Source organism: Notechis scutatus, chromosome 2, assembly GCF_049901735.1.
Source record: "Notechis scutatus isolate UNSWTSFEM ecotype Mainland chromosome 2, rNotScu1.2, whole genome shotgun sequence".
Classification (NCBI taxonomy): domain Eukaryota; kingdom Metazoa; phylum Chordata; class Lepidosauria; order Squamata; family Elapidae; genus Notechis; species Notechis scutatus.
Window position 1 is genome coordinate 171210594 of NC_142010.1, and position 144179 is coordinate 171354772.

The 144179-nt window shown below is 40.7% G+C and overlaps 3 protein-coding genes across 4 annotated transcripts in view; 2 read left to right on the forward strand and 1 right to left on the reverse strand.

Annotated features, from left to right (window-relative positions):
- The first annotated feature begins 18559 nt into the window (after positions 1 to 18559).
- Positions 18560 to 68078, forward strand: LOC113415502 (stimulated by retinoic acid gene 6 protein-like). Of its 2 annotated transcripts, XM_026672937.2 has the most exons (18): positions 18560 to 18818; positions 33310 to 33388; positions 34519 to 34619; positions 36577 to 36707; positions 39250 to 39370; positions 45057 to 45105; positions 46114 to 46239; positions 50289 to 50359; positions 51460 to 51571; positions 52848 to 52989; positions 55867 to 55942; positions 56691 to 56772; positions 61594 to 61642; positions 61737 to 61854; positions 62453 to 62572; positions 63468 to 63631; positions 63803 to 63952; positions 64718 to 68078. In XM_026672937.2, exons 1-18 carry the CDS (start codon positions 18796 to 18798, stop codon positions 64822 to 64824), a joined length of 1821 nt encoding a protein of 606 aa, XP_026528722.2. In that variant the 5' UTR covers positions 18560 to 18795; the 3' UTR covers positions 64825 to 68078. The 2 variants fall into 2 exon arrangements, with proteins under 2 accessions (XP_026528722.2, XP_087813522.1); XM_087957396.1 differs by lacking the exon at positions 33310 to 33388 and having other exon boundaries at positions 18563 to 18818.
- Positions 68079 to 69362: 1284 nt separating this feature from the next.
- LOC113415448 (stimulated by retinoic acid gene 6 protein-like) lies at positions 69363 to 96872 on the forward strand. The gene is made up of 18 exons (XM_026672857.2): positions 69363 to 69545; positions 71694 to 71778; positions 71868 to 71968; positions 73456 to 73589; positions 75269 to 75389; positions 81960 to 82005; positions 84698 to 84826; positions 86766 to 86836; positions 88524 to 88635; positions 89697 to 89835; positions 90332 to 90407; positions 90544 to 90625; positions 91913 to 91961; positions 92047 to 92164; positions 93144 to 93263; positions 93652 to 93815; positions 95659 to 95805; positions 96333 to 96872. Exons 1-18 carry the CDS (start codon positions 69517 to 69519, stop codon positions 96425 to 96427), a joined length of 1818 nt encoding a protein of 605 aa, XP_026528642.2. The 5' UTR covers positions 69363 to 69516; the 3' UTR covers positions 96428 to 96872.
- Positions 96873 to 114030: 17158 nt separating this feature from the next.
- The window catches only part of SHB (SH2 domain containing adaptor protein B), a 179093-nt gene continuing 148944 nt past the window's right edge, over positions 114031 to 144179 (reverse strand). The window contains exon 6 of the mRNA XM_026672938.2: positions 114031 to 116080. Coding sequence (XP_026528723.2) covers positions 115897 to 116080 — 184 coding nt within the window. The 3' untranslated portion in view covers positions 114031 to 115896. The remainder of the gene's footprint in view (positions 116081 to 144179) is intronic.

The window sequence follows — 144179 nt, forward strand, 5'->3', positions numbered from 1 at the left end:
TGTGGGTTGGGTTTTTTTGTTTTTTTATAAACTTGTATTTCTAATTTGGCTGTTGTGTCCTCTGCTGAACAAGATTTTCAGGAATGATTGTGTGTTGTTGTTTTCTTCTTTGCTTGTGAACTTTATTCCTTTGAAGATGTTGTTGGTTGTTTAATGTATTTTCTCTAGTTGTTCCTTTTTCATTATGACATAGATGTTGTCTACATACTAGATCCATACTTTTGTTTTTTTTGTGGGGGACTGGGTGCATTTTCTAGGCACTGTATTATAGTTACTGCTATGAGTCCCAAGAGTGGTGATCCTATGAGTGTTCTCCTGATTTGTTGGTACAAATAAAAAAGGAATAACTAGAGAGAAGACACACAAATCATTTAGCAAGATCTTCAAAGGGAGAAGTGGGGTTGCAAATAACATTACTGTACCAGGACACCATTTTGCTTTAGTTAAATGCAAGTGGGGAAAGACAGAATAACTGAATACAGAATTGGAAGGGATCTTGGAGATCTAGTAATTCAACCTGCTGCTCAAGCAGAGATCCTATACTATTCTGGACAAATGATTATCGAATCTCTTTCTAAAAATTCTCCAGAGATGGTGCACCCACAACATCTGAAGGCATCTACGTAGAACTGTTGTCTTTTTCTCCAATTATAGTGGGTTTATGAAGTAGAAGTCAGTAAAGTAGAAGTCAGTGATTATGAAGTAGAAGTCAGTGATAACTCTGAGGTAATTTTTATATTTTCCTTTTCTAGAGGATTCCTCTTTATTTTAGCAGAATGAGAATTAATATCCAGCTATAAAAACAGTAATAGTAACATTATTTTTGTTGTTTTTCTTGACCTCTAACAGAAGCCATTCTCTGGAGAGTACAGGTAGTCCTCAACTTACAACTGTTCATTTAGTGACCATTCAAAGTTACAATGGGTTTGAGAAAAGTGGCTTTTGACTGTTTTTCACACTTATGACTGTTGCACATCCCCTTGCTCACATAATTTACATTCAGATACTTGACAAATGACTCATATTTATATGGTTGCAGTGTCCTGAGGTCACGTGATCACCTTCCGTGACCTCTTGGCAAACAAAGTCAAGCCAGATTCACTAAACAACTTTGTTATTAACTTAACAATGTCAGTGATTCACTTGACAACTTTGGCAAGAAAACTCATTAAATGGGGCAAAACTCACTTAACAAACACTTCACTTAACAACAGAAATTTTGGGCTCAATTGTGGTCGTAAGTGAAGGACTACCTGAAATAGATTTAGCAGTTGTAACAATGAGGTTAAGGGCAGGAATTTTTGATAGTTTTGTGATTTCGCTAATTAACACATATGCCTTTTATCTGTGTTCCATTATATTCTCTCCTTAGATCTTAGAACGGTTATCGATGTCTTATTTTCCTTTTTTTAAAAAAAACATGAACACATTGGACAGATGAAAATAAAAACATTCCCATAGTTTTTTATTCCATCTGTACAGAAACACATGAGAATAGTACAGTATATTACACTCAAATTGCAACAGCGTCCCACCCCAGGTATTGCTCATCTTAACCCAGCATTTCCAATATTTGAGGGGCTGCTACAGAGAGGAATGGGTCAAGCTATTTTCTAAAGCGCCCGAAGGCCAGACAAGGAATAATGGATGGAAACTGAATAAGGATAGATTTAACCTGGAAATAAGGAGAAACTTTCTGACAGTGAGAACAATCAACCAATGGAACAGCTTGCCCTCGGAAGTTGTGGGAATGCCATCACTTGAGACTTTCAAGAAGAGGCTGGACTGCCATTTGTCAGAAATGGTGTAGGGTCTCCCGTTTGGGCGGGGGGTTAGACTAGATGACCTACAAGGTCCCTTCCAACTCTGAATATCTGTTATCTGTTATTTAGTTGTGTGGGTTCTAATGAGTAATGTCTGCTTGTTTTAAGATTGTTTTAGGACAGGGGTGGGCAAACTTTTTGGCTCGGGGGCCGCATTGACTTTTAAATTTTGACAGACGGGCCGGGTCAGCACAAGATTTTTGGGAATCGCCCCCACCCTCTTCTCCTCCTTCCCCCCCCTCGGAGGCCCCCTGAGTCAGGAGTTGCTACCGCCGGCGCGGCTCCGCGCGGCTCCAGTCCCGCGTTGCCTCGGGAAGGGAAAGGCAAAAAGGAAGAGCCGCGGCGGTGCTTTGCAACGGAGCAGCGGCACCGGAGGCTCAGGCTCAGCGGCTCCTGGTTTTGCCTTTTCCTTCCCAAGGCAACGCGGACTGAGCCGCACGGAGCTGCGCCGGCGGTAGCAACTCCTGACAGCCCCAGCCGGACACCTGAGCGGAGCCCAGGCGAAACTGCCTGTTGCTGCTGCCGGAGCACCGCCGGGTTGCCTCCTCCAAGCAGCCTGCCCGCCCACCGGGCTTCCCCTCTGCCGCACGGCTCGGGGCCAGGCACGAGCGCCCGCGAGTTAAAAGGAAGCCGAAAGTTGCTGGGAAGTTGCTCGGGTGCTGGGAGCAGGCTTTTAAAGTGCCGCCCGAGCAAAGTTTAAGCAGCCCGCCCACCCATCCTGCTCCTCGGCGGGAAGACGCTCCAGCCTGCAAACTTTGCCTTTGCAAAGTTTAAGCCTGGAAGCCCGAAACCCAAGCAACTTCCCAGCAACTTTCGGCTTCCTTTTAACTGCAGGCGCTCGTGCCTGGCGAGGGGAAGCCCGGAGCCTCCTCCAAGCAGTCCGCCCGCCCGCCCGCCAGGCTTCCCCTCCGCCACGCGGCTTGGGCCAGGCGCGAGCGCCCACGAGTTAAAGGAAGCCGAAAGTTGCTGGGAAGTTGCTCAGGTTTCCGGGGCTTCCAGGGCTTTGCAAAGGCAAACTTTGCAGGCGGGAGCGTCTTCCAGCCGAGGAGCGGAAGGTTCCGCCCGGCGGGCGGGGCGGGCTGCTTGGAGCGGGCTGCCGTGCAGCTCGGGCGGCGCGAGCGCCCGCGAGTTAAAAGTTGCTGGGAAGTTGCTCGGGTGCTGGGAGCAGGCTTTTAAAGTGCCGCCCGAGCAAAGTTTAAGCAGCCCGCCCGCCCACCGGGCGGAACCTTCCCGCTCCTCAGCGGGAAGACGCTCCAGCCTGCAAACTTTGCCTTTGCAAAGCCCTGGAAGCCCGGAACCCGAGCAACTTCCCAGCAACTTTCGGCCGTTTTAACTTGCGGGCACTCGCGCCGCCCGAGCCGTACGGCAGCCCGCTCCAAGCAGCCCGCCCGCCTGCCGGGCGGAACCCTTCCCGCTCCTCGGCGGGAAGACGCTCCAGCCTGCAAACTTTGCCTTTGCAAAGCCCTGGAAGCCCGGAAAACCGAGCAACTTCCCAGCAACTTTCCCCTTCGTTTTAACTCGCGGGCGCTCGCGCCTGGCCCCGAGCCGCACGGCGGAGGGAAGCCCGAGCGCCGCCGGGTCACCTCCTCAAGCTGCCCGCCTGCCCGCCCGCCCACCGGGCTTCCCTCCGCCGCGCGGCTCGGGGCCAGGCGCGAGCACCCGCGAGTTAAAACGAAGCGGAAAGTTGCTGGGAAGTTGCTCGGGTGCTGGGAGCAGGCTTTTAAAGTGCCGCCCGAGCAGGACCGCCGAGCCGGGAAACGGGGCACCAAGGCAGGGCAAGGCTCCACCAGCAGCGGCCTAGCTTTAGGTGGCTCCAAGCAGCCCACCCGCCCGCCGGGTGGAACCCTTCCCGCTCCTCGGCGGGAAGACGCTCCAGCCTGCAAGCTTTGCCTTTGCAAAGTTTAAGCCTGGAAGCCCCGGAAAAAAAGGGGGATCAGCGGGGATTCATCTTCGGAGAGGTCGCACTCGAAGGTGATTTCGAACTCCCAGCCGAGGCCTTTGCAAATTTCTTTTCTTTCCTACCCCTAGATCGCTCCGCACTGTTTTGCAGCTTTGGGGGCCACGCGGCACAGGGCAATATGCCACGCTTGTTGCGATATCACCCAATGATCCAATGATACCATACCTGCCAGGTAACATATGTAAAGCTATGATTGGTCAACATAGTCAGCCAGGTAACAAAACAACCAACAACATGTGTAAAGCTATGATTGGTCAACATAGGTATTACCTTATATGGTCAGTATGCCTTATATGGTCAGTTACCTTATATGGTCAACTATGCAAATACATAGCCTTATATGGTCAAATGTACCCAAAAGGAATGTTTCCTCATACACCCTAAACCCCACCCTAAACTTGCACAATAAAAGAGAGGAGCAAAGTTTGCTCGGGCTTCCTCTCCCCCAAGGACATGCCTTTGTGTCTTTGTCATCATTGCATCTGCGAGAGAAGCCCGTCCGGGCAGTCGGTCCGGGCGTGGGCTGCCAGCTGACTCCCCATCCCTGCAGTGGGACCAGCAACGCATCAAACTGGTGACCCCGACGTGATCGCTTCTACGATACGTCCCTTCTGCTCGCTCCTTTTCTAGGGAGGCGTTGCCCTGACTCCTGTACTACAACACCGGGCAACGGTAAAGCGCATTTGTAAGTATGGGCTCTCCAATTTCCAAAGTTCTGTCCAAGCATGTGGATGAACTTCATTTTTAGTCAGGAAGGCCAATGCTCTGCAAAGAACTAATGGCATGACAGTCTTTCCTCTTTCAAGGAAAGCTATAATATCTTTCCTCCTCTATCTTCAAAAACATTGCCCAGCCTACTCCGAGGATGGCACTCTTAAACGCTCCACATGGGAGAAAATTGGGAAATGGATCCATCAACCTCCTCGGGCAGCGCCACATATTCTCTGTACCTGGAGAGCGCTCATGGCTGCGATCGACATTTTTTATCCTTCTGATTCAACTTTGAATCAACAGGATTCTCTCCCTCCTCCTTTGCCTTCTAATTCCCCCTGCTCTTTCAGCAGAAATTTCACCCACCTCTTCTTTGTCTTCAAATGCTCCCCCCTCCCCCTCCCTCCTCCCCTTCAACAAAAACCTTACATTCCTCTCATTCCTCCCCCTTAATTCCCCCTCTCCTCTTCCAGCAGAAATTTCACCCATCTCCTCTTCTCCCCCGCTCCCTCCTCCCCTTCAACAAAAACCTTATATCCTGCCTTACATTCCTCGCATTGCTCTTCCCCTCCTCCCCCTCCCCTCCCTACAGCCTTTCAGCCTCAAAATCTTCCCTTACAAAACCTGACTCCATCCCCTCTAATACCCCTCCCCTTGCTTCGTAACACCTTTCAGGAAGCTTTAGCTAATGGGAAGATTAATGCTGAAGATCTTTCTTGCTTCCCCATGATCCTTCAAGTCCCAGCGGCAGGAGGGGGAAATCCTGCCCTCAGTATGTCCCTATGGAATGGGATCTCATGAAAGAACTCAAATTTGCCACTGCCAAATATGGCCTTAAGGCACCCTATGTTAGAGCCTTGTTAGAAAACATTTCTAATAATCATAATATTCTTTTCTCTGAATGGCAAATGATGGCTTCTATGCTCCTAACATCTCTGTTACAATTCACAATCTGTAACAAAGTCTTTTCGGTCTCTGACGTAGGTGTCCTCCGAACGGCTGAGTGGCGGACGATTGGCCTTTGGAAACTGCCCCAGCCGTTCGGGGACTGCCTACCTCCAACCCTTGTCTCTTCCATTACATACTAACCTGTGGGACCGTGATCTTATGTCTCAACTTAACACAAAACTCATTATTGATTAATGGAATCTTTTGCTAAAACTCTACCATGTGTTAACACTATGTAAATAATGTCTTGCTACCCTATTGTTCTGCTTTTCCACAATTTCTGGTGTACTTGAGAAGACAGGAGTGGGAAGCTAAGATTGTTTGTTGCATGTAGATTTGATGATAAAGGTGGAAGAAGGAAGTAGAGATGGTTTGTGGATGTGTTTGGAGGAAGGAAAGAGGCTTTGAAGAGGCCTCTGGAGTTAGCTGAAGGGATTGATGTGACAATCTGGAAAGCTACAGGGAAATAGAGCTGTAATGGCATCAATTCCTTGCTAGAAATAGAAGAGAATAGGATTGGAAACCTGAGGAAAAAGAGAAAGATGAGTTGGAAGAGGAAAGATGTGTGTGCAAATTGAGAAGGATGTGTGTGTCTGTGAATGCAATGAGGGGAATTCTGGATGTTTGAAAAGTAAACTCTAAGAAAGCAGCAAGGAAAAAAGAAATGGGAGGGCGACCCCTAGTGGGCTGGCCTTTCCAGAGAACATAGATTGATTTCACCAAAATACTAGAGAAAGGGAGGGGCCATACCAGCCCATCGCTTTTCTGAGTAAAACTCTCTGTCTTTACCTTCTCAACCCACTCTGGTTCACTTCAGCTCGCTCTGCTTTGTATCAAGGGACGTCACCGAGCCAAGGCTTTGCTCGGTCATGATCTTCAAGCTATACACATTCCTTTCAAACTCTCTCAATGGGACCCCCTTTTTCAGACGTCAGATGTATTGCAGGACGCTCTGGAGAATTGGATTGGTCCCATCTCTTGCCATCTCCCTTCTGACCCCGTCTACAGCTAATTAAAACGGTACCTATTACCTTTTCCTCTCCAGTAGTTGCTTCTCCACTAATTCAAGCCATCACAGTTTTTACTGATGGCTCTAAAACTCATGGTGCTTGTGTCTGGTTCGATCAAACTACCTGGCACAAACAATTGACTAAGCCACAATCATCAGCACAGCAAGCTGAATTGGCTGCCTTCAACTTAGCCTTAGAGTCATTTCCACTCAACCAATCAATATCATAACGGATAGTTTATATGTCTCCCAATTGGTTTTGCATATTTTTGAAGCATATCTGTCTCCTTCTCTACAACCATCATTAATGACACTGTTACTTCAACTGCAAACACTCATTCAATCCAGAGCGCACCCCCTATTCGTGGCCCACATACGCAGTCACCAGCAGCTTCGGGTTTCCTTTCAGAAGGAAACCAGGTAGCTGATGCTGCTTGTAAATTACTTCCTATCACTGTTAAGTCACCCCAACCTTCCCTCTAACTGCAGGGGAAAGTCATAGTTACTTTCATCAAAACAAAAGGCTCTGGTAAAACAATTTGGCATTTCTTTGGCAGAAGCGACAGCAATTATACAACAATGTCCCACATGTAGTCTTCAAGCAAAGAACTACCCCCAAGGTATCAACCCTAGAGGGACTGATGCTTGTGACACCTGGCAAATGGATGTCACGCAATTTCAGCCTTTTGCACCCTGGAAATACCTTCATGTGTCTGTTGACACCTATTCAGGGTTTATTATGGCCACCCCTCAAAGGGGAGAGGCGTCAAAGCATGTTATTAATCATTGTATTCGGACCTTCGTAGTGCTGGGATCGCCAAAAATTCTAAAAACAGATAATGGACCAGCCTATACCAGCCTCTCAATTCTCTGAATTTTGCCATCATTGGTCCATTATCCATAAAGAGGTAATCAAACCTTAAAATTGGCCTTACAACGATACATGGGGTCAAAAGGCCTTAGAGGCCCCCTAGCCTCCCGGCATTACAAAATGTTTTGAATGTTTGTCTGTATACACTTAACTTCCTCAATCTCACTGGCACCCCTCCCCTGTCTGCTGCATCTCGACATTTTACTAAACCACCTGTTCCCGCTTGAGACCACTTGTTTATTATAGGCAATTGCCTGATCCTGCGTGGAAGGGACCTGCTGAGCTGATCACCTGGGGACGAGGCTACGCCGCTGTCCAACTCCCTGAACGAGTACTCTGGATCCCTGCCAGGTGTGTTCGTCCCTACCACCGTGACCCTCGCTCTCCACTTCCTCTCCAAAAGGCGCCTCCACTGACCAGGATGAAGATCCTCTTGCTTCTTTGCTGCTGCTTCCTTCCTGAAGTCATACTTTCATCATCTCATGACAACGCTCATCGCCCCTACAACATTACATGGACAATCAAGGACGCTTATGGACAAATACTCAGCTCCACAACTAACTACACTATGATTTTTTCCTATTTTCCTAAATTACATTTTGATTTTGCTGAAATGATTCTAGGTAAGATTGCCTACTCTCGTCTCACTGATGCCCCTACCCCTAGCCATAGTGTTGTTAAATACCATTACCTGTATGTATGCCCAGGACATATTGCTGATGCAGAACATATTTACACCTGTGGAGGAATTTCTGATTACTATTGTAAATCCTGGTCCTGTGTTTCAACTGGTTACATCTCTTGGACACCTCCTTTGAACAATGATCTCATCACACTTACCAGAACCACCCAGGATATACGATGTACGGCAGACAAAAACAAATGGTCCAAATGTAATCCAGTGACTGTCTCCTTTACGGCCGAAGGAAAACGAAGTAACATTTGGGACACTGGGGCAAAGTGGGGAGGTCGCATTTATGCCAGGTGGCCTGGATATCATTATGGGAATGTCTTCTATATACAACGCCATGTTCATGTTTCCCCATCCCTATCTATAGGACCCAATGCTAACCAAATCCAATCTGGATTTTTGAAACCCCTAACAAATGCCCAGAACCCACTGGTATCCCTCATTGCTTCTGCTCACGCATTATTGAATCACTCTCAAGATTCCTCCATTTTCTCAGCACTGTTGGCTTTGCTTGTCTTCAAACCCCCTTTTGTGAAGCCATCGGCTCTTCCCAACCTATTTCCAATTCTACTTCTGATAATAATTGCCGATGGAGGAATAGCTCTCTCACTATCACGGCCATCACTGGTCAAGGTTGCTGTCTTGGCCACATACCTACTAATTATTCACAATACTGCCTTAATGCCACCCACAGACACAAATGTGAACTTTATCTACCCAAAGAAAGAACCGGCCTTTCAATTGAAGGTTACAACCAGGTATTCACCACATCTGGTGGCAATATCACAAAACGCCTCCAAGGCCAATTTTTATTCCTGGAAATAACTCTGTTTGGGCTTGCTCTACAGGTTTAACTGCATGTGTCCACGGAGATGTATTATTAGCAAAAAAATCATTCTGTATTCAGGTCCAGCTGTTGCCAAAAATTGATGTATATGATTCTGAAGATTTTGTTTCCATTTTAGAACCTCAACAATACCACCTACGAGCTAAACGAGAAGTTGTCACAGCTCTTACCTTATCTGTGCTGCTAGGTTTAGGTGCTACAGGTGCAGCAACAGGCATATCAGCTTTGGTTGTAAATGATAAAAGCATAACACAGTTAAGTGCCACCATAGATGAAGATCTTAGAAGGGTCGAAAAATCCATTCTTGCCTTGCAAACTTCTCTTACCTCTTTATCTGAGGTGGTCTTGCAAAACCGCAGAGGCCTAGACCTCTTGTTTTTAAAACAAGGGGACTATGTGCTGCTCTTAAAGAAGAGTGTTGTTTCTATGCTGATAGCTCAGGAGTTGTCCTAGATTCCATGAAAGAACTAGACACCAGATTAAAGGAAAGAGAAAGGGAACGAGCTTCACAACATACCTGGTATCAAGGACTATTTAACCTTTCCCCATGGTTAACAACATTGTTATCTGCTATAGCTGGTCCACTTATCCTTCTCTTATTGGTATGTACCATTGGACCATGTGTGATAGGTAAATTCTTAGAAATCCTTAAAAGAAAATTTGGCCAAATTGATTCGGATTTAAACTCAAAACAAAAACAAATTAATGCGCTAATAGAGAAAAAGGCCCTCTTACAATTCTCCTCGGATTCCGATAACTCTGATAACGAGTTCACCAAAGATGCTGCTAAAGGGAACCACGAATTCTCATGAACCTATGACAGGATGAGTCGGAGGACCTAGACTGGACATAATAGTGAGGATGGTGAGTATATAGCCCTTAAAATAAAATAAAAACAGAGGAGATGTTGCGATATCACCCAATGATCCAATGATACCATACCTGCCAGGTAACATATGTAAAGCTATGATTGGTCAACATAGTCAGCCAGGTAACAAAACAACCAACAACATGTGTAAAGCTATGATTGGTCAACATAGGTATTACCTTATATGGTCAGTATGCCTTATATGGTCAGTTACCTTATATGGTCAACTATGCAAATACATAGCCTTATATGGTCAAATGTACCCAAAAGGAATGTTTCCTCATACACCCTAAACCCCACCCTAAACTTGCACAATAAAAGAGAGGAGCAAAGTTTGCTCGGGGCTTCCTCTCCCCAAGGACATGCCTTTGTGTCTTTGTCATCATTGCATCTGCGAGAAGCCCGTCCGGGCAGTCGGTCCGGGCGTGGGCTGCCAGCTGACTCCCCATCCCTGCAGTGGGACCAGCAACGCATCACCACGCCCAGCGATTTTTTTTCAGGGGCGGGCCGGATTGGACAGACCAATGGCAGTGATTTTTCAGGGCGGGCCGCATTGGACAGACCAGCGGGCCGGATGTGGCCCGCGGGCCGTGGTTGCCCACCCTGTTTTAGGACTTACGATAATTTTTCACTCTCTTTTGCTTTTCGGTTGTATTAAGCCACTATGGCAAGAAACTATGTTTTTAATAGGAAATCTGGTAATTGTATTCCTACATAGCAAAACAAAAAGAAACCCCAAACAAGATGGGGCAGGCTGCATTTGGAAGGTCTCTAAAATCCAAAATACGGACGGGAAACAGACAGGTTTATGCATTTCATTTCAGTGTAGATAGGAAAACTTGTCTATGATCGTATCTCCATCGTTTTGCTGTTTCTGTCAGGCTCAAAGAACCAAGAATGACACCTGGACTTACTGCTGAGTAGTTTTTTTTTTAATTGTTGTTTCCCTTTAGACAGAAATTTGCCAAACTGAAGCAACTTCCTGCAAAAGTATGGGATACACTCTGTGAAGTGCTAGGAGGGGTCCACCTTTGCCCTTTTCCTGCATACCAGAGATTTTAAGCTCCACTTGGCTCTCTGGGAAAGAGCCCCCCTCTTTCTTGTGATTCCGAATAATATTCCTCCCCAGTTTCTCTCTGAACTAAAAGAATGATATGATGATACTGCAGCACATATTGGGGTTGGGCTAGGATTGCCAGATGCTGAATACGGATTGGGAATTGTATGTGTCTGATCTAGGCAGAACACTCTATGAATTTTCAGCCATTTAGGAATACCCCATCAGAACAGGGAACACATTTTTGCATTTCTGATTCATATCTTCAGTATCACTATACTTGGGGACTTAGTTGCAGTGTGGAGTTTCCAGTGGTAGTTGTATTACTCATGATATATGTATGCCTTGCAAATACTACTGATTATGACTTTTAATCTGGGCTTATGGTTTATTTATTTCTTCTTCTTCCTCTTCCCCCTCCTCCTTCTTCTCCCACTTTTCAGATCAACTAACATCATCTTGCACAATCAAACATAGCATCTGGATCATGTTTGCATTTTGACGGAGACGGCTTTAGTTTCATAGGTTGCGGCAAAAAAACTTGACTGACCAGCTTATCACCTGGTCACCTGATGTTGGTTTGGTCCGTACCAGGGGTGGGTTTCTACCGGTTCTGTCCACCTCTGTAGAACCGGTAGCTCTGAAGAGCAGCAGACATAGAACTGGCTCTATGTCTGCTGATGTTTTTGCGTACCCACCCACCCAGGCTCTTACCTGATCTTTATTTCCTGATTTTTCAACTTTTTCAACGAGGCACAGCTGCAGTTAAAAAAGCAGGAAAAGAGGGCTGTTTCAAAGGCTGCTTCTCTGCACGCAGCATGCTGATGACGATTTACAGGCACGCGGCTCACAGGGGGCAGGGAAGCTCGTAAATCCTGAACTGGTAGTTAACCCTGTCATATCCCACCCCTGGTCAGTACCACCCTGGCAGTTGGGCAGTATACAGCAGCACCACTAGCAGAAGCAGATCTCACCACCATATTTTGTTTCTTATAATGGTGGTTTTTAATTTTTGAGTTGCCCAATGTCACTTATATGAGATGGATATAAATCCTATATGATTTGTCCTATATAAATTGGATAAATAAATAAGTAAACTCTAATGAGATTCCTCACTGCCCTGTTCCAAGCAGAGGTATTTGATATCTACATTGTCTTTTTGTTTGAAATAAAAGGAACTTAGAGCTGAAAATACAATATTGACTAAGTACAATTGAAAAAAGCTTGTGCTAACAGTTCAGTTCTTACCCTCCAACCCTTTGAACAAATAACCTCAGTTAATTCAGTTCCACACCTAATTCAGTTCCACTTCTTGGGTGCATTTTTTTCTGCCCATCCTCTTTCTGTTTTGGGGTGGGGGGGTTGCCAAGGGATCTATTCTGCTGCTCCCAGACTACACAGTAACAAGATTTGAGTAGAGTTTAATCCATTATGGCATTTGCCAGAATTCATAACCTTTCCAGCCTTAACATTGCTTTTCTCAACTCTTTCTGCTGTGGGTGTACAGAAATAAGGTATTTAGGAAAACAATACAAATATTGAATATTTTGCGAAGAAGTGTGCCCTATGAATGCCCCCTTGCTATTAGGTTGTTATTGTGCATCAGTGTCGACTCCTGGCAGCTGCTGGGACTAGTTGCTGCAGTTTTCCTGGCAAGTCCTCTTCCCCCAGTAGTGATTTGCCATGACTTGCTTTCTAAGGCAGAGGGAGAAGGACTGGTCCAAGGTCATCCAGCTGACTTTATGCCTGAAGTGGAACTGGAATTTATGGTGTCCCAGAAGTTTTTCTCATGGGATTAATGGACAAACAGTAGGAAAAAGGTCAGGGAACTTTGTTTTTGTACATGAAAACAACATCAAACTGCCCATAGTTATTAGGTTAACATTGATGGTCACATAAACCTGATTCAATAAAGTAGATTCCAAACATTTCTTCTTTGCTTCTTTCCTGCCTATGTCCAAAGTACCTACTGCACCTTTACTAACTATAGTTAGAAGCCTTTATACTGTTGTATCTTGTGCACTAGTTATGGTTTTACTTGGCTTGAAGTGCCCTGCTTATAATCACTTTTTCCTTGACCAAGACCCGTTTTGATTATTGCAGCACGTTCTATATGGAGCTGCCTTTGAGAGGCTACAATTGATCCAAAATGCAGTGATTTGAGTAGTTATGGGCAATACTTCATTTACTCATATAATACGACTATTTTGAAAACTGCACTGGTTACCTGTTGTTCCTAGGGCAATTCAAGGTGATGATTATAACCTTTAAAGCCCTTTGTAGCTCAGGATCTTAATATCTTCAGTGCCCCATCAAAGAAGCTGGGTGATTTTAGATTTCATTCATTCATTCATTCATAAAATTTATTTGCTCTCCATCTTCTATCCAATGATTCTGGGCTGCTTACAAGATAGAAATACTGAAAAAACACTAAAACATACAACGTAAAAGCACAGCAGATAAAAAAACATTATGGAATTATGGAATATCATCCATAGGGACCTCAGGGCATGCCTTCTAGAATGCTGCCCCCTTTCTCTGAAATAATATTCCACAGAGATCAGTGCCCTGTATTTCTATTGTTCTGTAAAGCCATTAAGACAAGGGTCTTCAAACTTGGCAAGTTTAAGACTTGTGGACTTCAACTCCCAGAATTCCTGAGCTAACATGACTGGAGGAGGAATTATGGGAGTTGAAGTCCACAAGTCTTAAAAGTTGTCAAGTTTGAAGACCCCTCCATTAAGATACAGCAATTAGCCTGTGGCTTTGGGTAGAAAGCTTCCTACTTTTCCAATCCTAGCTTTTCTTTCTTTTAGTTGAATATTATTGCAGTTGTTATTTTTAGTTTGTGTCATTTTGGCTTGACTATTAAAAAAAGATGTATGAACTGCTCATAATTGTTTGCTCATTGGAATGGTATATAAGTTTAATAATCCTATTAAATAAAAAGATATGTTAATAAATAGTTGTAAAAAATGCAGTACATGTACGTTTCAACAACACAGGGTTAATAAGAACAACTGTGGATGCATACACATCTTTCAGTATTAGTTTTGGTTTTATGTTTGTCTAGGAAATCCAGCCCAATCAAGATTCCCTAGATACACTGGTGGTGTACTTGTGGTTAAAAATGAGTCTATTCTATGTAGACTATATCATTTGTACAGATTAGCTGTGGGGAATATTGGGATCATAGTGATGCTCTCTTGAGAAAAGGGAGCTCAAAACTTATTTGGCTATATTATTCTAATCTAGAGAGTATGCTATTCACTGAGAAGGAATAACAAAAATAATTGTGGTACCTTAATATCATGTCCAATTTCATGTACTGCAGCTAAATCAGAAATTTATCCAACATCTCCCAATAATGTGGAAAATGTATTTTGCTGTTCAAGATGGACAAAATGGGGAAATGTTTTATGTTTTATATCAAGAGTGTCAATGAACCGTAAGCTACAACTTATATAACAAAAACTATTTTGAACTTATAGGAAAAGGTCCGTCTAAGAAAGCGTTTGATTGGAGATGTAATAAGGATAATGCTTTTTTTTAAAGCACATGTTTTTACAATGCTCCATTTTGGGAAAATAGCAGATTATAAAAAATGCGAGTGTGCAACAAATGTTAAAATTTCAGAAGATAATATTCTCTTGAATTACATTACCTATTACATGGAATTTGACAACCTAATAATGTAAATGGATACTCCTTGTTCTTGCTATGGCCAAGAGACTGATACTGTAGCATTGGAAAGTTAAATATATGGTCCATTCACTGAATGAAGACCTGATTACGCTTGCCACCTATCAACAGATTGCCTATAGATGTAGACTTTGGAAGAAATGTCCATCTGGGTTCAGTTCCAAGTGGGAAGAAAGACACTGGAAACATGGAGATTGCTTGGAAAGATGGTTTTGTTGGAAGAAATATCCTTCTGGGTTCAGTTCCAAGTGGGGAGAAAGACACTGATGGAAACATTCTGGCAAAAAATTAAAAATTGATCTGATCAGGGAGACTTGATGGGTGCTTTTAATTTTTCTGATGCAAAGGGGAAGGCATTGATAGAGGCAACAGAAAAGGGTTCCTGTTTTGGCTCCCCAAAGCTTTCAACCATGAAGGTCTAGCAGCCAGGGGGAAATTTCTGGAAAGAAATTTACAGTATCCCATTTTCTATGCCAATCATTTACAGATGGTTGATGCACTTTCTGTGAGCTTACAGCCATGTTTCAAGCAAGCAAGCACAAAATTCTTCATAGCCATGGTTTTTCTTTAAATCACAGGCTGCTCATTTCCAAGGGATGGTTACTAAACCTGTCCTAGCTCTTAGTTTTGTGAGGCCAAATTGAGGTTAGCCATTGCACAATCCAGATTTTAGTATTTTAAAAAATCACACACCATGAGCCCTGGGACACCTACTCATGAGGCCACCAGTGCAACATAACCTGCTTAAGTGGGCAGCATCATTTGTGAGTCACAGTCAGGGCTTGGGGTTTGCAGGTCTCTTTTCTGCTATCTCTTCAAGTGAGTCAATTGTCTGAGGGGATTAGCAAGGAGATATGACTGCTTGGGCTTTAGTGCCACAGAGCAAAACAAAAACCACCAAATCTAGGAGAAGCTTTGTGGGGAGGTAAGTGAAGGGGATAGATTCAATCTGATTCTGAATGGTATCTCTCTGTGTGTGCTTGTGTATGCAGCTACTTTTACAATACAGACAATACAAACATGCTGGACAAATTTCCCTCCCAGCAAACAGAAGTCCAAGGTGTTCAGAACTTGCTGTGCCAGCCACTCTCAAATACAATCCTTACATGTGTACATTAAACTGATTATAATATAAAGGAGACAAGGAAGAAACATTTACAATGAATTTCCACCCTCCCCCCATAATCTTTCCAGCTGTCTTCTGGGAGAATGAAAAAGAGTCTTCACTGGACCACCTCAGTATCCTCTCCTTCATGTCTCTGGGTGGCATTAGGCTTGGCTTGGTGGTAAGGATGGTCAGTCAGACTTGGGAAGGTCTGCTCCACTCTGGTTGCTGTGATGACTTTCAGTGGAGGACTGGATCCAATTCCAAACCCAATTCCTGGCTCAAATGGATGGAAGGTTTCCACATGTTGCAGGGCTGAAAGACATAAAAACAAGGTCCCCTCCCCGCTTTTGTGGGCGAGGCAAGGCATTGTAGGAGAATAAGAGATGGGGTGGTGGAGTGGGAGGGGTTTGCAGCTTGCAGTCAGGGTTTGAGAAAACAACACATCAATATTGCAGTTACCAGACAGATAAACTGGTAACAATATGGGGGTATCACAGATGAAACAAAAGGAGCTCGATTCACATGCTTCAGGAAAGAGATGAACGTGTAAAACCATTTAAACACATATAGTAAGTGCAAGACTGAATTTTTTCTGTAAATGGACTTAAAACATTCTCCCACAACCTTGGGTTGTTACTTTAAGGTATAGAGGGAAGGAAGAATTTTAACAGAGGGTTTTTCCTTCTCTCTCTTTCCCCCACCCCCCTCTTCACTCAGTTTGGTGGGCCCAGCAAAACTGAGGGAAGGCAAATTCTGCCAGTTTACTCTTTTCTTTCTGTGAACAATTTTAAATTCTTGTCTTTTTTTGGGGGGGGGGGGATTGGAGGCATTTTACAGTTACAATTACTTCGAGGGCACACAAAGATTTAAACATATATACAGGCAAAGACAAGAAAACAAAACAGAAAAGGAAAACAGAACTCTCAGGTTTACACACACACTGGTCATTCCCACCGTAAATCTCAGTTCAATTAGGGAAGGCACAAATCTTAACAAATGTAGCACATGGTGGCATAGAAGACAGAGAAAGAGACAAACAAATGAACGAACAAAAAACCCCATGTGATCCTGTTTGAATATTTCCCTTTTCTTTTAAGTATCCTTATTTAGCCAAATCTGCCTTCCTGTGTCATCCCTCAGCGAAGCCCATTTCCTACACATCTCTTTCGCTCTCCTTTTGTTCATACCGGCCAGGACCGGCACCTGCCGTTCATCCCAAGCCTCGAGCAAGTCTCCTAGGGAAGGTTCTTGCCATGGCCCTCAAGCTATAGCTTCCCATGTTCCCTTTTTCTGTAGGGTTCACTTTGGCTTAGCCGGGTGAAAGTTTGGTTGCATCTTGATGGGTGGTGCAATGAATGGCTTTGCCTGATAAAGGTAGAACTTTGTTATGTAGAATAGAATGGCTCAAGCCTTAATGGTCCATAAAAAGGTGTGTGTGTGGGGGTGAGTTTCTGCCTCTCTAAGTTTCTATTTCTCTTATATTCTGCCTTTTTAAGGTAAGGTAAAGGTAAAGGTTCCCCTCACAGATACGTGCTAGTTGTTTCCGGGGGCGGTGCTCATTTCCGTTACAAAGTTGAAGAGCCAGCACTGTCTAAAGACGTCTCCATGGTCACGTGGCCAGCATGACTAAACGCTGAAGGTGCATGGAACGCTGTTACTTTCCCACCAAAGAGGTCCCTATTTTTCTGCTTTTGTACTGCTAGGTTGGCAGAAGCTGGGACAGGTAACGGGAGCTCATTCTGTTACGCAGTGCTAGGGATTCGAACCACCGAACTGTCAACCGTTCTGATCGACAAGCTCAGTGTCTTAGCCACTGAGCCACCGCGTCCCTTCTTAATATATCCTAAAACATTTCATTTTTCTAGGATAGGGGCGGGTTTTAACTTCCAACAGTTTAATGGTGGACAGCAGGACCACATGATTTGAGGTCCTGGGCAAAAAGAGCACATGGGTGAGAGTGGGAGAGAGATTTATAACTTTGAATTTGCATCCTGTTTCTGTGGCAAGAAATGTATCCTGATTGGTTGTCAGACAGGGGTAACTCTGTAGGTTGTCTTTTGAGTCCCAAGCTTGGTTGAATCTTGCTGGGTGGTGTAATGAAGGGCCTTTGGGCAATTCCTATTATGGCTTAATGGCTTTGCCTGGAAGGATCTTAAGTGAGGATATTTGCTTATGAATAGACCTAGCCATCTCTTCATTTCTTAAGTGCTGACATCTGCTGTGGGCTATTGAGGAGGGTGGGGGCTATTAAGAGTTAGTTTGCTTCCTGCCTAAAAACATGTTTCTCCATTTCTCATCAAGGGAAATATAATATTCTGCCTTTTTTAATATTTCCCAGAATATTTCATTCTTCTAGGAGAGGGGTGGGTGCTAACTTCCTACATATGGACAAATATGAAACATGGAACTCATTTATACTGTAGGTTGAAGATGAGTGATAGATATACAAATGTGTTAGAAATATATATGTACTTTAATAATATGTAGATATTATACAGAATTATAACTCTGATATACTTTGCATTTTTCTATTTTTTCACTTTTTAAGTTTTTTAAAATAAGTTTTTTAATATTTTTCTGTTATTTTTAAAAGCAATTAAAAAAAGATGTTTGAAATTCCTGCCCACCCCTCTTCCTTCCAGTAGAAACACATTAAAGAAAAAATGATTTTGTTGTTATCGTTCTGCAATCTTTATTTTAGCGCCCTCGGGTGTGAATATGTTTTGATTTGTAGTTAGTTTAAAAAAAAAAAAAGTCCGTCCTGCCGTGACCGTCCACGATATGTACATGGCTGGGGATGATGGGTGTTGCAACCGGACGCATCTGCAGGGCCCCTGTTGTGGAAGGCTTATCTGCAGGAGGCATCTCGTTCCGAAAGATCTCTGGGCCGTGGAGAAGCAACCAGACTCTTCCCCCGATTCCCCCCCGCCCCCGGGATCAACTCGCCTTGAAATCCCAGAGGGTGGAGGGAAGAGGAAATCGCTTTCATCGAAGATGCCTGACTACGCCCCGCTACCTTCTTTCAACTGACTGGCACCCCGCCCGAAGCGACCATTTGCACGTCAGAAACGCAAGCGGGAGCTTAAAGTTGCTAGGCGGAGAGCGCACCAACTTCGGGCTTGAAGCATCGCCCTGCTTCATCTAGAAAAGCGACCCGCGTCTCCGTTTGCAAATTTTGCATCTCCCAGTCCGGTCCAGCCATGGCTGACGACGAGGAATTCGAGTAAGTCGACATTGCGACCGAGGCAGATCTAGAAAGGGGAGCGCGGGGGGGGACTAAATCCAGAAAGTTGGATCGGATTTCCGTTAGTGGAAAAAGCTGGGACGGAAGACCGCGCCGCGAGTGGCCGCCGGCCCTTTCCGATCTGCTGCTTTGTATCTCTTGGATTGAGTTCGCGCGGCCGGGAGATTGAAGGCGGGGTGGGGGTGCTTTTGGGTTCGGGGCTGAGGGAGAGGGACGGCGCTTGTGCAGCCGAAGCCACAAACGCCTCATCCCACGGCCTCCCCTCCCGGTTAAAGAACGAAGTTGGGGAAGGGGGAGTTAGAGAGAAAAGCGAGGGGGGGAAAAATAGCCGCCTCCCAAATCTCCAAAGAATGTGGAGTTGAGATCTGCCTCAGCGCCCTATTACGAAATAAAAACGGACGGGAGGACATTCATTCCTGTTGCTTCACTCTGTCTGTCTGTCTCCCTCCCTCTCTGTGTCTATCTCTCTGCCTGCCTGTCTCCTCCTCACCCCTTGCGTGCAATTGAAACAATTGAGGGGAGGGGAGAGGCTTTTAACTCTTTCCGAGGTTTCTCCCTAATGAAGGGAACATTTTTTTTTTGTTTTAGGAAAGCTGGAGAAGGGCCCTCCCTCCTCCTGGCCGGTGGCTGTCGGAAAGAGACTCCCCACCCCACCCCCACCCTTTATCAAAATCCAACACTTTCGAGTGTGAATTTCGATACGCTGTTCCTATCTCTATTTGAAGTCAGGCCAAGTTTTTTGACTATCTTCCAGGAAAACCCTAGGGCTGTTCCTTGCCCCATTTGCAGCAGCCCAGTAAGAATAAGCTCTGGCACACCTGTTTCTTCTCCTCTCTTTTTTCTGCTGGGCCTCTTGACTGCCTTAATTCCATTCTTAGCCCATGATGAGGCAGGCTTAAATTTAGCTGTACCAGTGTTAAAACAGTGTCCCCCCCCCCTTAATCCGGCTCTAGATACAACCCAAGAGATCCTCAAGCTGTTTAAAAGTCTAAAACACAAGATTTGCAAAAGACTAATTTTTAGAAGAAAGAGTTTGAAAAACAAGTTACTCAAATAGTGAAACCAGCATAAATTACGAAAAAAATTATGCTGTGAAAGAAAGCTTGGGCGGGGGATTGGACTAGATGACTTACAAGGTCCCTTCCAACTCTGATTATCTGTAAATCTGTAAAGGTACAGGTAGTTCTTGAGCTACGACCACAGTTGAGCTGCGACCAACATTTATGTTCCTAAGTGAAACATTTGTTAAGTGAGTTTTACAACCTTTCTTTCAACAGACGTTAAGTGGATCACTGCAGTTGGTTACATAGTTTTTAAAGTGAATCTGGCTTCCCCATTGACTTTGCTTGTCAGAAGGTTGCAAAAGCAGATCACATGATCCCAGGACACTGTAACTATCATAAATATGAACCAATTGCCAACCATCTGAATTTTGATCACATGGCCATGGGGATGCTGCAATCCTAAGTGTGAAAAATGGTCATAAGCCACTTTTTTTCAGTGACGTGTAACTTTGAATGCTCACTCAGTGAACTGTTGTAAGTTGAGGGCTACCTGTATGATAATATAATAAGACACCCCCAAATTATCTATTTAAAATATGATTGCTACACAATGAACAAAAAGATATCAAGCTCTATAGCTTGATATCTTTTTGTCAGCATATTGCCCAGATTTATACTAGCTAAGTTAAGCTATTTATTCTTTTAACCATCCTTCGTTGACCAAATTCTAGTGTCCTGAAGAATGGATCAAAAAGCAGGTTGTGCATCTTTGAGAGTGAAATTGAATTTATTAACAGGTTGCAATATCTAGGGACTGAATACAAAGTTGTTTAATGGATACACAAAATGGCCAATATTTATAAAAAGTTTCGGACAGAAAAAAGCCATTGAAAAACTTGTGCCAGAGAATCATAGAAAAATGACCAAATCTGCTGTTGCCTGTTGCCAAAAGTCAAAATAAATAAGTGTAGACCAGCTGGATTCACACATCACGTCAATCCATATACTATAATAGCTTTTTAAAATAGATTTTTGTGGTCTGTCCAGATTTCAAATGGTTTCTCCCCTCTTCCAGTAGGTGGCGCCAGGTTAGCAATGCCCCAAAGCCTCTTTTTCCCATGTGACCCATTTCCTCTCTGTGTCTGTGAGTTTGCGGGAGGTGTAGGTGCAGGGCTGTAATTTTCCTTGGCTATTTCTTTGGAGTATCACTGCTCCCACTGCCATGTCGCTGGTGCCTATCTCATTTAAACCAAAATCAAACAAACGGCATGATCTGAAATTCCAGCTTGGGAAAAGTCAATTCCTATTCTAAAATGATGGCCTCAAATTGTTAAGGACTGGCTAGTTCAAGCTGGAATGGAAATGGAGTTGTTCACCTGATTGTTGATTGTGCTGTTGCTATCATGGGCAGTGGGGTAAGAGTTTTATTATGGATTTTATTAAGCAGTAGATTTTTTTTTTTAAATGTAAGCTTTCCAGGAGGAGAGTTGGGTGCTATGTAAATTTTCTTAATAAAATAAAATACACATATTTCTCCCACACACAGCTGTACACACATACATGGACAACCTCTCACACATATAACTGAATATATAGAAAAAACATATTTAATGGAAGAAATGGGTAACTGCCAAAATCTTCTTTTCTCCCTGAGGATCAGATTAAAAAGCCTTCTGGTTTTATTATCATTGCCAGTGAAAGTGAAAACTTAAGTTGAAGAGAAATGAATTTGTTTAGTTGATGTTCACGTAGGACTGAGGAAGTTTGAGAAACAAGTCATGAGCTGTTCAACTGTATTGCCAAATTCTAAAGTATGAGTTTGAGTTTAATGTGTGAACCAAGCCCTGTTTGTTTTGCACTGAGAGTAGTTAGTTCTGTGCCACTATTACTCATAGATCCCCTCCAATGCAAATTATTTCCTTTTGATTGCTCTGCCACTGTACTTTCCTGAAAGCTTCATTGTGTCACTTACATAATAAATGCCATCTCTGCATCTTGAAATAAGTATGCGAATACTCCAAACAATATACTAGAGCCATAAAGTTGGTTAGTTAGATCAATCCGTCAACTAACCAACCAATCATCGATCTAACAATACATCTGACAGCAGTGACTCTGGGTGGTTTTCATTGTTAAAACAACACTTTAACAATCCAATCCACAACAGTCAAGGTCAGAACAGTAATCCCAGTTTATAAAAACTAGCATTAAGCAGCAGAGCTCATATCAGTTTCTGGCCCAAGTGCCTGGGGGAACAGCCTGATCTTAAGGGCCTTAACCAAAGGCTAACAGGAAGTGTGCTGATTCCCAGATTTCCAGAGGGATGTTATTCTACAGGGTAGGCTGTGCTACAGGAAATCATGATTCCACATGAGTTCATCTGATGAGCTGAGAAGAAACAATTTTATAGAGTAGAATAGATTAGATTAGAATAGAATAGAATAGAATAGAATAGAATAGAATAGAATAGAATAGAATAGAATAGAATTCTTTATTGGCCAAGTGTGATTGGACACACAAGGAATTTGTCTTGGTGCTTATGTACATAAAAAGATAAGATACATTCGTCAAGATTCATAGGTACTGTAGGAAGTTAGCACCCACTTGTCTCCTAGAAAATTGAAATATCCTAGGAAATATTAAAAAGGCAGAATATTTCCCCTAAAAAGAGTAGAAACTCAGAAGCAGAAACTCACCTCAGAAGCTCACCCCCACCTTTGTTAATGGTTGGGCCATTAAGTCCTGGGCCAGAATACTTTAGATAAGAAAGATCTCCAGGTAAAACTATAGCAATTGCCCAAAGCCCTTTCAGTGCATCATCATCTAGCAAGGCTCAACCAAGCCTGGAACTCAGGACAGCCTACAGAGTTGCCCCTGCATGGCCCCATGAGAGTCTGACAACCAATTAGAAACAAGCTTCAATTCAAATCCCAACAAAGGTTATAAAACCCAGGCATATCAGCTTTTTTTCTTGATCTCTCCCTTCACCTTGAAGCATGTGATCATCCTTCCTTTTCACTCTAGAGCTCCAGGCCATGTGGTCCTCCTATCTACCATTAAACCTTCCAAACAGCCCCGATGTTTCCAGTGTCTTTTTCCCCACTTGGAACTGAACCCAGAAGGATATTTCTTCCAACAGTACAACACTTTAATAATAATCATAGGGTACAATAAGCAATCAAATCATACTAGGAAATAGTCAATAAAAATTGTTAGGATACAAGCAACAAAAGTTACAGTCATACAATCATAAGTGGGAGGAGATGGGTGAAAGGAAGGATGGGAGGATTAATAGTAATAGTAATGCAGACTTAGCCAGTTTGACAGTGTTGAGGGAAATATTTGTTTAGCAGAGTGGTGGCATTCGGGGGAAAAACTGTCCTTGTGTCTAGTTGTTCTGGTGTGCAGTGCTCTATAGCGTCGTTTTGAGGATAGGAGTTGAAACAGTTTATGTCCGGGATGTGAGGGGTCTGTAAATGTATTTTCACAGCCCTCTTTTTCACTCAGTGCAGTATACCTTAATACATTGCAGTATATCCTCGATGGAAGGCAGGTTGGTAGTAATTGTTTTCTCTGCAGTCCTAATTACTCTCTGAAGTCTGTGTCTGTCCTGTTGGGTTGCAGAACCAAACCAAACAGTAATAGAGGTGCAGATGACAGACTCAATAATTCCTCTGTAGAACTGGATCAGCAGCAACAATTTTATAGTAATATCTAATGTTGAATATAATGCTTTTGGCCAAATTGCTTTGAAATACAGTGGCATTTTGCCAAATAATTACTTCTTAGGATCTTGGAAATAAAATATAAAATTTAATCAGATGGATAGACAGACAGATAATATTTAGGTATTTTGCTTTATTTTTACTTTATAGAGTTTTTTCTTTGCCTTCCTCTCCCCATACCCTGTTTCCTCCCCTCTTTTTTCTTTTTCATGTTGTTTTCTACCGATTCCCCCATCTCTTCACCATATAGTTTGTTTTTCTATAATGGGTTAGGTTTCTTTTTTAAACTATACATATTTTTACAGTGTCTATAGGTATATGATGTAACAATATATTGTTCTTTAGTTTATAAATAATATCACAATTTGCTAAGGTTTCTATTAAGAAAATCCCATGGTCCTGTGATCACCATTTGTGACTTTTCCCGCTGGCTTCTGACAAGCTAAGTCAATGGGGAAAGCTGCATTCGTTTAATAACCATGTGGTACACTTAACTGCAGTAATTTGTTCAATAACCATGGCAAGGGTCATAAACTCTGGTGCAACTCACAACAACCACCTTAGTTAGCAACAGAAATTCCCAATTATGGTAATAAGTCAAGGACTACCTGTAGCTTCTCATCATCTCTAAATATAAGGGAATCCAGATTTTCCTCTTTTAACCCTGAAATTGATCAAAGAAACCAACTTAATATATCTTTCCTGAATGCTTAAGAGTGTCACTTTTTAATCCTTTCAGAAAGAGCTTGGGCTTGGCTAGTCTAGTAAAGAGAAGGACCAGGGGAGACATGATAGCGGTCTTCCAATATTTGAGGGGCTGCCACAGGGAGGAAGGGGTCAAGCTATTTTCTAAAGCGCCTGTAGGCCAGACAAGGAATAATGGATGGAAACTGAACAAGGAGAGATTTAACCTGGAAATAAGGAGAAACTTTCTGACAGTGAGAACAATCAACCAATGGAACAGAAGTTGCCCTCGGAAGTTATGAGAGTGCCAACACTTGAGACCTTCAAAAAGAGATTGGACTGCCATTTGTCAGAAATGGTGTAGGGTCTCCCGCTTGGGGGGGGTTGGACTAGATGACCTACAAGGTCCCTTCCAACTCTGATTGTCTGTATCTGTATCTGAGCCCCAAGTTAGTTTTTTTGTTCATTTATGTAGCCATAGGTCTTTCAAAACAACAGATTTAGTATATCCAATAAATAACTTTTGTCCTTTTGTTTATCCTTTCTATAAAATCAAGACCTCAGCAAAAATCTTTTGTATAGCTCTTCATCCATTTCCTGAGAGTTGTGCACCACGTTTAGGGAATAAATCAATTCCATTTGTATATGTGTATTTTTCTCCATATATCACAGTTAAATCCACAAATCCACAGGTAAATTCAAAATAATTTCAAAATTATCAATTGCAGCTTCTTTTTGATCTGTAACTTCATTACAACATACTCAGTCCATTTTACTGAGATTATTTTTTTTAAACAACAGATTGGCCAAAATATACAATAATTTATTGAAATCTACTCCATTCTTTATCCTGTGGCATCCTCTAGTGTACAGCCTTCAAGATCCTCTTATCATAAAATTCCCAAAACAGACATTTTCTCATTTGTGAGAAAATTATTTCTAATTAAATCAAAGCTGCAAAGGAAGCCCTCGACTTACAACAGTTCATTTAATGACCATTCAAAGCTACAATGGCACTGAAAAAAGTGACTTATGACCATGTTTCAAAGTTATGACCATAACTTGCAACATTTCTATGGCCACGTGATCGAAATTCAGACTCCTGGCAACTGTCTCATATTTACGTTTGCAGTGTCCTGGGATCATGTGATCACCTTTTGCGACCTTCTGATAAGCAAAGTCCATGAGGAAGCCATATTCATTTAACAACTATGTTACTAACTTAACAAATGCAGTGATTCACTTAACAACTGTGGCAAGAAAGGTCATAAAATGAGGCAAATTTCACTTAACTGTTTCATTTATCAACAGAAATTTGTGGTAATATGTCAAGGACTACCTGTACTTCCAAATCAGTCTGGACCCTTAATCCACTATAACTTTTGAAATCCATATTCTGAGTACCCTTTTGCTGTGTAATTCAATACTTCATATATTTCAAAGGTGTTTAAAAATGTAACTTGCATTGTCTTCGGCTAAGGGGGAAGAGACTAACTTGATGAAAACAGGAAAACCTTGTTTATCTGAAGAGTCCTAAACTCTCCAACAATAATTAAAAAAAAAAAGGAATCAAAAAGTTGATTAAGAATTGAGCCTCAATCAAGCTTAATATCCATAAAAGGCAGTGTTGCAGGATTGAACTTGATGGAATCGTTATTCCCATCATAAGCTGCCTGCAGAATGGCAATTTCTACTGCCTGCAGTTAGTCCTCACTTAACAACCACAATTGAGCCCAGAATTTTGGTTGTAAGTTGTTGCAGTTGTTAAGCGGGTTACAATGGTCATCAAGCAAGTCACTATGGTCATTAAGCAAATCGTATAGTCATTAAGCAAACCATATGATCCTTAAGTGAACCAGTATATCCAATGACTGTTGCAAATCCAAAACACTGAAAATTGTGATTGCATGACAATGAGGCACTGCAAATGGTTTAAATGCAGGCCAATTGCCAAGCACCCAAAATGCAATCATATAACCGTGGGCGTGCATGTGTGAGACAGTCATAACTTGGAGGAGAGGTCACAAGTCACTTTTTTGAAGCCCATCATAACTTAGAACTGTCATTAAGTGACCAGTTTATTTCGGCTGCCCATTTTGCTATGTCTGCATGCAAAATAATTTCTTTCCAGAACTGAAAAGGAAAAAGTAGGAATTCCTATTTGGCCCTTGTGTGCCCTACCCATCATATTCATTTCACATGCGTGGAAGCTGCAAGGGAAGAACCTTCAGTTATTTAGGGACAGAAGTTACTACTTTCAATAAAAGCTCACACAATTATTTTCATCTTTCCACAAAAGGGATATATTTGTTTTGATTTCTCATTTGTATGTCTAGAAACACATCTACATTTTCTATTTATGGTTAAGTTGTTCCAGGTTCTCCAGCCATTTCTCAGCAGTAAATCACAGATTTTCTCGACATTTTACAGTTGAAGGCGCACTGTAGCTCAACCTTGGCAAATTTAAGATGTTTAAGGTGCAATTTTTAAGTCCTGCCGTTCCCCATGGCAGTAAAACAATATTGGCCTCTTTCCAAAATTCTGTCTTTGCAAAACAGACTTCATCCTGCTTTTAAGTGGCAACAAAAGTTACTTTGAAATAATTTATAATAGGAAATAGAAATCCAGATTGAATCAATCTGGAGAACCAAACTTTAAAAAAAAAATACTCGAGACACATGGTGTCTGTGGAATGTTGGAAGTTGAAGTCCATACATCTTAAAGTGGCTGAGCTCAAGAAAGGTAATGGGTAGCGTTCGGATTAACTTTACAGTCAAGGCAGCTTAGACTCTTTCTAATCAACTTGATTGGTAACATAATTACAGATGAAAATGTTTTGTTACAATAGATTGCATTGTAGTGCAAGTATCATGACTGGAATGTACTGATAGAAGGATGCAAACTATTCAAAAGAAACAGAGCTAACAAAAGAGAAGGTGGAGTTGCATTATACAGAAGTACACAAAACCAAGGATGGAAACCTCCTAGAAACCATATGGGTCAATATAAAAGGAAGGAAAAATGACATTGTTATAGGAGTATACTAAGGCTACCCAACCAAGCAGAAGAAATAGATGAACTCTTTGCTAATCAATTAACAAATGTATGTAGAAAACATACCACAATAGTAATGGGAGACTTTAACTACCCTGATATCAACTGGGAGACAAACTGCAGCAAGTTGGAGATTGAACACATTCCTAACCAATTTAGCTGACAACTTTGTAATCCAAAAGGTAGCGGAGGGAACTAAAGGAAAAACTACTGGAAGTAATTCTTACTAATAGAGAAGAAGTGATAGATGGAATTGAAGTTGCTGGAACCTTGGGTAAGGGTGACCATGTCATATTGGAATTCAATATAATGCAAACACAAGCATTAAAATATAATCCAACCAGTGCCTTAAACTTTAAAAGAGCTGATTTTAACAAACTCAGGGAGACTCTAAGCAAAATTTCATGGATAAAAATCCTAAAGGAGAAAACAAGAAACATGGGAAACACTGAAAAATATGACCATAAAAGCCCAGCCCAACATAACACCACTAAAAAAAAATCCAAGAAGAAACCAGCATGGTTGCATAAAGATCTCTCTGATAAACTGAAAGACAAAAAGGATAAGTACAAAAAATGGAAAGAGGGACACATAACTAAGGCAGAACATCAGCAGATAGCCCGAATCTGCAAAGATGAAGTCGGGAAAGCAAAGGCTTAGAATGAACAAAGACTTGCAACAAAAGTCAAAGACAATAAAAAGAAGTTTCTTTCAACATATAAATAACAAGAAAAAAAATCAAGGAAACAGTTGGTCCACTAAAGAGTGAAGATAGCAAGGAAGTAACAGGCAGTGGAGAGAAAGCAGAGCTGCTTAACTTACTCTTCGCATCAGTCTTCACACAAACTATTGCCCAACCTACCAAAAACATAACTGTAAAAGACAGACTAGAAATAAAAATTAAAATAACTAAGAAAATGATAAGAGAACACCTGTCTGATCTTGATGAATATAAGTCACCAGGACCTGATGGATTGCATTCCAGAGTTCTGAAAGAGCTGGCAGATGTTATCTCAGAACCATTGAACCATATCTTTAAAAAGCTTGGAGCACTGGGGAACTACCAGAGAATTGGAAAAGAACTGTTGTGGTTCCTATCTTCAAAAAGAAAAAAAACAGTCCCAGGAAACTACAGACCAATCAATCCTTAGGAAGATACTGGAAATGATGATGATGATGATGATGATGATGATGATGATGATGATGATGATGATAAAGCAGCTGACCAAAAGCTTACTTGGAATTGGCTAACATCAGGAATACTGAAAAAAGAAACTGAAGGCTTTATTTTGGCTGCTCAAGAACAAGCCTTAGCCACAAATTGCATGAAGGCAAAGATTCAGCATGTCACCACCAACAGCAAATGCTGCCTCTGTAATGAGAAAGATGAAACAGTTGATCATTTAAGCAGTGGGTGCAGCAAAATTTCACAAACTGACTACTTAGAACGCCATAACCGAGTTGCTAAAATCATTCACTGGAAACTATGGCAAACGTTTGGATTTGAGTATAGTAACAACTACTGGGAACATCAGGTTGAGAAGGTTCAGGAGAATGAAAAAGTCAAGATCTTGTGGGACTTCAGAATTCAGACAAACAAGCATTTGGCCCACAACATGCCTGACATAACAATAGTTGAGAAGAAAAGGATTTGGTTCATTGACATTGCAGTACCTGGTGATGCACTAATTGTAGACATGCAGCAAGAAAAAATCACAAAGTATCGGGACTTATAAATTGAAGTTGAGTGACTTTGGAAAAAGAAATCATGTGTTATCCCAATTGTAATTGGAGCCCTTGGAGCAATACCTAAAGGGCTGCCTCGCTATTTGGAAATCCTGAATATATCAGACTTAAATACCCTGATTTTACAAAAAACCACCCTACTTGAAACAGCTTATATCCTTCGACGCTACCTGAACAGTGCCTAGGTCCTTGGTTAGGACTCGAGCTGATGAGCTACCAACCAGTCCCAAAGGCTGTGAATCTCACAAAAGATATGATGATGATGATGATGATGATGATGATTAATAATAATAATAATAATAATAATAATAATAATAATTAATAATAATAATAAAAACAGATCTATGAATATCTAGAAACAAATAAAGCTATAACTAGTAGCCAGCACAGGTTTGTTAAAAATAGATCATGCCAAACCAATCTTATTTCATTCTTTGATAAAGTGACTAAATTAGTAGACCAGTGAAATGCTGTGGACATAGTATATTTAGACTTCAGCATGGCATTTGACAAAGTAGACCACAACCTACTTCTTGGTAAGCTAGAAAAATGTGGGATAGATAACATCACCACCAGATGGATTTGTAGCTGGCTGACAAGTCGTACCAATAACACACACACCAACAACAGCCAAGCCTGCTACAACTGGCCCCAATCCATTGTGTTCACAACCTTTTCACAGAAAAAGAAGTGCAAGATCTATTACACAGACAAAAGCCAGGAAAAGCACCAGTGCCAGACAAGATAACTCCTTCTTGCTTAAAAGTCTGTGCTGACCAATTGGCCCCCATCTTCACCCGAATCTTCAATAGATCACTAGAGAAGTGCTATGTTCCTTCAAACGCTCTACTATCATCCCAGTGCCAAAGAAGCCCTCCATCAAGGAACTGAATGACTACAGACCAGTTGCTCTAACATCTGTAGTTATGAAAATCTTTGAAAGGCTTGTGCTGTCCCACCTGAAAACCATCACGGATCCGCTGTTAGATCCCATGCAGTTTGCATACTGAGCAAATAGATCGACAGATGATGCTGTTAACATGGCTCTGCATTACATCCTACAACTCCTTGAATCTCCAAATACCTACGCAAGGGTCCTCTTTGTAGACTTCAGTTCAGCATTCAATACCATCATTCCAGACACTCTTCTAAGTATATTAAACCAACTAGCGGTACCTGAACACACTTATAAGTGGATCATAAGCTTCCTAAGAGACAGGAAGCAGCAGGTGAAGCTAGGCGGAATCATATCCGATACCTGTACAATCAGCACAAGGGCCCCCCAAGGCTGTGTGCTATCTCCACTTCTCCCTATATACCAATGACTGCATCTCAAATGATCCATCTGTTAAAATACTGAAGTTTGCTGATGACACAACAGTGATTGGTCTCATTTGAGACAACAACAAATCTGCATACAGACAGGAGGTGATACAACTTGCCTCGTGGTGTAACTGGAACAATCTGGAACTGAACACACTCAAAACCATAGAAATGGTGGTAGACTTTAGAAGAAACCCTCCCATGCTACCACCTCTTACAATACTAGACAACACAGTATCAACTGTAGAGACCTTCAGATTTCTAGGTTCTACTATATCACATGACCTAAAATGGACACCTAACATCAAAAACGTCATCAAAAAAGCACAACAAAGAATGTTCTGTCTGCGCCAACTCAGAAAGCTCAAACTGCCCAAGGAGCTGCTGATACAGTTCTACAGAGGAATTATTGAGTCTGTCATCTGCACCTCTATAACTGTTTGGTTTGGTTCTGCAACCTAACAGAACAGACACAGACTTCAGAGGATAATTACTACCCACCTGCCTTCAATCGAGGACCTGTATACTGCACGAGTCAAAAAGAGGGCTGTGAAAATATTTACAGACCCCTCACATCCCAGACATAAACTGTTTCAACTCCTTCCCTCAAAACAACGCTATAGAGCACTGCACACCAGAACAAACTAGACACAAGAACCGTTTTTTCCTGAAAGCCATCACTCTGCTAAACAAATAATTCCCTCAACACTGTTCAACTATTACAAAGTCTGCAGTACTATTACTATTAATCTTCTCATCACTCCTTATCACCCATCCCCTCCCACTTGTGACTGTATGACTGTAACTTTGTCGCTTGTATCCTTACGATCTATATTGATTGTTTCCTAGTATGATTTGATTGCTTATTGTACCCTATGACTATCATTAAGTGTCATACCTTATGATTCTCGACTCTTGATGAATGTATCTTTTATTTTATGTATACTGAAAGTATTTACAACAAGACAAATTCCTTGTGTGTCCAATCACACTTGGCCAATAAAGTATTCTATCTATTCTATCTATCTATTATTGAGTATTCCTTAATGGTAATACATCCACATGGAGGGAAGTAAGCAGTGGAATACCACAAGGTCCTGTCTTAGGCCCAGTACTCTTCAATATCTTCATAAATGACTTAGATGAGGGAATAGGAGGAGAACTCATCAAATTTGCAGATGACACTAAACTGGCAGGAACAGCCAACAGCCCAAAAGATAAGCTCAGGACCAAAAAAGATATGGACAGACTTGAACAATGGGCCCTATCCAACAAAATGAAATTTAATGTGAAGAAAAGCAAAGTTTTACACATGAGCAGAAAAAAACAAAGGTACAAGTACAGATTAGGTCAGTGTTGGCGAACCCTTTTGCCACCGAGTGTGTGCGTGTGTGCGTGCGTGTGTGCATGCCGGAAACCAGAAGAGCAGCTGCCTGGCACATGCCGGGGGGAAAAAGATCTTCTGGTTTCCGGCGTTTGCATCCGTGTTGAGTACCTGGTCCTCTCGTTCCTTGAGCACTTTAGCTTCTGCATTTCATTCACTTACTTAGTCTGATTTGTGGTTGCACCAGTTTTCCAAAACCTTCTCAACTTGATGTTCCTAATAGATTTTACTACATTTAAATTCAAATGTCCTGCAAAGTTTCTAATAAATAATTCTGGGAATTAGGTCATGACACTGCTTGTGGTCAATATGTGAAATTTTGCTGTTGCCACTGATCAAATAGTCAAATGCTTCATCTTTTTTTTTTTTTTTTACTACAAAGGCAATCTTTCCTCTTATTTGAATTTTCGCCTTCATGTAAAGCTTTTTCTTGAGCCACTAAAATAAAGCCTTCAGTTTCTTTCTTTAGCATTTCTGATCTTAACCAATTCTATGTGGCTTTTTAAAAAAAATAAACTTTTCCTTCTATATCCTTTAAGTATTGACCTTGCTTGTTCTTCCAATTAACAAATAAGTTTTCAGTTGTTTCTTTTTTATATTCAACCTTCATCTTTGTGGTTTTTCAAGAGATTTCCTTGGTTGGTTGCCTTTAGCAAGGGTTCTTGGCTCCTCTTAATTTACTCCTGTCTGAGCAGGAGGTTGGACCCTTCCAACTCTGTTATTCTGTTAGTCATTCGGGCCATGTGTTACTTCCTTCACAATTTATTTCGTTTATTATTTTATTCTGCATTTTCTGCAGTTTGGTATTTTGTCCGTGTGCTCATCACAGCATTTTAAAAAAAAATCTGACAGTATCTAAGCCTAATAATAAAGAAATATACCAAAAATATGTAGAACAGAAAAATTGGTATTTGCTTTATTAATTTGGTCATGGGTTTATAAATAGCTGTTATGAAATATGATGATAAAATATGATCCCAATCATAGTGTTTGGAAATCATGGTTTATGGCTGGGTGCTGCATGTGACTTTTCAATAAATGACAGTAAAAATAAATCCAAGACTTGGCACAATACGAGAAATCAACTATTTTTCTTTTCTTTCCAATGGCATTATTATAAGTTGGTTTCCTGTAATTTGAAGAAAAAAATCATGTGAAAATTATAGTGGAACCCTATTTCCCCCCCCCCCTTTTTTTTTTTTTGCATTTTGCTTGGGAAGGTTAGGAACTAAACTGGTACTTTAATCTATTTGGATATGTTTATCCTTTCAGATCCTCTTTGGGAGAATTTGGCTCTTGACATGAAACGTGTTTCAGTGCTTGAATTAATGAAAGTTGCATGCCCTTTTGTTCAGTGGTTGAATAGTTCTAATGCCTTTGACCCGTAATGTTATTCTTACTATAGATCTGCTTCATGTAAATAAAGTGAAAATTAAATTAAAATAAACGTAAATTAAAAGCTGGAATCTCTTGGGTATGAATGGCAGTTTGTAGTTTTAAAAATAGAATGTACAGATACAAATCTTGTGTTTTTCATGTTTCTTTAACAGGGACTTTTTTGACGGAAATGATACTTGTACAAAATCAATTGAAACGTCTACTTTTCTACATTTTTCACTAATTCCATCAGTAAGTAGACCAATAATCTGACAACCATTGACATCTTGGACTGTCCTGATTGATGAATGTGCCCTTAGATTCATTGAAGAAAGCCCATTTAGAAGCATTTCCAAAGCTGGCAGATTCTGCATGTATAATCCAGATGCAACTGCTATTATTCTCAGCAAAAAAAGTTCTAGCTGCAAATGAGGGGAGCAATTATTTAATGTATGCCTATGTCTATTTATTTATTTATATCCCAGTGTTATGATTTTTACAAACACTGAAGATAGGATTACTAATAGCACTTAGACTTATGCACTACTTCACAGTGCTTTACAGCCCTCTCTAAGCGGTTTGCAGAGTCAGCACATGGCCCCCAACAATCTGGGTCCTCATTTTACTGACCTCAGAAGGATGGAAGGCTGAGTCAACCTTGAGCCTGGTGAGATTCAAACTGTCAAATTGCAGGCAGCTGGCAGTCAGCAGAAGCAGCCTGCAGTACTGCATTCTAACCACTGTGCTTAGATGGTGAACATATCCACTCCTTCCTCCAATTTTCCCCACAACAACAATAACTCTATGAAGTGGATTGGGCTAAGAGAAAGGGGCTGGCACTGGCCCAGCATCAACCAGCTAGCTTTCATGGCTAAGTCAGGAACTCAATGGTCTTCTGCTTCCTATTCTGGTGCCTTAAGCATTAGACCAAACTGGGTCTCACATATCTAAGTATTGGGTCGAAGATGGCTGCCTTTAGGACAAGGCAAAGTTTGCATTTATCTACTGTACATGCTTCACTGCCCCAAGAACAAACTTACAAAGGAGTACATGGGTGCTTGTGTTTATAGATGTGAAAAGCAGAGCTCTCCTACCCTATAGTAGGAGAGAAATTATAATTGACCTATCAAATTCCTTAATTTAATCTATCCAAGGCACTAGGCAAGGTACTCTGCTGGGTGGATCTGGGAGGAGGTTTGAAGGATGAAGGCTTGCTCAGGATTCTAAACTAGTTTTGACTTGCATTGGCTGGTAAAACATGTCTCCAGCTCTGAATTGTTGGGTACCATAATAAGTTCTATACTCAAGATTTATTGATGACTTCATTATGGTTCATCATAGTTTTTCATAATATCAATCATGTTTTTTTTCTGTTCCTGCAGGTTGTCATCATTTTGATTCTGGCCTGTCTTGAAAAGAGAGAAAAAAGATTCTGGTTTGATGACAGATATCCCAAATGTCCAAGACGTTGTGCGTTACTGCTGTGAGTTGGACAATACTTGCTGGCCATTTCTGAGTAGCAGCCTGTGACATACAAGTTTGGGGACTCATAGACCCAAACTGCAAGAAACTGCAGTTGCCTAAAGCAACTTTATGTCCTAGACATAAAACATAAAGCGATTCAGTCAAATATCTCTTGCATATTTATATTTTGTGATGAAAACCACTTTCAATTATTCCGAAGCAGACAATTCATTTCTTTAGCATATGGCATCCAAAGCAGGTATAGGAAAAACACTTTCTAAGGCAATTGTGGCTTCTAGTTTTGGTCTGACTCACATCAACCCTAGTCAGATGGGAAGCCATCACTGGAACTGTAATCTAGCACATCTGAAGCGACATAGTACACTTTGCTTGCATCCCAACTACAGCACAAACATGTGACAGGGACGTTTTTTTTTCCTGCAGTGTCCCTGTGATATTGCCTTTACTTATTACCAATTCATCAGATGTAAGATGAACTTCACTTTTTTTGTTGCTGTACAAATGTTTAAGAACTCTTTTCTTCCTTATACCGGTACCATTCAAGGAGAGCTTTAAGCTGCCTAGAAAGCGTTAAGCTTTGACTTCCTTTAACTTGGATGGAAGGCAATAACTGGGACAGAAACAATGGAGCTAAGATAAAGAATTAGTAATTCTGTGTCATTGGTGCTCGGTTATTTTCTTGCAGATGTTTCATTACCCACCCAAGGTAACAACATCAGTACCACTATAATCAGAGAGAACCAAGAACTCCTCATTTCAACTCTGAACTACAAATATTCTCCTTTATTGGGATTAGTAATTTAATGCCAGTGTAATTCTCCACTAGTTCAAGATTGACTGGAAACTATTATAACTATGGTTTAACAGATTTAACAGATTAACAGAGTTGGAAGGGACCTTGTAGGTCATCTAGTCCAACCCCCTGCCCAAGCAGGAGACCCTACACTGTTTCTGACAGATTGCAGTCCAGCCTGTTCTTGAAAGCTTCCAGTGATGAAGCTCGCACAACTTCTGAGGGCAAGCTGTTCCATTGGTTGAGTATTCTCACTGTCAGAAAATGTCTCCTTGTTTTCAGGGTGAATCTCTCCTTGTTCAGTTTCCATCCATTATTCCTTGTCTGGCCTACAGGCGCTTTAGAAAATAGCTTGACCCCTTCCTCCCTGTGGCAGCCTCTCAAATATTGGAAGACCGCTATCATGTCTCCCCTGGTCCTTCTCTTTACTAGACTAGCCAAGCCCAATCTCTTTCTGAAAGGATTAAAAAGTGACACTCTTAAGCATTCAGGAAAGATTTATTAAGTTGGTTTCTTTGATCAATTTCAGGGTAAAAAGAGGAAAATAGTTATATCTGGATTCCCTTATATTTAGAGATGATGAGAAGCTACAGGTAGTCCTTGACTTATTACCATAATTGGGAATTTCTGTTGCTAACTAAGGCGGTTGTTGTGAGTTGCACCAGAGTTTATGGCCCTTGCCATGGTTATTAAACAAATTACTGCAGTTAAGTGTACCACATGGTTATTAAACGAATGCAGCTTTCCTCATTGACTTAACTTGTCAGAAGCCAGCGGGAAAAGTCACAAATGGTGACCACAGGACCATGGGATTTTCTTAATAGAAACCTTAGCAAATTGTGATATTATTTATAAACTAAAGAACAATATATTGTTACATCATACACCTATAGACACTGTAAAAATATGTATAGTTTGGCCTTCAGGTGCTTTGGAAAATAGGTTGACCCCTTCCTCTCTGTGGCAGCCCCTCAAATATTGGAAGACTGCTATCATGTCTCCCCTGGTCCTTCCCTAGACTAGCCATGCCCAGTTCCTTTAACCGTTCTTCATATGTTTCAGCCTCCAGTCCCCTAATCCTCTTCTCTGCACTTTTTCTAGTGTCTCAACATTTTTTGGAAAGGGTCTCAATGTCTTAAGATTTCTTTTCATTATTTTACAGCCCACTGGACTTTTACAACTCAATCAACAACCGATGGTCATTGGGATTTGCATTTGGTGCTACTACTGATAAAATCATGTTTCTATTTGAGAAAGAGTTCTTTCCAGTGGGACTTCCTGAATGGGCTAAAGGTAAAACTCATGATTAACAAGTGATAAGAGCAGTAGAGGAACCCTGTATCTTTGTATTGCCCAATTTTTCTGTTTAGCTATTTTTTAATCTTAAGGTTATCTGGATTCCAGAAAATTAGTTTACTCAGGAGTGCAGTGAGGGCTAGATTTTAGAGCAAATAGGACAAGTTATGAAGGCAGTGGCAAGTGGCATCAGCATTAGAGATGGTAAGAGTAGGCAAAGCCTCCCCAGGATAAATACATAGCCATTTAAATCAGGGGTCTCCAACCCTGGCAACGTTAAGACGTGTGGACTTATTCAATTACATTTCTTCTATATTTATCCATTTTATACTCATCATATTCATATTTCCCTCTGCCTTGTTTACAAATATTCCTCTCGCTTTCTCCCAAGGTTTTATTAAATCTCAATCAAACATACAGACACAAAACACAAAAACATAAAACTTCTTTTTAAAAAGTAGCTTGGCCCCGGATTACCTCTCTTTATATGGACTTCAATTAGATTCGTGTTCAGCTTATATGCCATTACCTATCTTATTACCCTTCTATACCTTCATTATAACTTCTCCCCGCTTTCCACTCTTCTTAATTCTATTTTATTTATTTCATCTTAATTTAAATCATTATATTTGTATCTTTTGTCCATTCTTTTCCAATTATCCATTTATCTCATTCATATTAGAAAAAAATATTTCTCCTGAAATCACTAATCGAAGTATGATGCCTTTCCATCGCTCCCCTAAATTAACATTTAAGGTAACACCTAATTCCCTATCTAATTCTGCTTAGTACATTCTACTTACTAAAATAGTAAATCCATAAAGTAATTAAATATATAATTAAACATTAAATCTCATAGCATTCCAATTATCTATTTCAAAAACAAATACCATAATAATAAGTTCATACAAACATCCACACAATAGTCAATTAAACTCTATACTTAAACTAAATATTTTAAACATTCCTTTTAATATTTTATTAAATCTTAAAATCTATCATTATTAAACCTTTAATGTTTTAATCTTTACTTAAGCCTTATTAAATTCTAATTTTCTATTTCTAATACAAATACTACAATACTATCATGTACCTTGCAGAAACATTTTGGAACAAAGTTATGCATTACCCATTATCCCTAAAAAAAGATTTCTTTTCCACATCTTGTTTCATACCTTTGTGGCTTTTCCCCCCCTTCTTCTAAAAATATTTCTAAAAAAATATTTAAGTGGAAATGGGATATATTAGAATTATATTGTATACAACAATGTTTTATCTGCCTTGTAAAAATTTATAATGGAAAGAGGTTTAATGTCTTTAATGTCTAATGATGCTTTGTTTGTCTGTAAAATTAATAAAATTTGTTTAAAAAAAAAAAAGACTTGTGGACTTTAACTCCCAGAGTTCCTCAGCCAGCTTTGCTGGCTGAGGAACTCTGGGAGTTGAAGTCCACAAGTCTTAAAGTTGCCAAGGTTGGAGACCCCTGATTTAAAGCCTTCCTCCTTGTAACACCATAACATTAAATATCTGTTTCTAGGAGCATACATTCTTATTTGGGACTGAAGATAAGGCTCTAACCTCTGCAACATGTTAAACCATAGGTATAAGCAAATAACTTGTGGGTTAGAGGTTTCTTGATAGGGAAATAACAATTAGTGAGAAAAGTGCTATAACCCCTTCTTAACTTTCCTTCTTCAAATTCCTCCTTCTAACACAATGTTTCCTCTCTGCTGACTTTCAGTTTTAAAGCCTAATAGGTGGTAATGATAGTAAAAATAGAAAAAGACTCTTGTCAATTAAATGTGTTTCATGGTGCCTATATGGTTATGTACATAGGTTGATTATGTCCCTTCAAGTCATTTTTTACTCCAAGATAGATAGATCTTCTCTAAGACAATCTGTCTCTAACCTGGTTTCCCACCTGTGCACTCATCACCATTATGCCGTATGAGTCCATCCTCTTCAGATAACAGATAATCAGAGTTGGAAGGGTCCTTATAGGTCATCTAGTCCAATCCCCCCCACCCAAGCGGGAGACCCTACACCATTTCTAACAAATGGCAGTCCAATCTCTTTTTGAAGATCTCAAGTAATCTTCGCTAGTGATTGTCCTCTTATTCTCTTTCCTTCTACCTTTCCCAGCATTAGGGCCTTCTCTATGGAGCTAGGTCTTTGCATAATGTGTCTGAAGTAGGATAATTTGAGCCTGGTCAATTTAGAGTTCTCATTGTGTTATAAGTGTTACAAAAATAACAACTTTTACCTCATAATCCCATTAATAAAATTCTCAAATTGCACTGAGATTTCTTTAATTTGAAATATTTATTTTGACAAAAATATATCAGTTTCTCTAAATGATGCAAAAATGGTTTTGTAGTCTATAAAATTCAGCAAAGTTTAAAGAGCTAATAACAGTACATGTTGTCTTATTACTGTTGCAAACTCCATAATGGTTGGTCAATGGCTGTCATAACCATTTTCCCAATCATTCACTGCTGAACAATTGAATAAAGATATATTTGTGTCCTTTCTTCTGCAGTATTTTGGGTCCTCGTCACGGCTTTTGAAGTGGGCATCTCCTCATACCCTTTCTTTGTATGTCTTTTAACAAAATATGAAGTTGTAGGAGCAGTTTTGGGATTTCTTTACACAGCAGCTTGGTAAGCAGAATTTTAACAGAGTCATGAATGAGAATGAGTCTCAGAGAAGATGTGGGAACCAATTCTTGATATAACAGGGAAAATTACAATAAAGTGATTTCATACCAAAAATATTATCTACAAATGACTTTTTAAGCAAGTAGAACTGTGGATATTTTTCTAGATCTTAACTTCCAGAAATAATCACAATAAATTGTGAAGCAGAGATACTAAACCATAGGTTAGTTTTGTAAAAAAATACAATAACTAAATTTCTAAAATTTACACATCAGAAGAGGAAGTAAACCTTGAAATAAACAATTCTGAATCTCAGAATTTGATGTGAGTTTCAGAGTTGTTTTGAGTTTATAGTCGTTACATACCTAAATATGTATTAAGTTTTTTTTTTTGATCTCAGCAAAATAATTGGAATAGATGGAACAACTATTCTGATTTCTTCTTTGCTATAAAACTAAAATCCTTAATAATTTATTTTAGGTACTATCAGTACATCCAGATCTACATTTTACTTTCCCTGATCTGAAACTTGAGAATCAGACTGCCCTTTTCTAGAGAATCAGGACAGGGCAAAAGGCTTTCAGGTTATGAACTAAATATTCATAGTGGGGAATGATAAAAGATAACCCATTAGTGGTGCTAAGTTTCCGGTAGTCCAACCTACCATTCTCCCCCCGTCTTTGCTCTTGAAGATAAGGAATCACCACATATTAAATTTGAGGGGCAAAACCATTGGCACTTAAATTTATTACAATAGTGACTATATGTACTTAACAATAAGGCATGAAAAGGAGAGCCAGTTTGGTGTGGTGAATAAAAGTATTGGGCTAGAAAAAAGGAACTTGTAAGTTTTAGTCTTCTTTAGGCATGAAGCCAGTAGGGTGATATTGGGAAATTGACTCTAGTTCAATGGTACAGGAATATAGTAAACCACTTCCAAAAATATTGCCAAGAAAATTGCATGGAATTGTCCACATAGTTGCCAGGAGGAGGGAGGGTGATAGAGGAATGTATGTATGTATGTATGTATGTATGTATGTATGTATGTATGTATGTATGTATGTATGTAATGAAGGATGGAAGGAAGGAAGGAAGGAATAGATCCTCTAGATGTGGTCAAATGAGCAACTTGCTGCTACTTAGAAGTCCTACTGTTAAACAGAATGAATGGGGAGTGGAACACTGTGGGTGGCAAAACCGACAGTTGAGTAACATCTTAAACAGCGGTAGGATTCTACCAGTTCTATAAAACCGGTTGTTATGATTCTGCACAGTTCGGAGAACCGGCAAATTGTGTCCCTGGCTGGCCCCACCCCTCTCCTCCCCGCTCAGTTAGTCCTCATCACGCATGCGCAACATCGTGCGCATGCCCGACATCGCTGACTGCATTTTCTGATGATTGCTCTGATGATCAGTTGTGCCGGGATCCTCCTCACTGTCTTATTGCTTCGCCCAGGAGGCTTCCCTGAGGCCCAGAAGGCGGGGGGGAATGCTGCAAAAAAAGAAAAAGCCACGCCCACCCAGTCACATGGCACACCCACCAAGCCACGCCCACCTAGCCACACCGACAGAACCGGTTGTTAAAAAATTTGAATCCCATCCCTGATCTTAAATACCTTTAATGCATGAAATATATGGGGCTAGTCCTATATGGTTAGGGCTTCCTTAGGTAGTCAAATTCATTTTCTTCTGACTTGGCTGTGGTATAGATCAAATGGCAAAATTGGTGTGAGCTTTTCTCCTATTTGTTGAACTCTTTATCTTACCTCATTGCCTGCAGCCTGAATTTAAAACTCTGTAGTCAATTTCTCAATCTTTGAGTCTTTCATTTGAGTTTTCTTGCATTATATTGTAAGCACTTTCCAATCTCTGCATTCAAGCAAGTCTTTATTTTTACTCTGCTTTTGATACATAAGCATATAGTTATACGCTGCTCAAAAAAATAGAGGGAACACTTAAACAACACAATGTAACTCCAAGTCAATCACACTTCTGTGAAATCAAACTGTCCACTTAGGTAGCAACACTGATTGACAATCAATTTCACATGCTGTTGTGCAAATGGAATAGACAACAGGTGGAAAGCTTAGGCAGTTAGCAAGACATCCCCAATAAAGGAGTGGTTCTTCAGGTGGTGACCACAGACCACTTCTCAGTTCCTATGCTTTCTGGCTGATGGTTTGGTCACTTTTGAATGCTGGCGGTGCTTTCACTCTAGTGGTAGCATGAGACGGAGTCTACAACCCACACAAGTGGCTCAGGTAGTGCAGCTCATCCAGGATGGCACATCAATGCGAGCTGTGGCAAGAAGGTTTGCTGTGTCTGTCAGCGTAGTATCCAGAGCATGGAGGCGCTACCAAGAGACAGGCCAGTACATCAGGAGATGTGGAGGAGGCCGTAGGAGGCCATAGGAGGGCAACAACCCAGCATCAGGACCTCTACCTCCGCCTTTGTGCAAGGAGGGATAGGAGGAGCACTGCCAGAGCCCTGCAAAATGACCTCCAGCGGACCACAAATGTGCATGTGGCTGCTCAAATGGTCAGAAACAGACTCCATGAGGGTGGCATGAGGGCCCAACCTCCACAGGTGGGGGTTGTGCTTACAGCCCAACACCGTGCAGGACGTTTGGCATTTGCCAGAGAACACTAAGATTGGCACATTCGCCACTGGCTCCCTGTGTTCTTCACAGATGAAAGCAGGTTCACACTGAGCACATGTGACAGACTTGACAGGGTCTGGAGATGTCATGGAGAACGTTCTGCTGCCTGCAACATCCTCCAGCATGACCGGTTTGGCAGTGGGTCAGTAATGGTGCGGGGTGGCATTTCTTTAGGGGACCGCACAGCCCTCCATGTGCTCGCCAGAGGTAGCCTGACTGCCATTAGGTACCAAGATAAGATCCTCAGACCCCTTGTGAGACCATATGCTGGTGCGGTTGGCCCTGGGCTCCTCCTAATGCAAGTCAATGCTAGACCTCATGTGGCTGGAGTGTGTCAGCAGTTCCTGCAAGACGAAGGCAAGATGAAGGCATTGATGCTATGGACTGGCCCCCCGTTCCCCAGACCTGAATCCAATTGAGCACATCTGGGACATCATGTCTCTCTCCATCCATCAATGCCATGTTGCACCACAGACTGTCCAGGAGTTGGGGAATGCTTTAGTCCAGGTGTGGGAGGAGATCCCTCAGGAGACCATTTGCCACCTCATCAGGAGCATGCCCAGGCATGTAGGGAGATCATACAGGCACGTGGAGGCCACACGTGTTTTTTTCCACTTTAATTTTGAGTGTAACTCCAAATCCAGACCTCCATGGGTTGCTAAATTTGATTTCCATTGATAATTTTTGTGTGATTTTGTTGTCAGCACATTCAACTATGTAATGAACAAAGTATTTAATAAGAATATTTCATTCATTCAGATCTAGGATGTCTTATTTTTGTGTTCCCTTTATTTTTTTGAGCAGTGTACTTTCTATACCTACGACCCTGATTGCAGCTGTTAGAAGACCTGGCTGTAAAATTATGCTGTCATATCACTATCACAACATTCAAGTATGAACTTATTAAAAGCCAGAAATATTCTTGCTAGGTATAATACTTGAAAAGTAAGATAAAGGGAATCTATATTTAATATTACATGTCTTGACAGCAGCAAGAATTGTACATGCACAATACTGGGAAAATGAGGAAACATCCACAGAGGATGATGTAATTAAATTTTTTTTAGATTGTGCAGAAATGGATAGATTGACATTAAAAGTAAAAGTAAAAGAAGATACAGAATATTTTCAAACACGGGACTTGTTTTATAAATGATTGAACAGTAGAGGTAGAAATTAAGAGTGGGAAGAGTATTATTATATATTGTATTGATCCAGACAATATACTGTTCACTAAGCATTTATGTATGCAATGTAAAAATATATAGTATAAATAAACTGTTAAAAAAAAGTATGAATTTATATGCAGGACGAATGACGTCTTGGTAATCCAGGCAATTGTCCTTGTAGCTAATTTGTTTTGTTTTGCAAAATGTAAAATGGTTAAAGAAGTGTGTGCAGTGTGTGTGTGTGTGTGCGCGTGACAGAGAGATTCTTTTCATACTGCCAAGAATTGTTAAGGCAAGGAGTCAAACACTCCTGATTTGGACTCCCATGTTATTTAGCTGGAGAGAGTACCAGTTTAGGTAACGTAAGGTAAGGTAAAGTAAGGTAAGATAAGGTAAGATAACCTTTGTTGTCATTTTTTACTATGAGCACACTGGCATACATAAAAAATGAAATTCTGTTGCCTGCTCTCAAAAGAAAATATATATCTACCCATACACATACATAACACACATACAGTCATGCTATATACATGTAGATATTTAGACACATGCATGCATGCATGCATGCATACATACATACATATTCACATACACATTCATATACATATTTATATACTGCTGTCTATTCATAGCGGAAAGAGGAAACGAGAGTTCACAAGTTTGATACTATATGGAACAAAGCTGTGACTGAATCTAGATGTTCAGCTTTGGATACCATGAAGCCTCCTCCCAGAACAAGGAAAATAGATCATGAAGAGAATGGGTAGCACGCCAGACCATACTGTGAACCCTGCTCAAGCTGTTGGCTCATAGTATCCCTGGTGTCAAAGGATGGAAACAGTTGGGATGAATACTGAAAATACAAAAGTACAGAAGTCAAAGGGAAAATAAGTCCATAGCAAACATATACTGCCAATAAGAAAATCAAGATAGTTTCAGTGATCCATATGCAAAGCATATTAATTATAACACAAATATCCAGATATTAATAAATAATTTAGCATATTGAATGGAATGTATTAAGAAAAAAGATTTCTAAGAACACGGGAAAAATCAAAGCAATAAACCATTGTTGCTCTTTCAGCATCTTCCTGTTTTCTATATTGCTGAAAGGTAGCGAGATCTAATGACAGTGGGGATTAAGAGATGAAAGTTGCATTGGAAGCATCCATTAGTGAAGGTAAAAAAAGGTAAAGGAGACCCTGAGGATTTTCCTCTGCTAGTCATTAGCCGATTTTTAGGGGACAGCATTCACCTCCATTTCTAGGCTATTGAGCCAGCACTGTCTGAAGAAGATTATCATGGTCATATGGTCAGCATGACATCATGCCACAGTGCAGAGCATCCAGGGAAACATGGAGTGCTGTAACCTTCCCATAAAAGTGGTACCTATTAATCTACTTGCATTTACATGCATTTGAACTGCTAGGTTGGCAGAAGCTGAGGCAAGTGATGGGAACTCATTCTGTCACATGGTGCTAGGGTTTGAACCTCCACAGTATAGATCTTCTCTGGTGTCTTTTAAGCTGCTGAGCCCCCACGCCTGTTAAGGAAGGGGTATGGGTTACCTTTAATGTTAGAACTTTACCATTGCCAGTGAAGATCTGTTTTCATGCAAGAATGTCTTTTTCTAAACAGAACTTTCCAGTTAATTCCTGAAATTTTCTAGTCAGATTTCACCAATAATACAGAAATCAAAGAAACAGTATGAAAGTGATGAGTGATGTTGATGTTGGATCTGATTTGAATATGGGGCATCAGAGGTTTGGCTTAACAAGTAGTACAAATATGTAACCATATGTATGTATTCTATCGTTTCTACTGCTAATTTATGAAACTAATAACTCCATGTATTTTACAGGGCAGTTGCCACGATCTTTGACATTTTAGACTGCTCTCCTAATGACAATGTACGTATTTATTTTTGACAACTATTACTGTTTTACAATGGTAATTGGAGGTTCACTTAAGGCGGGGTGTCAAACTCAATTTCATTGAGGGGCACATCAGAGTAGTGTTTGACCTTGGGGGGCTGGGGGAGGGGGCGTGGCCAGCTCGAGGTCATTCATCGAGGCTTCGTTTTCAACCGCATCATCCTCCTGGGCTTCATTTTCACTGGCAGAGGGCTCCAGGAGGCTGTTGCAGTCGAAAATGGAGCCTGGGCAGGCTGCACACGGTCCTCCCGAGCTCTGTTTTTGCTGGTAGAGGCACCATGGGCTGGTCCTTCACTGTTTCCAGGGCGGGCCCACGGGCCAAATCTAAGCATCCCATGGGCCGTATCTGGAGCACGGGCTTTTGACACCCCTGACTTAAAGGCATTCAGTGCATCAATCTAATGAAAATTTAGCAGGTTACTGGCTTGCTGCTGGAGAAAAATCCCCTGAGCACCATGCACAAAAAAATATATGGTGTAAGCTATGGTTAGGTCTATAGAAAATCTATTATGCTTTCTATGCATATCTTTCCCATTAGATCACAAGATTAAAACAAACTTGGCCTTTGTGGCTGAATAAAGTCCTTCCCAGCAGTGGGATCCTACCTGTTCCACTACTGGTTTGGTGATTGCGCATGCGCACCTAACACATGCATGCAGCTTTCCAGACACCAGCTGAGGCCTTCAGCACCAATCAGCTGAGAGGATAAAGAAGAGAAAAGCGCGGAGGTGGGGCCGATCCTGCGCTTTTCTTTATCCTCTCGGCTGATCATTGGAGGCTTTTTTTTTTTTACTACTGGTTCAGCTGAAGCGGTAGCATACCACCTCTGGTCCTTCCCCTGAAGAGCCAAGATTTCTGGTATGAACCTCAAGTCAAGCTTCAGTGTTCACTACAGTTAATTTACCGCATAACTTAAGTTGAATTTACACAGGGAAGGAAGAAGAGTGGATCAACTTTATTGGTAATTCTGCTTTCCATGCCTAGTTTTTTGGAAAGTACACGGAAGTAATTCTGAAGTGGCCATCCTTGCTGTTCCTGTTCCTTCTGCTAGGACGTTTCCTTTTTAAATTTGTGAAAGCAGTGAGAGTTTCATCTGTATGGAACCAAAATGTGAGTATTTATAGCAGCATTGAAGTCCTCTCTTTTAATTACTTCATTTGGATTATTTGATTGTACTCCAATGAAAGGAAAGTTCTTTAAATGTGATTGAATACCAAAGACAAACCTAGAAAAAGAATTGTGAAATAAGCTAATTATTAAACCAGACTCACTGATTTAAGAAATGAGAACATGTCTGGTGATCTTATCCCTTTCTTACTATTTTGGCCATTTAAAGTAGGTAAAAAATGGTTACTTCTACAAGAGTTTGGAAATAGAGATTATGCGTCACCTGCTATCTGCTAGTTTCACTGTTTTTAATGAATGTTATTATGGTTTTCTAGATTTATTTAGGTTTATTAACTGCCTAGAGAAATACAGAAGTACAGTTGTGATGGTCTACAATCACAGTAAAATAAACATAAAATTACTAACCTCCCTGCCTATAATCAGTATTGTAAGCATAAAATGGTAACATTTCAAATTTGGTCAAAAATTTCCACATTTTTGGAAGACTTAATAATTGATTTGATTTCCATAGCCAGATATTCTCATGTCTTCTAAGATTTAACCACACTCTCCAATTCTTGATAGTTTTCCAAGCCTTATAGATCAGTGTTTTTCGTGCGGGCTGGGAAATTCTGGAGATTGTTTATTGGGGAGTAAGTTGTTAGACTAGGTGGAAGATAATGCATTGATTAATAATTGATTCCATAACTTTGCACGTAACACAACACAATGAGATTGGTCTGTAGTTTTCAACCAAGTAAGGGTCACCTTTTTTGAAAATTGTGTGTCCAATCATACACTGCCAATTCTCTCCTCTCCTCTCCTCTCCTCATACTGTACCATACCATACCATATCATACCTTAACTTAACTTAACTTAACTTAACTTAACTTACTTTTCCATGAAATTAATAAGCTCTTTTATGTATCAAACAGCTGATTTCGTCTAGTGGTTAAAGCACCAGGTTAGAAACCAAGACACCCAGCCAGCTTTCATACCTAAAGACTGAGTTTTTGATCTGCTTTAGGCATGAAAGCTGGCTGGGTGTCTCTGAGCCCATCACTTTCTCTCAGCCCAACCCCCACACAGTGTTGTTGTAGCGAAAATAGGAGGAAGAAAGATGATTAGGCATGTTCACTGCCTTGAGTTTTTATAAAAATAATAAAGGCAGGATATAAATAAATAAAAACAAATATTTTAATAGTATACATTTCATATTATAAGCCATTAATAAGTAATCATGTATGTAGCAGGTAGGGATCAATATTAATCTCAATGTTGGAACATGGTATCTGGAATGGTTGGGGTGCTGGGCAGGAGGTTAGCAAGCCCACGTTTGAGATGCGAGTGCTGCTGTGGGTGGGGTTGAGCTCTTGTGCTTCACTCCACCTCCTGCCAGGGACATGGAAAGAGCCCCCAACTGGGTGTCCCCAGGGCAACGGTGATGTCAGTATCTGATTCTTTTCACCTAGACGTACCTTGGTGCTTCTCACATGAGCGCAAAAGTGGAATAGTTTTGAAGAAAACATTTATGTGATTAAGTTTCAAAGTAGGTGCAAAGTTTGCCATTGTGCTGCTGAAATATAAAACAATCTCAATCTTATAATTAATTATACATTAATTATCTCTAAACAATAATAGTTCTATGCTTTTCTATCCCATGCTTATATCGCAAACTTCATTGTAGATATGCAAGTTGTAGGAATAAGGAAATATCTAGAATAATACTAATAAGGGAATAATGCTTGTGTTAGCCTATATTTTATATTTATATATTTATATAGATATATTTTATAACGAGCATGTGCTAGGAAATTCTATAATAGCCTTGTGGTTAACTGGATCCATCCATGTCAAGTGTGGGAAATCAGGAGTCCAGGCAGTTCAGTGAATATGTAGGTCTATTGCAAACTTAATTTCTCTACAAGAATCTGAACTACTAACAATCAAAGCAAATTGATGGTAGATGAGAGTCAATGGAATTCAAGATAGGCTGGACTTAGATCTCAAAGGGACTCGAGGCTGATGATGCATTTGACCCGCTCCCCCTTGGGCTCAGCCTGACTATCTCCTACCATCTGTCCACATTTTGCACTCAAGAGTGTTGCTTGATCTGCTAATTGTAATAATTTCTTCTTGTGAAACTATTCCCTCTCTTTTTGGAGACCTTTCATCTAACTCCTCAGACAGCAGAGATTAATTAATTTCAGCTACTTTGAAATTGTTCCACGTTATACACTTGTCTGAATGTTGGAGCTCAATGCTGAGAGAAATTATCCTGAGGCAGATCAGACTAAATTTTTGAGGATTCTACTTGTTGTTTCCAATGCTCTTCTTAGGTTAGAACCTGGGATGCCAAAAAGTGAAGTTAGGTTAATGTTAAATTACTAGTTAAAACTCCACTTCTTCTCCTTGGGCTTAGTCCCATTAATAATAGCTGATGACTGCCACCTAAGCTGGAACAATCTCATCAAATAAACACTAGGGTTAAATTGTTGAGATAAGATTACATGCCGAACATACACTCCTATAGAAACTACAAGTAGTCCTCACTTAATGACAGTAATTTGGACTGAAAATTTGCCATTTGTGACCTCCTGCCAGCATCTTCATGGGCTTTGCTTTTGAAAGCCAACAGTTAAGGTCACAAATGGCAATCGCGTGACCACAGGATGCTGCAGTGCATGTTAAGAGCCAGTTGCACAGCACTGGAATCACAACCACTTGACTGTGGGGATGCTGTGATGGCCACAACTATGAGGACCAATCATCTCATTTGTTCAGTGCTATCGTAACTCTGAACAGTAGCTAAATGAGGAGTTGGTAAGCAAGGACTACTTGCAAATGATATCAAAATTCAGATCAAGATAAATAGTTTAGGGAAATAGGGAAAAGGGTTTCTGGGGAATGACCAATTACCTCATGACATTTCCCAAACTAAGGAAAACTTTCATCCAGACTACAGTATGTATAATCACTTTTGGCATTATTACAAAGAAGATACTTTTAAGACTCCCCTGGAAAAAATGTATCTTTTCTTGTGCAATTGTAGGACATTGAAGTAAGGCCAACACTCTAATATTTTCAGGGATATCCAAAATGTTCACCTTCAGCATTATTTCAACAATGCCCTGGATGGACAGGCAACTTTTATATGGCTTTATTCTTTTTTGATGTTAAACCTTCCCTAACACAGATGGTAGCAGCAGAAAAGATGGGAGACCAATTATCGCAAGGCCTCCCACGGTTATAATCCAGCCTAAACATCCATTCTAATGTTTTTATAAGATGTTATAATCACACTCAGAAGCCTGTGGGTTCTTAAAATGAGCTCTGCTCATTGGTGCCATATTGGCTTTTTTGGCTTTAAGGTCTACTGTACTTCCATGACAGCTTCCTGAGGTATCAGTTAAAAGCACAAGAAGTATGTTAAGTCACTTGATATGCTCTGAATAAACAATTCAGCTAGGCACATTGCATTATCTGCAGTGGGTCTAACTCAGTGGTGGGATTCAAATTTTTTTTACTACCAGTTCTGTGGGCATGGCTTCGTGGGCGTGGCAAGGGAAGGATATTGTAAAATCCCTATTCCCTCCTTACTCCTGGGGAAAGGTTATTGCAAAATCCCCATTCCCACTCTTCCCACCCCACTAACCTGCTTTCCAGCTCTGTTCTCCTGTGCAGGGCAACAAAAGAAGACCCAGCCAATCAGCTGAGACTTGGGAGGCAGAGAATAGATGGAGGCGGGGCCAGTCAGAGATGGTATTTGCCAGTCCAAACTACTCAAAATTCCTGCTACTGATTCTCCAGAACTGTTCAGAACCTGTTGAATACCACCTTCTGGTCTAATCATGCTCTTTGTCAGTTATATGCACTAGCAGAAATAAACCTGGGTTAATATTATGTATCCATTTTGAGTTTTTTAATCCCTAAAAGTTCATTCTCTCTCTCCCTCTCTCCCCCCTCCCTCCCTCCCTCCTCTCTCTCTCTCTCTTACACACACACACACACGTTTTGTAATTCTGTGTAAAGCTGTTTTATTTACTATACAGGACAAAGATTCTCTTATGGAACAACACCAGTTGCAGTATGTCCAGCAGTTGCTGAGAAAGCCTGTGCTTGGGTGAGGATCATTTTGTCCTTGGAGACATTTTTGCTTTGACGTAGTCTGATAATTCTTTTTTCTTTTTTTCAAGTGTCAGATAATTGGCTAATACCAATAGGAGCAAAATCTTTCTGTCAACAGAGCAATAGTTAGGCTCATATTCCATAAAATGATAACATTAGCTGAAAAGCATCTGGAATTCCATGGATCCCTAATGGTTAGTCAGTGTATTCTGGCTTAAGGTTTGATTTGAATTCAATATAGACATCAGCTGCAGGTATGCCTGTGAGCATATGGACTGTCCTGCTGAAAAGCTTATCCTAGAATAAACATGCTAACCTTGGGATCCTCGGCAAAACCCACAATATCTTGCTGGCAAAGTGATGTGTTGTCTTTAAGCTTTGATTCTCATGACATTCTGATGAAGAAAGAAATGTTTTGAAAATGCTGCTTATAGGTAATCCTCAACTAATGAGAGTAATTGGGATTGGAGTTTACATCACTGAGTCATGGTGGTTGTAAAGCATGATATCATGTGATTACACCCCTTAGCAATAACAATCCAGCACTCCCCATTGCCGTCATTAAATGAGGTTGTTGGGTGAGTCCCAAATGGACCAAATCAGGCTAGAAAGAAAGCAAGATATGGCGCAAGTGCAGTGAGGCTGGGGTGGCTTTTGCTGTGTGGGTGAATATGTACGAGTGTCCCTTGGAAGGAGAGGATGAGAGTGACTTAACAGAGCAACCTGCAACCTTCCCTGCCATCTTCTCCATTGACTTTGCTTGCTGGAAGCTGGGAGGGGAGTTCACAAACGGAGATACTGGGGAAAACTAGTTTGGGGAAAAATAGAGCATGTTGGTCACCCATATCCTGTTCATTGTTTTTTATTCTCATTCATTCCTATCATCTACAATCCAGCCACATTGAGGGATAAAGACCCTGGCAATAAGGGTTCTGTTGATAGAACTAGGCCAAATAGCAATGGTAATTTCAAATTCAGAGAAATAAAGGAAATGGACTTTCTTCTATCATACGCAAAGCAGCTTTGGAGAATGGCCTGTTTTGTTTTGTTTTTGTTGTTGTTACTTAACACCCCTATATTTTTATCTACCAACAGGAATCCCCAGAAAAACTGGTTTCAGAGAAAGTTGTATCAATGGGACCCCTACTTTAAATTCCCCAGCAGATTAATCAGCACAATTGTCGTTATGTTCCTATGTCTTTACATGGTAAGGCAAGGCAATGCATGATGCTTTCAGCAAGGAAATCACTGCTGCTTTTGGTCCAATCAAATCATCTTGCACTGAAAGCATTCTGGGGATCAGCTGTTATCTGTAGTCCAAAGCGTTGATCATTGAAGCTAAGCTGTAGTGCATGCTATATTTTGCATGCTGAGCAACATTATTTTTGGGATAGGTCTTATTTTTGGGGAAATGGTGAATAAGAGGATAAACTCCTAGAAGTAGAATCTTATTTGTTAAAGGAAAGATCAATTAGAAATTAATTTCTAGATATATTCTCATACAGCTTTAATCGAGGATTGTAGTAGTCATGTGCAATGCTATTTGTGGCAGATTAAGTTCATCCATCAAGCCAAGCAACATTTGTTTTAAACATGCTTTGCTGAATAACCATACTTCTTGTATTTGACAATCACAATTACTTGGCTTTATGTAACAATTAAGACACAAACTATATTGTATCTTAATATTATATCTTGTATTAATATAAGCTATGTGAACACAACAAAGCCAAGTTATTTACTGTACTTGAAGTAGCACAGATTCCTGTATAAAGATTTTGCCTGCCCACCAACCAGGATAGTCTGGGAAGATGCAGGAATTATGACCTTCAATTAGCTTGTGTTGCCACATCCTTTCCTGTCGTTGGTCAGGTTATAGAAACAAGGCAAAGGGAAAAATGCCTTCCCCTTTCTGCCAGTAATGGATCACAGGGCAGAATGAGCCCTTGGAGAGATATGGGTCTCATGACACGTACAACAAAAATTGGCACCAAAACTATCTTTGTAAACTAGTCTTTAGAGTATGTTAACAGTAAATAAAAATAAACATTACAGTTGAAGAAAGGATTAGGCTCCAGGAAGGGAAGTATGAACAAAGGAACATTTTCTCTTAATCAACAAAGGAAATTTCATCTAAGATGTTGATTAAGATGGTGAATCCAGAGAAGAAGCTAGCTTTGCATGGTTTGTCCTGAGCACAAACAAAATAAAATCAAGAGTGATGACAATCAAGTTACTCATTTTACACACAAGTTACACATTACACACACACACACACACACCTCTTAACAGATGGGATCTATTCCTGTTGAGGGATTTAGCTAACAGATCTCCCCCAACTTAAATTACTGTAGGTGTGAAGGTCTACAGGTCAATTGTGAACGCATTCTGAACTAATGGGAGTCCCTAAAGGTATGTATTATTATCTTATAATTTTCACTTCAGACATTTTTCTGCATCATTATCTTTCATTTCTCTTCCAGTTTATTGGGTTTGAATTTTTTTTGATCAAATCACTTATCACAGCACTCAAAGCACTGCATAATTTCTTCGAAGAAGCCTTTTCAGTTTCGGGAGATGCATCATGGGTCCAAGACTTTGAAGAGTTTATTCGTGTCTTAGAAGGTAAAGGCATAATATTTTGTGACTATACCATTACTTTTCCATGGGCGGTATAATGTACCAGTTGCATTGAAAAAGAGAATGACAAACTTCTAATAATGTTGTCCCTAAACAAAAACCTGATAGTGCTTGAAGGGGGGAAAAAACAGCACATAGCTCCATTCTTTCTTTTCACAATGGGAGGAAGAGCAGCTAGGTTGGAAAATGCCCTTTATGGAGGGCTGTAACTTCAAGTCTCTAAAATTGAACTTGAAGAAAAGAAGCTTCTCCTTTGTGCAAAACCACCTTCCTTTTTGGAACCCAGCATGGTTTGCTAAGCTAAAAGGAGAAGGCCACCATTTCTTCAGTAGAGTAGAAAAATGGCTTCTCAGGAGAAGGTGTTATATTCTCCATTGGCCCTCTATATCCACTGCTGTAAGGACTCTTTGAATACAAAAATATTAATTTCATACAAATAAAATAAATATGTTCATAATCCCGTGCTCTGGTCAGAGATTGACAAACCCTCAAATATAAGCTAAATTTCTTTCCTAAAGTTTTCCCATCCACATTTCCTACTGTATTAGCATTTTCCAGCTGGAAGGAAGAGAATGTATTCTTTTTTCAATATCCATGCTGGCAGGGAATAATTAAAATGTATATATTTTAAGGTAGATGGCAATTATATTAAAGAGTATAGGATGAAAGCAAGAAGATATAGAGTCATATAAGGTAATTACTTACTTGCACTGGAAATTTCTGCTATTTAGTTGCAGTCATTAGGCTGGTTTATTTTTGTCTTTAAACAATGACTAGCAAATGTTCAACAGAACTTTTTTTGTCAGATTTCCTTGGTCTTTGAGGTAATAAATGGGTGGGATTCAAATTTCTTAATAACCAGTTCTGTTGGCGTGGCCTAATTTCTGGGTGTGGCTTGGTGGTCATGTAACTGGCTGGGCATAGCTTGTATGTAAGTATTTCTGTAAATATTGATTTTTTAAATAAAAAAGAGCAACTTTTACCCAAAATCAGGCAAAGCAGGCAGGCAGATTGAGTTGCTCCCAGAATCACAGATTCCCTCAGACACCTACCATTCTGCAATCTGCTACCTGAGTCTGCACTGAAAAATAGAAGCTTCAGGCCTAAGGAAGGTTCAGCTCCAACTATTGCCTGTTTTCTAGCTAATCTAAATCTCCCGGCACAGCTGATAGTCAGAACAGCTGATGGTCAGAGGGAAGGAAAAATCGCAAGTTGCCAAAAATTAGGAGCAGACAAGTTGGATGGCACGCATGCCAGCTAAGGAGTGAGTGGGTGGGGAGGGGAGGGGAGGGGAGGGGCTGGGCAGCCAGTGGCACAATTGGCAGGTTCTCCAAACTGTGCAGAATTGTAACAACCGGTTCTATAGAATTTCTAGAGAACCGGTCCAACCACATAGAATCCCACCCCTGGTAATAAATCCTTTTATACTTTTCTCTGTTAGATAGCTTTATGTGGCTACAGTTCTGATAGCAAAATATAATTGCCTTTCAAAACCTATGGCTGTAGCATTGACCTGAAAATGAGTTGTAAGGAGTTTTTAACTGACCAGAAATCTTTTTTTCCCTTAGGTTTCATTCCCTAAAAGACTCAGGTGTTTGTTTGGCCTTTCTAGTGTGAGTAAGTGTTTAGAAATGATTATAGCAGCAGCAGAAGAGCAAATATAGGCAACAGAAATGATAGGGGAGTTAGAATAGTTCCCTGTTTTTATCTTTGTGTGAAAACAGGTAAGGGAAGTCATGATTTTGGATGGATTTGATTACAAGTAGTCTTTGACCATTTTTCATTCATAGTTACAATGGCCTTGGAAAAAGTTACTTGCAACCGTACTCACGCTTACAACTGTCACATCACCCCTGTACTTGTGTTGCCATTATTTTGGTGATTGGCACCTGGCTCACTTTTATGACTGGGTGCAAAATCCTGTGGTCATGGGATTGTGATTTGAGACCTTTTTTTTTTTGGCCAACTTTTGTATCAACCCCTAGGGAATAACAGTGGTTGAAGAACCCCTTGTCCATGCTTGGTTCTGGGATGTGTTGATCGACCTCTCTGGGATCCAGAATGTGAACTGACCCAGGACTTCTTTTATTCTGATCATTCAGACCTTTCTTTATTCTAGAGATTCATTAGGAGGTTTCAGGTTTAGAAAGTCACATTTATGTTATGGTGTAGACTAGGGCTCTCCAAACCTAGCAACTTTTAAGACTTGGGGACTTCAACTCCCAGAATTCCACAGCCACCCAAGATGATAAATTTGCCAAGTTTGGAGACTCCTGATCTAGACAAATGAAAAGACATATACAAACATTTAAAACAGCATTTATACATTATTTATATTTGTTAAATTAATATCCTGTCATTCTTTAAGAAGTAGTTAGTGTTCTCTGCATTTGTCTTATTACCCATCCTGCAATCAGATGAGATACATTGGACTGAGAGATGACAGCTGGTCCACAGACACCAGTGAGTTTCTACAGTCGACTGTGGATTTGGATTTGAATGTGTCCAGATCTACCCCAATAACTAGCAAACTACATCTGTCTAGCTAGAATGTGAAATATTTACATCTACCCTAAACATTAACATTGGTGAATAAAGCCTATATCTATAACTGAATAACAAAAAACAAAATATTACAACATTTCAAAGTTATAAAAAGACACAGGCAGTTAAGAAATTAATCAGTTTAACTATGTCCAAATGTTATTTGATAACAGGAAAAGTAAATTAAAAAGAGTCTGAAGAATGTTTATAGACTATTTTGGAAATTTTGTATTTTACCATGACTATCTGACTAGACCGTGGTGAGGAGTATTTTGAGGGCATCATCTCTGAATTAAGATTATGTTGTTTGTTTTATAGCCATTTGGATTGTTACTACTGTTATTGCTTCTGCCACATGCATCGGATATGCATTTAACATCTTAGCCTGCTACAGGTACAGATATAGATTGTGTAACTCTTGTGTAGATGTAACATTGATGCTGTGATTAGATGACTGAAAATATCTATGACACTGTTGCCCAGTTTTGTAAAAAGTTATGAATAGTAGCATTTTCACACTGTGTTTTCCACTATTTACAAGAAGCTAATATATCAGCATGGGTAATAGTGGATAATAATGGGTGTGGGAAAGAACATTATGAAAATGGGAAGATTGTTCTACATTCATTCCACAACCAAATTTCATCTGCATATTCTGTGCAAAGGGTTTCATCATTCAAGCCTATTTGGTCAATTATATATTTTATCTTAATCAAGAAATGTATAATACAATTTATTTCTCATATTAATACATTTCTCAATGATCAGCTGAAGAAACATGCATTTTCTGCTTGGTACAAAATTCACATATGGTTCCCAAATGTTGTTCATTGTTCCCTTTTTTGGTTAGAATTCTGCCAGTACTACCAAATGATGGTCTATTTCACATTCAGGACTTCTAGTTATCCTTAATAGACTTTGTTAAGTCTCCAATCTTTCAATATAAATCATTCACATTTTTGATTCATTCCTTTTCATAGATATCAATATGGAAGAGTTTGTATTGTATATAAGTGTGTATATACAAGTGTGTGCCTTTATGCATATAAAGGTGTGTGCCTTTATACATATACATACACATACATACACACACACACACACACACACACACACTCATTTATATTTATATTTTTTGCTCCTAGAAAACAAATTAAACTGTTGAGAGCAGGCAAAAGGTACCTACTTGTGTCAGAATCTATGAAAGTGTCATCTTCTCAAAGCGTGGTGAGTTATCAGCATTCAAAAAAGTACTACTGATTGGGGTTGTGGGCTACAAGGCAAAATAAAGCATAAATAATTATAATGGCCTTTTATTTAGCTATGGAAAATATGCATGGAAGAAAGCAAAAATAGTTCTTAAATGTTAGCCAAAAATGTGGTAGGACCTGCAAAATACGACGTGCCCAAAGCATGTTAGTCTTCATACATATAATGAGCAGGGTGCACTGAATTCAAAAGAGTAGCTCATAGCCAGTGCAACTATTTTGACATAGAGGCAATGTGATATTGTTGAAGTTACCAGTCTATCAATCAACTCATGCCAGATAGTTTTTATCCCAAAGGGGGCACATCAAGTATGACTTTGATTTTTCTTCAGATATAGTTTTTATCCCAAAGGGGGCACATCAAGTATGACTTTGATTTTTCTTCAGATATCAGTACTGCATGATTGTCCAGGCTCAGTTCCAGTTATGGGATGATCTTTAAGCTGTGAATTTAATCTTTAAGGGGAAACATGACTTCATAATTTTCTGGCATATTTCTGAAATCCTGAAGTCTAGTCCCCAGAACCACAATAACTCCACCTTGTCCAAATTCCACTTCAGTTTGTTTTCTCTTTTTTAATTTTTTTTTAATTCCTTAAAAACAAAAAATACAAAAATCTCATTTCCATTAACAGTTATTGTGTCATTGTATATACATGTTTCTTATTTTGTGACTATACATTAGTTCTATCCTTATCCTTCACCCATCAGACATGATATTCTTCTGATTAAAATCGGAATTCCGATTTTTTTGGGAATCGCCCCCCCTTTCCCCCCTTCTTCTCCTCGTTCCCCTCCCCTTGGAGGCCCCGAGTCAGGAGTTGCTACCGCTGGCGCGGCTCTGCGTGGCTCAGTCCGCGTTGCCTCAGGAAGGGAAAGGCAAAAAGGAAGAGCCGCGGCGGCGCTTTGCAATGGCAGCAGCGGCTCCTGGTTTTGCCTTTTCCTTCCCGAGGCAACGCGGACTGGAGCCGCATGAGCCGCGCCGGCAGTAGCAACTCCTGACAGCCCCAGCCGGATACCTGAGCGGAGCCCGGGCGAGTGGGCGGTGCGGCGGAGCCCGGGCGGACGGGCGGTGCGGCGGAGCCCGGGCGGACGGGCGGTGCGAGCGGAGCCCGGGCGGGTGGGCGGTGCGAGCGGAGCCCGGGCGGGCGGGCGGTGCCAGCGGAGGCCGCTGAGCGGCAGGAAAAGGGAGCTGGGCAGCGATTTCTTGGCGCGCGGTGGGGGGGGGTCTCTTTTGGCCGGCCCCGATTTTTTTTTCAGAGGGGAATATCATGCCTGCCCATTTGTACCACCTTTCCCATGTCGCATAGTATTCTCCCTCCCTCATACCTTTGATCAGTTTGAGGTTCTCCGATAGCTTCATTTAGAAGATGCATGGCTTGAGTTAGTAAAAAATTCTTTCTTTCCTTCTCCTGCCATGGCTCCTCTCTTCCACGCCGACGGGTAGTGGTCACTCCTGGAGGAGGCTTTTCCTCAGGATCCTTCCAACTGACTCCCAGGGACCATTTGGGTTTTACAGCTGGTTTTTCCCCAAGATTTAGTTCTGCTAACAAGTCGGTTCCCCTGCTTCCTCCAGCAGCAGAGAATCTTGTCCTCCAGTTGCTCCCAGGTCTTCTTGGTCGCTGGCTGGATTTGACAGACCCCCTCGGAAGAAAATTTATTAATTCTCCGGGTGGGCTGGTAATGTGGAGATTCAGAATAATGTCAGCTGGTGCTCCATTCAAAATCCAAGAGAGAAATACTTAGACTCCTGTAATCAGAGAAAAGATATCTTTTACTGGAAATCAAGCGGTAGCAACAAAAGAATTCTGAAGCTGAGAAAATGGGCGCGTAAATCACATCTACAAAGTAATGGCAACGTTCCCACCCCCAATAGTTCAATTGGCTCATCCAATTAAAAGTTGTGTATATCATCATGTGGGCATCTTCAGGTAGTGATGAGGCTTCTGTCCGTTGACCTTGACATAGTTTGATAAAGGGTTGCAGCTGCGCATAGCATAGGATAGAAACCTAAGCAAGAATGTACCCCTCCCAGCTTATACTGTTCTGGTTTGTAACACCTCCAGCTCACTTCCCATAACCATTCCCCCCTCCTCCCTCCGTTAGTTATGACAGCCGAAAGATGCAAAGCAAAGGGAGAAAATCTTGAAGGCTGACAGATCCTCTTTGCCTTTCAGTTCCATAGTGAATTTATCTAGTTCAGCACAGTCCATTATTTTTTGAATCAAAACTTCATCTGGTGGTATTTTATCACTCTTCCAATTTTGTGTTAACATGATTCTTGCTGCAGTTAAGATGTGTACAATAAGGTACCGTATATGCCGGCGTATAAGGCGACCCGGCGTATAAGACGACCCCTCAACATTTCCACTCAAAATATAGTTTGTTATATACTCGCCCCCTCTTCCGCACGCCTTCCACTTTTGCACTTTCTTTTTTTTTTTGAGGCACTTTTGTGCACCGTGGAAATGAATCCCGTGAAGCCGAAAGGAGCAGCCAGCCTTCTCCCAGCTCCCAAGGAAACGAGGCTCGCACCGCCCGAGCTCCGCTGAGGTATCCGGCTGGGGCTGTCAGGAGTTGTTACCGCTGGCGCAGCTCCGCGCGGCTCCAGTCCTGCGTTGCCTCGGGAAGGGAAAGGCAAAAAGGAAGAGCCGCGGCGACGCTTTGCAATGGCAGCAGCGGCTCCTGGTTTTGCCTTTCCCTTCCTGAGGCAATGCAGGACTGGAGCTGCGCGGAGCCGCGCCAGCGGTAACAACTCCTGACAGCCCCAGCCGGATACCTGAGCGGAGCTCGGGCGGTGCGAGCCTCGTTTCCTTGGGAGCTGGGAGAAGGCTGGCTGCTCCTTTCGGCTTCACGGGATTCGCTTCCACGGTGCGCAAAGTGCCTCAGCCGCGGGCAGCCGCAGTGCTTCCCAATTACTATTTGCCGGCGTATAAGACGACCCGGCGTATAAGACGACCCCCCCAATTGGAGGCATCTTTTTCAGGGCAAAAAAGTCATCTTATACGCCGGCAAATACGGTATCTTTTATCTTTACTCAAATTCCCTTTGATCATACCTAATAAAAACGTTTTGGGTTCCAAATTCAATTTATATTTTGTAATCTCAAAAGGCCATCTCTGTATTTTCTTCCAGTATTTTTTGACCTCTATACATTGCCACCACATATGAAAAAACATTCCTTTCTTTTGTTTGCACTTCCAGCATTTTGGTTTCAAGGTTGGATACATTTTTGCCAGTCGTGCTGGCGCTAAGTGCCATCTACAAAACATTTTATATTGATTTTCTTTGAATGCTGTTGACAAAGTCAGCTTCCAGTTCTCGGTCCAAGTCTTTTCCCACTCATCCAAATTTATATTATGACCCACATTTTTCGCCCAGGCAATCATTGGTCCCTTAACAATTTCCTCCTCTGGTTCTACCTCCAGTAAATAATTATATGTTCGTGTTATAAATTTTATATCCTTGCCTGTCAAGATTTGGTCCAATTTTTGTAAATCTTTATCTATCCCTAGCTCCTTTACATCTTTCTTAAATTTAGTTTGAATTTGCAAATATACCCACCAGTCTAATATTATCCCTTGTTCTTTCAGTTTATCCAGTGTTTTTAATTCCCCCTGTTCATCTACCAATTCTTTATATCTAATCATTTTTTTAAATGTCCCTTGTATTTGGATATAATATAGCTTCCATAGGTGAGATCCAGTTTGGTCTTTTCAAATAATGCTTTTTTTAAATTTTCTCCCATGTTTGTAAAAGTGAGTCCTTTATCAAATGTCTATGGAAATAGGAGTGGATCTTATTCTTTTTATCCCATAGAAAGGCATGCCACCCAATTTGGAGGTCATGACCTTCTATCACCAAAATTCTTTTATTTTTTAAGTTTATCCACTCCTTAACCCATAGTAAAATTGCTGCTTAATAATATGTTTCTCATTTTGGGAGTCCAAGGCCGCCTCTGGTTCTACTATCTTGTAACATTTTCAATTTTATTCGTGTTTTTCCCCCCATCCATATAAATTTCATTACCGTCCTATCTAATTCCTGAAAAAAAATCTTACCCAATTGCAGTTTGTTTTCTCATCTGCATTCCTTTTCATCCCTCTGAAATTAGGAGCTGTCAAGATACCTAGTCTTGAAGTCTGACAGAAGCAAAAGTACAGTCACATATCATCAGCATATTATTATAACTAATGCTAAATCCATATATGACCTTTTTATGAATCTTTTTAACAGATGTTAAATAATATAGAATATAAAATAGAACTTTTGCATAGGAAAAGTTGTCTTGTGGCTGCCATTTTGTCCCCACCCATTTGTGCCGAGCATTGGTTGAATTTATAAAACATATTCAAAACAAGCATTGATGCAAATAGCCTGCAGCTGCTTTGCCTTTAACTAGTTTTCAAAACAAAGTACACTCTTGAGCCAAGCTGTCAGGATAATGTCAATTACAAATACAAGACAGAGCTATAGATAGAAGAACAGAAAACTAGCTTTCCTGCGTAATTTATCCATATTTCTTTGGTTATTTTTCTCCTTTGGGGATTTCTTTTATTTTTGGAATTTTATTTAGGTAAAAAAAAATGGGTAGAAAGAAGTTGCACCTCAGGGTTTTGCATCCTATTTTCTTTCTAGTCTGAAATGATGCTGACAGAATTGGTTTGTGTAGTTATACAGAAGTAGTTACACAAATATATCACTTAGATTTCCTGGAAATATTGTATATTTTGTTTGTATGTTTGCGAATTTCTAACTGAGCTCTCCTGTTCTTTAACAGGTAGCACTATCAAAGTTCATCTCTTTTCAAATTGCATACATAATGTGGGGTAAGTGAACACTTGTCTTAAAGGGATTGGAAAAAGTTATTGGGAGCTTCTAATTCTCCCCATTCGTTAACCAGTTGTAAATTTTCTTTTCTAGGATACCTAATCATGCATTTGGTGCAGTGGTTATTTGGAATGATATTTATGTATGTTTTGATTTTACCCATGGTACATGGCAAATGGATGGAGCTTTTAAACAAATGGGGAACTGTTATGTAAGTGCCTGCAGTGACAATATCAGTTTGGTCTCCCTGCCTTTCAAAATTTACCAAGCTGCAAATGTGAGCATTATTCACATCATCAGCCCATGTTGATCAGTATCAAAGCTTAGAAGATAATCTGGCTGGGTGGGATTGGGGAACTTTTGAGCACTTGCTCCATCATCCACCTCATTGGCTGGATAATAAAGGGATTTGTACATCCTCAAAAAAATATGTACAGAGCAGGTGATTTTCCTTCTGCTGCTGCTCCAATTGCAGAAATATTCATAGTCAGAAATGAGATGTATCATTTCAAGTACCATTTGTCAGTTTGACAGGGAGAAATGCATAGTACAAACGACCCCAAAATCTGTGCCTTCATATGAGGTTCCGTGCTATATTCATAGGATTCCACCTTTTATCTTTTTTAAAATACTTTTGAATTTGAATCTTGTACAGAATTGATTATCAAGGAATTCATAATGATGAACATAAAATTTTTGGATCCCAGACTAAGAGGATGGTAGCAAAACATAATCCTTTCAATATTATTTATATATTTTTGATTGGTTTAGCTTGGTTATATAATGCAATGTTGTTTTCTGTCTCTCAGCCTGACGTTTATCATTGTCATAGTGATCAAGAAGATACAGGTGTTTGTAGGTGGCAAGTTTTTCCTCCAGCCAAAAATGTCACCGAGTGACAGTCAAAAGCCTTTGGCTCTTGATAACAGGTCAGTGCTAGGGCATGATATGCCTACTGCTATTCTGTGAATATAATTTTTTCCATTGCATGGCACCTGGGTTTGATAGTTAATGATGCTTCCAGATACATATTTTAGCAGTGTCTATTGGAAGATAACTGTATAGTTTTGCAGGTGTTCTTTCCTGACTGTCCTGACTAAAATCACTGTCCAGAAAAAGATGTGGAAAAAAAGAAGTGATGTGAAAATGTGAGACAGGATTCATATTTACACAAATAAAAACATTATTTGGAAATAATTACTCAAGGAAGCTAATCTAATTCAGCCTCTAATTCTGCCATTTGTTAGTCATTAATCTTGGCAGGAAAAAGTTAAAAGATCAATGGGGAAAAATTACATACAAAAATACAGTTTCAGAAGAACTGAGTGGCATTTGTATTATGCTGTTTCACGCTTTAGAGAAAACAGGTTCTTCATGTTGAATATTGCATGAAGAAAACTAGAGAAGATTTAACAATATAATTCTCCTTTCTTTTTATCCTAGTCTTTATCTGGTTTATCTTATTCTACTGAAAAATCTTTTAATGTTGTACCAATGTTGCAATTTGTAGGCTAATTTCAATTAAGTGAAATTTGTTTATATATTTGCATTACATCTTGGTACAGCAGTCTGTATTTCATCAACTACGATTGGTGGGACTTGTAAATAAACCTTATTCACCTTCTCATGGGCTCAGTAAAGTATTATAACTTTCTACAAGTACAACTTATTATACTTCCTCAAATGTAGAGAGGTAGAACTACTAAATTTTCTTCTTTGATAAAAGCCCATTGGGGATGAATTCAAAAGCAAAACTATTTGTTTCTAACTCCACAGTTGGAGAGTAAGCATGAGACTTCTCAGTGATAGCCTCTTGTTTTGCAGGAGAATCTTCGTAAACTTCAGTTATTTTTTATTCTTCCATTCGGTGGTCGTGGGCTTAACTTCCTGCCTGATGAGACTGTTCCGCAGCATCGTTATTGGGGTCTGGCTGGTTGGACGGATAGATAGGCCAGTAATGCCAAAAGGTTATGAACAATGTGATGCAGGTAAGCATTTGAATGACCTTACAGAGGAAACCTCATCTACTTTTACATAACGAACTGGATTTTCCCACTCATTAGCATCTTTGTTTCAAGCCTTGGATAAAGTGGGTGGGATGGGAGAACAAGAAGCTGCATTTAACATGCAAAAAAGAAATACTCGTGATTTTTCTGCAGGATACACAGTTTGGATTGGAATGCTTTTTCTGGACCACTATCACACAAATCCCATCCTTGTGTGCTTCTGCCAAATCCTTTGTGACAAACTCAAACAAAAAAAGCTGTCTGCCGATTCATGCTCATCTGTGCCTAAGCCATTGGTAATAGGTAAGCTTGAATCACAAGCCACAAGGGTCTGTTGGGATGTTAAGCAACGGGGCAGGTTAAAATAGAATCTTCACTTCTGGGGAAGAAGCCCTGAACATTGCAGATGGTTTTCATTTAGGTGGGTCCCATAACTAATTTCCATTTCATCACTGGTTTGACCTTTTGCCCAGGCTTCTATTATGAAGATAAAACTTTGTCCATGTACTTTGTTAGAAGTTTCCGTTTCAGGTAACTATGCTATCATGCACACTAGATTTCAGGAATAGCTTTCTGAAGGTTATCTGTTCAGACATTTGGAACAACATCATCCCCAAATATTGTTTATCTGAGGGTATAGCATTTCTTTGCAGGATGGAGTTGTTTAAATAGTGAATTATAACACTTGTGCATGGTTATAGAGATGTTGTATTGATCTACCTCCTTTCTCCCCCAAGCTTATTAAAAAAAACTTAACCTGCAATTTCCCCCCCCCCCCAAAAAAAAGAAATTCCAAATGCATTAAGATCAATTATTTGACAGCAAGGGGTGAACTGAAATACAATGCACATGATACAGTACTCACTTGAATGATCTGGGGAATATTTATTTTATTTATTGATATCCCACCCTTTTAGTCTTACAAATAACTCAACATAGCAAACACATCCAATCCACGTTCCTCCTCCGATTTTCCTCACAACAACAACCCTGTGGGTTGGGTTGGGCTGAGAGAGAATGACTGGCCTGCTAAACATGGCAAAAATTAATACTGGTTTCTTATTTTAGTTCCCAGAGTGTCTAGCAAAGCCAGGACAAGATGGTTCCTGCTCTATACACTTCTGAATAACCCCAGCGTCCAAAAAATCCGGAAGCTAAAACCTCTCTCTTATTAAGTGGACTGATCAAATCTTTTGTTGTTGTTGACAGCATATTTTGTGGTTCTTCTGTAGTTCGCAACAATTTAGTATTTGATCCAAGTTGTGATCAGGAGGGGCTTGCTGACATATTCATTTGTTTCCTAAATGAACACTTGCAGCATGGCTATACTAGTGTATTTATTATGTTAATATACTGAATTCAATCCCAGTACCGCTATATGATAACTGCAGTGTGATTGTTATATGTGCAAAAATGAAAAGATTTAGCACAACCCACAATGGAGAATGGTTGGCGAAGATGACAGAATTTGCAACGATGGTGAAATTAACTTCCTTAATTAGAGAAAAGACAATATCAACACTTATTATTGACTGGAAAATCCTTAGAGTTTTTTGTTGTTGTTGCTTGAAACAGGAAAAGAAAGTGTAATTTATGGTTTTGATGATTAAAAAAATAGACAATGGTGAAAAGAGAAATTTTTCTCCTTGTAACCATAGACTAAGTGATAATTTTGTATTGATGCTTGTCATAACTGTAAAGAAAATGGGAAGTCACTCTGTTTCTTTTCATTTTTTATGTTGCATCTTTGGCTCCCTCCCTCCCTCCCTTCTTTCCTTCCTTCCTTCACCCCGCTCTCTTTTATAATTTATATTAATTCTTGTTAATTTTTTATTTTTGTCTTAAAATATCTAATACAAATTATTTGCTTTAATAGCTTGTATGTATCCCCAAGTTGGAAATCAGTCTGGGATTTTGTTTAGCAGACTTTCCAGAGCATAGCAGTAGGAATTTTGGTTCTTCAAATCTGCTTTTAATGAATGTCACTGGAGGGTGCTTTCTGTTTGCGTGTAGAATAAACATTTTGAGCATCAGTTGACAGAATGTTTTGGGGTGACAGGAAACCAAATGTGTGTCTCCATCTGGGTCCCTTCTCCAATTTTGCACCATTAAATCCAAATTTCCAAGATCAACTGTTCAAGTCCCCAATTATGTTTCTAATACCAGTGTGAAACTGGAGACAGGCCTCTGATTCAGATTATACCCTTTTCTCCTTGGCCCTTTTCCGTTAATTATGAGGAATGATTTTCAGTCCACATGGGAAAAGGCTGTGGCAACTAAAATCTCAGCTTTCCTCTTCTCTCCAGGTCTTTTGCTCTGCATGGGAGATGACCAAGCCAAAGCACTCATTAAACAATATGTAGCAGGCACAGAGCGCCAATGCGTCTGCCTCCCTCATGGCACACTTAACTAACCACAAAGTATCTAAACACCAAAGGGCCTTTATTCTGGTACAATGGCATACCTTCCCCTCAGGTGTCCTTGAAGGCCAACACAGGAAGATCCCCTACCTGGAGAGAACATGCCCCTGTGATTCTTACCCTGCAGAAGCAAGAGAACACCTCCAATTGCCAGTACTATAGAGGCATTCATACTAGGCTCATCTTGCCATTATTGCATAAATACCCAAATTATATCTCCCTGCTACTTTCAGACATTAACCCTGCTAACAATAAAATGTTGCCCGGCTTTGCCCAGCAGTGCTTAAAATCTGTCAGATGACCTACGCCATACCTTAGTCTTAATGAGCATTTAGTTATTCAAAAGTGCTTTGTACTGTGATAGATTCAGTTTGCTATATACTAAATTGTATGCTCCCTCATATTGATCTAATATTTCTACTTCTCCCTTTAGATTTTTTTAAATCTTATTTTTATATATTTTACCATTGTTTTTTCTTTACAATTATATTTTGTTGTATCCCTTGTATTTTTTAGTTTTGTGTATCCCATCTTCCTTCAGTATAAGATCTATAAGGTCTATGACTGTATTAAAGATTTGAACTTTTGAAGGTATATGTGTGTATGCCATAATATGATTCTTATATACAGTAACTCTTTTGCCATACAGCAGGATGAGGGAAATTCAATATGCCATTCAGATGCTGTTGAATATTAACCCCAGTCTTCTCCATAGACATGTCTAGTAGTCATGGATAATGGAAGATGTTCTTTAGGAACTTCTGTAGAATGTAGAAACTTCCTGAACAGAGGTTATTTGCCATGGTGGCACAGTAGTTAGAATGCAGTACCACAGGCCACTTCTACTGACTGCCGGATGCCTGCAGTTCAATTTTCACCAGCTTAAGATTGACTCAGCCTTCCATGCTTCCAAAGCCGGTAAAATGAAGGCCCAGATTGTTGGGGGCAATATGCTGACTCTGTAAACCACTTAGAGAGGGCCGTAAAGCACTGTAAAGCAGTATATAAATCTAAGTGCTAATGCTATTGCTAAAGGTCATGGATGACAAAACCCAACTTACTGTATTCATGTTAATGTTATCTTTGGATGGTATAACAATAAGAGAGAAAATGCTGTTTAATACCAATATACGAAAAAAAAATGACTTATTCCTGTCTCATTCATGTGCTGGGGATGAAATAAAAATAAAAGAAAGATACAGGAAAGAAAGAAAAGATAGAGAAAGAAAAAATTAAGAAAGACATATATGTGCCAAAGTTAGATGCAAATGAAGAAAACCTTAAAAGAGTTCTGTTGACATCTTGTCCTCTGTAATCTTTGCTTGTCACAACTAGAAAAAAAAATGTTAAGAGGTTTATTTTTAGTAAAGCATGTTCTAAAATCTGTTCTGTATGGGGAAACTTTCCACCAAACAGTACCTAAGAAGCATGAAAATTGTACAGATAGTCCTCAACTTACAACAGTTCATTTAGTGAGCAAAGTTACCACGGCACTGAAAAAAGTGACTTTTGACCACTTTTCACACTTACGACTGCTGCAGCATCCCCATTGTCATATGATCAAAATTCAGATGCTTGGTGACTGGTTCACATTAATGATGGTTGCACTATCCCAGGGTCATGTGATCAGTTTTTGTGACAAAGTTAATGGGAAATCCAGGTTCTCTTAACAACCTTGTTTACCAGCTGCAGGGATTCACTTAGCAAATGTGGCAAGAAAAGTAATAAAATGGGGCAAACTCACTTAACACCTGTTTCACTTAACAACATAAATTTTGGGCTCAATTGTGGTCATAACTCAAGGACTTCCTGTATTTCTGTTGACCATGTGTTTACACTAGGTAAATGGACATTTTGGATTGATTTTGCAAATTTAAAAGATAGTGTTCTTGAGAGGGATGTGATGAAGAGCAGGAGGGCATCCAATTCTGTATTCCAAACCTAATATTGTGCAGTTATTTTGTATTCATATTATATTGTTATTCAGTAAAAATTATTTAAAAAGCCAAGCTTTGTTTCTATTTTTTTTTTTTTTGAAGGCTTGCATTTAAGCAGTCCTCCAACTTTGCTTCCCCTAAATATGGAACAATTGGTGTAATCTCTTCCCGCCTATACGGTGCCAGCTGTGCAGAGGTGGTATTCAGCAGGTTCTGACCAGTTCTGGAGAACCAGTAGTGGAAATTTTGAGTAGTTTGGAGAACCAGCAAATACCACCTCTGCCTGGCCCTGCCCCCATCTATTCTCTACTTCCCGAGTCCCAGCTGATTGGTTGGGTTTCTTTTGTTGTCCTGCACAGGAGAACGGAGCTGGAAAGCAGGTTAGTGGGGTGAGGAGGGAATGGGATTTTACAGTATCCTTCCCCTGGTATGCCACCAAGCCACACCACACCCACCAATCCACACCCACAGAACCGGTAGTATTTTTTTTTTAATCCCACCACTGCAGCTGTGTCTTTTCTGTACATGCTAATGGCCCACATCTAAGAGACACTGAGATGTATATATATTCTTGAAGGAGTCAGCTGTCATTGAGTGCTGCGTGGCATCACAGCAATATTTATGTTTTGGGAGGATGGATATTGTGTTTGAAAACCATCTAAAGTGTGTGAAGCCTTTTAGAAAGCTAACGCATCGTTGTCTTTTCCCTTCAAAAATGGATGGGATTTTTTTTCTACATTAGATGGTTTGCTTCTAAATGTCTATGATTCAATCTGAAGTTTCTGAGACTGGAAAAAAGCAGAGTTGGGAATTACATATCACTCGGGGTATTTCTTGCCCATGATGCAAAGTACCTGAATTTTATGTTAGAAATGTAGAAAACATGAAAGATGTTTTTATCATGTCTGGTGGACTTGCAAAAAAAAAAAATCTAAAAAATGTTGGGTTCAAATACCCAACTCATAGAATGAGACAAAGAGTTGTAAGAGAAATGAAAAGTAAACCGAAATGATATTGTTTTTATTCTCTTGAATTTTTTTTAAATAAAAATTATATACAAACCCCCGATTGCCCTAAGTGTTGTTCTGGAAAATTGTTCTTATCAATTCACCATGTGCTGTTCAAAGTCTTACTGTTTTGCATTTGGCATGTTCTCTTGAACTGTTCTTCTGAACTTTGTACTTCCTTGTATTTTTCTGTGTAAAGCCTTTTTTTTTTAAAAAAAACTTATAGTTGTTAAATGTGGTGTCTGCAGATAATGGGAGACTCTTCCAGCTGGTTAGCTTCTACACAAGTTCCTCATTGTGCTCTTATGACAGGCAAATGTTTAACCAAATGTTTGCTTTATGAGTTGCTAGTTCTGCTGGAATTAGAAACAGCCTTGGAATTACCCCTGCAATCTCAGTTCAACAGAAGGATTAAGAAAAGAACATGACACAAAGGAGACGGAGAGACCATATTGTTTCCTGGGGTTGCCTATAGAATTGAATACATTTTAACACTTCTCAGCATGGCCATTATACCTTCTCTGGAAACATGGTAAGTTTTGAATACGAGAGATACAACCATGAGATCTGCTGAACACACAATGCTATGTGGCAGGGTGGTGGTGGAGAGGAAGGCATTTTTTTCAGGGAATATCATATGAGAAAATTAAAGGGGATGCTTAATTCTTAACCCCTTATTTTCTTTTGTGGCTTTCCTCCCCTTGAAATGAACCCAGGGCAGATGCATCTGGCCAATTGCAGAGGAACTATTTGACTTGAACCCCAGGCTTGAAGCAGACTCGATAACTAAGGGTAGTTTTAAGCACCGATTGCTCTCCGCTGCTTCTTCTATAGAAATCTTTCTCCATCACTTCCATGACTTAGAAGGCACTAGTTTGCTGGTAGCATCTAGTGTACGGTGCTTGCCAGAGATGTAAGGGACTGTCTATATTTTAAATTGCTTGACATATTATTTGAAGGATATTGTAGCTTTTGCACAATATTCCCATAATAATGCTTGATTTTCAATAAAAAGCACATTCATTTTCCATTTCAAAAAGTTTAGCATATTTGAACAATACAGTAATTGAAAAGACCTTCCTAATCCTCTTCTGTAATTTATGACTACTGCAAGTTCCATCCATCTTTGCCCTGCACTCCATCCCTGCTTGATCCCCTCCCCACTAAACATACTTTTGCTCATGATTGATTGCAATTTATCTCTCTTGTTCAATTTTGACACAATACCCTAACTAGAGTGCAAGAGTAATCCTACTGAAGAAAGTTGTTCCCATCCTGTCCTATCTGCTGTGCTTTGTTATTGAAGGTATGATGTTAGGAGCTTCACTAATGAATGGGAGGAGGAACCAGTTTGAACATCCAAGTCAATTCTGCTCAGAAAGAGATGGCTATGGGGACATGAGAGATAGTGGTGGATACCTCTCTAGAGACCATCTTGGGGGTTTCTTTATTCTCTTGGAGGGCAGGGCCTGAATTCTACCTACTAAGTTGTGTATTGTCCTTAAATGTAACGGTGGATGATGTCTTATCATTAAGGCTAAAGAAAGATTTAGTTATAGATATAGTTGACTTCCTTATGGGAAATGGGAGGGACACATCCTCTTGCTTGTGGCTTCAGACTGAATGGAAAGGGCATGGCCATTTCCTCTGAATATGGTTAATAAGATTATTTCATGGGCATAGTTCATGGAAACACTGGTGGCCGATGAGAGAACGTTGGACCCAGTCTGTGTTCAACCTGCTGCTCAGCTGAGAAGTTCAGGAAGTGTCCTTGGTGAACCTCTTGAGTTTCAGGCTAATCCATTTGCAGGGTAGTTCTTGTAGTGCAAAAGAGAACGACTTCCTCGTGATAACTCTGACTCCCCTGGAAAGAGGAAAGAAAAAGTAGGTAGGTAGGTAGGTAGATACACAGAACTATTATCCAATGGTGTTTTCATGTTCAGAAACTTGGAATACTGCATAGATTAGGATTCAGATAGTCCTGACATTCACAGTTAAGCCCAAAATTTCCATTGTTAAGCAAGAAAATTGTGAAGTGAGTTTTGCCCCATTTTACCACCTACCTTGCCACAGTTGTTAAGTGAATCAAGGCAGTCAAGTTAGTAACATGGGTGTTAAGTGAATCTGATTTCCCCATTAATTTTGCTTGTCAGAAGGTTGCAAAAGAAAATCACATGACACCCCCCCCCCCCCAGGACCCTGCAGTCATACATGCCAGTTGCCAAGTGGTTGAATTTTGATCATGTGACCCTAAGGATGTGAAAAACAGGCATATGTCACTTTTTTCAATGCCATTATAATTTTGAACTGTCACTAAATGAATGGTTGAAAGCTGAGGACCAACTCTAGATGGTATATTTGTGTAGATTGCAATCCCACTAGAATCTACAAGTATAGAGTTTTGCAATGAGGGGTTTTCTAGCCCTACCAGGTGATATAAAAGCTGAGCTCTTTTGCCTATAAGTTACCCACTGTATTATTGTGCTTTGGCAGTTTCTCCTAACTTGATACAGAAGTTGAATCAAGAAAACTTAGACTGCACACATACTTAGAATTGCATTTCTTTATTTGTCCCACAAAGGCATTCCCCATTTTTTCCATTGGAAACTACAGTATTATTTAATCTACAGTATGTAACTTTCAATTAAATATGTTGTTTGCATTTGTGTATTCTATGCAGTCAGTTCCCAAATGAAACCTATAATGAAACCTGTACAAGTCTAACAGACCTGGAGCCTGTTTTACATTATTCACTTCTTCCCTCAGTAAGTAAAACTATAAATAACTTACCATAATTGTGAGCCACATTCCTGGACTTCTTGCAACCCATGGATTTTCTTTCCTTCTTTTGTAGATTGCCATAATTGTGGTGCTGTCTTGTTTTGAAAAGAGATCCAGGAGAAATGTAATTGATGAAAAATGCCATCTCCTCAACAGGCGGTGTGGGGTTGTTGTGTAAGTCTGCAAAATTATTTTGCTTCAGTCTTCTTCTTTACCTCCTCCTTTACTGCTTCAGTTGTTGAGGGAGATACAAAATTCTGGCTCTTGTTCTTTTGGTGGCCTCAACCATTGTTAATTTATGTTGTTGTAGTGTGTCTTTGATACTGTGTCTCTCCATCTTCTTCTGGGTCTGCCTCGTGTTCTTTGACCTTATCTTCTTTTTATGTATGCTTTGTTGTACGATACAGAATCCTACAACATCCTCTCCAGGTGAGCAAACTTCTTTATTTGCTGTTTTTGAATGCAAGTTTAAGATTGGTTCTATGCCATTGCTTTCTCTTATGGTCTCATTTGTCATTTGCTTCAGTACCTGCATAATTATAGCATACTTTGGGCTAGAGAGTAGAAGCTCAGGCAGCCTTTAGACCAGTGGTCCCCAACCTTTTTGTACCAGGACCGGTTTCAAGCAGAAAATTTTTGCAAGGACCGGGGGAGAGAAGAGAAGGAGGCTTTGCTCTCGCTGCTCCACCAGCCCAGGAAGAAACTGCTTCAAAGAAGCGGGGGCTTTTCCTGTCGCCGCAGCTATTCCGAGCGCCGTTTCTCCCCCACCCCCACCCTGCCCGCCCCCACAGCGCTGCGCGCCAATCCACAGTGTCCCGTTCTGCCTGCCTGCCTGCCTGCCTTAGTTTCTGGTTGTTTGGGAGCAGCTTCGCTTAGAATAATAACTATTCACCTCTTTTACTCAGCCGAAGCTGTTCCGATTCAACCATTAACGAAGGCAGGCAGGCAGGCAGAACGGAGCACTGGGTTGAACCCGCGCGCGGGGCAGGCGGGCGGACGGGGTGGGGTGGGGAGAAACGGGTGCTTCGGAGGTGCTGCGGCGACAGGAAAGCCCCCTGCTTCTTTGAAGCAGTTTCTTCGCAGGCTGGTGGAGGAGCGAGAGAGCGACTGAGAGAGCTGACCCAGAGAGAAGGACAGGCTTCGGTTTCCTCCCTCCCTCCTTCTTTCATTTGTGTCCTTGATCCCGATCCCAGCAGCATTCACCGAAGGTGAAGAAAGCCGCCATTTTTAAAAAAAAATTCTTTGCAGCCTGGTAGAGAGTGCTCCACGGCCCGGTACCGGTCCGCGGCCCGATGGTTGGGGACCCCTGCTTTAGACTATAGACAATTACTAATTCTGAGTTAGAAGAATATAAGAGGAATTGCCTTGCTATTCCTGGAACATAAAGCTACCTAGAATCTCAAGGAATATAAAATACTGTATATAGATTTTGGTCAATCAATCAATCAGTTAATCAATTAATCAATCAATCCCTACTGAGATCAACCAGTCTAGTCAAGTAGATGCTGCAAATATCTAAAATTGGTGGCCAACTGGAGAAAGTCCCCTTGCCTAATACTGCATCTTGTTCTACTGTCAAATGCTTCATCCCATGTAGACATTCTTCCTATGCCTAAATGAAAATTTAAACATGCAGTTTTAATATCTTTTTCTCCCCACAGACCATTAGATTTAATGGGAGTATGCAGCAGTCGTTGGGCAATGGGTTTTGCCTTTGGAGCTACAGCTAACAAAGTCATGATACTGTTTGCAGATGGTTATTTCCCTCTGCGAGTTCTGCCACAATGGATTAAAGGTGAAAAATCCTATTAGAACATTTTAGCCTAAAACCTAAATTACTGGTACTTCCCCTTCAGATTCTGATCCATCCTCATCTCTGTGATGTAATTTACAAACAGGTGTTGGGAATAAGGTAAGGAAACAGCCAAAATGTGGAAATTCTCTCTCCAACATAAAAGATACAGCATGGTGGCTAGGTTAACCTGGGGCTACATTTAAATGTCTCATAAGGCACAGTTAACCTACAACTTTTCTGTGTCACATTCATCTTTACTCCTGATTCATCATCAATTTATTCTGCATTACCTTTGGAGATCTATTTAAGCAATATTTTCGTTTAAATGCAGTTGCTGAATATTTGCAATTCAGTAAGAGGACAGCTGGCAAACTTCTCCCAGATCAATATTCTTGAACTATTATTACATTTAGATATTATGCAAATCACTCTGAAAAGTGAAAATTCTAGCTAGAACTAGAAAATTTAAACCCAATTTAAGCACTCTGTTGTGCCAGTGTATTTTTAATTCTGGTACTAGAAATGTCCTTAATAATGAAGAAAAACAGATACTTCAAACTCTGGGTTTCAAGCTAAATACCTAGCAGTTTGCAACTTAACAACTGCAATAATTTGTTTAACAACTGTGGGGAAAAAAGGTCATAAATGGGACATAATTCATTTACCAACTGTCTTGTTTAGCAACAGAAATGTTGGGCTCAACTGTAATCAAGGACTATCCGTAATGCTTAGATGGGTGCTTCTAAATTGGGTCTAGAACAAGGGTCGCCAACCTTCTGGACCTCAGGGACCACCAAATGCATAATTTTAGATCCCAGAGACCACTAACCGGTTCTGTGGGCATGGCCTAATTTGTGGGTGTGGCTTGGTGGTCATGTGACTGGCTGGGCATGGCTTGTATGTAAATATTATAAATATTTATATAAATATTGATCTTTTTTATAAAAAAGGAACAACTTTTACCCAAAACCAGGCAAAGCAGGCAGGTTGAGTTGCTCACAGAATCATTCAGTGATCTATCTATCTGCCATCGGCTAGCTCAGTCTCTCAAATTTGCTTGCCGTGAGTCTGTACTGAATTTGCTTGCAAGCAAACCTTCAGTCCTAAGTCCTAAGCTGTGCTGAGCCGAAGATCTAAAGATTAGCTAGAAAGCAAGAAATCCAACCATTTCCTGCTTCTTAGCTAATCTAAATCTCCCGGCACAGCAGAACAGATGATGGTTGGAAAAAGGAAAAATAGCAATTCAGCAGGCAAGTTTACCAGGTAAGGAGTAAGTGGGCGGGAAGGGTTCCTGTGGGCCATGTGGGCTGCGCAGCCTGGATTAATTGCTTTGGAGAGGTGCTCTGGGGGTGAGATTTCTCTGCGGCCCACCAAAATTTTCTCACAGCCCACCGGTTGGCGACCGCTGGTCTAGAGTTAGGTTAAACCAACCTGGTCCCTGCAGATTTGTTGAGAATGCAGCCATTTTCACTATGAATTCTGGAGTTTGCCATCCAGTTTAGCTGTGACAATCATCAGTGCCAGCACCAGGAAATGAGTTTCCTATCTTCTATAGCCAAAGCCCACATTTTATTATTGAGCTATTGGCTCTTCCTTAAGACTGGACCTTAATGCATTTACGCCTGTCCATTATCTTCCCATTACAGGGATTTCATTATCCGTTTTCTATCTTTTTACAGCCCTTGCTATTCTGATCGGTGCCACAGAGGTGGGCCTTTCCTCCTATCCGTTCTTTGCTTGTCTTTCAACACCCATGCAGATTGTGGGGGCCACCCTGGGATTCCTTTACACAGCAGCTTGGTGAGCATCCTGAGAAATTGGCTTGATTAGTGCAAAAAATGATGAGCACCAGAAGGGGGGGTTGTGGGAGAACCTTATAAAATGTCTGCCCACCGCTCACATATACAGTATTTCCAGGAAGGGAATATGTTCAAATAGTTAAAAGAGTTTTCATTACTGTTCAGATCTACTAGCCCAGCCTTATCATAGAAGGCTATCCCAGTTTCTTTTCAAATTCAGTTGTTAATCATAAACAGTGCCAGTCAGTTCCCACCCTTTCTTCCTAAAATGGTTAGATTGCTTTTGAAGGGACACCACAGCTAACATGGGAATGCCATAGTTTGCTCAGTTCCTGTATTGTCACTCTAGGCAGATATCCATATGCTGAACATTGCAGTTAAAAAAATAAATTGTTTTAAATGCTTTATGGATAGTAGAAGACATGACCTGACAAGGGAACAAGAGGAAGACTGAGCACTGAGAATGAGACAGTGTAAACACCCGAGAAATATGGAAAAGAATTCTGAATGAAAGAATGTTTAGAGAAATGGATTGCCTGAGCCCCAGAGGTGGTATTCAGCAGGTTCTGACCAGTTTTGGAGAACCGGTAGCAGAAATTTTGAGTAGTTTGGAGAACCGGCAAATACCACCTCTGACTGGCCCCGCCCCCATCTATTCTCTGCCTCCCGAGTCCCAGCTGATTGGGCGGGTCTTCTTTTGTTGCCCTGCACAGGAGAACGGAGCTGGAAAGCAGGTTAGTGGGGTGGGGAGGTAATGGAGATTTTGTAGTACCCTTCCCTTGTTACACCTACCAAGCCAAGTCATGTCCACAGAACCGGTACTAAAAAATTTTTGAATCCCACCACTGCGGAGCCCTCTGAGAACCTAGGTGAAAAATCCCTGAATAAACAAGACAGAGGTATGAGGAAGTCTCTGTGGCACAGGCCATATAATAAACGAGGCTGAAATACAGCTGGGAAGCTTGTGCTTCCGTGTTTTTACAAGGCAAGCCCATATGGTTTGTTTATAATGTGACTGCAGAAAATTGAGTAAAGCAGAGGATCACAGATAAGTTAAGTATGTGTGGGAGTGTGACTGCTCATTACCGAGGCTGTGAGGCAGCTCTGTACATAGCCTTAGCTTTATACATTTTCCTGCCATTTTCAAGCAACTAAAAGCTCCTTCTCTCTTCTTCTTGTCCACAAGTCAAGGCAGAAAAGACCTGTTGTGTTCTCTTGTTATCTCTGAGAGGAACTTTAGATCTAGCAGCAATCTCAGATTTTCTCATAAACCAGGGGTCCCCAAACTTGGCAACTTTAAGACTTGTGGACTTCAACTAAGCTATGCTGGCTGGAGAGTTCTGGGAGTTGAAGTCCACAAGTCTTAAAGTTTCCAAGTTTGGGGACCCCTGTCATAAACAAATAAACACCTAGCAAACAATGAGTGTCACACTAGATGTTTTGTCACACATTTGCTAGATTCTCTAGTTTGGTCCTATGCCTTGCCTTACATTCAGCTCACAGAGGAAACAGTTTAAAAATCAGTTTTATTCCAGAAAATTGTAGCAGTTCCAATTTTAAAATCAGTTTTATTCCGGAAAATTGAAATCTACACCAAAAATTCCTGAATGTTTCCAGACTGAGGCCAACTGGAAAAGAAAAGCCTAGGGAAAAAAAACAGGAGAAATGACAACTTGATGGACAGGTGTCAGTCTGTTTGAAAGCAGGATGATGGCGTATCCTGGCTATGGAGTGGGAGGAGTTTAGGGGGCCAGGGTAGGGAAGGGGATAGATGGATGAATAGATGGACAGTTAGACAGACAGGAAGATAGAAAAAGATCACCACAATAAAATGCTGCATAACAATGAGCAGTTATAACTTATGGCCACACACTTACTGTATTGTGAGTTTGCATACCCATTATAGCAAAAGTTGGTGACACACTGAAAGCCCAAGTTGATAATCTTGGTTATCAAATAGGTAATGGGATACTGGGAGCTGTAATCCCACTTTAGGCATGAAAGCCAGCTGGGTGATCTTGAGCCAGTCATTCTCTCTCAGCCAACCCACTTCACAGGGTTGTTGTTGTGGGGAAAGTAGGAGGAGGAACATGGGCTGGATATGTTTGCTGTTTTGAGTTATTTGTAAAAATAATAGGTGGATGCAAATAAATAAAATAAATAAAAATAAAATCAATCTACTTGTACTTTTTATACTCATTTCAGTCATATGAACCTTATACCTGTTTATCACACAGCATATAGATTTGAATTGCTTCTAATTAAAGTCCCTTCTACCGATCTTGTGAAAACCACTGAAACAGGGGTGTGTTTGTGTGTGTCTGTGTGTGTGTGCCATGAATCCAATAGCATTCATTGAACAGGTACTGTTACACACCTCATTGGGGCAAGCTATGTAGAAAGAAACAGGTAACTGGTGAGTACAGAAGACCACACCAGCCTGAAACAACCAAGGTATAGCTGTCTGTTTATGCTGGATGGCGAAGAATAAGACATTTTCCCATCCCTTGAGTCTGCCATGAGCGGTGATGAAATAAGGAAAATTACCTCAGAATACCTTAACCTTATTCATGAGCCATGAGATGAAGGCAAGGAAACGTCGTGAAAACACAAGAACAACAACAAAAGATGTTGGCAGGACATATTTGTAGGAATTCTCCCTCTGATTATGTTTTAGTAGCAGGACTAAAACATAAAACAAGGACTATCTGCCTTGCACCAGTTCCTTGGGCTTCCGTAGACCCAGCCCCTGATTCATTACCCTGCGGGCTTCCTTCCTTGAAGGGAAATACCCAACTCTTTTGCATTGCAGCATGTGAGTAACATAATGCTTTATTTCCCTTTCATTGGGAGATGCAGTTGTAACTAGTTGCTGAGCAACATTCTTTGAGAGATGCTCTGAGGAGTAGAGAGTTTCTATAGCATCGCTTTTCTTTTGTATGTCCAGTGAGACGTATTTTCCCATGTCATTCTTGTAGCCCGTCTCTGCAGTTTTGTCTTTTTCTTTGCATTGTTTACTCTTTCTTTCTATTTTTTATCCCTTTTCTTAGTTTGTATTAATTTTTGCTATTGCAATTCCAAGCTTTAATACAATTTTTTTTTTTAAAAAAGTACCAGATAGGAGACTGACAGGAAACACCACAGCTGTAGAGGAGATGGTGTAGGGAGTGAAAGTCCCACCTCCCTCAGAAATAGAAAACAGGAGAAAGCACTAGGAGTCAAGCTCACATCAAAAGAGCTTTGATGTACTTTTTATGTGCATTGAAAACAAAAATAAATTTCATAATGATAAATAGATCACAGAATACACTCTTAATGCTGGGATGATCTGCTTTTTTAGGAGAGAATATTTGTAGCTCAGTGTTGAACTGTGAGTCCTTGGGGCTCTCTGAGGTTGGTTGTTTTCTTGCAGATGTTTCATTACCAAACTAGATAACGCCATCAGTGCTAGTAGGGAATGAGGTTTGCTATCGTTTTACATTCTAGTGGTGTGCCCTGTCGGGGTTGATGGTTCCTTGATTGGCCTGTTGTTTACTATTAGCTTCTTCAGCAGTTCCTTGATTGGAGTATTGTTTGCTTCTTGATTGTTAATCTAATGCAGGGGTGTCAAACTCGCGTTGTCACGGTGGCATGCCATGTGACGTAATGGGACATTCCCCCCCTTTGCTAAACCGGGCATGGGCATGGCCAGCCTGTGACGCATCCGGCTCATGGGCCGTGAGTTTGACAGCCCTGGTCTAATGTTAATCTTGATGTTAATTTGGGTGTTGATTGCTGGTGAGGAGATGTTTTGGCCTTTTTGATTTGGTTTTTAAAAAAATATTTAAAATAGATATTAAGTTGTATTAGTATTAAGAATTCTCATACTTTGCATTGCCTAAGAATAGACTGGTATGAGGATAACTCTTAAGAAATCTCCTCCCCTCCCCCAATTATCCTATGCTAGAGGAAATTGGAGGCTGAGTCTAATTTCTGAGTAGTTCAAATAAATACATTCCTAAATCACCCCAGAAATGAGTCTGTAGCTTTAGACCTTCAGTATAAGGTGTTCTCAGATTCAGAGAAATGAAATTTCTTTTTAGTAAGAGAACCGTGGGGTATCTTACAAGTCATTCCTCCATGAATGTTTTCTCCTTGGAAGGCAGAAACAAAAGGGATTTCTTTCTTTTCCAGTTAAAAAGCATGGAGCAACAAATTAGAAGAAAGTAAAAATAGTTTTTAATCGATTCAGATGTAGCAGAAACAGGTAATTAGACATTGTTCACTTTAATAATATAGTAGACTAGAAGGCGCATCTCTTTGCAATGAAACTACAAGTAGAAATAAGGGGAAATGAGTTTTGGAGCAGGGAAATTGTTATACCACTGTTTGGTTGATTATTGCTACATAGACCCTTGATATGGCATCGAAATAATAATAGGGGGAAAAAATCAAACCAATCAAACTTGTTTGGATTATAAATATGTTCAAAATACTGTGACTTTTATAAAAAAGGGTTATCAGCACAGAAATTTGGATGTTAGAAGGCAGCAGAGATGGAGTAAATTCTTAATACTTTACTTCCATCTAATGACAGTTTAGATTTTTGCAGTCCAGATCTACTAGTTTACTAATTTCACCATGCCACAGTATGGCATGGCAGGTGTGGCATAATGTGTATAATTTAAGGCAAAATTACAGGAAATGTTAAAAATGATGGGAATTACATCAAAATATAGAAGGTGGAGATCCCTCAATGATTTGTTGCAGGTGACCATGGATGGATTATGGGACTATTGAATTCCCGCCTGCACAATTACTTCAGTGAATAAAATCTCTGGAAGCTTTATGTTTTGTACAGGATGCGTTAGAGATAATTTTTGAGGAATGGCATCTCTATTAAGTGATGAAGGGAGATTGGTATCAAGTGATTGCAGATTATCTGCTTGGATAATTCTCCACCCTCCTCAGATTTCATCTGACAGATCAGTGCTAATGGTGGATGCAAATTACTGTAACTTCTTAACATGTAATAGCAAATGAAGCTCAGCAAATTCTTTACACTTTATGATCCATGGATATTAAACATTTAGCTCTTTGTCTTTTGAAGAACAGGCCAGAACTGGAATAGACTTTACTCTCACTTTAACACAAAGGCTATTTTTGGTGACTGTGAATCCATTTCCGACAATTGGAAAAATCCTGCCATTAATTCCTTCTAAAAAGAGAATGCTGGAAAACGTGAAAACAATTACAGAGGAATTAATTTAAGTTTGGACCAAATTCTGATAGAAAAGATACAAAAGATCAAACTAACGTTTGGGAGCCATAGAATTGCTTTAAGTTGGTCAAAGCTGCACAGTTCAGGATTTGATGTTCAACGTGTCCTTGAGATTAAATAAGAACATTTATGGTATATTAGTTGATACAAAGAAGCCATGTGATAAAACAAATAGGCTTGAATCATGAAACGTTTTGTGAAAAAATGGATACAATGGAAGTAAATCATGTATGAGAATGAATGGGATACTTAGTGAATAGTTTAACACTGAGCAGAAAACGCTCTGGGGAAGTTAGATACATGTTGATTATGGATGTGACTGTGCATGCATTTTTGTATTTGAACAATGTCACATTGATGACTCAGAACCCAGATGATTTGCAGTAAATGTTAGACACATTGTAAAATGAAACAAGAAATGTGGTTCTAACATTTTCCTCACTGATCGCATCTGACAGGCAAAATACAGAATAGTGTTATATGTGAATTAAAAAAGAGATTTTACTCTGTGTATTTTAATAATCTGTTTATCAAAATGGGGAAACAGAAAAAAATGTAAGACGTGCAAACGAGAGTAGAAAAGTAGTGCACAATTTATGGTGTGTTGCTTGTGTGAAAGATATGAAAAGTTATTTATTTGTTTTCACAGCATTTTTTTTACAAACTCTCACAAGACTCAGCCAGACAATGACCATGTTTAAGGACATGCTTCTGCTAATTTTATCATGTAGAATTGAGAGTTGGATATATTAAGAAAAACCTAAAATTGGATACAGTGGGAATACGAATGAAAGAAGAGAAAAAAAGAAAAAAAAAAAAAAAAAAAAAAAAGAAGAGAAAAAAAAGAAAAAAAAAGTAATTTGTGTGTTTTAAAAATTAATAAAACAAGTTTTATAAAACTTGTTTTATAAAAAAAAAAAAAAGAGGGGTGTGATTAAAGGAAAGATAGAATCATGAATGAAGAATGCTGAATAAATGTGGAGTGAATACAAAAGTAAATGATCAATGCAACAAATGCATGGAGGTGGTTTGGTCACATAGATGGAATGGAGGATGATCATTCAAATGTACCGAAAAAGAATGAATGAGTTGAAAAGAAAGTCAAGAAAAAGTCTGAATGTTCTATTCTGAGAAGCTGATTAATTCTTAATCTTATCACATGATTGGTGCTGGTCAGTTTTTATGGCTATAGAAACAAAATTCTGAAGAAACATGTGATTAGATCTAATTTCAGGACTTCGATTTCCTAAGCTATGCTTCACAACTGAAGTTCTTCCTTTTATTTGTTTGTTTGTTTGTTTGTTTTGGCAGGTTTGTAATTACGGCTATGCACATTGGACAGTGCCCACATGGAGAAGTTAGTATGTACCTATTTAATAACAGTGCAAAATGTGGATCTCTCTCTCTCTTTCTCTTCCTCCCTCCCTCCCTCCCCCTTCCTCTCTCATCTATCATAATTGTGAAACACCTATAAATATTCATCCTGGACATCTTACAAGTCAGCTACCTCCATCTTTCATGTACATTAGTTTACAATTCCTATCAGCCACAACATTGACATGGGCAATGATGATATTGTCTTCCTTTCCTTCAATGGGAACCATAACTGAACTTTTGCTGAGAGCATCCAGTTGAAAAAGATATGTCAGGCCGTCAACTCTACTTACCTAAAAGGAAGATGACCAACCCAAGAGGAAAGATTAAAGAGGATTAGGAAACAAAATATCTACTTCCATTGTATTCTTGGGAAAACCTAAGATGAATTTTCTACAATTCAATTCAAATCAAATATGATTTATATGTTTGGAAATAGAAGCATTCTTTATGCCATTTTGAGATTCAGGAGCAAAGGTGGCACATGAAATAAATAGGAAACAAAGATGGCTTGAAGCAAGAGAAAGTTCAATGCTCAGATGTGCCTGAGTTTCCATGATGAGTTTGTAAGCAAAATGGGATTCATATTTGGGATTTCTTATTGTATGATTCTTTGTATTAATTGAAAGGCCTCTAACCTTTCTGGGACAATGGGTATAATTTGAAGAGCAAGCTTATAAGATGGTGACCATGGCATCTGTACCAATCATAAAACACCCATGTATCAGTAGGCAAACAAGGCCATTTCTATCATTGTCGTGTCTAAGAATGCCACTGGGGTCTAAATATGACCCAGAAGGTGAAACAAAGCTTACCGGTCATCAATTCCTATTCATCCCTAATAGGATCATCCCTATGATATTGGGGGCCAAAATCTTAGTCATTGTTGCTACAATAGCTAGTTGCTACAACAGCTAGTTGTAAAGCTGGTTGACATCCAAGAAGAGAGTGTAAAATTTGGCACCGTTTGTACAGAATCAGTTTACAATATGGATACATACGTGAGCTAGCATATAGTATATATATAAAAAAGTAAAGGAGTCCCTGCGGATTTTATTTCACTAGTCATTGCCAACTAAAGGAGGTAGTGATCATCTCTGTTTGAAGACCACTGAGCTTTAAATGTCGAAGACATTTCCACCGTCATGTGGCTAGCATGACGTCATTAATCTTCCCAACAGAATGGTACCTATTTATCTACTTGCATTTGCAGGCTTTCGAATTGCTAGGTTGGCAGGAGCTGGGGTGAGGACAGAAACTCACTCTGTTGCATGGGTCTCGGGTCTCGAACCTGGGCTGACCGCTTTCCAGCCGACAATTCCAGCTTGTCTTAACTGCTGAGACACCATGCTGCTGATAAATAATATAGCAGCTACAAATGTTGCTGCAGTAGTTGTTAATCTTTTCCTTTAAACCAGTTTTTTTTTTCCTTTTAACCAGCTATTTTTCTTGCTTCTCAACTGCAAAGAGAGGAAAACTGAGCAAAATATTTTATGTCCCGTTAAAGCAAACACTTTTAACTTCCATATTCAGGGTTTTCTTTTTGAGGACCCTGGAGAATACTTAGAAATGGCTACTTCCTGGGTCTTTTTTTTATACTTCTGGTGATGTAATGGCTCCTGCCCACTTGCTTTTCTTCACTTGTTTCTCACGTACACCATCATGCTGGGTCCTTCCTTCTTTTATGGGGGAAAAAAAGGGAGATGCGAGCAAGTACTGTCATGTCACTTTTTAAGATGCCGCTGTGCAGCTCCAGATGAGGCCAGGACAAAGATGTAAAAAAAAATCTCAGGGATACTAGTTTGTAGCATTTCCAGCTAACACCCACAACAGGGAAAGCCCTTTTTTTTGTCAAGCCAACATGGTTTAGGCGTGTTTCAAGTTGGCAGCTGCAAAGCCACTTTGCTGGCAGACAAAGTGAGGGCAGAAGGGCAGCCATTCAGCTGAGCTCCAGATTGATTCAGAGCCCACAGGCCAACTGAACATTCAAAGTGTTAATGCTGAGGGCTCAGGAGAAAGAGAGATGTGGGCAGCTTTTGTTGAATGGCAACATATGAAGGGCTAATCATTAGGATTCTACCTGGCATAGAAATGATTCATTGTAACTGTTAGGAATAACAAGGTTACCTAACTTAGTTTGAGTAAAATAATATATATAAACTATGATAGTAAGTTTAAGTGTGTGTCACTTTAAACTGCAAAGCATGTAATTTTGGGTGCGGTTGTAAAACCGCCATAAGAGAGAGCAAGAGAACCTACTTGCTTGCTGGATTGCTGGATTGATGGTTTGCTAACTGCGTATTCCCTGCTGCTGAGTTTTTGAACGTCGAAGGAAGAAAGGAGGTTTGACTTTTTTATATCTCTACTGCGAGAAGATATATTACTGGATTGATATTTGTAAGTTTACTGACCTCTTTTTCAACACTGGACTTTGCAACTGAATAATCCCCGAATGGACTGACCTATTGAATGATATATGGACTGTTTGACTATGCTAAAACTCTTACTGGAATAAACTATTTAACTAGCACAGTGTATCTGTTTTACTGAGTGTAAGCTACAAAAAACGTTTATCTCACATATTTGCCTGCCTGACTGACTGCCGTGCACATTCTGCTAGGGTGTATCCCTAACAGTAACACCAGCAGATAACAGTTTTACTTTCCTCTGTACAGATCCTGGGGTATTATGAGAAGATCATTTTCTATTGGCCTTCCTTGGTCTGCCAGCTTTTCCTGCTAGGGAAATTCACCCATATGTTGATAAAAGCGTCATGGGCCCAGTTCCAGACAGGCCTTCCAACGGTGAGTATTCCTGGAGTATTTCTTCCATTTTAGGCTTTAAAATGACCAAGAAAAAAATCTTTATTCTCCTTGTGACACTTAGATTTCAGCTTAAGGTTGCCTATTAGTGTCAAAATAGATTAACATAAATTTCTTTCCATACCATTTGTAATTGTCAATGTAAAGGTTAAAAAGGGGGTTTTAACCTCCTTTTCTCTCTCCTTCGCTGCTTAATGATCTTCTTTCAGAAGTATCCCTCTAGGTACTTTTAGATTCAGGGTACCTTGTTTTGATGTTCTCTGTTGTTTAGCCCGGTCTGTCCTGCTTTCCTCTTTGTCTTCCTCCTGCACAATCTTATCCAGTCGGGTTCTTCTTTGAGGTGGCCATTTCTGACTACCGCTGCAACCGCCTTCGGGGAAGGGAGTTTAGACCAGCCAAGGAGGAGAGATGCGGCTCCCCTCCACTCAGCTAGCAACCTCCCCACTCTTCACCATCTCTATGGGGTGGCTTCAGCCCCGAATCCAAAGGATCGGGGCGTTCCAGCGGCGAGCACAGATCGAAACCGTGCTTGATCGCGGATTTCAGTCTGTCGCTGAAGAGACCCAAACCGGAAACCCCGCAGGAGTATTCTGTGTCCTCCAGATGTTGCCCAATATCCTCACAATGCCCAATCTAATGTCCAACACCTCTAATAGCTGGAGCTGTTGGACATTAAAATTCAGGATCTGGAATGCCGTAGAGATCCATCCCTATTTTAGGGGATCTTTTTGACTTATTTCCAGTTCATCCATCTAATTCTGAGAAAAGAAGATGGACAATCTTATCAACAGCCACAACATTTTCTTAATCCAATATTTTTAAGATTTGGGTTTCCCTTATATATAATATGTGAAAACTGAATACTATACAAGTATAGTATAACCTCAGCAACCACTTGTTGTTATGAACAAGTGGTACTTATGACTGGTTCTCAAAGTTCCAGCCATCACAGTACCTCTGTGGTCACATGGTCTCTATTTGTGACCTTCCCTGCCTTTATTTTCTTGCAAAACCATTCCTGGAGAAATGGGAGGCTATAGTTCAGGGGTGGGGAACTATGGGCCCCTTCATGACTTGTGGACTTCAACTCCCAGAATTCCTGGGATACTGGCTCAGGAATTCTGGGAGTTGAAGTCCACAAGTCATAAAGGGGCTCATAGTTCCCCACCTCTCCTGTAGTTGGTGACTTTGCAGGCACTGGCACCCGTCATTGCTTCCATCTCTCACTGCTATACACAAATATGTTGTGGAAGTGAAGGTAGTTTCAAGATATTTTCAAAATACTTTGGATAAATGACATACTTTTATCTTCACCCTAAAGATAATTAAATATTGGACGTTCCTGTAATTCTATATCCATTTTCTTGGAAAAGTGATGGCAGATAGCTTTTTCAAAGTCTTTAAAATGTTTTACGTGCTCCTAGATGTAGCAATATCAAAAAGAGATGCACAATTTTATAGAATGGTTGGACACACACACACACACACACACACATTCACTCACTTATCTCCCTGACCCAGACTCCTCAAAATATTCCTGATTCTAACTTGTGATCCCTCCAAAGTTACTCGGAGATCATATTTGTTTGTCTATTTATTCATGTCTTTATTAAATTTATTTGTCATCCATCTCACCACAGGAGGCTCTGGACTGCTTACAACAATAAAGACGATGAAACAGATAATTCTAATAACAGTAACAATAACAACAACAATAATAATAATAACAACACAGATTATAATTAAAGATGAGGAGGGATGGAGTAGGATGCATGATGCATGGGGAGAAGGATTTTTTTCTCCTGGTCCATCAGCCACTTTTAGCATGATACTTCCCTGTTCCTTATTTCTAACCATTTCTGACTTTTGAAAGGTGTAAAGTCCTAAAACAATAAATAATTTTATTTTTCCTTCCCTGCAGGAGAACATTACTTTATTGGAAACCCATCATGCTCAATATGTCCAACAATTGTTGAGGAAACCTCCAGTGCAGTGAGGACACTCATTTTGTTTGAGGAATGTTTCTTAGGATATCATATATATATATACCATATATTCTTTATTTTTAGGGACAGTTCCCTCAATAATCCACATTTTGTTTTCTGGGGAACCCCTTCCTAGCTTACATGAAGATAAAGGGAGGGAGGGAGGAAGAGCATTCAGTGTTGCAAGATTATGTTACAGAGATAGTCCTTGACTCATGACCACAATTTGGACCAGAATTTCCATGGCCAAGCAAAGTGGTTTTAAGTGTGAGTTGCACCTAATTTTATGACCATTCCTCCCATGGTTATTTCGTGAATCACTACAGTTATGTGAATCATGTGATTGTTCATTTCCTCTAGTGGTGGGATTCAGCCAGTTCACACCAGTTTGGGAGAACCGGTTATTAACTTTCTGAGCAGTTTGGTGAACTGGTTGTTGGAAGACATCATTAGGGCAGAGAACTGGTTGTTAAACTCTTTGAATCCCACCACCGGTTTCCTCCCTTGGCTTGGTTTGTTGGAAGCTGGCTGGGAAGGCTGCAAATGGGCGGTCACTACAACCATTGTAAATACACACCAGCACCCACATTTTGATCACATAGCTGTGGGGGTGCTGGGCTGATCCCAAGGGCGAGGACTGGTTATAAGTCTTTTTTTTTTCCCAGAACTGATGTAATTTCGAACAGTCATTAAATGAATAGTTGTAACAAGTTGAGGACTACCTGTACGATAGCTTTATAGTAAAATAATACTGCCCTGCGTGTTTTTGGTTTTGGTCTACTTTAAAGGGCTGACAGTAAATAATCTCAAGCAATGACCTATCCATTGATGCGGGGATAGACTCTTAGACATAATTGGCATTGTTTTCATTTGGGACATAGTAACATAGTCCTATGACGATATTAGTCACAAATAACTAGCTCAATGGTGCTCTTAATATCTAGTTCTGAAAGGAATTGGCAGGATGAGATTAAGTCAGGTGATGCCCTAGTCTTAGTTCAATAATGCTGCCCTTTGGACCTTTCATTGCTGAACCAACCAATTATGAAGACTCAAAATTTAAACCTTAGTTACTCACCATGTCAAAGATAGGTTTTTTTAAAACTATCTTGAGTAAAGTTGAATAGGGCAGTTAAGGAGAAGATGAAAAGTATGAGTCAAATCATATGTGGCAGTGAAAGAGTTAAGGGCATGATGGTAAGGGGGGGGGAACTCAGGGGTGCCCATTCCCTCAGTGCCCTAAGCACGTGTTTCTCTTGTTCAAGGGTTAATCCACGCCTGGGAATTGGTAATCCATTGGGGTATCTTGATTCGTGCCAATGAAGTCCCTTTGCCTTTATTGTGGTCCCCTGAATGGTGGCATCCTAGCTACCATTTCTTAGAACAGGGCTTCCTAAACATGGCAACTTTAAGACACATGGACTTCAACTCCCAGAATTCCCCAGCCGTGGGAGTTGAAGTCCACATGTCTTAAAAGTTGGGAAACCTTGCCCTAGAAAGAGAAAATAGCTTGAACTGACTGACAGTCAATCTAATGTAGTATGAGTGGATAAAGGCAGGTGGTATTGAAGAAGGCTGCTTTTTGATTAAGGGTGAAAGAAGACAAAAAAGTGCATGATGGCAAGGAAGACTTGTCCTCTTTTTCTTGTTACCCATCTCCTCCAAGCTGTCCATATTGTCTTCCTTAAAAACAGGAAGCCCCAGAAATCTTGGATCCAGCAGCACATCTATGAATGGGATCCTTACTTTCAGTTTCCCAGCCGAATGATCTGTACAACGGTGCTTGCCATCATTTGCCTTTACATGGTAAGCCAAAGAGTTGTGGGTCATATATAACATGCTGAACTGGGAAACTGTGGGTGTTTCCAATTTTATTTCACTAAACTCAAGGCATTCTGGGTATCAGCTGCTGTTTGCAATCCAAAGAATAGACATTGGATTATAGAATCTTAGGTGTAGAGCCCTGTCTGTCTTCTGTATGCTGGGAACAAAAAATGCTTTATTCCAAATTACTTAAGACATATTGAAATAGCATTGTTGCAGTCATCCTTCTTCTCGTGCCTCACAAACAAAAGTATAGAAATATTCATGTAAAGTGCTATTCTCCAATATTCTGTGTAACATCTTCCTACCCAAATTGTGAAGAAATTATCTGGTTTGCAGGAGCAGCCCAATTTAATGAGACTGCTGAGGGCACGTGAATTATGTTTTGTTATATCTGTTTATGAAAAGAGAGAAGGTTAAATTCTCAAGAGTCCTGCTCTATAGCACTGGCCTTAATATTATTCTCATACTGTAAGAAAGAGCTCTATAAAACCTTTATTTTTGTTATACTCAGAGATATTAGCCGTTTGATTCATGTTTTTCTATATAAAATATACACCTTGGAGTTATGGTTTAAGTTGCATGTCTGCTTGTAGACCTGCCAACAATATCTCTAAATCAGTATAAAGTATGTGAGAAAAGCTTTGAGAAACAGGGTGAAGAGATGCTGCATAACTCTCATCAGCATAATGGACAGAGAAAGAGTATCAGAAGGAATCCTCCCTCATTTCTCAGGTTTAAGAGGAAGACAACAGAAGATCTGCATTTTTGAGACTTACAAGATTGGTGTTAACCTTCCCTGACAGATTAGACGGGAAACATAGCCAGGTGAGATCATTTTACTTTACTATAAGGTTACATTAACAGAATCTTGCAAATCTGAAAGTACAAATCTCCCACCATTTCCTTTACATCCTGAGAAGTTTTGGGGAGTGGATCCTTTCTGAACTTTTTCCTCTGTTTAGGTAGCATTTTTTTTGGCCCATTTCTTTCTTACACACCTTTACAGTCACTAAATAACTGCTTCTCTCTTTCTCTTCCAGTTTGCTGTGATTGAGTATTATGTTTACAAGCTTGTTTCATGTACACTGGTGATTTTGATATCAAATTATGAGAAGCTTCTAGTTTCCAGCAATGTATCAGATATCCAACCTTTAAAAGAATTCATTGAAGTCACGGAAGGTATAGTCACGAGAGTATCAGACTTTTAAATTAATCCTGGGTTGATTACATATGCAAATACTGGCCACAGAATGAATATTGGTGATTGCTTTTTGAATCTTGTTTTATGGATTTTGCATCCAAATTTGAAAAAAAATGCAATGGTTAAGTTTTTAAATGTGATTTTTAATCAAAATGTTAACTGTGAAGTCTTTAAAGTTTAATTAAAAAAAAAATGATTAGAAAATTATTTCCCATTCCTTATGCTAAGAAGACATACTACTGTCAAGGAAACATAGGTATTGTCCATAATGGTTGCCTTTTCATTTGTACATCAGTTTAACTTCTGAGTTGGAAAAACAACTGAGATGTAACAGGACAAGGATAGACGAAATTACTCTAAAGTTTATTATATTCCCCCCCGCCACGCTTGTGCTTGGCTGAGTATGGAAACATAACTGGCACTTGATTATGGGGATTGTGAACAAAATAAATCACCAAAACTGCTTCTCTCTAGGCGTGTGGATCTTCACTGTTGGCTCTGCTTCTCTCACAAGTGTCAGCTACGTGTTCCATATCCTCGCCTGTTATAGGTATGCCTTGATTTTCTTCCTAAGTTTGTGATCCTCTACTGTTCACAGACCAGGGTTCTTCTTTTAAAACATATGGTTTAAAGGAGTTCTGAAATTCTACCTCAAAAATGTGCATTAATGCCTTTTTTTTTTTTAGAAAACATATCAAGAGGCTACGAGCAGGACAGAAGGAATTTCTTCCCAAGTTATTTAGTAAAGTTTCATCTTCACAAAGCGCGGTGAGTTCTTAGTTTTCTCTAATCCTGGTTAACTTCTTCATATCCAACTGATTTTTTAAGCAAAATCCTTTTTTGTAGCCTTTCAATCAGAATTCTTTCAAACACTCTTCTACCCACACTTAATACACTATTTCCCCTGCAGTTTTTGTATTTGGTCTTGCTAGTTTCACTTTGTGTTGGAGGACAATGGCAGCATTCTTCTAATTATCAGGTTCATATTCAGATTTCAAGAATAGCTTGCATTTTAAGGTGAGAGTAAAATCTATTCCACTGTTGACCTTCAAAGAACAAAGAGATTGGAAATAAATGTTTAATATCCACCCATCATAAAGTCTAAAGAATTTGCTGAGTTTTACTTACAATCATATATTTAAGAGTACGGTCATTGGCATCCACAGGTTGCATTGGTGTGTTGGATAAAATTTGGACTGGGTAGGAATCCCATCGCTTGATAACAACCTTCTCCAATCACTTAATGGAAATCTGCCTAAAAAAATTATGCATATTGCGCATGCGCCAGACAGCTTCCTCCTGATTTTTCCTACTATAGGTAATTGTGTAGACAGAGATTCAACAGCTTTGTAATCCATTCATATACATTTCCAGAAGATACAGTTGAGGTACTTCAGCCTTCCATATATTGAAAGATTTCCTGTTGCTAAATGTTTACTACTGTAGCTTAAACTACTCTATATGTGCTATTCTTAAGGGTAATGGCACAGTGAGATTTACACTAGAGCTACCCAGATCTGTAGAAATCTGGACAAGCTTTAAATGGAAGCAAACACTTTTTCTGTATCTCTGCTGACAGTTAGTAGTGGTTTGAATTTTGCAGCCCTAAACAAACTCCTTCCTGAACTAATTCTACTTATTTGTTACTCTGGGATGTTTCTTTTTAATCCTTATCAATTCTCAGTAAGCACATGGAATTCCAAGTTTGGAAGTAATCAGAATTTATGTATCAGTTTTAACTGGTAATTATTTTTTTTTGTCAATAAGGGTCTGCATGAGAGACATACCTGATCATATGTTGAGGCTTATTCTTTGTGTTTGTGCACTTCTATGATAGGAAAGGAGAAACAGATAAGTTCTGTAAGTTCTGATAGCTTTGTTTTTTGTTTTTACATCATATTTGGTACTTAAAAGGCACACTATGGTCCTTTGAATAAGAACCATGCATTTTTATTTCAGTTAAAATCAATGCAATTTCAACTGGTTAATTAATTAATTAATTAGTTGGCAAAATGCCTATATAAATATCTGTCCTTTTTGTTTTCACATTAACAGGGAGCAATCGCAAGATATTCTGGTTGGCAAATTGCCTATCTAGTTTGGGGTATGTATGCTACATCATTTTCCCTAGCAGCGTAGAGTGCCCTCACATGGCCTTTCCAATTGGTTGCTTATGCTTTCTTTTCTAGGTTATCTGGTCATCCACATCATGCAGTGCCTCTTCGGAGTGATGCTCATTTATGGTTTGGTGTTGCCCGTAAAGCACGGTCAAGGGATAGAAATGGCTAAAAGTTTAGGAACGGGCATGTAAGTGCCTTTGATTTTGCTAGGGTGGCCAGAAAACATGTCCCTTATTGTCTGGTGGAGCACATGGAGAGGCTAGTTCTGTGGTAAGGGGTCTCTGGGGCATAAATATGGGGCCCTTGGGGTATGTAGATATTCTAATTCTGGGGATCGAATACACAGGTTCAAAACTTGGACTTCCCAGTTTACATATGAATATTTTTATCAGTTAGCTCAAATCTAGTGCCAATTTTTAAAATATACAGGTACTCCTTGACTTACAACAGATCAAAGTTACAACAGCACTGAAAAAAGTGACTTATGACTGTTTTTCACATGACCTTTGCAGCATCCCCTTAGTCACGTGATCAACATTCAGAAGCTTAACAACTGACTTGTATTTTTGACGGTTGCAGTGTCCCAGAGTCACCTGATCCCCTTTTGCACCCTTCTGACAAGCAAAATCAACGGGGAAGCCAGGTTCACTTAACAACCATGTGACAAACTTAACGACCTCAGTGATTTACTTAATAACTGTGGCAAGAAAAATCATAAAATGGGGCAAAGCTCAACCGATTTCTTACTTAGCAATATAAATTCTGGGCTCAATTATGGTCGTAAGTTGAGGACTACCTGTATTCATGAAATGAATATTAGAGGACAACTCCACCCGGCTGCACCCTTGTTTATGACTTACCTGTGAGGTCCTCAACTTTTCAATGTTTTAAGATATTTATCTGGAAGGAGGCCTAGACTTAGCGGTAGATGTACCTTTGATCTGAGCAATTGGAATTTAAAAAAGAAAAAAATGTGTGTGTGTTTGTGTGTGTGCGTATTTATTAGATTTTATTCGGTCTTTACTTTGGTCATCTCTGCTTTGGCCATCTCCCTCTTTCAGGTAAAATATATAAAATAAAGAGCTATAGGTACATAAAACATATCTTGTTTCATCTCGGGTGTAGACTTCTACAGCTACAGCTTATTTGTGCCTTCTCCCCTTCAGCTTGACCATTGCCATTGTCATAGGGTTCATCGTGTTTCAGATTACAACCGCCAGACGATTTTTTCTCCAGCCTAAGATTTTGCAAGAGGACAAGGAAAAGCCTTTGGCTCTTAATAACAGGCAAGTTCCCCTTAATTAGGCCTCAATTCTTTATTTTTATGAACGATACTTACTTCATTTCTAAAACTGAAGGAAACTTCATGAGGTAAATTGAGTATGTTGTTGCACCAAGCGATCATTTAAAACCAAATATTTTAGGTATAAATTACATTCACATTTTATTTGGAGCTACCCCAAATTATATAGCAGCACATTCCAGAGAATATCTTTTGCACGTCTAATAAGAACGATCCCCTGAAACGCTTCCTAATTAAATTAACAATTAACATATAATTAAAAAAATAATCATCCGAAGAGGCAGCGACCGCTTGACAGATTTCCACAGCCAGGTCCTCAGTCATGAATCAACATGAATCTCTCTCCAATGGTCATTTATTTGTAATTTCAGAAAAGCGTTCCATAATTTCAATTACTTCCTGTTCTTCTCTAACGTGATGCTGGGCCTGAGCGCCTGTCTCTTCCGACTGATGTGCAGCGTTGTTTTGGGAGCCTGGCTGATTGCTCGGATTGATAGGACCATCATGCCTAAAGGCTACGAAGCGGCTGACATGGGTAAGGGCAGGGGTGCGATTCAACTGGTGTAACAACCGGTTCAATGAGTGTGCGCTTTGTGTGCAGAACATTTGCTAATGGCCTGCTCCTGCAATCCCTGTGTGTTAATAAACAGCTGATGTGCAGTAATCCGCTGTGCCGCGTGAATCAGCTGAATTTGAAAACCAGGATATAAAGCACAGACTACAGCTGGGGCAGCAGGGTGGGCTCAACAGCTGATCGTTGGAGTGAACCAGTTCTCCCCCAGCTGATCCCCAGAGCTACCAATCCACCTGAACCGGGCCGAACCAGTAGAATCCTACCCCTGGGTAAGGGCCGGAGTTTCTCAGGGAGAAACTGGGAATTCCTTTGAATATCCCTGAAGGGAAAAGCAAGCAAACCAGGAAATTGGTTTAGGTTGTGTCCTTTCCTCAGTTTAACACATATCTTCCCTGAATAAAGTATTATTCAATTTATGAGGTATAGTTAATTTAACTACAGATAGTCCTGAACATATAATCATTCATTTTGTGACCGTTCAAAGTTACAATGGAGCTGAAAGAAGTGACTTACAACCGGGCCTCACACTTAATGACCCTCGCAGAATCCTCATTGTCGCATGATCAAAATTTGGATGCTTGGCAACCAGCATATATTCATGATTAACAGTTATGTGAACCACCCTTTATGATCTTCCCAGCTGGTTTCTGACAAGCAAAATCAATGGGGGAAGCCGGATTCCTTTAACGGCTCAATGACCTCCTTAAAAACGGTGGTGATTTGTTTAACAACCATGGCAAAAAAAAAAAAAGTCATAAAATTGTGCGTGGCTCACTTAACAACCATTTTGTTGGAAATTCTGGTTCCAATTGTGGTTGAAGGGTGAGGATTACCTATTGGGCTGAAAGCTAAGAATAGTCTGTAAATTTCGACTCCCAAGTAAGTTATTGTTAATTAGGAAGGTGTTTTGAGACTAGGCCATATTTTGGGCCTCCATATTTCCCTGCCATTTTTTTTTCTTACCACAAATCTATGTAGGAAGGGATGACCACTGCATAAAGCCATTTGATAAAGCCACTAAAACTTGAATAGACCAGGAGGTGTTATTCCGAGAGTTCACAGATGAAAGGGCCTCCCACATTTTGGGGCCAATGGCAGATTACAGCCTAGCCCAGCCATATAAGTATAGTTGAACGCATATCTCCTTATCCAAATCAGATCTCTAAACCAAACTTGGAGAACATAATCTGATCCAAAGGCAGGGTTTCTTTGCAGAATCTTCCATGGTATCATAATCCCTTAATCAATCACCCACAGTTGTTCCCACAGATATGATTGGCTCCTGTGAAGAGATTACAGCAGGGGTATCCAGCCTTAGCAACTTTAAGACTTGTGGACTTCAATCCCAAAATTCTGGGAATTGAAGTCCACAAGTCTTAAATTTGCTAAGACCCCCTGGCTTGCAAGGAATTCTTCCAACATTCTTTCTTGTAGTTAGTTACTGCTGTCACTTGAAACTCTTCCTTATTGGGTATGTCTTCATGTCCTGACTCTATGAGACTTACATTCACCCATTCTGATGTTCCCTTTTGGGAAGAGGGTAGAGATTGAGTGAAGCATCAGGAAAACTATACTAACAGCTATAGCCTTTCACTGGGAAAACAATTGAGTAGCTCTTGAGGGAGATGGGTGAATCTCATGGAAAGCACATAAGTTACCCAACCTCATTGCCTGGAATTTACATCTTCACTAAAGAGTGTATCAGATTGTCTATATAGCTAATTGCAATCTTCTAGAAGCGCCATCAGATCCCATTTGCAGCTGAATTTTCCTCCCAAGTAAAGGGATTGCTATTTCCTTGCAGGATACAAGACATGGATCGGGATGCTTTTTATGGACCATTATCACACCAATCCTATTCTACTTTGCTTTGGCCACCACCTTGCAGCCAAATGTATAGAGAACCAGCAGCAAAGAAACTCATATTCCTGTCACATTGATCAATCAACAGGTAAACCCTGCTGTGGTTTGATCCATGTTTTGTTTATGTTGCAGTAGAGGAAGGAGATAGGAGAATATTGGGTTTTGAAAATTAACAAATAAGATTATAGACAATGACAGAAAGCGTTGCATTTATTATATATCCCAAAGATTAGGAAATCCATGCTGCATTCAAACAACATAGTAGATGGGGAAGGGGGAATGATGGGACTGGCAATGCTTGTCTCATTTCACACCTGAAACTAGCAGAAGGGTCCCTTAAATGCTCCCTCTGTGACCTGAGCCAAGAAAATAGAGGGTTTGGGACAACAGAGTGGCATTTTCTGACTGGTGATCTCCAGAGCTGTTGGACATCAGTTTCCATTCTCTGAGGTTTGAGGCCCTTGTGCATCTGATAAGGGCCAGGCTAGAAATATCTGGAGAGTGCTGATAAGTTTTCCTAGTTAGGTGGGTGAAGTCAGACTCCAGTGTGCCTTTGGGCATTGCTAAAGAATCCCTAGAATACTGGAAATTAAACACTCATCCTTTCTCATTTAGATTTTAGGGTGTCCAAGAAGGCCAGGACAAGATGGCTGCTGCTTTACACTCTTCTAAAGAACCCCTGCCTCTCTGCACACAGGAAGCCGAAATGAGGGCCCCTGCTTTGTTTTATCTGAATGGGGCTGAAGAGTTTCAGATGTGCAGAACAGAAGACAGAACATTTCATGTTCTTTGCATATGATTACCTAGTAGTCAGCATACGGTGATGAAGAAATCTTGAAGGATGTTCGTTATGGATATTTCTATGTATTGAAACCCATTTCCAGTTGATTTGGATTCAGACAGATAAGATTGCTTCTGTGGCAGGCCACTTTCCTTTGGAATATTCAGGCTCCAGTCCTTTCATTTCAGTTATTACATGAGAAGGCAGAGGCCATGAACATAACAATTTGGAATAGGATGTAAAGGGATAAGTTGTTTTATTATTGTTTTTAAATTTCATTGCAAACTGTTTTCAAAGGTTTTCTGGAATGTGGATTACAAATGCTTCAGTTAAATGAGAAAGGAAGCGCATGAATAAACATATTAGCTATGGAATCCCCAGGTGTTTATATTATAACTGAAATAAGGATGGTACTTAATCATAATCAGGGTGAATTCATCAAGATATTGTCTCACGAAAGCCTGCACTCAAGAATTAATTTGTTTACATTGTTCCGTTGCAAGTCTTTGGGAGATCATGTTGTCTTTGATGGTTTTCAAAAAACTATACTTGTATTTACACTATGGAGGTTGATACTGTCCAAACAGGTTTTTCTGCCACAAAGAGAGAGCATATCATTTGCACAAAGTACAATCAAACTAATTTGATGCCCTGCAACCAGAAATTATATGGAAAACACATACATGTTGCATTACAAAATTAGAGTACCACGATACATCCTTATTTCACTCATAATGTTGGAATTGGGAAAACCTGAAGGGGTTGAAAAAAAATTAACATAGTGGCAGTGACCACAAGTCAGTCTCTCTCTCTCTCTCTCTCTCTCTCTCTCTCCCTCCCTCCCTCCCTCCCCCCCTCTCTATTTACAATTGTCACACACAAAGTATACAGAACAATAGAAAAGCTCTTCAGTCTTGAGGTCATGGCCTTCATTATAACCTTTAAAATTCCCATTGCAGATACTCCTAATTGGGATATGAGCAGTTAAATCAACCTTATATTCTTATAGCTAGTTCAAGTGAAATTGCTGAATGAGAAATAAGACACACAGATGTTACCCTGTGTTGGGATAAAGGAAATACAATTTGTCAAGATGTATCAATCAGTCTGGCAGTTGGGTGGCCCCCTAGAAGGAGAAGCACATGTACACAAGAAGGAGTAGATTTTCTTATTTTTTCTATTTTTTAAAAAAAGAAATATATGAAGGAAAGACGTTTAGGATTTTCCTTGATTCTTGGATTTTCCTCCCAAGTTTGCCTTTGATTTCTTAACTGATAAGCATAGCTGTCACTTTGTGTTTTTTATTTCAGGCAGGTCCATCATTAACCTGGCAATTGCTGATTCAGGACGATTATTGAGTTAGACCAGCTGCATTGATGGTGAAGGTCCTGAAACACTTTGGTCCAACAAGAATTCTAAGTAATGTTCAGAAAGAGAATTATTGTTCACTAAGAAATGAAAAAGGCGCCTCAGTCAATCTTGCTTAGATTGAAAACAACTCCTGATTTACTTAGTTGGCTGGTTCCCAACAGAGAGTTATGAAATAGAGTAGTAGGGGTGTCAAACTTGATTTCATTGAGGGCTACATCAGGGTTGTGTTTAACCTTGGAGGGCTGGGGTGGGTGTGGCCATGGTGGGCGTTTGACACAAGCTCAAGATGCATTCAAAAACAGCTATTCCAGACCAAGGTGGATTTACTTTCTGGCACAAATAGTCTCAATTCCATAATGTAGAGATTAAAGACATGTAGAGTCCACAGCTGCTATGGGGTTTGACTCTTTTGTATAGGAGCAGATCTGAATATGTGCATAATATTGCCAGAACAGAGACGTTCAAAAGTCTAATGGGAGTTAAGACAACCTAAACAACATCCAAGGTATTATATTTACACTTACTGGGTTGAACGATAAATTAACATTTAGAACCTTAAAATACTTCTAAACAAAACAATTTCTCATTTCTCTTTAATTCATCCATATCTCCTTTTTTTGTCTTCTTCATGTATTAATCCGTCTGACTTATTTATGGCATTTCTCCATCCCCAAATAATAAAATTGTACACTCTTTGTTATTGCTTGGGCAATATTAACTCAGGTTTCCCTGTTGAATCTGTCCTTTGAAATATTAACTAACTCTATGTAGAATACTTTAGCTGAGCCTCCTATTTTTCATTTTTAATAGAATTTCTTTGAAAACATTAAAATTTTATTCCAGATATCCATGGTAAAGAGGAACACTGTACAACACAACAAAATCATCACAATATATTGCTAAATGTCTAGATTCTAGAAAGATTAAGAAAATATACATGCTGTGTAGAAACATTTCCAGGTCCATTTGGACTACAACTGGAGACACAATTAAATCTCACTGACTTCACTGAGTCTTATGCATCCCTATCAATACCTGCCTCCTATCTGCCAGTTTTGCACACTATCAAGTCATAATATGATTTGATTTTGACTCTGTGTTCTGTAAATTCGGCCGTTTGTGCTTTACACAATAAATCACAATTTAGAAATAACCACTGGATGTTTTCACATGACATACTGCATTAAAAAAAATCTTATAGCTTGTGCATATCCTACATCCAATCATGTTCTGTATTTCAAGTTTTTAGGCTCACTGTATTGTTTAGAAACCATTATGGGGGAGATAACATATGGGGGAGATTTCATTGTAAATCAAAACCAAGCAAATTACATTACAGCCACAGATAAGCGAGCAAACTCTTTGGATTAGGCCTGTTCCATATTTTTAAACTGGATGAAACTAGGAATCATGTGGAAAGCAACCATCCGGAAGGTAGATAGAGTGCATGGGGTTGAGAAACAAACATATAAAACGTGCCCTCCCCCCGCAGCCCATTTTTGACCACCAGACTGCTGTAGGAAGTCATGGGGGCCAAAAATGGGGCCAAAAATGCCCCCCTCCCATGGCTCATTTTGGCCAGCAGAGGCACCACAGGCTTGTCCTTCGTTATTATCAGGCTGGGCCTGCAGGCCAGATTTAAGCACCCTGTGGGCTGGATCCAGCCTGCGGCCTTGAGTTTGACACCCCTGGAATAGAGTGTGAAATAGTGCATTTTGGGGGGAAAAACCCATCAAACCACTTGGTGGCAATGATGGACCAGTAATGTCTGCGATAGTTAACTGTATCTGTCAATCAATCTGATCATCAGCTTTCTCTGGAATGTTTTCTTTTTAAGAACCTCATAGAAAGATGTTACCCTCAAAATATACTGTAGTAAAAAACTATTCTAAATAGTGGCTACGGTTGTCATTATATATTATTTACAGCTGGAAAGCAAATATGGCGATGTTAATATTGTATGCTGACAGCCTTGAGCATTACTTGCCCTTTTATTGTGAATTATTTCAGCCAGAACAATTGTTATTTTAGCCTATACCACTACAAAATAGAGACATGACTTAATTTACCCACTGTTTAAATCTTTACAACTAGGAATAAAGAATCAAATGTGATTCAAATGTGTTATAACTTCCATCATCATAGTCTGAATGGCCACTGATGAGGGTTCAGGTTAAAAACATCTGGATAGCATAGATAATCTAGAAAATAATATCACATTTCTTATTCAAAATGTTTTTCTTCTATGCTTTCAAATTCATCTGATATATTCTTTGACTTAAAACTAGAATTCAGATGTTTTACATTTTGTTACCAGGTTTAACAGCTGGCAACTCCAAATAACTTGGCAGTTAAGATCTATATAATCTGTTGGATCATCAAATGTTCCTTTAAATATACAAGCATTCACAAGCTAAATCAACCTTCCAAGCGCATTTCCCCAGAAATGGGAAATTAATGCATGAAAAGTCTTAGTAAATTCTATTCTGGTAGATTCTCAAAGGATTATTTTCTTGATCATCCCATGCTAGCAACATCAAAATACTCCCAAGTGATCATCCAGTGAGGCTAATAGGAAGAAAAATTAGAGCAGATGAAAAAAAAACAACTTCATAATTAGCTTGTTTATAATTAAATCAGCAATATCCATCATCACATGATGTGGAGAGGGCTGCTAATTTGGATGACTTTAAAATAGACTGGATTCATTCACTGAGGATAATGAGGGTCTCCCAAAAGTAGTTTTGGAACAAGAGAGGGCCAAATATCCACTTTCTACTTGCGAGCACCACAGTGGCACGTACCTGGTCATTGTGAGAAACACTGGATTAAGTCATCTTAAACCAGCTCCTGCCCAGCTATTCTATTTTATGAAGTTCAAATTGCAATTATTATGAATAGCCACAGGAGGGCAGAATAGCATAAGAAGTCTGTGTAGGTCACTTGAAGAATAGTTAAGAAACTATATGGATAGAAGGTGTTAAAATAATGGGAAAAGGCTCCTGTGGGGGTCAAATGCAGTTGGCTGGCATGGAATATTAATTTTTCAGCAACATTTGTGTGGCAATGCATTTTGGTTATGCGAAATGAACTTAACTATAGAGCAATGTAGGAGGAAAAAAAGGATTGCAATACATTGAGATGGCAATTACTTTCCCCATGTTTGCAGGTGAATGGAAGGAGGTCTGATTCCCCCCCCCCCCCACCTAGAAACTTCTGTATTGTTGACAAGGAAACGATATGGAAAGGAATTGTGCTGGTTTTGAAGCAATTTTTACTTTAATAAATGCTGATCTTTGTAATGTCTCAATTAAATGCAAGACTTTTAAATCTAGTTTACACAGCATGCTTGACTTTAATGGGTGCCTATACCCTTCATTTTTGGTGAATTGCATGAATTGCAAATGAACAGCTGAATTTATTTGTACTGAACCGAGGGACTATCTCATCATTTCACAATATCTAAGTCATCATTTCATGGAAAGACTTATGCATTTAAACACAATGGAACCATTCAGTTTTGTTGATACTGTTTGTACATTAAACACTTTTTATTTGGAAACGGGACAGGGAGGCGCAGAAGCTTAATGACGCTGGATGTTTTGAGCAATTGCCAGGACTCTGGGGGTTAGAGTCCAGCTCTGCAGGATGGGGTGAGTTCAGAGGTGGAATTCAATTTTTTTAACAACCGGTTCTGTGGGCGTGGTTTAGTTGGTGGGCATGGCTTGGTGGACATGTGACTGGCTGGGTGTGGCCAGCTCAACATCACTCACATCGAGGCACGCATCTCCTCGCCTGGCCTCTTATGACTGTGGGAGATGCTGCAACAGTCGTAAGCGTGAAAAATGGTCATAAGTCACTTTTTTCAGTGCCATTGTAACTTTGAATGGTCACTCCACATAAGCAAAGTACCAGCAAAGGAGGAAAAAAAACCTCCATGGAAGTTCCTGAGATAGGAACTCTAGTCCTGCCAAGAATGTAATAAGAGTTAACGGAGAGGCAGTTTCTGTAAGCAACACCAGAATGTTTCCTTCCTGCCTTCCTTACAGGATTAGGCCAGTAATTTCTTCTAACAACCGGTTCTCTGAACTGCTTAGAATGTTAACAAGCGGTTCTAGCGAATAGGTGCGAACTGGTAGAATCCCACCCCTGGGTGAGTTCCTGTCTCTTGTTCTTAGCTCCTGCCCACCAAGCAGTTCAAAAGCATTATTTGCAAGTAGATAGATAAGTCCCGCCATTTCAGTGATGGGAAACTGCTGGCTGCGTTTTGCACTGTGAGCTGGAACTGGTGCTGGATATGCCCAGAAGTGATTGGCGGAGGAATGGTGCAGGAAAGTCCTGGATGAGCTTGATTTCCTCTGAGAACACTGGAGGCCAGCTGGTGTGAAGCTAGTTCACTCTCTTGTGGTGATGGACTAGAGACAGTTGGCTGCAAGGACTTCTACTGCATGCATAACATTGTAGCCTTCCTGGCCTTGTATGCCATACACTAAACGAATAAATATTTGGAGACAACACTGACTTTTCCTATACCTGCTTAATCCTGAGTTAAAACTGTATTTGAAGCCACTGATGGAGAAGATTCTAAGGTAACAAGATTCCAGGTTGATCTCATCTTGGGAACCCATCTCATTTTGGGAACCGACTGATAGTTAATGAGTAACTCCAAAGCCTCTCATCTGATTTTCTGTAATTGATAGAACCAGCTACAGAGCCACGTAACACAGTAAATGCCAAGGAATATTGCCATGACTTCATTTTGCCTCTCTGTATTTGGTTCATCTTCATCTTCATGGCAGTATCACACAGCTTTATTGGTTCATTTCCTGTACAACCAACGATCCAGGTTTATTGGCGCATAAGCAAGATATTAGTGTGTGATCAGTCGGGCAAGAATGTTGAGTGCACATTGGAACACGCATCCCATTTTAAGCTACTGGGTAGGAGAAAGAATGTGCAGTTGGATGCATATCTAATTCAATCCATTTCTTAGTCTGTTACTCATGCCTACAAGCCTGTCTAGGCCTGCAGGTCTCCTTAGCTTGAACCAGGCATACATACTTAAAGGTAGACTCCTTGGAGTTTCTCAGTCATAGAGGTTATTGTTGTCCCAAAGGTGCTTTTTTTCAAGAGGCAACTGGATTTTCTGTTTTTTCTTTGAAGATGTTTTGCTTCTCATCCAAGAAGTTTCTTCAGCTCTTAAAGGTAGTCTGTTTCATTGCATATGATGAAATATAGATGGGTGGTGGGTTTTTTTGCAGGTTGTATGTCAGTTTCTTTCTTGGCTTGTTATCTTGTGCAATTTTGTGTGCTTGGCCAAACATGGATAGGCATTAGCAAAAATCACCTGGGCCCTTTAAGGCTGTCTTGTATCTTGTATCTCTCCATACCTAGCTCTTACTTTTATTTATGCCTGATGGCTAATGCAGGGCTACTGCCTGTGTAAAAAGGTAGAAATGGCCTTTAAAATTAATGGGATGTTGGCCTTCTCGGTCTTTACTTGGTGTATATCTCTTTTGAGCTGCTGTCAATTCTATTGTCAGCAAGAAAAAAACGTTCTGAAGCCCTACTAAGATTGTCTTGGATGCTCCTTGTGTTAGCCTTGGGTTGTTATCTTCAACTCTCCAGATATAGTAGGAAATGTTCAAATAGGGCAATTGACAAACAGCACGAAATGCACGATGGATCCTGTCCTTCCCATATGCCATAAGCTTTAGTGTCCTTCAAGTCAAGATGACCTAGATCAGGGATGTCAAACTCAAGGCCCGTGGGCTGGATCTGGCCTGCAGGGTACTTAGATCTGGTCTGCGGGGCCATCCTGGAAACAGTGAAGGACCGGCCCATGGTGCTTCTGTCAGAAAAAATGGGCTCCCGAACTCTGTTTTCACTGGCAGAGAGTTGCAAGAGGCCCTGGCAGCTGAAAATGGAGCTCGAGAGCCCGTTTTCACTGGCAGAACACTCAGGCCACCACAGATGCCCCTGACAGGAGTGACATCAAGCTGGCCATGCCTCCTGGCCCCCCGAGATCAAACACAACCCTGATACAGCCCTTAATGAAATCAAGTTTGACACCCCTGAGCTAGATGATAGCTCTCATCATGTCCACTAATACAGGGGTCCCCAACCACCGGGTCGTGGACCAGTACCGGTCTGTGGAACATTTCCTACCGGGCCGCCGGTTTGCTGGGTGCCGCCATCTTGTTTGACGAGAAAGTGCTTCCGGGTGAGCTTTTCTGGTTGGAAAGCAGCGTTTGGGTGCTGAAAGAATCCTCGCGCCTTAGTTTCATCGAAGGGGGGGGCTTCGAACGAAACTAAGGCGCGAGGATTCTTTCAGCACCCAAGGCAAGGCGAGCCGAGCGACCGTCCCGAAGCCATCCCGAAGCGAAGCCCATCGACAAAGGTACAAAGGAGGAATTGAAGGTGGCAGGGAGAAGCGGGGAACGGCTGGTTGGCCGGTCGCTGGGCTTGCCTTGCCTTGTCATGCATGCTGATGCCGGTACCGGGCCGCCGATCATTTTGTGATGCCAGTACTGGGCCGTGGCACAAAAAAGGTTGGAGGCCACTGCACTAATGGGCAGTGGCCATGTTAGCTAGCAGCATGGGAATTATAAAGCAATGGCCCAGGGTCAGGTTTTCCTATATCAGAATAGATGAGGGTGAAATAATTTTATTTGATAGCTTAATTCTTAATGCTACCTTTTCTCAAAAGATAGATGCATGTTCATCTCTGCTTCCTTTCCTTGTTCACATAACAACGTGAAATTATAATTGGAGTAGGACTAATTTAGCAATCCCTTCCCCTTCAACTGTGGAGAAACAAGTGGCAATTAAATATGAAGAAATACAATCTCCCATCATGAATATTAATGAATAGCTGAAGGTACTATCTGTAGTAGTCCAAGATTTTGGCTCCCAGCTGTTAATTTGGGAAATGACTCCATGAATATAAAACAGCTTCATGCAAATGCCATGGATGATAAACAGGATTTTTTTGAGGGAGGCATTGAAAGCCAAGTGAATTGACTGGCCATGGGCTATTGTGATGACAGACAGGGAGAATATAATTCTTAGATTTTTGTGGAGAGAAGATGCTGATAATAGCATTTAGCATTGATCTCCTACTTGATGACCAGCAGTTTCATATGGAAATTCTACCCTACACTATCTTGGCCCATTAGTAGTTCCTATCACTTGATTGCAAGCAAACAAATGACCAATACATGTATGGAAAAAATGATCACAAATTAAGAATACAGAAAGAAACTTAGCAGAACAATCATCTATAGGCATTTTTGGGTGAATCCCTTTGAATATATTCAAATCCATTTTTCCTGGCGTTTTCACAGATTTTCAAATGCCAAATACAATATATTTGTGTGTGTGTGTGTTTGTGTGAATTCCAGATTGCATATTGACCCAGGAAGAAGTATGGATATGCTTCAATAATAATTATGCCCACAGAATTTTCCACCCCAGATATGAGTGTTCATAAAAAGACAATCTTTCGTAAACTCCTTCCCTTTGCCTTAGCGGAACACTTCAAAAACAATAAGGGTGCAGTCTTTTAGGTCGTTCATTAGCAAACATTACCAACAAGCCCAGAACTACTTTCCTAATCAAGAAAGGGAGAACTTGGTGACAGACTTCCATAGCAAAAGTTTCTCGGAGCAGAAATTTCATTTCCTACTCTAAATGGAAGGTTCACAGCCCCCCCCCCCCCTTTTTAGATTTCTAGTGCAGCTGTCTGATACGGCCAAGGCAGACATTAATGGACATACATCTTTTATGTTTTCTTAATTAGGAGGTACTACTATTGGGATTTCTTTGAGCTGAAGAGAGAATGTCTGGGAAGATAAGAAGTGATTCATTCCAATGAGATGGAGACAGTGCTCTTAATTATCAGACATAACTATGAATTGCTGTGCACATTGCCAAATCTATTTCTGGAATGTTTGGTTTTTATAAATTATAGTTCTCTTCCATATTCTTTTAGAATCCTTTGAGATAGGGCAGTCCAACTGGCAAAATCAACTTGGCCATTCAAGAAGGGGTTTTGAAAGGCTTCCAAACAAAGGCAGCCTCAAAGGAGGGGAAGGGTTTATAATAGATTACTGAAGTTCATGGTTAATGAACATGCAGTAATAAGTGATCTATGCCTGGAATGGAGATGAGAGATGGCCAGTTGGGTGCAATTGTTAAGGTACCAGGCTAGAAGCCAAGATACTGAGAATTTTAGTCTTGCTTGAGGCATGAAGCCAGCTGGGTGATCTTGGGACAGTCACTCTTTCTTAGTTCTAGAAAGAAGGCAAGTACTTCCAAAAAAATATTGCCAAGAACATTGAAAGAACTAGTGCAGGAAATCTTCAGGAGTCAAAATTCCTCCATCCCTCCATCCAGGGATGGAGGGTTATAAGCAATGGCACCATTTAAGAATTTGCTATGGAATCAGTGGTTTTAATGGTAATGATAAGGGGCCCAGGGTTAGGAAAAAGGAATGGAAAAGTGGTGAATTCTGAGGGCAACATCAAATTATTTAATATGATCAACACAAAAGGGGTAGTGAAAATCTTTGGAAGAATCTCTACAAATGATGGGTTTGGGTATTGAAATGGCAAATGCGGTTCAAATGGAAGACTGGATAAATTGATGCATCTGGAAGTAATTTCTTGAAACAAAACAAAACACAGCTGACCTTTATAGATATGCTAATGGAACCAGAGCGGCTGAAAGTGCCTCAGGAAAGAAATACTGTGGTTGTCCTGGATTATTCTACAGGAATGTCAGTCCAGTACAAAAAGAGTCACTTTGTGCTGAATATCATTAGGACATGACTTTTTTTAAAAAAGAACCCAAGTATTTATGGCAGTGGTGGTTAACCTTTTTGGGGTCCTATGCCAAAAATTGTGTGTGCATGCACTCACTTGCCAGCACCCAGAAGGCAATGCGTGCACCCCCCAACTCCCTGCGCATGTGTGCACAATCCCCCCCATGCCACCCCCTTACCTGCACTGCGCCTCACAGCTGATTTTTCGGCTGGTTTGAGGCCTTTTTTTGGCCTCCTAGAGGCTTGAAAAAAGCCTCTGCAAGGCTTTTCAGGAGGAATAACAGGCCCGTTTCACCACTTCCAGTATTAGAGGAAGTCATGAAATGGGCCTATTATTTGTCCAGAAAAGCCTTGCAGAGGTTTTTTTCAAGCCTTTGAGAGGTCAAAAAAGGCCTCAAACCAGCTGAAAAATCACCTGTGAGGTGAGCGCATGCGCAGTGAGGTAAGTTTGCCTGTGGCTTGTGTGCTGGCACAAATGGCTCTGTGTGCCACTTGTGGCACGTGTACCATAAGTTCACTATCACAGATCTATGGTGTTCACTTGGAGTGCTGCATATGATAGGCAGCCTTGAACAACATGATGTGGAGTGGAGGACACATTTCATCCTCACAATCCTCTCTTAAAAAGAGAAAAGTCTTTGTCCTGCCCAATTTTGGAGTGTGACCTTAACATGGCCCACACGGCCAGAGTTACCATTTGGGCAATGGAATTCTCATCCTCCTGAACTCCAGATGCTAAGTCAGAGCATCAGGATAAGACTTCGCAGAGAAAGCCCAGGAAACCACTCAGTGGAATAAGATTTGCCAGATTCCAAAATATACATTTTTATCCTAAAGAGCCGGACACGCATAACAGCTAAAGACTAAAATTACCAACTGAAAACCAGCAGCTTTGTTTGGGGAAAACTATTAACTTTGTCGGTATTATGAGTGGAAAGGCAGCTATCTTGACAGAGAGCCAGTTTGGTGGGGTGATTCAGGAATCAAGCTAGAAACTGGAAGGCCACCAGTTCTGGATTTGCTTTAGGCCTAAAGCCAGTGGTGCAACCTTGGGGCAGTCACTCTTTCCTAGCCTTAGGAAGGAGACAAGAGCATTTCCAAAATCTTGCCAAGGAAACTGCCAGAATTTGTTCAGGTGGTTGCCAGGCGTTAAGACTGACTGAAAGTCACCGCAAAATAAATACTAATAAAATAAAAATGAAAACAGTTAAACAGTATCTCAGCAGGTAAGCCAGGCAAAATGGAGAAATAAAAACCAGAAATCACTTTACTTTTGGATGTGGATGATTAAGCAGCATTTATCTCTGTTCATACTGCCTGCAGGATTCCCCTTAGTAGCATTATCTACTAATACCTCAATATTGTCATATAGAAACGATGGTTCCCTTAATCCAAGGGATAGGGAACTGTTTGTCTCAAGATATTTGGGATGACAAGATCTAGAATCCTTTGTCAACGGTCCTGTTGGCTGAGGCTGATGGGAACTGAAAGCTCAAATATTGATTGCGTCTCTGGTTTTCTCTCCCTGTCTCTGAAAATAGAGCTATTCAATCATACTTAAAATGAAGCCTGCAGTTCTTTATTGCATTATAATCTGGGATGGGGGGCGGGGAACCCAATTAGCATTTCTGACTGAAAATGGATGATGAATAATCAGCTAGGCCAAGACCTAAAACATTCTGAAAATAACTCATTGGTCAAGCACAGAAAGCCTGTGTTTTTTTTTTTTTTAAAATCTGCTTCTTAATCCGCTTTAAAATCAGGAACTCACTATTTTCCTCCTTCTTTTTAGTTGTACCTTTCTTTCCTTGGCAGGCACTTCATCCTTTTGTGAATTACTTTCTCCTCCTTTCTTTGGATAGGATTAATCATATGGATGTTCCCACTCAATCAGGGCACACACAAAGAATAGGATGATCTCTAGCTAATCAAATCTGGGTGTTCCTGAGCTGTTTGAGGGAGGAAAGGGAAATGAAAGGAAGTTAAACGATTTAAGTAATTAAGGTCCTTGAGGATCTCTCTCTCTCTCTCTCTCCCTCCCTCCCTCTTTCTCTCTCTCTGAAAAATTGAAAACTTAATAGTGTGATTTGTAGTCTTGCCTAAGGCACTAGGCCAGCTGGGTGACCTTGGGCCCATCACTCCTTCTCAACCTTAGCAAGAAGGTAACAGCAAGCCATTTCTGAAAACATTTCCAAGAAAATTGCAGGGACTAATCCAGGTTGTCACCAATGTCAACACTGACTCAAAGGCACTCAGAAATACAATACTAATAAAAGAATCCTATGATGCATACAGGTCTACTTTCTTCCGACACAAGTAGTGAGAATGACCTGCACATTTAGGAATTTCAAGCTCAACCTTCCTATGCCCAACAGACCTGCACCTTCAAGAGCTGCCTCTAGGTGGGAGCAGAGGGGACGCAAGACTATTGTCGTCAACTTCCCTTGCTCCTTCTTCCCCAAAGGTGCTACTTGACTTGCCTTGGGCTATGATGCGTCAATGCATGTTGTTTGCCAAAGCTTTTGTTGCAGGATGAGCTACTGGGAGGAATGAGGCTTTTTATAAAAAGAAAGGTCAGGTTTTCCGGATGAGATCTTGCTCAGCTTCGTTCACTTTCCCACTGCTAACTGCCGGCCCAGCGTCCTGAAAAATCAAGGCCCTCAGACATGGATGCTTCTGGGCCAGAATAATCGTTTCAATTGTTTCGTGTGCCAGAAACGCTGAATACACCCTGACAGAGAGGAAATGGCCACAATGAGAGGAAGAAAAGGGAGAGGTTTATTACTTTATTTAAAGTAAACTGTTACGGGGCTTACACACAGGCCCAGGCCCTGGGCTTTCCCTCAGCCGCAAGGAACAGCACAACAAATCACTGCAACACAGCCATTGTTATGGTGTGCTTGAAAGGAAAGATTTGAAAACCGGAGGCAGAGTAAAACTCTTTGTAGAGTCCCAGAAATAAAGCAGAGACAAATAAATAGGATAAAAGGACCGTTTCAGTTTACTGTGTTGCAGTCAAGTCACACCTCTGATGAATTTATCTGATTAAAAGTAAATAAATGTTAAGGTCACATTAAGGTCAATGGAAGGCTCTCATATGGCCCTTCCTGTTAAAGCTGTTACAGTATTTAATCTTCACACCTTGTTTCTCTGCTGCCCAGATTAATGCAGCCAATCCTTACTGTCTTACTGTGATACTTAGGACTAAATGAGTGTCCATGTTTCTTAGCTGAGAGGAATGTTGACTCTACTGATTGAGGATGATGGCAATAAAAACCAACATAGCTTGAAGACTCCAAGTTGGGGGAGGATATTTTAAGGGATACAGGGTAAAGAAAATAGACACCACACAAGGCTGAGGGGGTCTTCTTAGCTAACATCCATTGAAGTTTAATCACATTACAATTATAAAACTTGAAATTCGATTCATGGTAATAACAGCTCAACATTCATCATTAATATTGGAAGGAAAAATGCAGAGTAGAATGATGGCAGAGGCTGCAGCAGCGAATTACAGCAACTAATCAAAGACACAGCTCTGAGGATTATCGGGCCACGTTGTTGCATCTCTGAATGCTCAAGGATCAGGGTTTTGCAAATTCTGATCCAAGAATGACCTCAGATCAGAATTGTTTGCCACTTACTTACTTTGCAAGTTCTCTGGCAAGAATTCTTGGCCTTTAAAAAAAACAAAACATAAAAATAGAATGCAAAACACACACTTGAGTGAAAATGATTGTAAAAGTAATTTAAACAGACATGATTTAATCACCAATGGTGCGACTAGCTGCTATGCTAATTAATGTGCAAATGGAAAAGAACAGAGTCTATGGGTAGAAGAAAATGACCCTTCATAACAGCTGGGCATGAGAAGATGCTTTTAAAAGATGCCCTGTCTTCTTATTTCCAGTGTAAAGTCCCATACAAAATTAGCAAAGACGGATATAGAAATGAGTGTAATCTCTTGCCCATACAGATTGGATAGATCATGGATGGGCCAAAGAAATCTGGTTTGATGCAGACTTGCTGAAAAATGACCACAAGAGGTGATGATTTCTAACAAGCTGAGACTACCATATAGTGTTTTGTGCACTGTGATTGACATGGCCATTAGAAACCAGATCAGACTGGGTGTGAGATACTGCTGGCATCAAGAACCTAGGGAATGATGTGACAGTGTGTTATCTTTCACCAGTAGGTCAAGCAAGAAGTAAACATGTTGAAGGAAGCTTGCTGAAGTCAGTCAAGGATAAGGAAAGGAAAAGTTGCTTCTCTGGCATGAAAGAAGAGACATGAAAATAACTAAAATGGTTGTAAACTTGCCTCATTAGACGGAACATATTCTGCTGTCTCTGCCTGCTCCTTCTAGATTGCCTGGGGCGAAAGCTTGGAGAAAAGATATAAACTGGAGTCAAGTTTCACCCCAGGTGAATTTACAGAGACTTAATAGTCACTCTTGAACCTACAACCTGGGCTTTTGGGGTGACTTTCCAGCCAAGCATTGACTAGCTATGCAGGGGTGGGATTCAAATTTTTTAACAACCGGTTCTGTGGGCGTGGCTTAGTTGGTGGACATGGCTTGGTGGTCATGTGACTGACTGGGCGTGGCCAACTCAACATCACTCACATCGAGGCACGCATCTCGTCGTCTGGCCTCTTATGACTATGGGAATGCTGCAACAGTCATAAGTGTGAAAAATGGTCATAAGTCCCTTTTTCCAGTGCCATTGTAACTTTGAATGGTCACTCCACACAAGCAAAGTACCAGCAAAGGAGGGGAAAAAACCCTCCAGAGAAGTTCCTGAGACAGGAACTCTAGTCCTGCCAAGAATGTAATAAAGGTTAATGGAGAGACAGTTTCTGTAAGCAACACCAGAATGTTTCCTTCCTGCCTTCCTTACAGGATTAGGCCAGTAATTTCTTCTAACAACCGGTTCTCTGAACTGCTTAGAATGTTGACAACCAGTTCTAGCGAATAGGTGCGAACCGGTAGAATCCCACCCCTGTAGCTATACTAAGGTGGTTGTTTTAGATATGCAAGGTGCTGCCTCTGTATGCGAGTTACAAGTGACAGTGAGGACAAGTGGGTGTGTTATTGCTCTGCTGGAAGAAGATAGTGGGTGTTGTGTGTTTGGGGCCCCAGGCTGATGAAAGACAAACTAGTGAGTACAACATCTACCTACTGTATATGCTGCAAATATATGCTTAGATGAGTAGCGATAATAGCGCTATACTTATCTGAAGCTAGAGATGTACTTGGTGTTTATGAGAGAGTTTACTGTGCCCTGGGCTTCCAAAGCCAGTTTCTTCCTGAAACTGAGGAGAGGACTCAAAGGTGTGTTCATAATTTATATGCTCCATGAACTCTTTTTAAATCAACTTCATTGGGTGCAGCATTTGTGTTGATGCTGATTAGATGCAGGTTCATATCTATTGTCTAGAGCAGAAGTGTCCACTTGGCAACTTGTGGACTTCAACTCCCAGAATTCCTCAGCCAGCATATGCTGGTTGAGTAATTCTGGGAGTTGAAGTCCACAAGTCTTAAAGTTGCCAAGTTTGGGGACCTCTGGTCTAGAGTACTGACAAGGTATTCAAAATAGGGATGCAACGAGACTGGACAAAAGTTCCACATTCAAAAGAGAGAATCTCAATGTCTCTCTCTTTAAAGAAGGCAACTCAGTATGGTTGAGCTCCTGTAAGTGACCAGCATTGACTTCCAAGAAACATGTGATGAATCTGCTTTTTCTAGTAATTCCAGGTGTTCCTATTTTCTCAGAAGAAGAAAAAAGACAGTCAAAGATAGTGTACCATAAAAATTGAAATAGAAGATTGAAGGATGAGATAATTTGTACTATGGTGGAAGTGGACGTTATGGAGAACCGATAGATTCCTCTTGTCTTCAGGCCAATTCAATATTTTTGCGATTCAGCTAGCACAGCTATGCCATTACAATTCAGAGTCAAGAGGGACTGGAAATTTGCTCCCCTGAAATTAGTAGCTAGGCTAAAATGATTTCTGCAGTGGTAAATTCAGATGTGGCAAATGAATTTTATGCAAAGAAAAGACTTAAATGAAACCAGTAAATGAGAAAGCGGAAATAAATCCCTTGTAACTCAATGTCTGAAAATAAATAAGTTTCCCTCCCACTTCTGGTATCAAGAGTTAGCGCACATTGAATTCCAAATCCCTCTACAAGAATTTCTAAATGGCATTCCGGAATAGTGGTTGAAGCTGAAGTCATGTTGGAGGCTGGTATTACATGCTGCGGCATAGAGATGCCTTCAATAAAGGGATACCATGATTTATTTTGTTGTGGCTGGAAAAGGAAACCAGAGTGAGGGGTCCTTGGTGTTCTCTGAACTTGGTTGTTTTCTTGCAGAGGTTTCATTACCCAGACTAGGTAACATCATCAGCGCTAGTACTAATGATGTTACCTAGCACTGATGTTATCTAGTTTGAATAATGAAACCTCTACAAGAGAACAACCAAGCACACAGAGCACCAAGGACCTCTCATTTCAATCCTGAGCTACAAATAATCTCCTTTATTGGGACACCAGAGTGCTCTCACCTTACTGGCAGGTAAAAGCTTGTTTGATTCTTTCTGATATTTGAGAGGTCCAGGAACAATCAGCCCTTAAAACAATTAAGTATGCTGGCAAACTGTGGTATGTAGGCACCAAGTTTTTATTTATTAGATTTTAAAGAAAATCCTGTTTTTTTTTAAATAAAGAACTCAAGGCAGCAAACATACCTACTACTCCTTCTTCTTAGTTTCCCCACACCCACCAATCTGGGAGATGAGTGGGGCTGAGATAGTGTGACTGGCCCAAAGTCATTGTTGGCTTTCATGTCTAAGACGAGACTCCAAGTCACCTCTCATGATTTCTAGCCTTGTGCCCTAACCACTAGATCAAACTGCTCTTCAGAATCTTTACAAAATTTGGTCGGCATTCCATAACAAATTAAAAGTGGTTACAAAAATGCTTCCAACAATGGCTGAACGCACCTTAAGTGAATGAATTCTGCTGCAACTATTTACATGTTTTCACATAGGAAGCTAACAGAGATTAAATTGTAGACCATTATTTAAATAACTGGGTATTCTGGAAGTTGTATGGAGCAAAGATGCATTCAATGGAGAAAACTTGAGAAGAAAATAAAAAAGGAACTCAAGTGTTTTGATTTTGTTTTGTTTTTTGTTTAAAATGTGTTTTTTTACTTCATTAAAGGGAGAAAAATCCCACAGTATCTGTTAAAAAACAAATAGCAACAGGGACAATTGGCATGCAAAATTATTTTGAGCATTCTTTTACATTAGTGGCAGCCAATTCAACACGCATTTTACAGAGATTTATTTCTTTGTTCTCAAACAGGTAAATCAGACTTCTGTCATTCATACTATACCAAAAATGGTCTATATGGGATGAAAATGAATCAGGCAACAAAGATACTATTTATAAACCAGATCATCTGAGGACTTTTTTCTTCACATTGTATAGTACAACAAACCAGTATTTTACACAGTCACTGGAGTAACAATTATTCCATTATACTTCTAAACCAGCATATGAAAGGGAGTTGTATTTTTTGAAGGCAGTGTAGTTAAAGTGTTAATTTTACAGTCTTATTGCAACAAAGAGACAGTGAAAACTGCAAATTTGAATATTGACTCAGATCACCAATGTAGAAATAGGTAGTGCTATAAACAAGAGTCATATGGAAGATTGGGGCTCGGTATTTTAACAAATTTAGTAAATTGCGGCTGGTTGAACACCTGACCCTCAGTATGATGTGCTTCTTCCTATCTTAAATCCAGTTTATTGGATGTTTTAAAAGGAAAAACTGGTTCCGTAAGATGTATCTCCCGTTAGTATAAAAGAAGAAGCACATCAAGAGGCTGCCAATTAAATTGGTTTTTATGAGGGGGAAAAATACATGCCAGACCTGGCAGAAGAAGAGAGATGGGCCTATACGTTATAAATGAGGTAGAAGCCAAGCGCAGTGACAGTGTGAAGGATACGAGAGCTTTGGAAGCAATTATTCCAAATGGTTATGAAGAAAGTGACAGGATGTATGGAGTATAGAAACCACCCCTACTTCTTGTGCATGACAAAATGTTTTTTTTTGGGGGGGGGGGAGGGAAGGACAAAGTAGGCCTGATTGACATTTTGTTATGCATTAGTAATTTTGAGAAACAACAACAGAAAGTTATCCATGGGTTTCCCCCATATCCCTGAGGTGGGGCCACTCTTCACACGGATGCCATTATCAACTTGAGGAAGCCTGCCTGTGGAAGGGTCATTAGGTCTGAAATATGGTCATGTAAACATCAACCCTCGCCACCCTGACCTTCCTCGGGAAATCAATGAACCATCACCACCTACATTGTACGTACACAACAAAAAACAGAACTGAGTCATCGCCTTTAAATTAGGAATCGGCACAAAAAACCCTTAGAGCTTTATTGTTGTACCCCTCCCCCCCCCCCGCAAAAGGAGAAGGGAATAAAAATATATTTATATATGTATATATATTAAACCACTATTTAAGTACATACCCTATTCATAAATAACCAAACACTTTCTGCCATTGCAAAATTACTCATTGAGATCTTTAAAACGACATCCTCATTAAGACAAAAAAAGGGGGAGAGGGTCTTCGTTTTGGGTTAATTTGCGCATAAAAACAATAACACAAATCTGGGGTTGAATGTGTAATATGTAATTCCCAAGTCTGGAGTGTGTAGCAAAGCCAGTTTTCTTTTCTCCTTCCACTCCGCTCCCAGAAGGGAATGCACCCATTTGCGGATTCGGTCTGAATTTATTCTCCCCCCCGCCCAAAGAGCCAGGGTGGGAACACGTTGTGGGCCACAGGCAGAAAGTTTTCAAGAGCTTTCTTTGGGTTTGGCAAGATTTCCATTCCTGGGAGGGTGGGAGGGTGGGATTCCTGGGGGAAAAAAAGATGAATTTCTTCTAACGTCTGAATCCATTTTCTCTCATATAAATAGAAGCCAACGTTTCCACACAGGACATGCAAAGTAGTGCAACAATTCCACTCATACTACTATACAACAGTCTGTTTCTGGAAAGACCAAAAGGGGTCCTCTGTTTCCAAGAAATGCTGCGCGATTGCTGATGCAAGGATCCTTCTGCTGCTGCAGCCTTCATCTCCAATCCACAGGAAGGAGCGTGTGTAGAACAATTATAAGGTCCGGACAGCTACAGGGTACAGGAGTGACAAATGTTCAGCTCCTTTGACAGGCAGTTTCTTTGCAGTGTAGTAGTGAATCACCTCAGGCACGCTGTCAAAGGGAGGGCTGTTCTGACCCAAAATATACTTCTCTTTGGTCTTTACCAACTTCATGTGCATAAACCCTTGGTTACTCCTGTTGGAAAAAGAAAGGAGACAGAGAGAGGCAGATGATATACAAATTTCCACAAGCCACCATCAATTAGGGAATCAGATGATGAATGTATTATATGAATGTAGAACATGCAGAGTATATTAAAAAATGTCCCATCTGCCTTTGGTACCATATGTAACAAAAGAAAAACAAAACAGAACATTTAGTTAAATAGATTGCTTTAAAAACTCCAGTGATCTGTGATTAAAATGACCATAACCTGTTTGCCAGCTGCCTAAGGGAGTATGGAATATCCAGTGCTTTGGTTTTGAAAGTGCTTTTATTATTTACTTATTAATTAATTTATTATTTATTATTAAAATTTTCCAAGGCAATTTTATGATGGAGCGGAGTATCTGTCAGCAGCTCCTAAAAGCAATTGTGCCTTTTCCTAGGTTTTTGGAGCAGTCAAGAGATCCCAGAAAAAGATGAATTTGTTTTAAGATTCTGAAGACAGATATTGTATTTTCCAATAAAGAAGAATATTTGTAGTTCCGGGTTGAAATGAGGGGTCCTTGGTGCTCTCTGAGCTTGGTTGTTTTCTTGCAGATGTTTAATTACCCAAACTAGGTAACATTATCAGTACTAGCATTGATGTTACCTAGTTTGGGGAATTAAACATCTGCAAGGAAACAACCAAGCTCAGAAAGCACCAAGGACCCCTCACATTATTTTCCCTTTTCTGCTTCTACATTCTGAAACACTGCAGACCCCTCTCATTATGAAGTAGACTGCATTATAAGGACTAAAGAGAAACAGTTGTTGGCTCTGATCAGCCATTAATATGTATAATTGTGTGCTACATTACTGAGAATGATGCTATAAATAAATATTTTCTATCCCTAATTTGACGGAACCTCTGAATGTACCCAAGTTGGGTTAACATGATAAAAATATAGACCTGTCTATGGGGTGTCTTTGGATTTTATGACAAATATGCAACTGCTCTGCATTCAGCTGTCAATTTTTTCTTCAAAGTCTAAAAACAAATACCTCAGACAGCAAATGCTTCACTAAATTTGAGGGGATAGAAACCTTTGTTGGAGGATGCCTCCAGAGAAACATGCATAGCTTACTACTTAATTTATAATGAGCCAAAAAGTTATTTAAAAAAAAGAGAGAAAGAGAGAGAGAGAGAGAGAGAGATGGAGAGAAAAATCTAGGGAGATTTTTCTGGCTGCGCAGGCAATTGAAAGAAGGCTGAGAGACTGCAGGGAAGGTGTTTGAGTTTGCGTCTCAAGGGCACAAAGAGATAATTTTAAATTGAGAATAGCGCCTTTATCCCCTCTTAAATTGCTTAAGAAAATTCAGCTTTTTCATAGGGCATGGGGATATCTCCATCCTGTGAAAAAGCTGAAGCAAATTTCAGGCTCACATTATTCAAATTTTCCAAGGCAATTTTGTGATGAAATGACCCTTCTCTATAGAGCAGGAATCACTGCAGGCATTGTAATTATAGCTCTGGCACGCTTAAAAAAAATCTTGATTTAAATTTAAATTCTTTACGAGAATGATTCTCTTTTGAAACATAATTGTTCTCTAAATGATTTCCTTTAAGCCATGGGTGACACCTCTAAATACTTATTATGAGCAGATATATTGTGGTATCACTTCAAGTTTATTATGCTTTTTTATCCTCCTCTAGTAAATGCTCTAAAATCCTGATACCAAATTAATAGGATTGTTGTAAAAACAGGTGCATATTAATTTAAAACTAGAATAGAGGCCAACCCGATGAGAGGTCTTTTTAGATTTAATGCAAGAACAGAAGACACTGGTTAAATTTGTTTGTTTGTTTGTTTGCTTGCTTGCAGTTAGAATGATTATCTATTGATCTGCATCATATACAAGATTGGTTTGGGATTTAGTTTATATACTGGGTCATGATGAGTTTTTTTTATTATTATCCATTATGGCTTATAAATCATGTTTTATAGCTTGGCATGACATGTGAATGCAACCAACTATGGACCAGTCAAGCCAACCACGAATAAACTATCTATGGCTTAATATTCAGACAATACGAAGGTTTTTATTTATTTATATGGAGGGAATTCTATTGAAAGGTCTGAAAGAACCAGTGAAAAATTGGCTCTGTACCAATTTTACAAAGGATTCCTAATGGCAGAATATTAGAAGAGAAAATCATATTCCTGAATTCAGTTTTCCAAGCCTACTTCCCTGAAGCATATTACATTGCCAAATTATGTATCCTTGTATCTGTAACTGTGCAAGACATGAAAATACAACCCAGATTGTCTCATCATAGGACAATTTTTATTTGTTAGAGATAGGAATATAATATGGATTCGGGCTGTCAGGGGCTGTCCTATTATCTTGCAGAATAATCATGCTCTAGAACAGCGCCCCCCAACCTTTGGGGCACCAGGGACCGGTTCCATGGGGAGAGGTTTTCCATGGACTGGAGGAGGCATGATTTTGCATGCTGCCTGCCAAAACCCCAGGAAAGGGCGGCCTGATTGCTGGCATGCCACGGACCGGTGCTGGTCGGGGGTTGGAAATCCCTTCTTTAGGAAACCTGTTAAATACACAAAGCTTTGCTCTTCTTCCAGTCTTTTCACAACTGTATATAAAAGTTTAGGTATATTCTTGGACTCCTGAAGTGAACAGAAATTGACAACTACTACTACATGGTAAAAAATTAAATGCAACATCCTTCTGAACACGTGAGTGGATGACCTTATAATTTATGGACAGTTATTTACATAGTCAAAATAAAAAACAAAACCAGTGAATATGGCAGACCAAAAAGCCGTGCATCTTTTCAGTCAATACCTGTTTTGGTAGAAACAACAGCTTCCAATATTTCCTATAGCCACCAAAAGACTGCTCTTTTAGCTGATAAATATTGATAGGTCTTGGAAATATCCAACCTTTTTTAAAAAAAACTTCATTTGTTTGCTGGTTATGGGACATTGATCTGCAAGGTAGAGCTGACAATCACTGCAAAAGACTTGCCGAAATGTTTAACTGACACTGAAGTAGTTGCCCAAAAGTCCTCTATGCAGTACTGATTATACAGCAATAATCTTCATCAGAGAGTTATCAGAAAGAAATATTTTCTCTAATCTCATCACAGGTCATTGTTTCAGTGATGCAAACACACAAACCAAAAAACTTTGATAAGCCTGAAAGCTGAAACCCTTTGGAACAAGGTGCTTTAGACTGATAAAAACCAACGTTGACTTCTTTAGGCGCTGCATGAGAAACATTTGAAGAAAAATGTCTGAGGAATTTGAAGAAAAGGACATTTGCCAGCTATTGAGCAAGATGGTTATATGGCATCCAGTAGCACAGGAAGTATTGTGTGGGTGGAAGGAAGGAGGGATTCTACTAAATCTCAACATTTCCAAGAAGCTAATGTTCCATAGTCAGTGAAGAAATTGAAGCTGAAAAGAGCTTGGAAATATTAGCAAGACAACAGTCCAAAATAGTTTCCTAAATCAATCATGAAGCAATTACAAGAGAGAAAGAAAAAGTCTCTTGAACGGTACCCTTACTGTAAAAAATGTGGGAAGATCTCAAACAGGAAGTGTACGCAAAGACTCCTCAAAATATACTTGAACTAGAAGAATTATCTAAGAAAGTACACAAAAAGTAAGGGAAAAAAAGACATCTGGCTGCCTATAGCAGGTCTCCAAACTTGGCAACTTTAAGACTTGTGGACTTCAACTCCCAGAATTCTCCAGCCAGCTGGCCTATAGCAAATACGGTAGTTGGGAGCAGTTTCTTCTGCCAAAGAAGGGCTATGAGGTACTAATTAAAAGGGTGTATACATTTCTTTATCTATTGAATTTAGTTTTCTTTCCCCCCATTCTCATTAACCTTGATTTTAATAAGACATGAGATCAAACAGGGAACTTGAGTGGAATGTTTTCCATAATTATCCAGATGACTGCATGAATTGCAAAAACTTTGATGCAGCCCTCTGCCTGTGGAATTAAAATGTGCTTTTCTCTGCTCTCTTGCAATGTTTGCTGTTCGTGACCCATATTCAGCTGTGGTATGATGTGTTCTTGAAAGTTGTTAATGGGTTTTTGACAGCTCTTGTTCACAAATCTATCACGCTTGCCTTTCTAACTGTGGACACAATGAGTGCCTGTGAATTGGGAAGCCTATTGAGGAGTGTGAGCTCCCAATCTTTCATCTCTAGATGTGATTGTCTTCCACCCTGTATTAACTTTACCTAGCTTCCTCTTGCCCCTAGGATCCCAAGGTTCAAATGTTCCTTGCTCTGCAATCAGCCAAACACACAAAGTGACAGGGTTAAAACACATTCATTCACTTTAATGCCCACAATGTACTGTACCCTTAAAAGGCAGGTATACTAATTTCTCAGCCACATTCTCCTCAATAACTTTACTGCATCTGGATCTACATATGCTACAAAGGTAAAAAGAACAGATGAATTCTTCAAGAAAGCTTCCTGGGAAATTCCTACTTAAAGCATGTCATGAATTCTGGATGAATTCTTCAAGAAAGCTTCCTGGGAAATTCCTACTTAAAGCATGTCTGCATGCAAAATAGCTACTCTGGTGATGAAATCATTTCCAAGTTAACAGGAAGGAAGCTTTTGAAAACCTGGAAAATTATCGATTCCCCCTTTTTTCAGTGACATTTGTGAGGTTTCTTGCCAAATCCAATCACAATTAAAAGCAGGTCTGAAGAAACTCCAGCAAATAAAACCAGGAAAGGCTAACCAGGAAAGCAGTTTAATGAGTAACTAGAGGAGGGGAACCTATTGGATGCAATAGGTCACACTGAGATGTCTGTGGGAGAATGTTGGCAAGAGGAAAGCCAAAGCTGGCATCTCTGTTAGAAAAGGAAACAGCCTATATGATTAGATAAGGGCAATGTTATAAAAGGTCTTGGAAGCAGAAAGAAAATGACTAAACAAACTCATGAAATCTCCTCTTGTTTTGGCAACTAAAGAACAGCCTGGCTAATAACTGGAAAGGATTAATAAGCTCTCATAAATTCCATCATCACATGCTACATCAGGTTTCCTCCTAGTCTATCTAAGTAGCCTTATGAAACCTTTGGACTGCAGCTACAATAATTCCTTGGAATCTTGACCTGTGCCGGAGAAATATCAAAACCGCAGGTCAAGAGCATCAAATTAAGACAATACAGACAAGAAGAAATTACAAGGATATTGTGTAATGCTGGAGATTCTTTCCAAAGCTATATAATATGATAGGAAACTTGTGAAGTGATTCCAAAGATTTGACATTAACAGAATGTTTCAGGATATTTTACTCTATAAATAGGGAAATTACATATAAACTATACAAACATAACATGATTCTCTTTAGCATGCCTCATTCACATACCATGTAAAGCCATCATGGTGTTTCTTTAGTTCCACTTTACATCTGCATGAATCTAACCATTGCAATGGGTAGGTCACCATTGATTGCTCAATGTGTAAAACCAACCGTGTTTTATTCAGTACATCAAGGTAAAGCAAATAACAGGGTTTAGCACATTTTGTGAGCAGAACCGTTGTTCTGTTCTGGTCTTGTTTTTGTGTGTGAAACTTCAAAATGCACTCATTGTATAGTACAATTATATTACAAACTGCTGGGTAGATTCATAAAACTACTTCAAATGTTAGCTAACCTTTCCAAATATCAAGTTCAATTTTCCAGCACTGGCAAATGTTGCATTCCCATAGTAAGGAGTCTTGGCAAATAATCTCCAAGAATTTGAACAACCAAGTGATGTTGTGCTGACCATGGCCACATAATCTGGGCTTAAAGCTTTCTCTCTAAAAATAAAGGAACCACAAAAGTGATACTGACAGCTGCATTTGGGAAGGATAGAAAAAAAAAGAGGCCACTGGAGAGCACTGAAAGGATTAGAGGCAGGCTACAGACAGGACCCAGATGGAGTTGTGAGCTGCAACAATTCAGCAAAACAGTATCTGCCGAAACCTAGTTAAATGAAGTGATGATTTTTCAGTCCATGTAACCCTGTCAACAGTCACTCAATTGCAATAATAATAGTAATTATGGGCTGCAACCCACTGGCTCCAGATCTAAGAGTGTTCCATCTACCCAGAACTATTCAATAACATGAAAGCTTAGGTTTTTTTCCCCTAACATGGCCAAGACACTGATGCAATCAGATGGGAATCATGTACATGATGCAAAAAATCCTGAGTTCTGTTTTCTGCAATTCTCTTATGTTACAGGTTTGCACCTTCACATTAACGTTTGTCTTTGGTTGCTACAACATGACATATTGCAAATCAGGAAATAAACTGTGATAAAGACATTGCTTTAAGAGCTGTTCTACACACTCTAAAATCTTTTAATTGTAACAGGGCAAGTTACATGTTATGGTAATTAAACAGGAGAGAATTCTGTATAATACCCCTGAGCTGATAATTTATAACAGGCAGAGAGCTTTTAAAAGTGGAAGAGTACATTGAAACTATACGCCTATCCCTGTTGTTGTACAATCCAGAATTCTACCTTCTTTTTGTGAAATTCTTAGATTGTTAGAATGAACTGCTTGAAAAGCAATGCATGAATGAGTTAAAATGCATTTGAAGTTCCATGTCAAATGGCCATATACCGGCCAACACCAAAGGGAGTGAAAAATGTCCAAAAACTATCCACATCTGGGAGTCAGTCATCTAAACTGGCAGCACCATTAGCTATCAAATGAGCAATTCTCCTCGAGCCGCGCCTCGGAGCATCCAGACTGTGGGATGTGCTTCTGAGTCCTTCTTTCAGGCTGAGCTTTAGATGAGGAAACGCTCCGCCCCTCCCACGTGGCATCGCGCAGCGTCTCCCCAGTCTTTGCTCAGCCTCGAAGAATCAGGCTGCGTTTCAAAGAGCTCCTTGGCTGTTTCATTGAATCCTCCGTCCTAATAAGGTTTGCTTCCTTCCTCCTCCTGCGCAAAGGGTCAGGACTCAAGGGAAATTTCTTCCCTGTCCTCAGGGCGGTTGCGGGCTCGCAGCGCCTTCAGCGCGACGCCCCCACCCTTATCAGATCGTGTCGCTGCCTGCGCGTTGCCTGTGGCACGCGCTCCTCCGCTGGATTCCCCCCACCCTAAACGCCAACCGGGAGGGCTATCGCCCCTAAGGCTTTAGGAGCGCCGAGCTGACCGGCCAAGCCTTCCTTTTCTTTCCGTCCCGGCGCCCAGGCAGTTCAGCTCGCGGGACGCCATTTTGGCTCCACCTCGTGGCCGGGTGCTGAAAGTTTCTTTTTATTTAATATTCAGCTGCGTGAATTAAATCTCCAGGCCTAGGGTTAAAGCCTAGCTGCCCATTGAACTGCCTGGCTAGTCTTGGTTAGTGCTTGTTGGCCTCCGCAGCCATTTTCGGGCGAAGTTGCAGCCTCCCCCTCCGGTTTTTTTCTTCTGTTGTCTGGAGGCTGGCTGCCAGAGGCCTCCTATTCAACTCTAGGCCTCAGGCGTTATTCGACTGATTCGGCACTGAGAGATATACATCCAAGGAAATAACTATAATAGAATTTATATTTGATCCAAATACATAGGAATAATAACAAAAAGAAATAATTTTTTGGTACAGCAATTTTTCTCTTAAGATATTGGATATATCGGAGTACCTGTATATTCAGCTGATATAAAGAATATAAAAAGCACTACAGAAAGGAACAAAACAGGATTACATAGCTAAATATATATATATTATATTTCTGTTATCTCTGTACAAGTAAAATTCCAAAAGGGGGAGCGGGCCAGCTTCATCCTCACCCGGCCTTATCCAGGCCTGATCTGGGCGAGCCAACCGCCCTTATTAATCTCTATTGTTCAATATGGCAGACGACAATTCCTCTAAACGTCCTTCATTGAAGGCCAAGGCAAAGTCCCACTATTTGCGCAAGCAGGACAAGGAACCTAAGGGCTCTAGAAAGGACAAGGAACCTTCCAAGGCCTCTCAACGTGACGCCTTAAGGCGCCACAAGGCGTTAGAAAAAGAGTTCGACAGACGTTCAAGGGAGTCCCGCTCTGAACCGTCTCTACCTCCTCCTCCACCCCCTACCTCTATTCAACCTCCCCCAGGCCTTTCTTCCCTACCTAGGCGCAGTTCGCCCCAGGGTCTCCCGACCCCCGGTCCTACGATGAGTCTGACACCCGAAGCCACTTTTACACCCACGGCTGCTGGTCTGCGCCAGGACGAACCTTCTACATCTGAGGTGCCACCTCACATCAGGGCTTGGATGGAATCAGCCATCCGCCAGAGTGTTATAGAGGAACTACAGCACATGTCCAGATCAGGCTTCTCTCCTCGAGTCTCCGAGCACGACTCCTTGTCTATCAGATCCCTTCCACAACCGGTCCCCCGGTTGCTCAGGTACTCTCTCAGAGGGACAGCCCTCCTCCGGTTGGGGCCCAGGTTGAGGAGGAAGGGGACTTTAGGGATTTTCGAGGAGGAGGATTCCCAGATGGGATCCTCCCGCTACAGTGAACCTCCCTTAGAGACTGACATCATGGAGGGGAGATGTCCGAGGACGAGGGCACTTCGACTGACCAACCCTCCTTTGGGGGCTCTTCAAACCACACATGTTCAAGTCCCTCCTTCTTAAGGCCAAGAATGTCTCGGGCCTTCTTTCCCAGGCCCCTGCTGACCTCCCCCATCCCAGAGGGCCCAGAAGATTCCATTTTCACCCAACCAGTGGTTGAAGCTGAGGTCATCCCTTCCCCCCATATTCGTAGATCTGGTAGCGAAGCAACTATCCTCCACAGGGACCCCTCCCACACCCTCTAGCCAAGACAAGAGGTTCTTTAATCTCGATTCGGCACTGTCCAGCCTCCTGAACATTCCAGAGGTCGATGACCCTATTGTGGGTCTAGCTTCCTCCTCTACACCTAGTGAGGCCCTAGAGGCCTTGAAACCTGAGGATAAGCGGGTGGAGCTGGCCCGCGCAGGGCCCACCTATCCGACGCCTGGGCCATTAAGTCAGCTACCGCCGCCTCTTTTTCACTAGGTCCTCTATCCGCTGGCTACGTCAGCTCAGGGAACACGTCCCTGCTTCCAACCTGAGGGCGCACCAGGACATTGCGAAGCTAGTGGCTGCAGCCGAGTTCTCGGCTGACGCCACTTACCAGTCGGTGAAATTCTCTTCCAGGGCCATCACGTCCCACGTCACGGCTCGTCGCCTGCTATGGCTCAAACACTGGCAGGCGGACGTAAAGAATAAGGTCAAGCTGGCCACTGCCCCTATTACAGGAGACAAACTGTTTGGCCCGCCCTCGAACCCCTGCTGGTCGAGGGTCGCAGCAAGAGGAAGTACTTGCCTTCCCTTCTTCGAAGATCGGAGACCAGGGGCTCTCAGCCCTTTCGGAGGAGCTTTCCCGCCCTTTCTACCAACCCCTTTCCCGCCCAGATTCCCCGACCCCCTTCCTTCCGATCCCAGGATCGCACGGACTCAGCGACAGGACCAGGCGGGGGTGGTTATAAGAGACCCTTTCGGGTGCGGGAGGAAGGCCCTACCGCAGAAGGTAGAGCCTCCTTCTCCCTCCCCATTGGTGGCCGCCTCCGCCACTTCGCCGCCCAATGGGACAAATCCACTTCCGATGCATGGGTTAGAGACACAATAAGGTTTGGTCTCGCCGAGTTCAAATCCACTCCCCTGATCGTTTCTTCCCATCCCCTCCTCAGGGATCCCACCAAACGTGCATTAATGGAGGCAGCCATCCATCACCTGCTTGATATTCAGGCCATTCAACCTGTCCCTCCGGCTCAGAGAGGAAAGGGCTTTTACTCCCATCTCTTTGTCGTGCCCAAACATTCTGGGGGCTGGAGAGCCATCCTAGACCTGAAACGGCTCAACCGTCACCTTATCCAGCGCAAATTCAAAATGCACACCTTGCAATCCATTCTCCTAGGCACCAGGCGGGAGACTGGCTGTCCTCCATAGATCTCTCTGAGGCATACCTTCATATTCCTATCAGGCCCTCTCATCACAAATTCCTTAGGTTCTGTTATAATGGCCTTCACTATCAATACGTGGCCCTACCCTTTGGGCTGGCCTCGGCCCCAGGACCTTCACCAAGGTCCTGGCGGCCCTGGCGGCCCACCTCAGGAGCATTCCTGTCCGCCTCCACTGCTACTTGGACGATATCCTTATCCTGTCCCCGTCCAAGTCCCAGGCAGTCAGGGATACCAGGGTCACCCTTTCCGCCCTACGGGCACACGGGTTTCTAGTCAATTGGCAAAAGAGCCAACTTACCCTTCCACCCGAATCAACCACCTGGGTGCCATAATTGATTCGGTCTCAGAGAGAGTTTTTCTCTCCCCAGAGAGGTTTCTTAGCATTCAAACCCTGGTCAAACAAATTAGACGTTCTAGGAGGGTGGCCTTGCTTGACCTCTCTAGATTGTTGGGAAAAATGGTGTCATGCATCTCTATTATTCCCTGGGCCCGCTTACACAGCAGGCCCCTCCAGTGGTTCCTGCTCCCGTTCCAAAGATCCGGAAGAAGCAACTCGAAGATCAGAGTCAAGGTCCCTCCAAAGGTCCTCACGTCTCTTCTCTGGTGGACCAATCCCGCCATCAACAGAGGCCACCTCTTTGCGGAGCCTCAAAGACTCACCGTCACTACCGACGCAAGTCTATCCGGTTGGGGCGCTCATCTCAACTCACTCTCGGCGCAAGGCAAATGGTCGCCGACCGAACAAAGATGGAGCATCAACTGGCTAGAGCTCCATGCCGTCCATCTGGCTCTGCGCTGCTTCCCCAGATCCGCAGTCGCCATGTTCTCGTTCTCACAGACAACGTCACGGCCAAGGCCCATATCAACAGGCAAGGGGCACCCAGTCAATTCAACTGATGAGGAAGCCGAGCGCCTTTGCCGCTGGGCAGAGGCCAACCTCCTATCACTAAAAGCCGAACACATCTCCGGGATAGACAATACCCAGGCGGACTGGCTGAGCAGGGCCACGGTGGACCAAGCAGAATGGCGACTTCATCCATCCCTGTTCGAGGAAGCGTCCAGGATATTCGGCCTTCCAGTGGTGGATCTGTTCGCTTCCCCATCCAACACACAACTTCCACGGTTTTTCTCCCGGTATCCGTCTCACGGGCGGAGAACCACAATGCTCTGCGCTGCCCATGGCCCCCAGGGCTCCTATATGCCTTCCCTCCGCTCCCGCTAGTGCCCAGAGTCATTCAGAAACTCATTCAGGAGAGGGCAGTCCTTCTCCTGGTGGCTCCCTATTGGCCCAGGCGACCGTGGTTTGCGGACCTCCGCAACCTATCGGTAGCGCCCCATGGCGGATCCCCGGACAGGGTCTCCCTCTCTCAGGGGCCCTTCTACATCCGGAGCCTCAATGGCTACAGTTAGCCGTCTGGAAGTTGAGCGGATCCGTCTGACTAGCGAGAACCTATCAAGCCATGTCATCGACACTATTTTGGCCGCCAGGCGACCCTCCACTACACGAATTTATGATGCCACTTGGAAGGGGTTCTGCAAGTGGTGTAGTGGGTCCCAGGTTGATCCTCTCTCTCCCTCCGTGGCTCAGATTCTGGAATTTCTTCAGGAAGGCCTTCGCAAGGGGCTTGCACCTAACACCCTGAGGCGACAAGTCTCTGCCCTCTCAACAGTGGTCTCCTGTGATAACTACGGCTCCCTTTCCCATCACCCCGGGTTAGATCCTTCCTTAGGGTGCCACCAACCTGTGCCCTCCCACTGTTCACAGGTTTCCCACATGGGACCTCAACAAGGTCCTAGTTTCTCTTACACGTTCTCCGTTTGAGCCTTTGAGGAGTCATCTCTTCAGTTCCTCACCTTTAAGGTAGTTTTTCTAGTAGCCATCACTTCTGCTCGTCGAGTGTCGGAATTAGCAGCTCTGTCAGTCAGGAGCGATCTATGTGTGTTCCATGCAGACCGGGTGGCCCTGCGGCCTGACCCCACTTTCCTACCCAAAGTTAACTCGCCCTTCCATAGATCTCAGGAACTGGTTCTACCAAATTTTTGCCCTAGACCCTCCGGGAACAGGGAGGTTCTTTGGCACACCCTAGATGTTAGACGGGCCTTGCGTATATATATTAAGCGCACTCAGTCCTTACGAAGGTCGGAATCTCTTTTCCTGTCCTTTCAACCCAAGACACTAGGGCTCAAGGTTTCTCCTTCCACTATCAGCCGCTGGATCAGGGCGACCATCGCCAGGTGTTACCTTTCCCATTCTCTGCCGGCACCGGTGGAATAACTGCCCATTCCACCAGGAGTGCAGCCACTTGGCGGCCTGGGCCACACAAGCCCCATTGCTGACATTTGTAGGGCAGCCACCTGGGCCTCTCCGTCCCCGTTTATCAGGCATTACAAGATCGATACGTATGCCTCAGCTGAGGCCTCCTTTGGCCGGCGGGTCTTACAGAGGGTTGTCAATGATCCGGAGGGGCCTTCGGGCCAGACGGAGTCCCACCCATAGGACAGCCAAGCTTTGGTATGTCCCACAGTCTGGATGCTCCGAGCGGCTCGAGGAGAATGGGCGTTGGTCCTTACCTGATACGCCCTTCTAGGCGAGCCGCGAGGAGCATCCAGCCCCACCCTAGCATCTCCGTCTGGTGGGGACTCCTGTTTTCAGCCAAGGAGCCAATAGTTGATTAGATAGGATTAATAACTTCTCTTCTCGTTATCGCAAAAAACTGGGGAGACGCTGCGCGATGCCACGTGGGAGGGGCGGAGCGTTCCTCATCTAAAGCTCAGCCTGAAAGAAGAGGACTCAGAAGCACATCCCACAGTCTGGATGCTCCTCGCGGCTCGCCTAGAAGGGGCGTATCAGGTAAGGACCAACGCCCCATTCTATTTCAGAAAAGTTGCTTTGTGCTGAAAATCAGCTTTATTGTTATGAACCAGCTTGGTCCATGGCCACTGATTTGTAAAAAAAAAAAAAAAAAAAAGGCATTTTGTGGCATCAGACTTTTAGCAACCAGTCAAAGCATTGGAAAAATTAGTTGAGAACTGCAAAATGTGCAGTTTAAAATTTCCAGACACGGGCATCTGGATGATAACAAGTTAGCATTTTACTGAAGCATTGTAGGCTACAATAATTGCATCAAAGCTTTGCCATTGTGTGCGCCATTCATAATTGGAAGGAAGGACTCTACTAAATACTATTCAGCCACACTACTTACAATGCAGTTCCTGCCTATAAAAAAATAGTTGTCTCAACAAAACAAATGGAACATTTTTAATCATTTTTTAATCAAAATCAAAATTAGAAATACTGCACATGGCAGACACACTTTCTTCAACCCCCCCACCGCACCATTACATGAACCATCACCTTCCTAATAATTGTGGCATTTAATAAGGCTTCACACTTTTTTGCAGCTGCTGGGACACATCGCCCACAGCAGTAGGTTGCTTCCCAAGACCTCTTACTTTGAGTTATAATTGCTTAATGCATTTTTCATGAAGAGCACAGGGTAATAGTTATGTTAAATTGCCTTCTTTTTCATGATAAAATGACTTTAAAACACTCACAAGTAACATTTATGCAATTGGGGAGAGAGCATGGGCTCAATGATTATGACTCTATTACTTGGAATCCCATGCATTGTCAGGCTCACTTCATCTCAAAAGGAAAAAGAGAATTTTCATTCTCAATCACAACCACACTGGCGGTATAATAAGCCATAATTATAGAGTGGCCACTGCTTAGCTCTATCACATAGACATCTGCACACTTCTGAGATCACAGATTTTTCAGTTTAATGAGTGCCTGTAGCAAGGTACCATGGTCCTTAGGACTGAGAATCAACACTGTTTATAGTGGATTCGTGGAGAATCCCAATAATGTCATCAAATTTTAGCCTGTGGTACATGTTTTAAATCTTTTTAGTCATAGTATTCCGATCTCCCTCAATGGAACGAAGCCCCTGAGGTGGGAAAAACAGAAACATTAAGTATATTTCTCAGAATGCGGAATGTTGTAGAGAATTCATTCTGCTTCTCTTTTGGTGTTGGTTGTGGTAGGTGGCAGCTTAAGTTTCAGCAGAGACACAAATCACTTCTGATCCCTTTCTTTCCCTGAATTCTCAAGTTGTTTTGAGCTAGTGCGCATCCACACAACTGAATGCAAACTTAAAAAAAAAAACTTTTACAGTACAGCAGCAAAATAGTTTCAAACCAGGAGCACCATTTCCCCTCAGATTAACAGGAATGTATGATTTATGTGCAAGTAAGGATTCTTTAAAAAAAATCAGAATAACAATATTTTTGAGGAAGCTAAAAAACAAGGCAAAGCAATTGCTACATTTTTTTAACAGGTAATGTTCCAAAAATGGATCTTTAAGAAGATTTACCAGATGTCATTAGTTCTATAGCTCTGGATTTTAAAAACTGTCATTGTAAATCATTGCTTCTTTACTTCAAGACACAGGGATGCTGATATAATCAAAGGGGTTTTCCCTGATTAGAAAATACAGTATTATTAATATAGAAGGAAGACTCAGAAAAAGGTACCAATGAGCATGTTGCACTTTTGGAAATTCAGAATTTTTGTGTAAAGGAAAAGGGAGAGAAGGGTTTGCTCACAAGCTCTGCTATATTTGCTACTAGTGAAAATGGAGAAGGACAGGGTGGGAAAAAGAGGCTCTGTTAGGCACAAGTAACCAGACCTACACATGTAAAGTTTTTATGGTACCACTTAAAAAGTACCATTTTTAAAATATTCTGCCATTTTATACAGGAAACTCCCCAGACTGCCAGCCTTAGCCTGGGAACAAACAGATAAGATTCTATGGAGCTTAAGGGAAGTCAGTTCTGGATCTCTTGTGGCTACGCAAAGACTTGAGGCTAATTTTGCACTTGACGCCTCCCCCTGGTTTGGATGGGTACTTCCTAACAGGCTGAGTAGATAGATTAAAAAAAATTAAGATGCCTAATTATGTTCTATTATAATATCAGCCTTCCCAGATAAACCAGATAAGAAACATGACCAAATGAACTAATTCTGCCTTATGGCAAGGATACATTAACAGAATATTGCAAGCCTGAAAGTACAAATCTCCCACTGGTCTCCTTTGCAGCCTGAGAAGTTAGGGAAGGATCCTCTTTCTCCTCCCATTATGGAGCTATGGGGTATGACCTCTCTTATCTGAGCATTCCCTAAACCAAGGCTCTTCAAACTTGGCAAGTTTAAGACTTGTGGACTTCAACTCACAGAATTCCTGAGCTAACATGACTGGATCAGGAATTCTGAGAGTTGAAGTCTACAAGTCTTAAGTTTAAAGACCTTGCCCTAAACAGTATCTCTGGCTTGCTCCTCAAGGTCTTTCTTACAAACCATCCATGTAATTTGTCAGCTGGAATCTCTATAGGATATGGCAGAGTTTTTGCAATGAAACACCTAAATGAAAATATCTGTGTGGGTAATTTCAGAAACTACAAAAAACAAGAAAAGCTACGATATGATCTGAAAGAAGGCACATGTCTAGACACAGTTCACAATCACAGCCAACTCTACTAGTTTCAGCGTGGAAGAAAAACCAAATGTAAGCTTCCACAGAGTGAAGATCCTGCATGATCATGTTTATTTAAAAAGCACAAGAATGTCTAGGCAATTCCTTAGATTTCTTTCATGTTGCTTTTGTGAAGTTAAAAACAAAAGAGCCACTAGAAATTCCTGCTTGAGAATCTGATGCTGTGCAGGAGGGATGGCAGAATGTGACAACTGAATCCTACCAAGAGATCTCCTTCTTCATTGTCAGCCACACCTGTTATTTGCCCACTTTTGCTTCATATCACAAGATGCTGCAGGTGAGATAAAATAACAGTATGGATGACCAAACTCTAGAGGGAGAGGGAGATAGCTCAATCAGAGGCTATTTCTGGGACCAGCTTGATAGGCGATCCATCCTAAGGAGATGGGATGGGGGTCCATAATATACATTTCATCTCTGCCATGAACTCCTGAGAAGTGGCTCCTCAGCCAAGCCACCAGTCCCGCAACTTTACCTCACCTACTTGAAGTGGCAAGTACAATAATATGAATCTATAGCAATATTATACATTACGGTACAACAGGTAGATTACAATATTAGACTATATTACTGTATAGTATGTCATCTCCCCTAAAATGTACCACACATATCTCTGCTCTGGGAGGACCGATGTTCCTTCTGTGAGATATTCAACTTTTATTTAGGACAATAATCCGTTGACTTTTAGGTTGCTACAGAGATTCCTTACTGACAATGATCTTGAAACCCTCTCATCATCATTCAGATACATGACTCTAAAGCTCTCCTTGCTATAATGATGAGTAATGTCTTTGGTGACCTATTTGGTCTCAATGCAGCTATTCCTCTAAAGCATCTATTGCTTTGCTATTTAGAGTATTGTCAAACTGTAGATTTTAATCTGGGAAAAGAATGATGGAATAGGAGACTCTCGGGCTCCTACTCACGTTCCCTACAACTTGCCAGTTGGTTGACACTTCTACCTCTTCACTTCATTTACTTCCTGGAATTTATAGCTCTCATCCTATTCAGTAAAATGTTGTGCTTAGCATGAGAATGCAGCTGAATTCCCCAACAGAATAGTCTGCAATTAACTAAATGGCAATGACAGCTTTTTTAAAAAGAAAAAAGTAAATGGGAACCAGTAAATCTGAGCTCATTCCCCCCCTCCCCAAAAAAAAGAGGGTGGAAGGAAAAGAGGAATGCAGAAATGCAACTTTGAACACATAGTTTTGACAGCAAAGTCAGAACTTCAATGCCTTTGCCAGTTTTTGTAGGTACTATTGGAAATCAAAAGAGCAATAGCCATTACTCACATGCATAGATGTGGACGCATCCTAATAACCTGCCTTCTGCTATAATTATCCTTATTACTGATTTTAAACAAAATTTTATTGGAAACTGAATCCATGTGTTTCCCTTTCATCTTATTCTTGATTACTTTAGAACTATTGCTACATTGTCCCTAATACCCTGAGCTATGAAAGGAAAGCATAAGAAAATAAAAGGTCTACTGCAATACAAAAGAATTTCATATATTCAATCCATCATTTTCCAAAAAAGCATACAGTGAGGAAGCAAACATAAATGCCATCACAGTCTGTTGGGGGAGGACAGAAAAGGGCTTATATTAAACATATGAATCAGTGGTGAGATTCAAAAAATTCTGTTTCTGTGGGCGTGGCTTGGTGGGCGTGGCATGGCTTGGTGGGCATGGCAGGGGAAGGATACTGTAAAATCTCCATTCCCACCCCACTCCAGGGGGAAGGTTCCTGCAAAATCCCCATTCCCTCCCCACTCCTGGGGGAAGGTTACTGCAAAATCTCCATTCCCACCCCACTAACCTGCTTTCCAGCTACGTTCTCCTGTGCAAGGCAACAAAAGAAGACCCAACCAATCAGCTGGGACTCAGGAGGCAGAGAATAGATGGGGGTGGGGCCAGTCAGAGGTGGTATTTGCCGGTTCTCCAAACTACTCAAAATTTCCACTACTGGTTCTCCAGAACTGGTCAGAACATGCTGAATACCACCTCTGGTATGAATGGGGCATTAAAGATGTCAATGGCAGAAACTAAACAAGCCAAGAACTCTGTCAGAGGCAACCCCAGGCTTGTGTTCAATGAAGCTATCTGGTTGCGTCATTGCCATGCTTTTTTTCAGAATACAAGAAAGTGATCGGATATAAGCCTTCTACACCTGGAAGAACTGACTTTTTAAAACAACGTACAGAATTTGGGCAGTACCCAAAGTTAAAAGATTGATAATTTACAATGCAGATCTATTTTGTTGTGGTGGGTAAGATATCAGGGTGGAAACTGTGAGTTTTACTCCCATCTTAGGTGTGAAGCCAGCTGGGTGACCTTGGGCTGGCCACTTTGTCAGCCTTCGGAAGGAGGCAATGGCAAATCAGTATTTCTAAAATCTTTCCAAGAAAACATCAAGAACTCATTCCAACAGTCACCAGGAGTCAACACTGATTGAAAGGTACCGATGCTGGAAGAGAATATTTGCAGCTCAGGTCATTGGTGCTCTTGGAGCTTGCTGGTTTTTTTTGCAGGCATTTCATTGGCACAGATGATGTTACCTAGTTTGGTAATGAAATGACTGCAAGAAACCACCAAAGTCGGAGAGCACCAAGGACCTCCATTGACCCAAAGGGAAAAAAAATTACAATGACCCACCTAAAGTGCCCAGCAAATTCACGAGGACATTTCTCCTGCCCTCCTGCCATAAGACAAACATGGAGCAGTATCTGACTATATATTAGATTGCTATTCCCTTGATATAACTAGCTATGCTTCTTTGTAGGTCCAACTGAAAACGAAGAAGAAGAAGAAGAAAAAGAGTCAGCTACTTTTCAAAAGAAGAGCTTTTAGCATCTATTTTGAGAACAGGGAGAAATCTAGGGGGTTCCCTTCCAACAATAGACACTTTATTAGAAAACAACAATTTGCTAACAGCAGGACCCTCTGCCACTTCCTTGTAAATGCAAAGAGGACCTGGGGGTATGATTTAAACAACAGCCCTTCAGCTGAAAAGTTTGTAGAGGTGGTGTGAAGTCATCCTACATCAAATGATTATGTTTCAAGCATTTGGAGTTCAAACTGTGGCATTGCTTCAGGAGCCAAGCTTATGCTGGCTGTGAAGACTTTAAAAGTTTGTTGGGGCTTAAAACCTGCAGCCCATACAGGTCTGGATTCTAGTTTGCACAGTTCTGCAGGTTGGCACTGAATCCTACCCCCACTTTCCAGCTATTTTGTTGTGCCCTTAAATGTTTGCCTGAGGACACAGGGAGGCCATCTAGAACTGGAGCCATATTGCAGGGAAAGAGAGAGCTGGCTAAAAAAAACCTCCTTCACCCAGCAGGACTCTCCTAAGACATCTAAGAACAAAGGGCCTTCTTTCATTCACAGATGTTCAATTAGGACTTAAACTATAAAGTTCCTCTCTTATCCCATGGATGGAACTTTCATGCAAAATACTGTTCTGAAAGGGAAAAATCAATAGGTCTTTGCAAATAAGTGGAGATGAGAGCCAGCAAGGGCTTAAGTTCACGCCATAGATATTCACTGTAAGACATATCAATTTCATGCTAAGACGTAATAATTTATTAACCCAGAAGCTAATAGCCAAATATGTGCTGGGAATTATAAGAGCTATAATTTAATATAGTTTGAGAAGCCTAATTTAAGACAAGCTCCTTGCATGTACCCCCAAAGTTAAAGATAGAACTGAATGCAGTTAAAATAACCACAACAACAACTGTTTCGGGTAATTTTGGAGGAAATCCAAGAGATTCTTTTTAAGGCAAGGTGGAGGAGAGACTCTGAGGCTGTCTGGGAAGAGGGCAGAGGACAGTGGAAAGCAATCTGTTTATCTTAGTAGCTGAAACATAAGAACAATGCTATCTAATGGGGAAATTTGGAATTGATAGCTTATTAGAAAAAGCCATTGCTCTTTTTCAGGTACTTTGTCAATTAATTGTAAATTGTGACTGGATCATTTATTGAGACTTAATCTTCTGAAATAATGGGGCACACTTAATTATTTCTTACACCGATTGCCTTGCTTTGTAAGCAGCAACTTTATTCTTCACCTTTAACAATGATCTGTAATGATGGAACACAGAATTCTCTATCACACAACCACATTGCATTGAGAAATGGGATATGGACTGACAGGTAGTCCTCAACTTAGGACCATAATTGGGATCACAATGTCTGTTACTAAGTGAGGTGGTTAAATGAGACACACCAGATTTTATGACCTTTTTTTGCTATGGTCATTAAATCACCATAATCATTAAGTGAATCACATAGCATCCCTGAATGATGCTGCTTTTTGGAAGCCAGCTGGGAAAGTTGCAAATATGACCTAGGGACAATGCAACCACCACAAACACACGCCAATTGCCAAATGATACAAATTTTGATCTTGTGACTATGGGGACAGCCATAAATGTGGCCACTTTTTTTCAGTGCTGCTGTAATCTTGAATGAATGGTTGTAAATTGAGAACTTTCTGTATATCATATTGTTAGTTATTCCTCTTTTTGGTGCCAGAAGTCTCCTAATTTTGGTTCAAAAATAGTAACTGCACTTCAAATGAAGGGGATGGCATTGCAAACAACATTGTTTCTTGCTTCGCTGACAAGCCGTTAAAAACCACAGGCAGAGCATTCATTTCTGGGTAACATCTAGTGTTTATAAAATTAATCAACTACAGTGATATGTAGACTGAAAGATTCCATGCGTTTCAGTTCTACTGTTTGTGACTGAAGTTAAGCTTTATTTTCAGGTACTCTAAAATGTTTCAGAAAAGACTGAAAAAAGGCCAGTGTCAGCCAGTAGAACAAGTGTCTTGTAGACACTACTGTATGGAGATTTTTCAAAGCTCTGGAAAGGCTTTTAACCAGTGAATTGAAGGCACAAGAGTTTGCAGAGTGGCCCTGGCAGAACCTGGATCTATGAGGCTGAAGAGCAATGGCATTTTTCAGCAAGAAGGGCAGCATCCCTATTTTGCACTTATACAAAGCGCAGTGATTGGTTGAAATCTTATCCGAATTGGTAAATGCTTAGGTTCTGAAAGGAGCATGACTTACTCTGAAGAACATTTGTAACAAGTTAAAGTAATGACTTGCTTATCTGCCATTATATTTCAATAGCTTATTTAACTTCAAAGGACAGGGATGTATACATTCCGAGGGTGCCAAGAAACACATCATTTGTATTTAATTAAAATTAAATTAAATTATTCAGGCATACATTGTATATGTCTCTCTATTGTATTCACAATTATAATTTCAATTCTGGAGATCTCTTTATAATTATGGGTGGCTATCACATATGATCCTGGGAGTTCAGATTAATGTACTACCCTGTTTCTCCAACAATACGGCCTCCCCTAATAGGAAACCAGCATGTTTTATAGGCATGAAATGAAATTAAGCCCCTCCCCCCAAATTAAGGCCTATATTAAAACATGCAAAATGGGGGAATGGTGGGGGGGCTTGCCGTTAGGAAGTACTTTTGTTGCACACCCGGATATGGTGCTGCCTGCGTTGACCCCGATACGAAGAGCCCCACCAACGCTGAGGTCAACATCCAAGCCATCGCCGCCCGCCCGAAGATGCAAGGGGGGGGGAATTAAGTCACCCCCCGAAAAGACGGCCTAGCCATTTTTTCGGGGCTCAAAAAAAAAATAAGACCCGGCCTTATTATATGAGAAACACGGTATTGTCCTAAGACTTCTAGTGTTGCAGATTTAATGCCTTGCTTCTGCTCTTTGGTTTTTGTTAAGTCTTTTCCTTTTGCAAACATAGGCTTGTTTTGTTATTTTTACACCCTTCTCTATTTTTCTCTGGAATGATCTAACATCTGCATTCATTATCTGAATCTCTCCATAGCTTAATCAACTAAAATCAGAAAATGGTAGATCACACTTCCAGGAATTTGTATGCAAACACTTCAGCTGACTTTAGGCAGCTTGGAAAATGCAATTTGCAAAGGTCAGTTTTCATCTTTTTGTAATTTGGGCTTTGGATAGCAAAACCTCTCAGGGCTTGGTATTCTATCAATTTTCTGACAATTGATTTCCACAGGGTAGTTTCTTTCTCTTCCTAAATTAAATTTACATCTTTCTGCTTTTCAAATACAATTGATTTATGTACCAACAGACAACAAAACACTCTTACGTTTTATCATTTGCACCACAATAATATGCCTATTTAATTATACATATCTCTAGCCTGCCTGCTGGAAAAAACTCTAAAATTTGAATTGATTTTTTTTTTTTGTGTATAAAACTCAATGGCCACCTATCTTAGATACAATCCTGGGCAGCTCACAACAGGCAATAACAACACAGCAAAACATAAACATTTCTCACAATACCCTAACAAGAAACACATCAGGTTTCCTCTCATGGTGCCACAATATCCTATTAACTCCACACTTGCTGGGCTCATTTTTTCCCCTAGCCTGGTGGACTTGACTGCCTCCTAGAAGGTTGTTCCAAAAGGATGGGGCAGCTATGGAAAAGGTACATAGTCAAGTTCACACCAGATGGTACCATTTAAGAGAAGGACTTGGCGGGATGAGCAGATACTCCCAGGGAGATGTGGTCTTGCAGATGAACTGGCCCCGCGGTATAGAGGCTTTAAAGGTGATAATCAGCACTTTGAATTTTAAAGTCTTCATAATAAAATTTCTTTTAATTTTTCCTTAAAAAGAGAGTATTTTTTGCAGCTCAGGGTTGAAAGGAAGGGGTCCTCGATGCTCTCTGAACATGGTTGTTTTCTTGCAGATTTTTTCATTATCCAAACTAGGTAACACCATAAATGCTACCGGTAGCTTCATTACCTAGTTTGGGTAATGAAATGTCTGCAAGGAAACAACTAAGCTCAAAAAAACATCAAGGACCCCTCTTCCTTGAACACAAGCCATCAGCAATCTATGAACAGGAGTTATTCTCTCTGTGCTTAATAGCCTGATAGGTAAGGTGAATTCTGAACTGATTTTTTTCAGTGGTTTCAATGCAGGCTACCATATTCTCCCCTTTTAATTGAGAAATTCACACCATGAACTCCTAACATTTTAAATCCTGGTTGTCGAGAAAAGATTTTCAATTTAAGAAGAATTTTTTGCTGACAATGCAGAAATGAGACATGAATATAGACAACTGTTTATCAAATGAAAATTTGCCAAATTAGATACAGAATTTTGAACACTTATGTATCCAAACACTAAAAACATAGATGAACAATCCATTATTCCACCCATTTCTGCCAAGTCAAGAAGAATTCCTGACTGAGATCTGAATCCAGATCTGTCTGACTTGTACAGCAGATATATATTATAACTAGTCAACCCACAATCTGTTGGGTCATTGGTTCAGAGGTATTTCCTCACCTAAATAGAGAAACAGAATGACCATGGACAGCCAAAAAAATCATTGAGAGTGGGAATGACTTCCAACTTCCTTCTGGCTTGTAGGAAGCTGGTAAGGAGCCTTGAAAATGATGTCCACATGATGGCTGACCACAGCAGAGCAGCAACACTGAACTTCATCAAAAATTTCCCAAATTGTTATTCCAAGGGAATTATGGTTCCCAGATTTTGGATGCATTCTGTAAGGTACATCTGAGGTATGTTGATTCAAAAATTGTTGTCCTGTGATGTACCATTTCACTCAATTGAAAGTCACATACAATCAGAGAAGACAGATTTGGTAGATTATAGATTGTTATAATACTACAGTAGAAGTGTATGAAGTGCTTGACAGACAAGCTCCAAAAATAAACTTCCTAAAATGCAAGTCCAAAATATATATCCACAGAGGAGGATCTCTGTTGGTCAACTACTTAAAAACCTTGCTTTGGGATGGATTACTTCCCAGGGGTGGGATTCAAATTTTTTAACAACCGGTTCTGTAGGCGTGGTTAGGTAGGGGTGGCCATGTGACTGGGTAGGCATGGCTTTTTTTTTTGCGGTAACCCCCCTTTTTTTTGTCCTCTTGGGCCCGAGGAAGCCTCCTAGGGGAGCATTTTTGCTCCCAGAAGGCTTCCTGGGGCTCAGGAAGGAAAAAAAAACAGGGCCTGGGGGGAATTCAGCACCCCCATGCTCCATTTTGGGGCCTTCTGGGCCTCAGGGAAACCTCCTGGGGGGTGTTTTTGCTCTCAGGAAGCTTCCCTGGGGCCCAGGAACGCAAAAAATGGAGTGTGGGGGACGGTCTGTGCCCCTCTTCCATTTATTGCCATCCTGGGCCCAGGGAAGCCTTCTAAGTAAGACAGTGAGGGGAAACCTGGCACAGCAAGGAACAGCTGTTTGTCGGGAGGGGGGAAATACCTTAAGGAGTGACTGGGCAGGGAAGAACACAGTCAGTGATGCTGGGCACGCGCACGATGTTGCGCATGAGCGATAAGGACTGACTGGGCAGGGAGGGGAGGGGCAGGTGGAGAGGGGCACGACTTGCTGGTTCTCTGAACCACGCAGATTCATAACAACTGGTTCTATAGAACCGGTCCAAACAAACCGGTAGAATCCCACCCCTGTTCCTTCCTCTCAGAAAAGTTGAGTAACTCTGGGAAAGACACAGAGAGTAGTTTCCTCTGAGAATGGGCAATTCTTTATGTGCTTGAAAAGGAAAATCTGTCTTGGATGAAGCGTTCCTACAATTCTAATTCACAACTAGGACATAGCTAAAACTAGACGTTAAGAAACAAGCTGTACAAATGGTTTTTTTCAGACTGATAAGCAAGCAAAAGAGATCTTGATGTTTTGGGTATCCCTTTCTACTCTTTAAAATCTTTCTTTGGGAATAGTAAAATGATAGAGCAGCTTAATTGTCCACCAGTATTTAAATTACCTTTATGAGGGCAACGTCGAAATGGATATATAACAAGCTAACTTCAATTTCCTTTATTTACAGATTAGATTATTTATGCCCACCCCATAAATAACCCTGCCATTTTCAGAGCATATTAATTAAAACACCCAAAGAGCAATTGCAGGCATTTAACATCATTTTCATTAAGCTGTTTCCATTTGTGCTGCATTTATTACTCTTATTCCTAAGTGAAGTAATCTTGACAAAAGAAATCTATTAGCTCTGGAATGACTAACTGCACACTGTGACACTTGACTAGACAACACTGAGAAGAAATTCAATAAATTGCTGCTTTGGGAATTTGTTCTAATGGACTGCAAAAGCTGGCAGGCTAGTGCACTAATACAACGTGTGTCTCTGTGTGTGTGTGTGTGTGTAGAGAGATAATAAACTATAATACTGGGTTACCGTCAGAAGCTAACGGAAGATTTATTTATGTTTTCTGGCTAATTTTGCACTTTCAGGCAACTGGTCGCCTGAAAGTCAATGATCCTCTTGTGGTCCACTACACAACAATGCTTGGTCACAGGTTGGTATGCAATAAGATAGGGAACCCTATTCCTTAGCTTACTTTTCCTAAAAAGCACATGATTTAATTCTTTAAAAATGGTAGAATTTATCTAAGCAAAGGCAGTAAAATACATACATACATATCAAATTCTTTCACGCCAAGATGCCTAGGGTATATATTCAGGTTTATTTTTAAAAGTTAACGAAAAGAAGGGAGAAAAGATAGAAGAGAAAAATGGGGATTGCAGGAGATTGTAGAATGTGGCTACCATGTAAAATTAAGAAGCAGATGAGTCTGAGTAAGAGAGATTACAAAATCAAGTTGCTTTTAACCTCCTCAGTATGATAGATCATATACAAGCATTAAAACTGTGCAAATTATTTCCACATTATGGGCACATGCAGACATAATCAGGATCAAATGGGCTGCCTACTTGAATCTGGGCAAGTATGTCTGGAGAAAAGAAATGAATTGAGAGAATTAGACCTAAAAAAGCTTAGTGAGCATATGTATGGCTCACCAATTTTAGGAGATCACTTCCAACTTTCCTAATTATGACCATCATTTCTGACATGAACCATATTTGTAAGCCAGTGAGATATTGCAACAACTACAGGTAGTCTTTGCTTAGCTACCACAAGTGGAACCAGCAACTCAGTCATTTAGTGAGATGGTTGCTAAGTGAAATAGCTTTCAGACCTGTGTCTGATGTTCAGAAACCATCAAAGGTTGCAAATATGACCTCCTGATTAAATTCCAATGATTCAAGAGCCGCGGTGGCGCAGTGGTTAGAATGCAGTACTGCAGGTTACTTCTGCTGATCACTAACTTCCAGCAGTTTGGGTCACACCAGGCTCCAGGTTGGGGATAGTTGGGGGCAATATGCTGATTCTGTAAACCGCTTAGAGAGGGCTGTGAAGCACTATGAAGCGGTATATAAGTCTAAGTGCTATTGCTATTGCTATACGCAGCTGCCATTCAACTAACGTAAGCACTGCAGGAAAGAGTTGCCTTGGCGAGAAGGACGACATAGAAATGTAATAAATAAATGAAATAACAAAACCTGAATAACAGAATTTTCAAAAGGAAAATTTTCTGCATCCACTGTTTCCATAATTAACACATTTGGTTTTCGAAGGGCTTTGAAAAAACTTTGTGCAGCAATGTACAGAAGAGTATCTGCAATTAAATTATCCAAAGACAAAGATAATGGTCTTTGCCAAAAGCCTACATTGCATAATAGGTCCTTTGGTGGACACAAGACAGAACAGGTAAAACGTTTTAAGTATCTTGAAGCAATATTCCACACTTCTGGGAACGTGAAAGCCAAATGGAACACGTAGCGCTTGGAGCTCAGAGGCTATTCTGAAATTCTTTCACACAAAAGGAGGTGCTAGAACCTGCTGCCATCAAAATACCTCTGGAAAAATCCCTGCCGCAGCTGTCTTATGGTGCATAACATGGCTCTTATCCAATTACAGACTACGCAAATTGATGCAAACAGCAATTTTCCAGTTGGATGTCTCCCAAATGCTGGAAATCAGACTTTAGAGGCAGAAACATGAGTTGGGCTACTAACTGCCTACTGCTACTTGAAGCAGTTCCCCCCCCCCACACACATTTGGTCTCACAGGTATCCTTGATAACTTTCAATCTAGATGGAACCAAGGTGTGACTCTAAAGTTTTGCTCCTGGGTGCTCCCTGAATTTTGAGCAAGCCAAAGCACTTGAGCACGCCTTAAGTACAAAACACTAGCAAATTGAGGTTTTTGAAAGAATTAACTTCACAAATGGAGAAAACTCAAGAGTGGGTTACACGCCTCTAAGGACAGCTTGCCAGCTATTGTTTCTTTCTTCTATTTCCCAAATGGACAGCATTTCTAAAAATTAAATTTGATATGCTTCCATCGGCAGTCTTATAGGGCAAATTCTGAAATATCTCCTCTAAGGAATACATTGACTTATCTGTATTAGAAATGATAGAAAATGGTGCTTGTGTTTTCCTCTATTGCACTAAACATTTTACAGCTTCCCTCTTGCATTTTCCAAGTCGATTAGAGCAATTTTATGTTCCCCTATTGCTATCAGACAAAAAAAAATGACTTCATTAAATAGAATGTGGCAAAATCCTGTGTGATGGCATGCGGAGTCTCATACATGATAATATCTAGTTCACCTTTGTGAATTGCCTTTTGACAGCTGCTCACATTATAATTTTTATGTTCTACAGTATTTTTGAACTGTAAATGAACATGTGTGTGTATATATACAGCTTTGATTATGCTGGTTATTCTCTAGTAAGTGATTCATTGTTTTTATATTACTGCTTATTATAGTTATGCATTCTACCTGGCTGGCCTTTAGCTGTACTAAAGTAATAAAGTAAACCTGGAACTTGCTATTATGTGCTGGGTTAGTGGCAGTGAAGACACTGGTTTATATGTGCAATAATTATCTGAAATGAAGATGCCGGTGAATTTAAGAGAATGCTTACTCTCAAAAGAAAGAGAAACACACACCCCAAGAAAATATTCTTTCTCTCCCTCTCCCCTCTCTTTCTGTGTGTGTGTGTGTGTGTGTGTGTGTGTGTGTGTGTGTGTGTGTAAAATCCTATATTTCCCTACCTCATTGAACTATGGTACTATACTATACCGTACTGTACTGTATTATACTATTACTATATAATAAAATACAATACAATATTGTGCATGTATATACAGACAGGGGTGGGATTCAAATTTTTTAACAACCAGTTCTGTGGGTGTGGCTTACTTGATGGGCGTGGCTTGGTGGTCATGTGACTGGGTGGACATGGCTTGGTAGTCATGTTATTGGATGGGCGTGGCCAACTCAATCACATCGAGGCACGCATCTCCTCGCCTGGCCTCTCATGACTGTGGGAATGCTGCAACAGTCGTAAGTGTGAAAAATGGTCATAAGTCACTTTTTTCAGTGCCATTGTCACTTTGAATGGTCACTCCACACAAGCAAAGTACCAGCAAAGGAGGGAAAAAAACTCCAGAGAAGTTCCTGAAACAGGAAGTCTAGTCTTGCAAAGAATGTAATAAGGGTTAACCGAGAGGCAGTTTCTGTAAGCAACACCAGAACGTTTCCTTCCTGCCTTCCTTACAGGATTAGGCCACTAATTTCTTCGACCAACCGGTTCTCCAAATTGCTTAGAATGTTAACAACTGGTTCTAGCGAATAGGTATGAACTGG

Excerpts from the sequence above, each read along its gene's own strand:
- LOC113415448 (XM_026672857.2), top strand. The coding sequence starts at position 69,517 with ATGGCCATTATACCTTCTCTGGAAACATG. Across the intron at positions 73,590-75,268 it reads TCTGCCACAATGGATTAAAG|CCCTTGCTATTCTGATCGGT; the intron begins GTGAAAAATCCT and ends ATCTTTTTACAG. Across the intron at positions 95,806-96,332 it reads TCACATTGATCAATCAACAG|ATTTTAGGGTGTCCAAGAAG; the intron begins GTAAACCCTGCT and ends TTTCTCATTTAG.
- LOC113415502 (XM_026672937.2), top strand. The coding sequence starts at position 18,796 with ATGGCTGACGACGAGGAATTCGA. Across the intron at positions 36,708-39,249 it reads ACTTCCTGAATGGGCTAAAG|TATTTTGGGTCCTCGTCACG; the intron begins GTAAAACTCATG and ends TTTCTTCTGCAG. Across the intron at positions 61,643-61,736 it reads AATTGCATACATAATGTGGG|GATACCTAATCATGCATTTG; the intron begins GTAAGTGAACAC and ends TTTCTTTTCTAG.